Below are 136,766 nucleotides of genomic sequence, written 5' to 3'. Positions count from 1 at the left end.
GTGTCAGGGCCAGAGGAAACTCGGGCTAGGTTTTATAAGGCATCTCCAATTTTCCCAGTTTTTTTAACTGTTTGTTTGTGTGTTTTTTGCTGGGTTTATCACCCCGTGAATAGCCATATGCAGGGTCTCCTTGTAGAAATGTATAATACCTAGCTCCCTTAACAATTATGGGATGTCCGTCGCAAAACAGCCACAACAGTACAGAGTGGCTTGGTACAATTACCATGAAACTGTTGAAGTTGTGTTTTGCATGCCCGATATAGACTTATACACACTAAAACATGATATCAATTTTGTAAAAATCTTAAATTATTTCTGCACCAAAACAAGAATTTAAAACTAATCGTCATTCTACTGAATATAATTAAAGGCGAAACTATAGAATGCCTTGTCATATTGAAAACCTGAAAATACACGTGCATCCATGTATGTAGATCTATATGTAGTAGTACATATGTTGAAACTTTTGTCAGGTCAGAATACTGTAATAAAATTATACATCTATCTTGAAATATATTTTGTAGAGTGTATGCAAAACTTACTAATTTGATACAAGTACAAGGTGTTTGTTAACTTAATGTTTAACATGACGACTGCAATTTGTATATGGCCAATGGGTCTAGTAACGAGGTAATGTAAACTACTTACATAGTATATTCACGAATGGTTAAAGTAAACTGCTTAATGTTTCATATATATTCAATGCTGGATTTACGCATGGTCACGAACCACTATTTAGGGAAAGCGCAGAGCTCCACAATTCATTACATGGCTTTCCCCTTTACTACTGTACGTTTCCCAACTGTCTCAGTATGATCTATATACCTATTGTCTCAGTATGATCTATATACCTATTGTCTCAATATGATCTATGTACCTATTGTCTCAATATATTCTATATATCTATTGTCTCAATATAATCTATGTACCTATTGTCTCAATATGATCTATATACCTATTGTCTCAATATGATCTATATATCTATTGTCTCAATATAATCTATGTACCTATTGTCTCAATATAATCTATGTACCTATTGTCTCAATATGATCTATATACCTATTGTCTCAATATGATCTATATACCTATTGTCTCAATATAATCTATGTACCTATTGTCTCAATATAATCTATATATCTATTGTCTCAATATAATCTACATTGTATATACCTATTGTCTCAATATGATCTATATACCTATTGTCTCAATATGATCTATATATCTATTGTCTCAATATGATCTATATATCTATTGTCTCAATATAATCTATGTACCTATTGTCTCAATATGATCTATATACCTATTGTCTCAATATAATCTATATACCTATTGTCTCAATATGATCTATATATCTATTGTCTCAATATGATCTATATATCTATTGTCTGAATATGATGTATATATCTATTGTCACAATATGATCTATATATCTATTGTCACAATATGATCTACATGTATATACCTGTTGCGCAAACATGATTCTGTTTAGATCTGCCACGATTTCCATCAATCTGATTGATATATAGATCATCATTATATACTACTTCATAACGTTCTACAGAGTGATAATCTGTATTTTTGATCAGATCTCGTGATCTCTCATGATCACCACGACTTACTACCAAGTTCGGTGACATTCTGATTCGATCTCTTACATTCGTGAATGTCATTTAAGCTACAAGTATCCTACGATTTATGGTCACGGTATGAGCAAGACCGCCACTAGTTATCCTCTTATTCGGTCCAGATATGTATGAATTGTAAGTAAAATCGCTGTTCTCTTATTAAAAAAGTTTACAGTATATTGTCATGAAAATTTAAACAAATGTAGCGGGCATTACATTTACACAAGTCTTGCGAGTTAGCTCTGCACACTTGAGACATTTTGTACACTGTTTATTACACCCCAATTATCCTCATTTTATAAAATTATGTTTTATAGAAAGAAACTAATATTTGTTCTGTCAGGTTTATTGCCGTTGTCCGTTGATATTTTTCAGATATTTATACTTTCTGTGTACCTTGGAGGAATCGTCACGAAACATGAGGAAACCGTGTTTGCAGGGATGCATCCTCCCTCGTTTATACTGGAATCATAAACTTCACTAGAATCTCTAATTAATATTTTACTACGAGAATTTGTCAAACTTTTCATTTCGTTCTTAATACAGTCGTATTGTGATTTGGAATGACTCCAAAAGAGCTTTTGATTAATCTTGAACATCATTTCCTTAAACACATCCCTTCAATCAAAACCTTTGATTTTGTCAGTATTCGAGTTTCCAACTAGGGGCAGATAATCTAGTATTTGAATTTAGCTTGGAAATTCTTAACACAACAACTTAGGGTCTGGTGGCCAGTCTACAGAACAGGTATCGGAAATATTCCTAAATATTTCACTTTTACCTAAAGATATGCCGTTCTTTTTAAATTATATATATATATATAGATACATTGGCCATGTCGATCGTATATACCCTTTATGGTATTGAAATCAACTCTCCAATACCTGCCGCTTATCCCTCGATTTTTATTTACAACACAACCAGCATGCGGGGGCAGCTTATAGCTAAGCTGTATGGTAAAGGTGGTGACGTCAATTATCAAATGTTTGATTCCATTTATAGATAGTGACATCCCTGCTTCCCCTACCTAAGGTGTTTTCATGCCCTAGTTGATTCAACATTAAATGGCTTGTTCCAATTATCGCAATTTCGATGACATATGGCGATATTTTTGCCAGTGAAAATTTTGTCACGATCCTTACTATGATCATGATTCCATCAAGTTTCCTCACGGTGACTACGATTCGATCCCACGACCACCTACGTTCATCACGCTTCGTTCAAATCGTGGAGATCGCAGAAATCTTTGCCGCGTGCATACGTTCGAGATATTCATGTATAATGAAATATCAATATGGATGTTTAAGGAAAGTACATGCATCTCTTTTACATGCAACCGACTAACTTTGTTTGCTTTAGGGGTGTAACGTCGTCGTAACAATCGAGGTTATATTATGCGGAGGGTGTCATCTTTAGTTTGATTTGATGTGTTTAACATCCCATAAATATGGTCATTTATATAAATTAAGGACAGCTTCCCCTGTGCGCAAGATAAAAGCACAGAAAGACAGCAAAGAGTAAAAGAAAGGGGAAAAAAACTAAATAAAATAATCCCACGTGTTGTAATTGACCAGAAGATCTATTCGGTCTTTTCAACGGTCACTAAATCGAAGACACAGAAGAAAATTCCCGATTAAGAAAAAAAACAACTTTTAGCCGCCTACGATCAACAAGCGAACCATATTTTTGGACTCTCCGGTGTCTCCTGGAGAGAAGACAGAAACCAGTCCGACCCTACAGGGGCGGCAATTAATCGCTTCATAGGACATTCAGTGGGAAATAACGAAGTGAAACCATTCTTGACCCTGCAGAGGACCCACCCTTGACCATGCAGGAGACCCATCCTTGACCCTGCAGGGGGCCCATCCTTGACCCTGCAGGAGAACTGCAGGAGACACATCCTTGACCATGCAGGAGACCCATCCTTGACCATGCAGGAGACCCACCCTTGACCATGCAGGAGAACTGCAGGAGATCCATCCTTGACCCTGCAGGAGAACTGCAGGAGACCCATCCTTGACCATGCAGGAGACCCATCCTTGACCATGCAGGGGACCCATCCTTGACCATGCAGGAGACCCACCCTTGACCATGCAGGAGACCCACCCTTGACCATGCAGGAGACCCATCCTTGACCCTGCAGGGGGCCCATCCTTGACCCTGTAGGGGGCCCATCCTTGACCCTGCAGGGGGCCATCCTTGACCCTGCAGGAGACCCATCCTTGATCCTGCAGGAGACCCATCCTTGACCCTGCAGGAGAACTGCAGGGGTCCCATCCTTGACCCTGCAGGAGAACCATCCTTGATCCTGCAGGAGACCCATCCTTGACCCTGCAGGAGAACCATCTTTGACCCTGCAGGAGACCTAGTGGGCGTTATTTTGGACTCTCCAGTGTCACCTGAAGAGAAGGCGGCAAGTGAAACCATCCTCAACCTGCAAGGGACTCACAATCGGTCGCTTCTTCTGAGATGCAGAAATCTACGGCAGACATATCTTTCCCTACAAAGTTTCCTTGATTCAGTTATTGGCGCTGGTTAAAAAGCTTGCTGCTCGTCAACTTTTTTCGTCGATCTAGTTGCCTTTTTAATGAAGCTAATTCTCCACACCTATACTTTCTTTTGAAATATCTTGGATGCGAACAAACAGTTAGATTGTTCAGAGTTCAACTTAGCACTGTTATAAAATATGTATCATAGTTTGATGAAACTACAGCGGTGTTTACTTTTCACATACATATCTATGCAAAAATATCATTTTATAATCACATCGATGTACGATAAACATATACTCTCACATGGTAAGCATGACGCACTGGAGGAACTTGTAGACGACAATGATTCTAAATCAAATATAATTTGACAAAAAAATCATTAACACAATATGTATACATATTATAAATATATATATCTACAATGACGTGGATATCAAATCCTGTCCTTAAGTCTCGGTACTTTACTTAGAGGCTTTGTTTTGTGTAAATTTATATGATATTTTAAGGAGTTACCTCTATATGTTGCGCACTGTCAATGGCGGAGACGTCACGTTTTTCGCGCCACTTTCGGATTTTTTTCATAGAAGTATGAAAAAAAAATCTCAATCAATCAGAAAGACGCATTCTGCGTACAGACAATAGAAAATTAATTATAAGAGGGCAAACAAGGTAAGAGAAAAGTAATGGTGAATATCAACCATCGGGGTAAGATAATTAAACTGTCAAACACTCAGCAAGCCACGTGTTTGGCAACTTAAGAATCTTCCCCTCGGGTTGAGATTCCCCTTTGCCATCCCCAAGGGAGTAAAAAATTGTATTAACACATATTCGATCTTGATAATTCCCTTCATTGCAAGGCATCAAATAGAAATGAAAAACACGATATATACACAACTTTCTTTTTTGCACTTAACCTGGCAATCAATTGACCCATAGGGAATTTAAGTAGTTCACCTTGTCGTCTGTGAGTTTTCTTGAGGTACACTATATACATGAGACTTAGCATAAATCCCAATCCAACTGTCCTTGTACAAGTTGCTTTTGAGGCCAGGGAGCGATTGATTTCGATTATATGATTTCTTAGCTATTAGTCACTGTTGGATTATTTTTATTCCGCTTCAAACAATAGCAGTTCAATACGGAGGTAATGTAAACGAGGTAACGAAAGTGACGGGGTGTTTGCAGCCGATATGTTAATAGTTATTCTACCATGTTTGCTATGCAACGCCAGTTTTGATTGGTTTAAAACCATGTATTATTTTCCAATAATACACGCTCGTGCCAATAATACACTCTCGTGAGTCACGGCTGTTACAATTTTATATATCTAAAATTCACCCGTTTCATAAAAGGTTACTATAGCCGAGTGGGCTAATGGGTTAGTATTTCAATACATTTTTATCACGACGCGAGTTCGAATCCTACGGAGGCCCCCCTCTTTTTTTCTTTTTCTTTTTAATTCTTTTTTTTTAATTTTCAAAATCAATGCCATATGATAGATGCTTTTGATCGTAGTACTGTATTGCCTGTATATTTCATCAACAAATAATGCAATACTCAAGAAATAAATTACAAGGTTTTCTCGGGGTTTCTTTGCTGTTTTTCTATTAGAAAGAGGTCGATCTCAGAACTAAACAGTACATGGTAGAACAGAAATAATCAACTTTGACTCGTGTATTGTTGCAGGATATACAACTCGGACTCGGATATTTTGCAATTTTAATTAATAAATCAGGCCTGCGGCCTTCGTTATTAATTTAATTGCAAAATATCCTCGTCCTCGTTGTATATCCTGCAACAATACACAAATCATCGTTAATTATTTCTTAAATAATTGGTGTAGTTGTATTCAGTTTTCGTTATGCATTTGCTGATCAAATGATATTTTTCAAAATACTTGCAAAATACACATCCCAATCTAAAACTGGGATTATTTTAAATAAAATATTTGATCATCCGGTACTAATTTCTCTGAAGAGAGTCGTATCAGTCAAATTTTTTTCAAAACGAACTTGATCCAATCTAAAATCTAGATCCTTACTATCACTCTTTCATGTAACAGAGTGAGAATGAGGAGCAGATTTCAATTAGATTGCACAGGTACCTGTGGTCATGATTATGATGTTTTCAATTAAAATGTTGCATTACAGACAATTAAATTATTGTATAACCTTCGCATGTTTAATTTTTAAAAAATCATACCTTGGCCATATTAAATTGATAAGGCCACATAACGTAACATTTTAATTAAAAACATCATAATCATGTCCAAAAGTACCTGTGTTAGATTGAACTTGATCAGAAGTGATATAATCAAAATGGCAAAGTTCCACGAAAAAGCAGTCCTCGGCCACTAGGGAGGAAAATCGCAAAAAAATAAATAAAATAAAAAATAAAATAGTTAGGTGTGCGATTTTACCTACTGTGCAAAATTTCGTACCCTAGCCCGAGTTTCCTCTGGCCCTGAAACCATGTCTGGTGTAGGGGTCCCACACCAGACATATATATAAACATATATATATACCTTTTCATAAAGAATCCTTCATGTATTCTCGGAAATTGTTGAAAATTTTAGGGTACAGAGCTAGAGGGACTAACAAATTGACCCACTTCCTGGACTTTTATAGCTATCTGGCTTCACATACAAACTCAGCCATGGTAAGTAACAGACAGATATCCTACTTCGGACAGCTGAACTAAAAATTAACATCCATCTATACACTAGAAATGTTTTTATTACTTATCTATTCACACAAGTAAAACGAATATCAAATAGAGTGTCCATCTGCTAATATTTAACCATGTCTTCTGTGATGGTCTTGAAGGCTAGAAATAGAAACAAGTAAAGACATATATATTCCTTAATGACTATAGTACATCATTTCATTAAGAAATCAATGTGTGGAATTTGAATTCGATGGACTCCAGGAGTGCTAATGCAATTAACTACTGAACTTATTTTCTAATTATGTCCAGTGACTTTTACATATAAATAAATTCTAACTGAAATGATTGATTTTAACTATTTAAACAAAAAAAAACGAAAAACTTTTGATTTAGCATATAAATGATGTTTTCCTAGTTTTCCAACAGCATTTTGGCCCTCAAAAATTAGAACTGTAGAATTTACTTTAATGAAAATTGGAAAGGCATTCCTTTTTTTCCTTTCAATTTAGAAAAATAAAAAACATAAAATCCTGGCACATTTATAAGGGGAGACAACTTGTTTTCAGATGTTAACTAACACTTATTACTTGCTTTATATGTATGACACTTACGTTTGCGTTTTGCAAAAATACCATGTCTCTTCTTTTGCATAGCCTTTGGTCCTGGTCCGTCAACTGAAAAACAAAGAACCCCGTAATCAGTACCTGCAGTCCATATCATCATGATACTTATAAAAATCATTTAATCAATTCACAGGATTGAGAGTCTGTGTGAGGTAAAAATGAAACAGCACATATAAAAGTAAATCCAATAGCAGAAGCATTGTGGAGAAAAAATTTCTTTATCAAACAAGAGGTCAACATGGCCTGTATTAACTGCGTCACCTTCACCCAAGGTTGCTGGAGATCACATTTGATTACAAGCTAATTGCCCTATAAATTACATTTTCATTTGTAACATTTAATATTTGTCAGGTTTTGTTACTTTCTATTTGCAGATATTTTGTCAAGTTTATATTAAAAGCTCAAACCTTAGCCTAACATGATTTTCTAATTGCCTTTCACCCACGGTTTCATTATAAACCCTCAAAAGACAAGGTAATTTAAACTCATCAAGATATCCCAGACAGATCTTGCAATCCCTGTATTGAATAATCTTTAAAGGTAGGTCTTTGTAAGACAAAGTCAAACCTTCTCTCTAGATCTACTTGTCTTATCTTTATTTTACTCTTCTTCTCTTAATCATTTAATTTAAACACAAGGGTAATTTAACCTATATATGAAATCTGAGAAAGATGTATCAAGATCTTTCCAAGTGATATGTATAAACTGCAACTGTCAAAATCTAAGATGGCCACACCTGTCGACCTAGATGTTGTTTCATGATCAATACTCAAAATAGGCAGAGCTACCTAGGTGTCGAGGGGGGATTTAGTAACATCAAGTTTGAAAATTATCTTTCTAGTATTTACTATCTACTAGTATTTAGTACACTATATATAATCTTTGTGATGACAAATTAAAGATGGATCGACCATAGAGGCATGAAGGACTACAGGCAAAGGGTCATTTTACAGTCGATTATCTGAAGAAGGTGGACTTAAAAAGATTAACAGACTTGGACTTGGACAAGACATATATACGTAAATCGTAATTATTTATACTGTTTACAGACATGTACAGGGCATCCAGTTGACCCTTGACTTTTAGCAATTTCAGAAGTCAAATAACTATTTCTGAGAAATCTGAAGGGTCAAAATATATGTCCAATAGACAAATCCCTTCGAACCTAAGAGTCAGATCTCAATTTGGGGAGTCAAAAAGACAAAAAACATATCAAGGGTCTACTGGATGCCCTGTACATATATAAAGTGTGTAGTGTATAAACATCAGAAGCTTGTATACTTACGAACTTTCTGTATTTTATAGCACGTATAAAACATTGTAGGTAGGCTGACCAGCGTTAGGACACGTGTTAACATACTAGTGTTGAAGTAGTGAACAAAAGGAAACAGCCGCATTTTCCCGGTCACACTGTAAGGATACTCCATCCTCAGCTTTCTGTAAAAGTCAAGTAATCCATAATGAAATAGCCACCAATTAAAAAAACAGATATTTCTAATATTGTGTAATAGTTATGTGTCCTTTTTATTAAAATATATTGATTAAAATTAAAAAATGTATATGAATGAAAATAAGTGTTATAATAATTGATTTAAACTTATGTGATTGGATGCTAGCTGACATCCGTGTAAGTCAGTATACAGGCTTTCACCTTTTTATCCATAAATTATAATAATCTATAATACTGTAAAAGTAACTGCTGCTTAATATGTACTATTAATGAAAATTTGTAATAAACGTTGCTAGCTATATATATTTAAACATCTAAATTATTATAAATTAATCATTAATCATTTTAAAGATAAAAAGTTTGCTTTTACTAATTACCCAACTGAACCTTAAAAATCTTGCCCGTTTTACCACCATTTTCTATAATTCAGACCCCCCTTATTCCCCTATTCAAGATATTGTTACCATTGTGTAGTCCGTTTCTGTATAAAGGTATAATGATAGTTGGTGAAATGTCCATAGCAACTATGTAAACATTTATATCCAGGCTTTCCATCAATTGGTTGTGTTGTTGAAAAGTTTCAATAAAAAACTTATATGTACTTTTTAACTGATCCACAGATTATCATAGCTTTGTGTGTTCCTATCGTTTTTTTTTCTTTTTTTGTCGGATTGCCATTGCCCCGAGAAAGCATGAACCTGGCATTGCTTGCTGAGCTCTGGCACGAACACATTCAAGTGATGCATGGTTGATGGTACCAGGACACACACAGCGGTTAAGTATTTCAAGTGATGATTCACTTTGTCCTTGGTAGGAAAAAGCATTTGTATGCATGATTATGACTTTCTGTCTGAAGTTGTTAGCCTCAGGTTCTGCTGTCAATATTGTAAACCAAATGGTTTGACGAGTCAGTAAACTTTTTTACTCGGACCGAAGCTTGTCTGGTCTCCAGCAACTCCTATTCAAAGCTTAAGTCTTAGCATTTTTCATGATGCTGCCTCCTTCCCTACTGTGATGGTTGCTGTGGACAAATATATTGCAGCCACTAATGTACCATTTCCAGCTGATAGGTTCTGAGTGCTCAGATGCTACATGTTTAAAACCAATAACTACCGACAAAATTAAAGACCATTCTGGTCCAGTTTCAGGACCTTTCAGGTCCATTCTTGTCTTTAGGAGGACCCGTCCATTTCTATCTTTCTAACGTCTCCTTGCTAAGCTTAAGTCTAATTAAAGGATTTAGTACCAGATATCAAATTGGGATTACAAAGATGATCCTTGCGACCATGCTTTATATATTCCTTCTATTTTGGTCATATAATAACTAATACAATATAAAATGTACTATTCCTGCACAGTACCGTACCCAGAACCGGTCAGAGCAGCAGAAGAGCTATATGGAGTTGTGTGTAGAGTAGCTAGTATGTCTGTATTTTACGTTATTGATGGAAGATTTGCTATCCATGTTATGACTACTTGAATATAAACCATTGTTCGTAGATATATATCGCTGGTTCAATGAAAGAAAAACATGCGAAACACACTTACGGGTTAACTTTGTCCATGGTTGCGGCCTTTTCCAATGTGACCTTCTAACTCGAAGAGACGTTTGAGTTTGTTCGATTAGGAACATATACAACAGTGCTTTTTTTTACGCTTTTAATATTTCTGGCCTAAAATTTATTTTATCATTCACTTCATCAATTGTACCGCTTTTATTCTTAAGAGAATAATATGAAATGATTTGAATTAAAATGCAGTGGAGTGAAGAAGGCAAATTGATCGAATTTTCACATAAATATATATGTATAACCTAATCGAACGCACCATTATTGTTGATTACAATTTACGGAATTTCATTTTATAAAAGCGGCACGCGAAACTACATATATGAGTTAAAAACAATTGTGAACGAACGGTTTGTAATAATTTATACTTATATAAGGTCATCAGAGACCATTTCGATGTTTATGATATTTTTTAAAAAAGGAAATCATTTTATTTATCAAAATCCATCCACACTTTTAGTAAGATATTTTGAGGGATTTGTCTCCCTTAGACCTGATTGGACAATGATAACTAGCTCATACGAGATATTTTATTTTGATTCTGTTTAAAAAAAAGTATAAACATTCTCATCTCATCTAAATAAAACAGCTTAATTTCTTTTTTAAAAGCATCCTTTTGATTTCTTAAAACTTTTCTGTTTTTAGCATTAGAACGAGTTTGCTAATGAAGTTCCAAGATAAATAAAATACAAAGAGCTCTTCGATGTTTTTATCTATTGAGTTACCTGGTGTACCTCTGAATGCTACTATATCGAATTTTTGTTTCTACGTGTACATATGCACTTAGTTTCCCGCAAAATTCCATGTATCTGTACTATTATACATCACATTTCAAACACTATTCATACGCCCTTCACGGGTAGAAAGATCATGTTCTTGAATACCAACATTGTGAATTCTATGACACCAGGGTTTCACATTTCCCTCTCCTCTGGGGAGGAGATACAGTTTTACAGGTGATACAGTTTTTTCAGACAATCTATATTTTTGAGCATATTTTTTTTTGGAAAAAAAAAACAGAAAATAGGCCAGCTTTTGTCAAAAATGAGGTCGAATTTGATAGGAGTTAAAATATTCCTTCACGACTCCGTCTTTGTAAATTTTGTTATAGATTCAAATGGAAAATTAAATTTATTAAAATATAAAATAAATTCTAGAATAAGGACAGTTTTTCTAGCAAAATAGGCCAAGCAACGATCGAATGACTTCGATACTAAGTAATCTATAATACTTATGTTGTCTTTCAATGGTCCCAACTTTTGCTTTACATGGACTGTATATATAAAATGCTATTTATTTTTTGTTCAAATTGTTTGTTCACGTTAAGATATGTTTTGTTATCATTTTTCCAATCGATCCTATTTTTTTTGGATGAGACAATGTAACAAAGTTGACTGATTATAATTTTTTTATAGATCACAAGTTGATCCGATTATTTTTTTTCAAATAAGAAAAAGAGAAAAAAAACATGCAAAACATGTCTCGAATAAGCGATATTTGTTCATTTAAGCTTTAGTTCTAAAAAATACGTTTTGTCTGAATTCAGATAATTTACTGGTCTCACTTTTCAACACGGACTGGATATACAGTACGGGGATTTAACACAAATGCCCAACCCACTGTATAATACATACTTGTATATTAGAATGTCTCCCTGTATCTAAAATATTAAAGTTTTAAATAAAATTGAGTTTGGTCTCTATAGCGTATGTCTGATTTTAGAGACACCAATTTCCTAACTAGGAGGAGATAATCTAGTATTGTAGTTGAGCAGAGCAATTCTAAACAGAAAACTCAGGGTTGGTGGCCAGTCTAACATGTAGCTACGGTCCGTGGGTTGGAAATTCGTGCCAAGTTTGTCCCTGTGTGAATATCAATATATTGTAATGAACACAGATTTTCGTTGAAATCAAAAGTCGTCTATATCGGTTGATTGAGATTAATTATCCCACCGCTGCCACCAATGTAACGAAATCCGTTACACTATCTGATCTGCTTTAATCAAAATCCTTCTATGATGTCACCTTACATTGTATATTGACTTATGTGACCCTTTGATAAAGAATAAATCCTGAACTTGCTCTTCAAAACCATTGAATCAGATAAGTACAGACAACGGTTTGTAACAACAACGTGTCTACGTCTGCTATCCGCCAATCGTACCTTTCCGCCTCATCTCACTTCAATAAAACAAAATAGCCTGAGTGAGAGATAATCTGTCGTGTCCTTTCGTTCAACAAGCAGATTTGATCTAGCGTTGGCGAGTACACCCCTAACATGAGTATTTCGTCAAAGGACGAATCATTAGAAATTATTTGCATTAAATGTTCTGATTAAAAATGGTAGGGAAGTTTGTTTTTAGTTACAGATAAAATGCCACAAACACATATCGATAAAACATTGACCTTGAAATGCATTCTGCTCGCCTGACCATATCGCCATCAATATACAATGTACATTGTAAATTTCTACCGATCGTCATTTGTAAATATTTTTGACGATTTTTACGATTTCCCCTGGTCAGTTGAAGTTTTAATTAAAATTATAGCTCAATAAACAATCGATATGAAATTGTGTATTTCACGAAGTTGAAGTTGTAAGTCCAAATATCGCCTTCTGACATATATTGACTATGATGACGTAATGTGCGGAAACGGCTCCTGTTCTTCGCGTGTGTGTTTTGGTTGCCAATCGCATCTCATGCGTTAATCCAGAGCAGGATCTCAATGTACTTGATGTCCTAAAACATAACATTATAATTTACCTGGACCTTTAATTCTTATTTTTCCTAATAAAATTCTGATTTCTTTGTTGATTGGAGAGACAATTTTGATAACAAACCGTCATGAATGTTTACCTTACATCAGTAAGACAATTAAGTGATGACGTCACCACACAACGTCTCCCAGTCATTAAATATATATGTGGGCAGTTTGCGTCCTGGTCTCTTATCAATCCGGATTGACCACATCGTTACAGATTGTTCACAATGTTCCGTGATGAAGAGACATTCTAGTCACATAAAAATATAATCTCAATTCAACGCCGTGTTCATATACGTTACGTCACTACTTTGTAGGTCGTCATAGATAACAGTGTTCATGTGTTATAGCTTTGTACGTCGCCACAGATAACAGTGTTCATGTGTTATAGCTTTGTACGTCGCCACAGATAACAGTGTTCGTGTGTTATAGCTTTGTACGTCGCCACCGATAACAGTGTTCATGTGTTATAGCTTTGTACGTCGCCACCGATAACAGTGTTCATGTGTTATAGCTTTGTACGTCGTCTCAGATAACAGTGTTCATGTGTTACAGCTTTGTACGTCGTCTCAGATAACAGTGTTCATGTGTTACAGCTTTGTACGTCGTCTCAGATAACAGTGTTCATGTGTTACAGCTTTGTACGTCGTCTCAGATAACAGTGTTCATGTGTTATAGCTTTGTACGTCGTCTCAGATAACAGTGTTCATGTGTTATAGCTTTGTACGTCGCCACCGATAACAGTGTTCATGTGTTATAGCTTTGTACGTCGCCACCGATAACAGTGTTCATGTGTTATAGCTTTGTACGTCGTCTCAGATAACAGTGTTCAAGTTTGTAACTTTGTACGTCGTCATAGATAACAGTGTTCATGTGTAATCGCCTTGTGCGTATATCATTTCTGTTTTTACAAACATCAACCGAAGTATGTGTTTATTTACTTTCTTTGTTTATTGCCCGTAAACAACCAATGTCAATTTGAGGCGGGGTCTAAGACATTGACATCACAGTTGTGTTGTAAACAGATATATACAGGCCTAGAGCAATATATGTTCTATATTTAACTGTTGACGTAGTTTTTCGTACGCTGTATATGACATATTAGTGGAAACAAATTACAACGCGTATTGGTCTAAATTTGGATATATCAACAAAGCCTCTGGTCACAGAGACTTATTTACCAAACAATGTTAAATACTTCGAACCCTCTGAGTTACATAATCTAACAATGACCCTTTAAGGCGGTCAACCATATTCGGCTTGACCACACATTGACATCTCGGTAATATGCCTTGTTTACCTATAAACGATCTGATATATGATTAGCATGCGTACGTACGTATGAGCGTATGATACGAGGCTATTGAATCGGTGTTTACGGATTAAGTATTGTACATAATGTGTAGTGTTCAATATATGAAGAGCGAGAAAGCGTACTCTCTCCCCCCCCCCCCCCCCCCCCCCCCCCCTTTAGAAATCAACATCCTACAGTTTAGATACCTTAGTGAATTCTATGTTTCTCTATAAATCTGAAGTGAGGTTACGAAAACATGAACATCGTTGAACTTTTATTTCTTTGAAATTTTGTAAGCGAACTTTATGATTACGGCATTCCACCACAAATTGTATAGTTTGCGGAAAACTACGCCGATATTCTTAAGATATAGCTGTAAGGATTAGGACGTTATTTTTTACATCTCATTTCTATTTAATAAATCGGAATGTAGTTATCATAAATGCAGATTTATGTTCTAGTTTTATCTTAAAAATGTGTTATTTCAAAAAGATTGAATTTCTATAAAAAGAATAAATAAATGAATAAACTAAAGAAAATAATTAAATGGAATTGCACCAATATTTTACTCCTTTTCCGCAAAAATAGTCCAAAATGAAATTTCGTATTTACTACATTGGAGATGGAAAATGCACTTTTTGTCACAACTCAGTAAGTGACGAATTTTATTATTCAAATACGCAAATGTGAGAATGCTAGATATTATTATTTATTTTATTTTTTTCAATACTATAATATTTAATTTGAGTGTCACGCATCATATTACAAATGTACAATGAGGGTAACGACAAAAGCTTGTTAAAAATGTACATGATGTCCAGCCGTATCCGGCTTATGAGTCTCTTTAAAAAATATGTATGCTCTTCGAATATCAAATGTCAGACCTTTATCTTTATACAGGTAGTATAGCCTATGTCGACGTTTAAATATTCATAAGTTTTGTTCTAAGTTATGTTTCATCATAAAATATATAGATTTCGATAAAAGATATTGAAGATAATTATTTTGGTACCTATAATATGAAATAAAATATAAAGATAATAGGAATAATCATCAATGTTACATGGGATTTCGAAGGTATTTCGTCACCGGTTACCTGGAGTTTAAGAGTGTCCGGCGGCTATAATGGTTGGAGGGATTAGTACATAGCTGGCTCGGGGAGGGATTAGTGGCCGTACTGGTTATATCTTTCATTGTTATAAATTTCACACTTTATCATAATTATTATGTTTTATAAATAAAACAGAAAATACATTTGTTCAATTTTAACCTTTACATTGAAAGGGCACATTATCAATAAGTTTAAGTCAACGTTACATGTTTCATTGTGATATATAACAGGTATATATAATCAGAGACTTATATACATGTATCTGATATACAAGTGTCTGATATTATTCACGTAATAAATAGTTCAATCTTATTATTACAAAGAAACTCTAGTCTATATAATTGTCACTTCCTTTAACACGAGTATATGGTAATCATAACTCTTGCAAATTCAAGTTATTTTATGAAATTTAATGTTAAATTATACTTGTATATAATGTTTAGAATACAAAAGTTCAATTTCTCAAAGTATATCATAATCACTTAGGTCCCTTTATGAAATTTAATGTTAATGTTCAGGAAACACTAGTATATGATACACGGGTATATAATTGTCATTATCCTGGATTTTTTTTACTCCAAGTGGATAACATGTGAAGCTTCATCAGCATATGCAGTCACATCCATCGTGTTGTTTCGTAGTCTCATCTTGATAGTCTGGAGTCTCCATTCCAGTTGGCGATAATTCCTCTTTACACATGGTTTACCTCCAGCTTGATACTCTAACATTCTCCAAGAAATCAACCCTAATCTGGGCATTTGCAAAATAACTAATGGAATTGGTAAATAGTTTGGAACCAGGGGGGGGGGGGGGGGGACAAGAAAAAATATTGAAAGTACACTGTATATCATTGTTACCTGTACATGGTGCATTTTTAATTATGAAAGATTTTTCCATTATTTCATTTTTAAAGTGTTGTGTAATATCATTATTAATATAAGTAATAAATTATCACTATATGTATTCTGTTATTAATACGTACATATGAATGTATATTTTTAAAGGTATTATTTTTTTCACTTTTATTGTTAGTCACATTTGAGTCCCATGTATACGTATACTGAAACAGACTATACCTACATTTTCCACAGGTAAACTCAGGTAATGTTTATATAGCAAAAACAACATGTTGGCTGAGTGGGAATGAACCGGGTGAACTGTACTTAGTCTACTTGACAAATCAAGAGTTATCTCCTTTATATCAACATGTGAATCAATAAAAATATAATTTATTTAGGAATATACTTTAAACATTTGACACATAATTAATATGTAAATGTTCAGAATGCACTCAAACATGAAACAGATGTAGTGATATACAAATCTGTGTTGAAAATTTGTACATATGGTGAAATCGATTTTATTTGTATATAAAGTCACATGCAGTATACTGATAGTAGGTCTTTAAATATAAGAATGTGTTATTGCTCAAACACAGGTACGAATGTACCACCGTGTAAGCAAAGAATGCTAGATATGAGAATGGTAAAAATGAGAATTGTAAAGATGAGAAAAAAATACATACAACTTTGATATAACAGGGGAAATCTCGAGCTAAAATGAGTGAACTCCTATAAAAATTGAATTAAGCGAACCATTAACATTACAAGTATGTATTGAATACTTTCCGGCCATTTTGTCATTCAACTGTACAGTTGTAAAACGATATCTCATGTTAATCATTTCAATACATTCAAGGAAGTCAAAAATTCTTGCCAACTAGAGGAGTCACGGCCCTCCAATCAGAGTTACAATTGTACCTACGTCACAACCGAAAATGCTGTCACACCGAGACAATAGCTTTAAATTTCGGTATCGCTTCGTAACACGTTACGCCTGATTTGACAAACAGGTCGCGGCCTTGTTATAAACGTCATATGTGAGTTATGTAATATTCCTGTGACGTTTAGTTTTGAATAATCGCAGTGGTTCTCGGATTTCGGCATCTCTATATAAACCTCCTTGTAGAGTGGGTTCCCCAGTCTGTTCTGAACCTGGTAGCGGTAACAACAAACACAGTTGATGATGTTGCCACTTCGTATACCTGCTGTGCTGTACCTTTTGGTGACCGTATACCTCGCGATCGACCCCGTGCACGGACATGGATACCTTAAGAAGCCTCCTAGCAGAAGCACCATGTGGAGGTTTGGGTTCAACACACCAAAAAATTACGATGACAATCAGCTCTTCTGTGGTGGGTTAGGGGTAAGCAACGATTTTTTCTCTTGTTATTTTTTCATGACTTGTTAATTATCATTCTTTTATCTGTTAATTGGTAAACTTAATTAAATGGCGCTAAATACTACGGAAATGATATGATTCCATTTCAGCGACAAAAATGGCTTACTTGAAGTTATGGGAATCTCCCTTTTTGAAAGAATACACTCCATTCTAATGTTTAAAAGGCTTATAGTATTTGCCCATTTTGGCACAAGAAGCTATTTAATTTTCCGGGACAAAATAATACAAATACTTTTTTGTTAGATTTGATTATACATTTTGTATCCAAATCCGAAGAGGAAATGGAATGCCGTAATCAATATATTTATATACATTTGAGTAAATCATGTGGTAGTTTTATGAAGGTGAATTTCAATATTATGTAGACTATTAGTTATATAGTAATATATAATGTACGCATGTTTGTATTTACATGTAGGTTTTAAGGGTTTTTTTCGGGTTTCTATTCATTTTTATTGAATGTTAAAATAAAATGTTGAGGATTTCTAAGACACCGTACTCGAAATAACTTAACTCAACTTGCAAATCTAGCTTTTCAATATAATTGAAATGTTAATTTTTTGAGGTTTAAGAGTTTATATATCTTCACTCTTTCAGAAACAAAAAAGTCTGGGCGGGAAATGTGGTTTGTGCGGGGATGCGTACGACCAGCCAGCGCCGAGGGACAACGAGGCTGGCGGGAAATACGCCAAAGGGGTCATCTCGGAATACTATACCCAGGATTCCGTCATCGAGATCACCGCTAAAATAACAACCAATCATCTGGGCTATTTCGAATACCGCCTCTGTGAAAATAATGACATCACAAAAACGATTACGAGGGAATGTCTGAAACATTTGCTTGTAAACCCAGACACAGGAGAGACAAAGCACTACATTGGGAAAACCAAAGATGACATTGTCACCAGACTTCAACTTCCAAAGGGTGTCACATGTTCACAATGCATTGTGCAGTGGCGATATCACACAGGTATGTCTGAAAACATGCATGTTCATTTTCTGTCATTTGATCAAAGTTTTTCTCATGATAATGATTTAAAAATGCATACAGAAACTGTGTATGTTATGTAGTTGTTTCACAATGTCGAACATGTTGACAAACGACAGATCAAATATGGTGTGGATGTTAATTACCTGCATGTGGTCAGGGCGTAAAGTGACCCTAGCTCACGTGACACACATATATCGTCTCTGTCCATTGTCCATCTATTCAGGGCTCACAATTTAGTAGGAAAACTTGTTAGATAAGATCAACTTATTTAACAATGACTTATTGGCCCCCTACAAGTGTTGATGTACATAAATAGGACTTAGATATCGGTGCTATACATACATCTGTAAAGATGCCTGCGTTAATGAATATTGGAAATAGTTAAATATATCAAAACACTTTAATACAAAAACTGAGACTTATTCAACTTGCAATAATACAAAACTATACATTTGTGACAAGGTAAAGAAAACTTAAAAATAAAACGCTGATATTTTCAGGAAAAATTAGTGATTGATGCATTTTGTTTCTAAAATCTGGAATAACAAATGTATTTACGGATCTGGCAGATACCGATTAATCTGTGCTGTTTTCATAATGCAAGGTCATTACAGGGGTATTTTCATGTACAGTATTTACACCGTGTACCTTATCTTAGTAATAAAACAAAGATTTATTTATTTATTTACAGAAAACCGTTGGGGGAAAGATGAGATTACTGGTAAAGAATGTTTGGGATGTGGGCCACAGGAAGAGTTCTATGGTTGTGCAGACATAGCCATCACCAATGACGGGCCGGTAGCTACCACACAAGCGACGCAACCACCAGCTACCATGACGACCATTCTAAAATCATCACCAGCAGCAGCAACAACAACAGAATCAACCAAAACGACAGATAATAAACCACCACCAACAACACCGAGCTCCAAATTGTCCTGTGTGGCTATCGCCGCGCCGGCGGACGACAATTACTGCAATACTAACTGTAACCGGGCGCCGTATCACTGCCCTGCCGAATTTTGTTTATGCAATGGACCCGTGCCCACCGGCAAGGGACGCTTTATCAAACTGTTACTAACTGGTATCATTATGGATTAATTATAATTGATCATTGTTAACACGTGTTGTAAAGAGCAGATAACTCTTCCACCAGGAGGGGACAAAATCATGTCAATTATTCTAACGGTAAACATTTTTATTTGACCTCCTGTTTTTATTTATTCATAGTGAATATTGTAAAGTCGTTAGTATGTATTCCTGTTTGTGTACTGGTTATGTTAAATTGTAAATAAAATACTCTTTTGCTTATCCAAATGGGTATTTATGTTTTTATTACATGTACATTTTTTTTTTGGTTTCGATGGAAACTTTGTGCGAAAAGTTTAAAATAAATCTTTACATCAAACACAGCGTCCAATTTATTCTTGTGTGCGACACACGGTTCCTTAAATCACTCAGGTTGAAAAAATAATAATAATCGCAGATTAAAATAGTATGTTTTGTCTAGTCCATAGGCAGTGACCAGCTAAGTTGTTTTCTCATCAATATGAGTTGTGTTATCTTAACTTTCAGAATCAATTTGCGGAAATTTCAAAATCAGCAAATCACTTCGTTCAGTCTGTCAATCATGTCCAATGCACACTTTTGATTAGATCATCGATTTGTATTTAACACAGCGATATATTTTCTATTTTGGTTTATTACAAAACAACTGCATTTTATTACATTTTTACCAGTGAAATATCAAAAATTATTCATTCTATAAAAGTGATATTTTTCACTAGTGAAGAATATCATATTTTTCACTAGTGAAAAATATCACTTTTGCTGATTTGACCAATCAAATTAATGATTAGAAAATAGCAAAATAATTGACCAATCAGAAAGCCCGACATATACGTCAGCAGCTGGACAGGGGAAACTACTTTTTTTTGTTTACAAATTATCGCTGTAGTCCTAGTTAGCATACGGGATAGGGTTTTCGTTGATAAAAAATGTAATAAACAGAATATCTAACAGTGTCTTCAGTAAAACCAAATATATTTCACTCGTGTGGCTAATATTTTGATATTTTTCACTCGTGCTGCGCACTCGTGAAAAATATCAAAATATTAGCCCCACTCGTGAAATATATCTGGTATTACTGAAGACACTGTTAGATATCCTCTATATCTTTTATATGATTTTTAGTTATATGTAACAGTAATAACTCACAACTAACTATAAACATTTACGTATAGCAAGAAATGATAGCCTTGTCTGACACCCAATGGAAGTCTTAAATGTATGTCTCGAAGTCTGCGCCATGACGATGTCACTAGTCCCGGATTTTTAAACTTTTAACAGACAATCAGAAATACGTTCCCAGAACACAATTTCTAGTTTCCAAGTTCACCTACAGCAAGTTATACTAAAACAAACCACATTTGAGCTTTGGACCCTTGCGATAATTTTTACAATGCTGTCTTCGAACAATAACCCATGCATATATCTACTTATTAAGTATACTGATGACATGGTAGTTTTGACTGAGACTCCTGCGATGAGCTACAACAAATGTTATATTCATTATCACACTACATGTACACAAGTAAATGGGACCTTACTGTGAATATAAGCAAGACTAAAGTGGCTGCTTTTCGTAATGGTTGTATACTTAAAAATAATGAAGTTTGGTATTACAAAAGATGTAGATTAGAAAATGCTAATGAATTAATTACCTCTGTGTACTACTAAATTATAATGGCTCATTCAGGATCACACAGTAGAAAATATCAGAACAAGGTAGAAAAGTATAATTATCTAAATTAAATGTATGCCGAAAAATATTTCAATGTTGAAACACAACTGTCTGTATTAGCTATGGTTGCGACATATGGGGATTTCATTCAACCCCGGATGTAGAGAAAGTACATATTATTTTACTTATCATAAATACATGTAATTATGATGTAACGAATATATAAATGCACTCTCCAATCATTGTTGTGTATTAGCCGTTCCACGGCTGAACCTGTATATTTGTACATGTTTATGTTTTCTGTGAAATCTTCTCTATGTATAAGTCTGTACTCTAAACTGATGAGCTAATTAAAGAACGTGAACTTGAACTTGAACCATGTGTATTGAGGATGTTACCTTAAAGAGATATCAGTAGAAGAAGGTTAATTTATCAGAATATCTAACTTACATACTTTTTTTTTTTTTTTTTAGTATAAGCGAGATTTTTCAAAAAGGAACAGTCAAACCTGTATTAAGCGGCCACCAAAGGGACCGACAGATATTGGCTGCTTAAGACAGGTGGCTGCTTCAACCAGGTTGGCCAGAAACGGCCTGTTGCCCAATTTTTTTTTTCAACTGTTCATTGAATTTATCATATTATAATCCACTTATTGATATTGATAACAATATTCCATGTAGAGTGTATTTTGAAATTAAAACCAACAAAGATTAAAATTTTGATAAATTTGATAAATTTTGCATTCATGTATACTGTGACAGTGTATATTTTTTGCGCGTTGAAATTTTCGCTTAGTCAGCTTCCAAACTGTTCGCGGTGTGGATATTTTCGCGCTGTCAGTCAGGATGAAAATATATTTTTAAGCTGCAATGTCATTGGCCATGTACGTAAAGTAAGATTTTTTTTACTTCGGGAAACTCCATTGAAAGCTCGCTCCGATCGGCCCAGTAAGATTACACATACTTTGAACATGATAATTTGTTGGATGTGTGATCATTGCAATATGTCTGTAATACAAAAAGTATATGTCACATATTTTAGTAAAAACATTTTATTCCTGTTTACATAATATAAGTAACTTGTATTGTGTGGTAGAAAAGAGTTTCGTTTTTTTAATTGTTACTTAGAGATAAGGATACACAATTATGTAAAATCCCTCAGGTTTTGTTTGGTTAACGAGAAAAGATTATGATGACTAAGTTGGTTTGTTATATACATTTGTATACATATGTATTGTATACATTGCCATCTCCAGCTGAAGTAGTTCTTCAGAGGATAGATTACTCCTCAGAATGTATATACATGTATGTGAGTTATTACTGCCGCAAATAAAATAATTCATAATAAGATAATGCATTTGTTTTGTAAAAAATGTCAGTACAGTGTATTTAAAATAAAAATTAATTTTTTCTATAACTTATATTTTTATTCGGTTTTCAAAACAAAAAATAAATACACATGACACAATTTGACAATACATTCGTTCCTTTTACCTTCATCCATTTTTTCATATCACAAATTCAAACACTCTTGATATATATAAGCATCCATTGCATACTATTTCCTTTCATACTATTTCCTTTCATACTTATTCAAGTACTCATATCTGGATATTTGTATAGTATGGAAGTATATATATACACACATCATTATGACTGACATTTATATCACTGTTTGTATTTATTTATTTTCTTAGAGAAAGAAATATATTTTATATGTTTCTTTACAATCAAAACAAAAGATAGAAATGTGTATTTTTTTTTTATTAAAGGAGGGAGATGCATGATACAGACAAACACAAGACAGACAGATACCACAGACAGACAACTACAAGGACAGACAGATTGAAGAAAAAATAAAAAAAATACATATATATATATAAACACATATAAGACATCTATTAGGACAAACAGCTAGACAGACAGACACCCGACGGACAACTATAAAGACATCCAAACACGAACAGATAATTGGAAAGACAGACAGATTGACAAACAGACAAACACAAGACAGACACTTCAGACATACAAAAAGGCCTTCGGAAGAAAGAAAAAAATTGATAAGTGAATTGAAAACACTTTTAAGAAATACTTGCTGAAAATATATGATAGAATTTTATAAATGTCATTGGCTTTTTGCAAACAGTCAGAGTTTGAGAAGAAAAATATATTCAATATAATAAATACTTACAAAAGGAGAACCTTTTTCAATTTTTCCCAACCTTTGTTAAAACATTCAAGAGAAGCTTCACCCTTCCCAATTGCTGCATACTTTTTGACATTGTGGTTTTCTCTTATTGAATTGATAAGAGCATTTTTAGAGTAGTGTTCAGACATATGGTTTTATAGATGTAATGTTTAATGATGATGTTAATCTCATTATCAACTTTATTATACACATTTCTAACTGATGGGAGTCCAAATATAAAAGACTGTTTATTCATAGTAAAAGGAATTAAAAGTGCATCCAGAAGTATTTCTAGACTCTGCAATAAATCCTGTACTTTTTGACAATCCCAAAAAATATGTGTTATGGTTTCGGACTCTGAATTACAAAATGTGCAAAGAGGGTTTATAACAATATTTGCCTTGAAAAGCAAAGAATTTGTTGTCAAAATATTATGTAAAATTCTGTATTGGAACCACTGAAGTTTTGAATCATTGGTTATTTTGAAAGGAAGAGAGAATATATTTCCCCAGACAGAATCATCAAAATCATAATTATCAGCCCATTTTTTTTTCTACCAGTAGGAATTTCATCATTCTTAGACAAAATTTTATATAAATGTCTGGTTCCCTTTGTCCTGTTAATGAATGGTTCTATGTTAAAAGGAATGAAGGGGAGTATAAGTTTTGTATCTTGGATACTTTGTATATGAATATTTAGTTTAACTGTATTGACAATACCTTGAAACTGAAGAAAGTTGGTAACTACACCATATTTATGAATAAATTCATAATAGGAGTAGAAAGTAACTGGAGAAGTGTGTTTCAACATATCATTTATTATCTTAACAACCTTTCTATACCAATTATTATAAAAAACAGAATGTCCCCCAATATTCAAAAGTGGATTATACCACAGAGGTGCTTTTAAAATAGAGAGTTGTCTGCCCTTGAGTATATCTAAGTCAAGAAGTTTCCCCATGCCCTAAGAACATCACACCAAAATAAATTTTTACATCCTTCTTTCACATTTATGTAAGAAGTCTTTTCCACAGTTAGTAATATAATCAATGTTAGTAATATTCATGAAGATCACTTGCCAATCTTTAGTAGAAGTACTTTGAAAAAATCTTTTTAACCAGCTGAGCTTAAGTGCATCGATAAAGGCTTTTATATCAACCATTTTTAGTCCTCCTTCAAAATACATATGTATTCTTTGATTATTACCTTTCTTTTCACCTTGTCTATTTTACCATTCCATAGAAAATTGTATAAAATACTATTCAGCTTATTGATAAAGTTACTGCTTGGATTAGGAAGTGAAATAAACAAGTGATTAAATTGAGATATTAATAAAGATTTAATTACGTGTATTTTACCAATAGGAGTTAACTTTCTTCTGTTCCATGACTTAATTGACGACTTGAGTTTATTAAGTTTTTTGTCAAAGTTCAATTTAGGTATTTCATGTAAATTAACACTAAAATCTATCCCCAGCAGTGTGAATTTGTCCCTACCCCATTTTAAGCCTAAATCTGGTAAAAAGGTGTCATTACTGTACTTTTTACTCCCAATCCATATTACCTGGGTTTTATTTATATTGATTTTAAGACCGGAAATTTCAGCAAATAGTTTCAATTCCAGAATGGACTCTTGTAAAGATTTTTCTGATCCGTCAAGTATTAATGAAGTGTCATCTGCATACTGTGAAAGAAGAATAGGAAAGTCATCAATGTTTATACCTATTATATTGCTATTATTTCTTATCCTGGTTGCTAAGATTTCAGTGCACAATATAAAAATATAAGGTGCGACAGGGTCCCCTTGACGGCAACCACGCTTTACCTTAAAAACATTAGAAATATTCCCACCCTGATTTATGGCCGAATTAACATTATTATGAAGTGTTTTTATCCATTTTCTGATACTATCCCCAAAACCGAAGTATGGAATGAAGTGCAGTAAGGAGGCGATAACAGAGTTATCGTTCCTTACGGAACGGAATGTAGATACGGCTACTTCTGCATAATTTGCCGCGGATTACTGCACATTTGGGCGCAAAGAAAACGGCACGATAAAACTTGATACAACTTTCCACAGTTGTAAAACTCGATGGGCCCGAGAGCCTGACATATCCGGTATATCTGGAAAAAATCTAGTTATGGAGATATTTTGGGTCAAACACGCCAAAATCGACACTTTGAACGCTGGTTTCTGAATAACTCAACCTGGAGACTTTAATCTTAAATCTGAAGAACTGACTTTCCAAATATAGCAAGTAGAAGTAATTCCGAAGAAAATGGTATGTTTGGTTTTTCGATATCTGTCATAGAACGGCCACAATAGGGTTTTAAAAATGGGTAGTATTTTGGCGAAGTCTCATGGAATCCAGAGAAAGATTCCGGATGTTACGTCACGGGTAACGTCACAAGTATGTGTGGAATGTGGTGTATTGAGGGGCGGAACGTAATGTACATGCGGCTAGTTCAAACTACTTTGCCGGAACTTACTGAAAAACGGCTCATTACATTTTGATAAAATTTTCCACACTTGCAAAACTCGGTGTGATCTATGTCCTGGCATTCCCGCTATATCTGGGAAAGTTTTAGTTATGGAGATATTTTGGGTACAAACACGCCAAAATCGACACTTTGACTGCTGGTTTCTGCACAACTCGGTCTTGAGAATTAACGCATAATGCCAACATACTGAAACTTCACACATCACAAGTACATATAATTCCGAAGAAAATGGTATCATTAGTTTTTCTATAGCTATCACAGAACGGCCACAATAGGGTTTTGAACATGGGTACTATGTACCGCGACCTCACATCCCGGAGAGTCTATTACGGACGTACGTCAGGAGTGACGTTATCAAGTCTGTTCCGCTTGTCTGATTGAACTTGTAGCGCTCGGTGAGCTGCTTGTATTTTCACTGTCACTGCCAGTATTTCTTAAAATGTTGCAATATCAGAGAAAATACGAAAGACACATTTCTCCACAATTTTTTTTTAATTTTTTTTTTTTTTTTTACATATTTATCACAAACATCTCTATCCAAAAGACATAATTAATCGTGTTTCTACATATATGGTACATTAAGTTCTTTTTCCTGTCGTGTCCGTGATGCAACAGTTTCCGCTTAGGTCACACGGGTACGTATAATCGAAAGACAGTAAGCCAGACATTTTACACTGCACTGGGGAACCCCCGCCTGGGGGATTCCCGCCTTTTTACATCAGAATCCTACGTCATTCTATTTTCAGTAACAGTGTGTATTTGTGATCTTCTAAATCTCAACACACTACTCTTTATCCTCGTATCATATATAAAGTACCCGTTTCATGTGTTACATGTATTTACTCGGGAAAACAGATACAAACTAGAGAAACGCATTCTCCAAAGGGACTTGGATAGGGTGAAACACAAGCTGATTGGCCGGTCGTGTTGCGCAAGTTATAACACACTTTTGGGTGTAGATTTGACCTCTACCCCAGACCCGGATGTATATAATCGGTATTTGGTGACAGCTGTTGACAGATATCTCCTGATAATGTCCAACATGCTGTGTTGAAACTTTTATATTTTGTTTCTCAGATGTTGGTCTTGACCAGGTGAAATACACAATTGTAAATGCAATTTTGGGAATTTATTATGAATTTTAATATTACAATGTAACATATAGCGAAGTAATTGTGAACTCGGTCCCAATATATGATGTTATAACCAGAAGTGATGTTAAGGATTTTGTGTACACTTGTGGAATTTATTTTAAGTATTAATACTCAAGCGGTATTTTATACTAATGTCATGTATTTAGGGGCCAGTTAACTGTTTATTCTGTATATAATTTGTTATGCATTTTATTAGCCTTGGCTCGTGGACAGAGTTAAAGAGGTATTTGGGCAGCTAAGTAGCCATAGATAATTGTTGTGGTTCGGAAGCTGTAGATTAGAGTGACCGTGTGAAATCTTGTGTGGAGAAGTCTAGTCTGTGACATCACTTGTTAGGGAGGCCGAATGAGCTGACCTGTAGGTCAATCTAAAGTTATCCTTATCAGCAGCCTCGTTTTAGGTACCAGGATTCTGACAAAGGGGAGCACATTTAGACTAGGGATTTCGGAGAGAGCGGTCAGTTGTTAGTTAGTCAGTAGCCAGCGGTCAGTAGTGAGCAGTTCGTAGGACTAGTGAGTTGGAGATCAGACAGTAAAGAGGTCTGGAGGTTAGGGTTTTATAGTAGAGAATAGAAGTGAGCAGATTCGAGGAGATCTGAGAGTTGAGAATATATTCCAGAGATTGGATAGTTATAGTAGTCTTAAGAGTAGTTTGTGGTAGATAGTGTGAATAATAGTGTGTAGTTTTAGTAGTTGGAGTTAACAACTGAGTAGATGTACAGTTAGTAATAGAGAACGATTGGAGACTAGATCTAGTGTGGAGTGCCTTGATATTGATTGATGAATTTATTATATGATTTATGATGTAAATAAAGTGTAAATATAATCTTACATAACTTTTGTTCAATTAATTTTGAACTGGTGGCAGCGGTAAAGACAAACGGCGAGATACAGAAACGTAATACTGGTACCAGTGGAGGAATTGTTAGAGTTTACAAAACTTGTAACACTGGTGGCCGCGGTGGGATTTAGAGTTGGCAAAATTTGTAACACTGGTGGCCGCGGTGGAATTTAGAGTTGACAAAACTTGTAACACTAAGTAATAGAAATACTTTAATTAATTTAAATATTATAATGAATGGCAGTATTAGCAACGTGATTCGTTAATTATTTAATATTATCGTAGTAATGATATCTCAGGATTCTCAGGATTTAAGTTATTGTCCGATTGCAATGAAATTTAAATTTGGTATGTAGGTACATCATGGGACACTGGTTACTCTTGTAACCTCAATTTATTATTTTATTAACATTTTACCGAAAAGGTCGCCATTTCCTAGCCTCTGATTGGTTCGAATTTACATATTGTTTGATTTCAATGAAATATGTAAATAAAGTGTTTAACGTCATATAAAAAGGAAGGGTCATTTACATTCGGATCATCCTCGAGTTGGCTATACCTACCCTCGGACGCTAACGTTAGTAGTCCAGTAATCTACCCAGATCCTGGAGAAATGCGGTTTCGCGTAATAATGACGGAGCAAAATAACTGGCAATTGAGTTCGCGCATGATTTAGGTAAAACATTTCTTTTAATCATTTTAAATAAAGTTACTGGTTCTAAGGTTCAAATTGGACATTCCACATGTTTAAAATTTGTTTATTGAAATATCTTTCATTATTTTAAGTTGTTGTACTGAGTACATTATAAGCAAACATGGCAGCGCCCATAGACTTTTCAACGTGTGTTAACAACGCTTTATCTAAATTTGATAATGCAATTAGTTTAAAGACGAAACAAAAAAACTTCAACATGTATTTAATGGAATTAGTTTGATGGTGACAGCAAGAATTCAGCGTGTATTGCTGAAATACAGCCTTTTGTGGCGTGGCCGCCATTTTCATTACCAAATGATTTGTCACGTGACAAAACGTTTCTTCAAATAACCATTTTTGAAAAAAACATTTAAAAAAAAACATTTAAGGACGTGCCCGGATTTGTTGGTGGAGGAAAGCTGGAGTACCCAGAGAAAAATCACCGACCTACAGTCATAAATAGGCATCTGCCCTATATGTGTTTCGAACTCGCAACCCAGAGATGAAGGGCTAGTGATAAAGTGTTTGGGCACCTTAACCAATCTGTTACGGCGGCCCACAAAACTAGGTCTTCTTATTGTTCGAAATTTAGATAGTGAGCGATTTTGATGAAAACTGCTGGAACAGAGTTATCGCCCTTCACTGCACTTCATTCCATCTGTGACATCCTTCAGGTGTCACCCTCTAGTATAGAAGAGTTTTGTCTATAAATTTCCACGACACTGAATCAAAGGCCTTTTCAAAGTCAATCATGAGAAGCATTCCAGGTATATAATGATCTTCAGTGTAACTCATAATATCATAAATAAGCCTAGTATTTTCGCCTATGTAACGCCCTTCCAAAAACCCTGTCTGATCATTATGAATAAGCTTTCCTAAAATTGTTTTTAACCTACTCGCTATAACTCCAGATGCTATTTTATAGACAATATTTAAAAGTAATATTGGTCGCCAATTTTTAATGTAATGTCTTGGTTTGTCCCCTTTTGGAATACAAGTAATAATGCCTTGCTTTTGTGTAACAGAGAGTTCATTATTAAAATATCCATAATTTAAAGATCTTACAACAAATGTGCCTAATTGTTTCCAAAAACATTAAAAAAATTCTGCACTAAATCCATCTGAACCAGGACTTTTATTACTTTTCATTTTACTAAGAGTTTTCCCTGCTTCTTCAAGAGTAATAATACCTTCTAAATTCTCTGACTCAGTAACATTTAATTTTCGGACATTACAGTGAGACAAAAAATTTGTTAAATCAATATCTACTATGTCATCCGAATCATCATATAACTTTTCATAAAAATCTTTGACTTCATTCAAAATGTCCCCCTGGTCTGATATAACTTCATTGTTTTCTTTCTGCAACTTAGGAATGATTTTGGAAGTATAGTTTCTGTTTTCTAAACCAAAAAAATATTTTGTAGGTTTCTCTCCTTCTTCTATCCATTTGGCTCGCGATCTAACAATATTTCCCTTTGTTTTATGCAATCTAATTGATTCAAGTTCTTTTTTCTTATCTTCAAGGACAGTTAAATCAATATTATCCCTATCTTCTAATTCCTGTATGGTTTTTTTCAAACTATCCTCTCTGAGATTTTGTTGTTTTTTCATGTAACTCGAGTACGAGATTGTTTTTCCCCTTATTTCCATCAACATAACTTCTAAAAATAACTGGTCTGTAATGGTGAATTCTAAATCAGTATCTGTGATTGTAGAGATAGAGTTTAAATTATAAACTGGCAAACAATATTGAAGTTTTACTTCATTAATAAGATCTTTTATAATATTGAGATATTCCAAATCATGTAACAGAGAATTGTTAGTTTCCATAATCCCTTCCCTCTTTTAAAAATATTGAACTTTAACTGAATTTTAGGAAAGGAATGATCAGACCTATACCCAGGATCTATCGAAGAATTTTCAATATTAGACAGCATATTTTCTGAAATCAAGAAAAATTCTAGTCTGGCTTGTTTAATATGGTTGCTTTTTCTCCATGTATATCTTCTACTCTCTTCATGTTGTTCTCTGTATATATCAATAAGACTATAATTTTCAATAAGTTCACATACTTTGTCTCTTGCTTTAGGGTTATTTACATTTTTATAATTACTGTCATAATCAACCTCTGGATTCAATACTAAATTAAAGTCTCCACATATCACAACATAATTATTTTCAAAATCGTCAATAGTCTGAGTAATAATATCATAAAAATCAGGACTATCCTGATTCGGGCCATATACAGTTATAAGAGTCATTCGGGATCCTTCAATTACTATATCTAGCGCCAAAAAGTTACCAGTATTATCTTTCTTTTCCTTGTACACTTTAAATTCAAAATTATTATTAAAACATATTGCAACACCTCTTGAATTTGATTTATAGGAGCTAAAGAAGCATTCATATCCCCATTCACTTCTAATTACATTCTACTTATCTTGCGTAAAAATGTGTGTCCTGAAGACAGAAAATATTATAAGACTGATTCTTCAAATAAGAGGATATGTCTTTTCTTTTAATCCTATCCCCCAAACCCTGACAGTTTGCACTAAGAATCGTTACATTATCAGTAATCAATTACTAAATTACAGTCAAAACAGTATAACCAAATTGGATTGCTACCGGTGTTACAACATGAAGAAAGGGCCGCAGAAGTTCGACCAATTCCACATATCACATCACCAGCAACGAGCCACTGAGTAATAGTCGAGTTTCCGAGGCCTGTTAGGGAAAAGGGTACATCAAACACACAAACATAAAGACAAAACATAAAAAGATAGCCTATGAGATCTCAGACATAGACAACTGTTAAATAAAAATTAATGATAATCCAATGTTCATGATTATGGGAAATTGAGAATTTAACATGTATGGAGAACTTTTAAAGAAGTATGAAATGTAGACTGTGATTACAGCTACATTTTTGTACAATATACTTATTCAAGATGACAACTAAAATCTTGTGGCTATTTTGTAGTTTTTTTTTCTATTTAAATGTATCACTTCACTTACCTCATGTATATCAGTATGACCTATCTGGTATCAAAATAACACTGTAAACCGTTATAATTGATTTTCACAATTTTTAACAATTTTGTTATGTTACCCCTTCACTCAACTTGGTGGTATGAAAGGAGGTCCACTACGACTGTAACGGTTTAACCTCCTGCGTAGTTCACCGTTGTCCTACTCTCCAGGGTTCCTGCGTAAGATCGTCGTTGGTACTACTTTGCTGCTAGTGTATAAAACAACCAAACAACTACTGCGATTTGATGACATTTATTCTCAGACATTGGTTACACGAGACATTAACAGGGAGAAATGCGAGCATTATGTGGGCACCCGGTGATACATATTCCGCGCCGGCGTAACATGAAGTTGATATATGAAAGTTGGCACACTCGGTGGCGTGAGGATGTCCGACTGTTAGCCCGGCGTTCCCTGGCGCTCCCCGGCGTTCCCCGGCGTCAGTCCCTACGCCCGGCGTACCTGGCGACAACCCGTGCCCGCCTACCCTACGCCACAGCCAGCACCTCACCTGTCACAGTCCACCGGCCACCTCACCTCACCGAGTGCTATTTATAGATATCGTGTGCTCTCACCTGTTGTCCGGTCGTCGCAGCTACAGGTGTCTAAGAGACTCCCGACTACCGTGCACGGGTATATATAGCCCCGAGCCCACATAATACGTCGTAATCCTTTACATGTAACAACACAGATAGTACGCACTCAATACAAATACAGGTAAATATATACAATACACGTGCAACAAATACACGATCATTACACTACCCCCGCCTCAAAAGCGTTGGTCGTCCCGACCAATATAACAAAAATAATAGTTAACAAATTCCAAAAATGTTCATACAATTCAAGTACCTTTCTTACTAACTCTTTTCCGTACAGCATACAAACTTACAACACATACCTACTCACTCATAAGGCATAGTTAATAACTAATATAGATACGAAAAACATTTATACTTATATATACACAAATATAATTATACACAAAACTATACAAATTAACATGAATGCATAACGCTTAGATATACAAATCAACATGAATGCATAACGCTTAGATATACCCCTCTCCCTTAGCTCTCCCAAGCAGGAATGAAAACATGTCCATTAGAACTCCCGCGTCCCGCGATTGGCTCGTCCCGCGTGCTGGTACAGTACATCCCGCGATTTCACTTTGTATGTCCTGGCGTTACTCACACTCCTCCCACTCAATAATGTGGCACGACCGCGTTACCGTTGTTTCCCCATCTGGTCCAGTGGTTGTCCTTATCGTGCTTTCCTCCCGGCGATGCCGCTTGACTCTCATGATGTCACACTGAACAGACACATCGGTGGCATCAACGTGTCGCTCCTTTCCTCCGCTCTCCTCATCCTTTGCCTTCTCCACCACTTTCTGACGTTCCGCTGCCCGCGTAACTGGTGTGGAATGCCGCAAAGGTGATATGACACTGGCATTTACAATACACGCCCTCATGGATATGTCGGGATCTGCCCCGATGGACAGTTCCGCCGCTTCCTCAACATTCCCTGGCACGACAGAAACAGCAGCTGCATTGTTCGCCGTGACAGTGACTGTGGTAGCTGGCGTAGTCTTCGCTGCCTTCGCTGGTGTGACAGTCGTGGTTACACTTGTCACCGCCGACGTCGAAGAGGACGAGCGCCGTTTCTTAGGCGGGGTAAGGTCGAGGGCCTTGGACGGATGCTGCCGTTCAATATGGCGCCGCAAATCCCCTTTCCTGGACAGGGTCTGCTCACAATACTCACAGGAGACTCTTTTGCTGATGTCCCCTGTGTCTCCCCGGCTTCTGTCCTCCCTAACGGATGGTTCTACCCCGAGTCCTCTCTTGTTTACATTTACGATACCCTGGCTGTGTCTTTGGCCTTGCTCCACCATAAGGATCAAACTCCTTTGGTTGTTGACTCATAGGTGTCGGTTGTGCCGGAGACGCCCGATGCGCCGGCGATCCCTGCAATGATATAGACGCTTGGCGTGATGGACACGATAGTCGTGCCGGCGATAGTTGTACCGCCGGTGACGCCTCTTGCTTCCGCGCCGGATTGCTTCCGTCCGTCATATTCATATGGTCAATCTCCGCCTGCAGCTTTTCTATTGTTATATACAATTCTTCCAGTTTTGACGCCATATTTACGCAGTATACCGCTGCCACCAATTTTGTAACGGTTTAACCTCCTGCGTAGTTCACCGTTGTCCTACTCTCCAGGGTTCCTGCGTAAGATCGTCGTTGGTACTACTTTGCTGCTAGTGTATAAAACAACCAAACAACTACTGCGATTTGATGACATTTATTCTCAGACATTGGTTACACGAGACATTAACAGGGAGAAATGCGAGCATTATGTGGGCACCCGGTGATACATATTCCGCGCCGGCGTAACATGAAGTTGATATATGAAAGTTGGCACACTCGGTGGCGTGAGGATGTCCGACTGTTAGCCCGGCGTTCCCTGGCGCTCCCCGGCGTTCCCCGGCGTCAGTCCCTACGCCCGGCGTACCTGGCGACAACCCGTGCCCGCCTACCCTACGCCACAGCCAGCACCTCACCTGTCACAGTCCACCGGCCACCTCACCTCACCGAGTGCTATTTATAGATATTTATAGACCTGTTGTCCGGTCGTCGCAGCTACATGTGTCTAAGAGACTCCCGACTACCGTGCACGGGTATATATAGCCCCGAGCCCACATAATACGTCGTAATCCTTTACATGTAACAACACAGATAGTACGCACTCAATACAAATACAGGTAAATATATACAATACACGTGCAACAAATACACGATCATTACACGACTATTAGTAGTAATAACGACTTATCATTTTTGTGGTTATGGTTCAAAATACAGGAAATAGAAGTTAAAACTCTCTTCCAGAGGTGTTGGGACCAACCTGATGAGCTGTTTCCCGAGGCCACAATCTCAGTTTAAAATGGTTATTGTTTCATTGATGGTAAAAAGATAGTTGGTAAAGAGGGAAGAGAGATGGCAAAGAGATATTTGGTAAAGAGGGAAGAGAGATGGCAAAGAGATAGTTGGTAAAGAGGGAAGAGAGATGGCAAAGAGATAGTTGGTAAAGAGGGAAGAGAGATGACAAAGAGATAGTAGGTAAAGAGGGAAGAGAGATGACAAAGAGATAGTAGGTAAAGAGGGAAGAGAGATGACAAAGAGATAGTAGGTAAAGAGGGAAGAGAGATGACAAAGAGATAGTAGGTAAAGAGGGAAGAGAGATGGCAAAGAGATAGTTGGTAAAGAGGGAAGAGAGATGGCAAAGAGATATTTGGTAAAGAGGGAAGAGAGATGGCAAAGAGATAGTTGGTAAAGAGGGAAGAGAGATGGCAAAGAGATAGTTGGTAAAGAGGGAAGAGAGATGGCAAAGAGATAGTTGGTAAAGAGGGAAGAGAGATGGCAAAGAGATAGTTGGTAAAGAGGGAAGAGAGATGGCAAAGAGATATTTGGTAAAGAGGGAAGAGAGATGACAAAGAGATAGTAGGTAAAGAGGGAAGAGAGATGACAAAGAGATAGTAGGTAAAGAGGGAAGAGAGATGACAAAGAGATAGTAGGTAAAGAGGGAAGAGAGATGACAAAGAGATAGTTGGTAAAGAGGGAAGAGAGATGGCAAAGAGATAGTAGGTAAAGAGGGAAGAGAGATGGCAAAGAGATAGTTGGTAAAGAGGGAAGAGAGATGGCAAAGAGATAGTTGGTAAAGAGGGAAGAGAGATGACAAAGAGATAGTTGGTAAAGAGGGAAGAGAGATGACAAAGAGATAGTAGGTAAAGAGGGAAGAGAGATGACAAAGAGATAGTAGGTAAAGAGGGAAGAGAGATGGCAAAGAGATAGTTGGTAAAGAGGGAAGAGAGATGGCAAAGAGATAGTTGGTAAAGAGGGAAGAGAGATGGCAAAGAGATAGTTGGTAAAGAGGGAAGAGAGATGACAAAGAGATAGTAGGTAAAGAGGGAAGAGAGATGACAAAGAGATAGTAGGTAAAGAGGGAAGAGAGATGACAAAGAGATAGTAGGTAAAGAGGGAAGAGAGATGACAAAGAGATAGTAGGTAAAGAGGGAAGAGAGATGGCAAAGAGATAGTTGGTAAAGAGGGAAGAGAGATGGCAAAGAGATATTTGGTAAAGAGGGAAGAGAGATGGCAAAGAGATAGTTGGTAAAGAGGGAAGAGAGATGGCAAAGAGATAGTTGGTAAAGAGGGAAGAGAGATGACAAAGAGATAGTTAGTAAAGAGGGAAGAGAGATGGCAAAGAGATAGTTAGTAAAGAGGGAAGAGAGATGACAAAGAGATAGTTAGTAAAGAGGGAAGAGAGATGGCAAAGAGATAGTTAGTAAAGAGGGAAGAGAGATGGCAAAGAGATATTTGGTAAAGAGGGAAGAGAGATGACAAAGAGATAGTAGGTAAAGAGGGAAGAGAGATGGCAAAGAGATAGTTAGTAAAGAGGGAAGAGAGATGGCAAAGAGATAGTAGGTAAAGAGGGAAGAGAGATGGCAAAGAGATAGTTAGTAAAGAGGGAAGAGAGATGGCAAAGAGATATTTGGTAAAGAGGGAAGAGAGATGGCAAAGAGATAGTAGGTAAAGAGGGAAGAGAGATGGCAAAGAGATAGTAGGTAAAGAGGGAAGAGAGATGGCAAAGAGATATTTGGTAAAGAGGGAAGAGAGATGGCAAAGAGATAGTAGGTAAAGAGGGAAGAGAGATGACAAAGAGATAGTTGGTAAAGAGGGAAGAGAGATGGCAAAGAGATATTTAGGTAAAGAGGGAAGAGAGATGGCAAAGAGATAGTAGGTAAAGAGGGAAGAGAGATGACAAAGAGATAGTTGGTAAAGAGGGAAGAGAGATGACAAAGAGATAGTAGGTAAAGAGGGAAGAGAGATGACAAAGAGATAGTAGGTAAAGAGGGAAGAGAGATGACAAAGAGATAGTAGGTAAAGAGGGAAGAGAGATGGCAAAGAGATAGTAGGTAAAGAGGGAAGAGAGATGGCAAAGAGATATTTGGTAAAGAGGGAAGAGAGATGGCAAAGAGATAGTAGGTAAAGAGGGAAGAGAGATGGCAAAGAGATAGTAGGTAAAGAGGGAAGAGAGATGGCAAAGAGATATTTGGTAAAGAGGGAAGAGAGATGGCAAAGAGATAGTAGGTAAAGAGGGAAGAGAGATGACAAAGAGATAGTTGGTAAAGAGGGAAGAGAGATGACAAAGAGATAGTAGGTAAAGAGGGAAGAGAGATGACAAAGAGATAGTAGGTAAAGAGGGAAGAGAGATGGCAAAGAGATAGTAGGTAAAGAGGGAAGAGAGATGGCAAAGAGATAGTAGGTAAAGAGGGAAGAGAGATGGCAAAGAGATAGTTGGTAAAGGGAGATTGAGTAAAGGGAGAGTTGATGAAGAAAGAGAGAAAGCTGGTGAAGAGAGAGTCTAAATTGAGGAATTCTGTAATCATTATTGTTTTGCAAGGCATAAATGTTACTGACTATTGTCACCAATGCTCGTCAGCTGAAAGGCCGTAAGGCCGTAATAGCGGACGTAAAACCCATAAATAAATAAATAAAGTCACCAATAGAAGGCGGCAGTAGAAAGAAATCAGGAAGTTCTTTGTTATGACATTACATGTTTGAGACTGTACTGTAATTGTAAGTAGTTGATGATCAACTTGTTCTTTCTACGTGTCTAATGCGTCATTTTGACTGATCACATTATGTATTAAACTAGATATTTTATACTACATGTTTGTAGTAATATCATGACGTATTTGGCACGAAAATAAGATAATTGAACTTGAACTTGAACTCTGTAATTTTGTCGGATCAGATTTGTCAAGCATGACATGTCCTCAGGTGAAGATCGTTGGTACGATTGACTTCCAATGGTAGGATCACGTAAACCAATATGCGGTGTTCCAGCTTGATATAAATCTATTGATACACTACAGACTAATAGTCACGGAATATTGAACTGTGATGTCAGTGTTAAAAGTGGTTCCAGTCCATGAGCATATCATTACCTGACCTATGTAGGTTACATCCGGGGACGGTATGATGCATGGGTAATTGAGTAAATAGGGGAGGGCATTCGTATCTACTCCAGAGGTTAGGTTCATATTAGCTGTCTGCACCCCTGGAATACACCATGGCAAAACTGAAGGCACATTTTATTTTTTAAAGGTGAATAATAAGAGAGAATTAGGATACTGTTTAAAATATTTATTTAAACAAAAACAACTGTGTATACACCAATCTCCAACAGTTTTAGTGGGTTTTGTTTTCTTCTAAATAGCATATTTAATGCTATGACGATATAATGATACGTTATATATTCACGAAAATGTGAAAAGGGGTCGTACCGGTTATTACAATGTACAAAATTACATAAGAAGTTCTAATGGTTTAACTAACCATTTCTAGTAGTAGTACATTGGAGTATACACCCTGTTCCCACACAGATCATTACAACACTCTATATGTCATTATCACTCCAGCATTTGATGTGTAATAATTCACTCTCTCCCATTGGATTTGCTCCAGTTTCCCCTCATCCTGTAGTTGTTTAAGGACGACTTTACATTTGTTCCCGTAGCCAGCTTCGTTGAAGCTTCCTTTGCCTTCTGTTCTAGTTATTATGCAAATGATGCCACCTAAAACACAACAAGTACATCTTTAAGGAAAAGAATGGCTTCACGTAAAAAAAGATTCTTCCCTAGACGAACAATTCCCTAGAAGTTTGACCTCATATTTTACAAGGTATATCAACAAGGCGAAATGTCTTTTCCTGATTTCATTCCTTGTCGCTGGCATGCTGTATGCATCAGACATCCTGCGTCTATTTTGTAACGATCACTCACGTGATAAATGCGATGTATTAAAGCAGTTTAATTTTGCATTGGTCGGGGTTTTCAACCAATTTTGCTTGTACCACAAATATATTTTGATGCTGACTACTACAAAGAAACCAGAACTTGCCCAGATTACCCCTATGCTATATATTTGTATATATATAATTGATGAAGCATACCTTTCCGTACAAGTCGTATGGCTTCAATGAAACAATCAATCGGTAGGTGCCCTGCAATCAAGGAACCGGCAGAAATGACGACGTCATAACTGTCTGAAAATGCAAATATAATTGGACATTAGTGTGTAACCATTTGCATCAATATATCGACAATTATAGCGGCAATTTAATTCGTCAATTACAAAAATGTTTATATGATCAATATTGTGTAAAGGATTTCAGGCAAGCTAAATTTGATGAGTAAAATATATTGTGTAACACTTCGCTAAAATTACTGACAAATCCAACATGAATTTCATTTTCTATAAAGGCAATAGTGTATGATTTTATTGGTAAGAATTGAGTGAGGAAAATATCAATATTTGTTCATACCACATGTATTGAATAAGGAATAACATTAAACTTTTCTATTCTAAACAGTTGATATTTTTGACTTCTCAGAAGCCCATGAATCAATTTTTTTTTTTTGCAGACACCTGTCTTTTAGTCCAGATATGATACACTAGACTTTCTCTACCCCTGATGACAGCGTCTGTCACGCCCACGGGGGTTAAGACATTGGCTTAAACTCCATCAAGCTTCTTCAGACCCAGACATATATACGAAATCAAATACTTTCATTGTTGTAAGAGTTTTAGTTCCTGAATTAAGTTTGTCAATTTAATTTGGCTGCGGCTCTACGTTCAACGAACTGACAGGGCTCGGTCTTATTAAAATTCATTAACTTAACGGAACGCCTAAACTTAAAATCTAAGGAGAACTCTTAGCTAAAGAGCTTTCATTTAATTTCATTTAATGTTTTAATGCTTTGCCATGGTAAAGAGTTAAGGAATGATGTTTACCTTGGTCTAGACCTGGAGTCGGTTTAGATGTAAAGTATTCACAGTACAGATTATTGTATGTGTTAGTAGCACGTGCTTCCTTCAACATCAGCTCGGATGGATCCAGTCCGTCGACGTCACCAAATCCAAGCTTTTGTAACTGAAATGTTTGAATGCATATAGTGTACAAATAATGGGATATTCTCAAATGCATATATCCGCCTCTGGTCTACTGTCCTGTGTAAGGTAGAGACTTTCAGAATTTTCTCTACAATACATGCCTGTAGAATTATATTTGACTTGTTCCCAAAGACAAATCGAATATCTTCAACATCTCTCTGAAATTGTGCCTTTTGCTATTATATCATTTTTTTACAAAATGTTTAAGAATGCACTGAAATGACTTCAACATAAAAAGCGCACATTCTGTTGTGAGATTACTGTAAAAGTGGAAATGTTCGCGGCGTGGAAATTTTCGCTTATTTCGCGATTATTATAAATCTCCGCGAAAATATCCACACGCGAATATAATAACACGTGAAATATTGGCACGCGAATATTTCCACCAAATAAACTAAATACACTAATATCCAAGACGCGAGTTCCTGGTAGTAAACCATGTCGTCCGTGATGTGTAACGTTGTCATTGTCGGTCATTTGTCTGAGACATGGCTATACTAATTTGAGTAATCAATCGCAAAACTGGTCGGCCATTGTGTAGCTATAGGCCCCAAAACAGCACACGTTTTATTTGTGACAAACTTGCTTGTATTAGAAATGTTATGTTGAGTCTCCGCGTGGTTATAGGTGTTATTTGAATCAGAAACTATCGATAGTTTACTGTAATGAATGGTCCGTTTAATATATTTAAAACACGAAAGGGCTACTGTAGAAATAGGTCTAAATATGTTGGTAAAATTAGGTCAGACCATCAATATGTCTGCTTTTAAATAGCAAAGTCGTAATTAATTACCACCAAACTTATCTGATACCTGCAAAATCAACTATCGCTAATTGAGACACCTGTGATTGTTTAGACAAGACATGAATGCTTATCACGTCACTCGGCATGACCGGACGTCCGATCCTTTCAACTTGACCGCGAGTGACGCCTCGCATGGCCTGTTGACCTAGCTTTAGGTTTACAGGTAATAGTTTGAGTGGAAATAATCAAAAGGTGTTCAGTCGCAATTAGTACTGATAACGCATGTTATTTATACATTTTCGGGACCTAAAGCTGCAATTAGGTGTCTCGTACGTGGTGTATTTTCAATGTAAAAAACTAAATCAATGCTAAAAAATCTGATATATACCAATTTTTTTTTCTGTCACACAGGCGTAATGCAATGATCACACTTATAACCAATTAACCTAAACGTGTCTGTTGATCAATGTTTGGTATATTAACTGGACCGATCGTCGCGAGCTTTCAATGGAGTTTGCCGAAAATAATCTTACTTTATGTACATGGCCAATGACATCGCAGTGCGAAAATATATTTTCAACATGACTGACAACGCGAAAATATCCACACCGCGAACAGTTTGGAGGCTGACTAAGCGAACATTTCAACGCGCGAAAAATCCACTTTTACAGTACCTTGGGTATCAATTTATTAAAACCACTCGATCAAATGTGTAAGTACAGAAAACGTGTGTTTCTATTCGACATGCCTGTCAACTGCCATTTGTAAAGGAATATTTGAATTCATTATTTTAGACATGTGTTTAAAGTTATCGAAGAAATGAAAACCATTCTTGAATGTTATATATTTCCAAAGGTGCCGCTTATTTTGCAGCCATTGGTATGGAGTAATACAATGCCTGAATAAACTGACATGGCTAGATATTGGGTTCTCAAAAATAGGTAGTCTGTCCATTCTATATTGAGTATTCGCTTAAATAGAAATGTCATCTCACTATAATATAATATATTTGATCAAAGATGAATATAATTTCATGGTGAATAATATCTATCAACTTAAACTGACATCCAAACTGGAAAAAGGGAATTATGGCAGGAGCCTTTCATACCTTCCTTAGAGAGAAGAATAAGGTTGTGTTTGGTCGATCTATACGCAACATACATATTCTTCTATACAACAGACACATTTTCTTATGATAAAGCCGCGATAGAAGCATGAGGTAAAACCTTACAAAAAGCTGTGACGTATATACACTTCCATTGTCACCTTCCTATCCGTAAACAACCTTACACAAGCTCCTCTGCCTTCAGATTAGTCTTATTCTAAATGTATATACGCAAATATGAGTGTAAAGCCGACACCCACTAATCCACAAATAAAGTTGTTACAACTGATTGCCACTAAAGTCAATGAACCTATATGATAATGGGGTACCTTCACATCCACAAATCAACATACACATTTGTTACAAGTGACTGCCACTAAAGTTGGTATACATACCTCCACACCTACTAATCCAGTTCCAGCCCCTACGTCCAAAACCTTTAAACTCTGACGCTCCCGTGGGTATAATGCAGCCAAAGCATTAGATACCAGTAATGGCGCTTTGTAATTTATCCGGCTTACGTCCTATAACCGAGATGAAAAATGTGGCGTAAAAATGGAAACGTTTCGATTAGATGAAACAGGTACTTACACAATGAACACTTACAAATCTAGAAGCTGGATGAGATAAGATCTACGGATTTATGTGATACACAAATAAACAGTAAAAAGGTCATATTTAGTAGCAATTAATAATCCAGTGTACCTCTGAAAACAGGTAGGAAAGATGAAGAATTTTTTTATCGTAAGGCGAAAATTGATAGTTATTCTGCCATATACATAATTATTAAGCATGGATTATACATAGGGAAGTTATTTGTCATTTACATGTGTGTGTAACATTTCATAACTTGTGTATGGGTATACCGTATCATATGATGGGCCCCATTCTTCATATACTTCAGTAAGTTGGTCAGGCGTGTCCACACTCCACACCGCTGGAAACGGACAGTCCATGCCTGTAGATCCCATTGTTTATTCAAACTGAAAACAAACCACGTATTCCTTATATAAAAAGTATGGCATGCTAAACGTTGTATAAATAAAAAGATATATATTCAGTGTGTTTTATTTGTCAGTGGGGTGACACATAAAAGATTGTCACGGAAAGAATGAAGTTTAGTAAGGGGCGATAACTCTGCATGCGGCTGAAACAACTATTCAAAATGACGTTAGAGTGTCCGTCTAAGAGTTCAGAGGTTCCGTGCTTTAAGTCCTGGTCCGGTCATGGTATTGTTGCTCACCTATTACAATTTTCCCATTTTGCCTGACAAGGACCAATATTAACCACTTTATGACATTGTCACTATGGTAGATAGGGATTGATAGACGGAGATGTATAGTGTTGAGGCAGATATTTAAATAAGAATTTATTTGCATCAAGAATATATCTCTGACAGTACAAGCATAATCAGGTATCTTTGATACCATCTTTACTCTATGATATGCATACGTGTTACAATTGCAAGTAAAGTAAGCGTTTTCTATAGAATGTCCACATTGAGAAATCAAAAAGTATACATAAAATAATTATCAATTAGGGTACTTCTACATCTGAATCTGGCATGCAAAATGTATAGTTGTTCTGCCATCAATCCAATAATTAGTAGAACATTTAAGTCATTATGCTTACGAATAGTATCTTTAAATACTGAGACTGACATGCTCCGTCTTATGTTAGGTTCTAAATTGTTCCAAAGTCAAATAGTGGAGGGAGAAAAGAAGTGTTGGTAAGATGGAGTCTTAAAAGTAGGTAAACAGTTTTTGTTATCATTACGGGAAAAGTTGTAAGGTAGTTCGGCGTTTGATTAGCATGAATTTTGTAGAAAAGTTTCCCCTTTCCTTCTATTTGCTAGTGGTTCTAGTACACTCTAAGAATAAAATGATTTTTTACATGTATAAAAGGGTACTCCAGTAATTACACGAATAGACTCTAGCTGAAGTTTTTCTAAATTATCTGAATCACCGAGAGTACATCCGCCCCATACTTCACAGCAGTATTCTAATAAAGGAAGAATGTATGATCTGTACATTTTGTCTAATGTTCGTCTGTTTAACACATACTTCAGTTTTCTTAAAATACTCACCCGTTTTGACATATTTTTTACAAATATTTTCAATATGGCAACCCCATTTTCAATTTTCATTGAACATAACGTGCTGATAATCCTCTACAAAATCAACATTTACATTATTAAACTTTATTTGAATTACATAGTTAAGCTCAAAGTTGGAAACAAGTCATGCCACTGTCTTAACAGGATTAAAAGTTACTTGCCACGTATCTGCCCAGTGTTTAATTTTACCTAGATCGCTATTTTATCTTTGTTTCGGTGGTTTGAGGAGAGATATCTGATTACAGTAAGAAGGTATCGTCTGTAATTAATTTACATATACTTACCAGGTTATCAGCTATGCGATTTATGCATGAAGAATAAATAAAAGAGGGTCTAATACGATCTTTGAGGAACCCGGCATTTATAGATTTGCCTAAAGACAGTATATCACTAATATGATTTCCCAACCAAATGTAAAAATATCCCCCAAATACCATAACTTGCCATATTCAGTTTTGCAGCCCCTTTTGCCACAAAAGATCAAACGCTTTTGATATATCACAAAAATATAAATGTCGGACTTTTTCTCTCTGAATTTTCACATAAAGTGTGATATGATTCTATAACTTGTTGCACTGTTGAATGACCCGGCTGAATGAAAACTGATATTTATATACTAAGGAATGTTCCAGTAAATACCTATTTTATATGTCCTTTGTTAAATAGTTTAACATTACGGGCAAGGTATTAAAAGTGCACTTATATTAATTCATTGTTTTTATCTATAGGAAACAGTTTAAATTGATTAAATACTTAATTTATATCATTTTAGTTCAATAAACTTACCTTTAAATACTGACCGTAAAACACACAGGCTTACACAGGACGTGTATATCCGTGCAGGTTCTATAAGCGTGTGGGATGCATTTAAATTTATTCATTTATTTCAAGGGTTTTACGTCCGCTATTACGGCCTTGTGGCCCTTCAGCTGACCATTGCACTCACCTGGTCAGGGCACAGATAAAGCCATCCATGCGAGGTCAACGTGACAATGTCAAGTAGTCCGTGTGCTCACCTTTCATAACGTCACAAAATAACTATTTATATACACAGGTACAATGGGCATTATTTGACACAGGGACTTGTACACACATTACACGATACACACAGCAACTATCAACGCACATTCATATGTATTGGTCAGATTTTAACCACTGTGACATTCTCCCATGCAAAGGAAGATGACTCCTGGTACTTAAACAATTCTCGACTAGAGTGGTTAATCTACTGTCTATGTAAAAGAATGACAATTCCTACCTACAAGAAATAAAAGCAAAATGCTCATATAACAATATAGAAAAATTAAAAAAAATTACTATAATTTCTCCACTGCCATGTGGAACAAGAGTTTCGTGATGAGAATGCAAATCCTTTACTTTTATAATTGAATATCAATTACAATTATGCTACAGTTTCTACTTATGTAATGGTAAACCATATATAGTATTCCACACAAGTATAGCTGCAGCGATTAGATATTAACTTCACAATCCGAAGTAAACTTTTCTCACCACGACATTCTCTTACTGCACTGAGTATCTAGACGTAGACATCAGCTTCAGAATTGGACTGCACCCATGAGTCATTCTCCATACAAGTTAGGATATTTATAGGCTCGCCTGGGCTTTGCAACTGGTATTGAGTCTTGTGTCTGACAATTACTGCTCGCAATGTCAGAATTTCGACATGCGCCTTCTTACCCTGTTTCGGAAAAAAGGAGGAGGGTGATTAAAATTCACTGAAATATTTCAATTCTCATGTGAACGTGAAGGATCATGGGTCTCTTATTCTAAATTGTCCGAATCACCGAAATTACATCCGTCCCATACTTCAAAGCAATATTCTGATAATGGAAGAATGTATGATCTGCAAATTTTGTCTAATCTTGACCCTGGCTGTTAATAGGATGATAAACAAAAACAAGCGAACTAATCTTCGTCTGTTTAACACATACTTTAGTTTTCGTTATAAAAGTACTTGTTTTGACTCATTATTACAAACATTTTCAATATGGCAACTCGATAAATTTTCTTTTAATATTACGTGCTTATGATTCTCTACAAAGTCAACACTTCCAATATTAAACAATACTTCAACTAAATAGTCAATTTCAAAGTTTGAAACAAATAATGCCACTGTCTTAGAATGAATTAGAATGTACTAAGCATTTAAATGTCCAGTGTTTAATTTTACCAGGATCATTATTTTATCTTTGTTTCGATGGTTTGAAAAGAAGTATCTGAGAAACTCCGGCATTTGTACATTGATAATTCCCTTACCAACCTAACAATCCCCGATAAAAATTTGCCGTAATTTGCCAGTTTCACTTTCAGCCCCTTGTACTTTAAAGGTTATGAGCTATGTCATTTATAAAATAAAAGAGGGCCTAATTACAAGCCTTGATGAACTCCGGTTTTCGTAGATTGATAATTACCTAACCAACCTAACAATCCCCGATATACCGGAATTTGAAATTTTCATTTTCAGCCCCTTGTGCCACACACATTCCATCGCTTTTGATATATATCAAAATAAACTAAACATGTTCGACTTTTTTTATTCTAAATTTTCACATTAAGTGTGATATTATTCTATAATTGTTTCCCGTCTGGAAATCAGATTGATATTTATATATTAAGGAATGTTCCAATGAATAACTTTTTTTGTATGGCCTTTGTTAAATCGTTTGATATTATAGGCAAGGTATTTAAAATATAACTATATTATTTTAATGTATTTCATCTATACTAAATAATTTAAATACTGTAAATCACTTATATTTCGCGAGTACTTAATTTCGCGAACTCACCTAATTTGACTTATTCGCGAATACATAATTTCGCGAATTCTGATCTCATATAATGACTTTAAATTCGCGAATGACGTTACAGATCGGCGATTTTTCCATGTTGGTAGCCATTTTGTTTACGAGAGTCATGTGATTCGATCATGTGATATCGGTGTCTGGACATACTGAATTGTATTTACCGTACCTGTATACATGCTAAATGGCTTACAAAGGCGGTGTCAGACATTGAACAAAACCCACGGCTCATTAAGAATGCCTGGAAGATGACGGGACTACAATAGGTTGTGAGTTAACGTACATTGTAATTAACGTACGTGTGTATACAGTGATACCGATGAACAGTTCTCGGGACAGTCTATTGCGAATGATTTATACTCTAGGCGATTATTTGCTCTGAATGTTTGAATTAAATAAATAATTTGTTTGATTTCAACTTTGTTATGGTAAATATTGTTTCGAGAATCAAGCGATGTGAAGTGCTATATATACATGTAACCTTATATAACTTAATTACAACAGCGTTGGTAATAAAGTACGACGTATTCCGGGTGACCATCCGGAATCCTCGGGACCGTACCTATTGTACTTAAATTAACTACATGTAAAACGTCGTCTAGAAGTTAATTAAGTCCGAGTTCAACCACAATATCAGTGTTCAGTGGGTTTTTTTGTGTGTGAAATTTTGGTGTTTTGTGATATAAAAACACACTCTGATATAAGTATATAATCTATCACTCTATCATTACTTTAACGGCGATGTTTGCTCACCAACTAAAGATTACGGTAGATTCAAAATGGACGCCACTTAGTATTCCTGTCATTCTTATACAAATATTCGCGAGGGATTTGAATTCGCGTTTGACTCTCCTCGCGAATTAACGCGAAAATAAATCCCCCGCGAAATATAAGTGATTTACAGTAGATTAAATACTTTATTTATATCATTTTAGTTCAATAAACTTACCTTTAAGAACTGGCCGTAAAACATACAGGCTGATATCCTTGCAGGGTCTATAAGTGTGGGGGTTGCATTCACTTTTATTTATCTAGTTATTTTTTTAACGGATTTTACGACCGCTTTTACAGCCTTGCGGCCGTATCAGCTGACGATTGCACTCACAAGGCGGCCAGGGTCCAGATAAGGCTTTCCATGCCTGGTCAACGTGACACTCTCAACCAGTCCATGCGGTCAACTCTCATGCGTCACATTAACAACTATATACACAATATACACAGGTACAACAGATTTGATTTGACACATGGACTTATACGAAATTATTACAAACGATATACAGCGGAAGTATCGACACACATTACTATATATTGGGTATAATCTTAATGACAGCTCTAGCTGACTATTGCACAACACATTATTTAATTACTCGGCTAAACTATTTCTTAAAAATTGTACACTTGCATCACATTTTAAAGTGTCCCACTAGTGCTTGCACTTCTGTTGTACTGCGGTAAGCAATTATTGTTAGAATGCAACACAGCAGTATAAAGATATTTTATTTTAGTATGTTTGAATATTGACCAGATGATCCCGTAGGCAATATTTCAAAGATTGTTTTACTAAGGTTTGTCCTTTAACAATTGTCTTAAATGTTATATTGGGAAACTAAAGGCTTATATCACAGGAATTTGCAAGGACAATTTGTTCGTCACATATCATATACAATGTCATTTGTAACGAATATCTGTAATTGAGTTGAAATATTCTAAAGTTCAGAATAGACTCTTTCTGGAACAGATTGAATATATAATATACATAATACATCATGTCAGAGGTACATTGTATTTACTATAACCCCAACTGGTCATTGGCTATATAAAGATGCGTCGGATGATAATCTTGTGCAGAAATAGATATAAAAGGTTCCGTGCACTCTTACTTTTATTTATTTTTTACTTAACTGTTAGGTCCGGTATTACGGTCTTGCTGTCCTTCAGCTGAAGATTGCACTCATCTGGTCAGGGTCCAGATAACGCTGTTCATGCGTGGTCAACGTGACACTCTTTAACAGTCCATGCGCTCACCTCTGATACGTCACATTGGATGGACAATGGACATTATTTGACACAGGGACTTGTACAAAATTATTACACACGATACACAGCGCAAGTATCAACACACATTGATATGTATTGGTCAAACTTTAATAAGAGTTTGACCTCTACAATATTCGCTTTTGAAATTGTTAAAAAGTAAACATTCCTGGCACTGACAGTAAAATTAAACCTCACTCACAGCTAAAATTCGAACCAACAGCCGTCAAGCTGGCCCGTAATAACTCAAGTTCTAGTCAGGTCAATGTATTCGTCCTTCCTGTTCTCTTAAAGGATATTCTTGTCTAGTGTAACGTAACTAAAGGCAATTTTTAGATGAAATAGCAGTTACATTAATAGCTTGTTTAATGGGAATAAAACAATAAGCGATTTGATACCATAACAAGTAAGTTGAAATTGATTTATTTCATATTTCATATTTTCGAAATTGCATTATACAACTCGTACTGCATGGTCAACTATCGATAGACCAGATATATCTCTCTTTATAACTCCAGTACAGGCGACAATGTTTATGATTTAATATGTTTAAATATGCCTATTGGATGTAACATATATAATCAATTTATTTCGACTGATATAATCGAAATGAGAGCCCTAGCCGATTGTTGCGTAACCAATTATCTAATTATTATGCTAAACTATTTCTTAAAAATTATACACTTGCATCACATTTCAAGGTGTCCCACTAGTGCTTGTACTACTGTAGAACTGCAACAAGCAATTATTGTTAGCATGTAACACTCAAGTATAAAAGAATTTTCTGTTAGTAGGTTTGAATATTGACCAGGTAATCATTCAGGAAATATTTCAAGGATTTTTAACTCGGGTGTGTCCATTAACAATTTTTAAACTGTCATATTGGGAAAACTAAAGGCTTATATCACAGGGGTTTGTAAGGATATCATTATAGTATTGCGTCACATATTACATATGAAAAAAAAATGTAAAGATTGCGATTGAGTTGAGAATTTTTGCTAACCATAATTTAGAATCTAAATCTATTTAGAACAGTTTAACAAACTCTTGTAATAGTAATTACTATGACCTTAACTGGTTATTGACTACACAGATACATCGGATACTTATCTTATGCTGAAATGGATAAAAAAGTACATTTATAGAATTATATCATTTCTATCATGTTTGATAATTTTTTTAATTAACAATGTTTACGTCCGCTATTACGGCCTTGCTGTCCATCGGCTGACGATTGCACACACCAGCTGGTAAGAGCCCAGATAAGGCTAATCATGCATGTCCAGCGTGATACTCTCAACCAGTCCATGTCAGCGTGGTACTCCTAACCAGTCCATGCCCTCACCTCTCAACAACTATACACACAGGTAAAATTTCCATCATTTGACGCAGGGACTTCTACAATCATAACCCTCAATTCATAGTGCAAGCATCAACACACATTAATATGTATTGGTAAAACTTATGCGATAATTGTCTTTGATATTGTAAAATAGTTAACATTCCTGGCACTGACAGTGACATTCAATCCTGGTCATCGCCAGAAGTTGAACCAACTAGTGTCAAGCTGACCCGCAATACCTCAAGTTCTAGTCAGGTCAACTTTTTTGTACTTTATGATATTGTTGTCGAGAATGTACACAATACGTCATATCAGAGGAACATTGAGAGGTACAACATCACGACACAGTCATTTTCGTCAACTAGGTCTTACAAATTGTCGAGAACCTCATTACGACTCCGTCATGTCCACACATATTATCGAGAACCTCATTACGACTCCGTCATGTCCACACATATTGTCGAGAAGATCTTTACAACACAGTCATGTCCGCTAACTAGGTCCTGTCTATAACTGGTTATTGACTATATCAAGATAGATTAGATATTTACTTTTTGCTGAAATGGATCTAAAAGATTACTTTTGTTAAGAGAGCATTGATAGAATTATGGCATTCATATAATACATAATATAATATCATTCATATAATTAACGCTAATACCGGGTAGCAATTTTTTTGATGTTTTGGGGTTTCTGCTGTCATTTTCCAGGGTATGGTACAATGTATAATACATCATATATCAGCAGGTTGCGATCAATGACTCTCCATGCAGTATTTAAAAAAAGACATCATATTGCTTTTGGATTGACAATAATTAACAAACTATATATATCATTATGTGGTGTGATATTGTGCATTGATATTTACCTTAATAGCTAATGTAGATATTGATGGATTAATCAGTTTATACTACAAGCATATCTCATTAGCATGTTTTTAATCTATAAACTGATTTGAAAACAAGAGACCCAGAGGGCCTGTATTGCGCACCTGGATATTTCAGTAATCTTGGTTTCGGACTAAATTTTGTTAAGATCCATTCAGTACTTTTTGACAAGTAGCGATGACAAGAATTTACTTCAATTTTTCTTTTTTGGCCCCGCCCCTGTGGACCAAAGTGGTCAGAGTCACCATTTAAGAAAAATCTGTTCCCATTCCTCTAAGAATGTTTTTGACCCTATTTTGTTAAAATACATTCAGTACTTTGGGACAAGTGACTTACTCTTTTTCCTATATTGGATTCAGCTCTACGAACCCAGAGAGTCACAGCCACCATTTATGCATCATCTGTTCAAATCTATTTAGGATCTGAAGAAAATGTTGAAGGGTTGGCCAGGTGAGTTAAAATATCACTTGAAATACCAAGTTAAGTTATGTTAAAGATGTGTTTCAATGTTTTATTTGTAAAATAAACTGATCATGATTACTATAATATTTTGTAAGGTTTAACCTAACATGTTAGCAGTGAGTTACCATATCTACCCACAGACTGTATCGTGACGTTTTGATGGTTAGAGAAACATAGTGCTAGTATTAACAATGTTTGGTGAGTTGATTAGAAAGCACATCAGTATACACACATTTATCTAGTATACAGTGCGACACCTACGCAGTAAATAAGTCGGGAATCAAAATGTATTTGCCCAGTTCTTTGAAATATTTTTTTCCTATTAAAACAGAAATGCATCTTAATTGTTTTAGGGAAATCCTTTTCTCCCTCATAATAATTGAATAGTAACACAAAACATGCCTTAGATGCAATACTTTGAGATACAAATTTCAAAGACTTGGATCTCAAGCTTAGTATTGCCTTTGGGGTGAAATGCCAAAATAAAAAAGTACTTTTAGATAGCTACTATCATGAATCAAACCACGCGATGACAGTAACATACGATAAAATTCTGAAAGGCTATTCGATAACGTTATTGCGGGCTACTAACATGGGCCACCTTAATGTTACCCCAAACATGATGTCATGCACCTATGGAACATCATTGACTCTTCCTTAAGCAATTGCTCGTACTAGTTTAAAAAAGAAACTGAATAGTATAGAAAAATGTATTGTTCCCATGTTTCGCCCAATAGAAATGCTGAACATATTTTTCTCTTAAGGACCTTTTATATGGTTTTTTTTTAAATCTCGCTTCTTCTTTCTTTTGGAAAAGACAGCATTGTCATTGTGGTATGTGTAATAAAGGGCACGGTAAGATCGCAAAAATATCATGCATTTCTAAGCATAACAAAATAGTAATTGCAACCTTCAATGAATGAGTCTTTAAAAGAGATTTAGCTTTGATCTGCGTTATCATTACGATACAAATGAATTTCACTATCAATTATGACAAGCCTGGAATTATTCGATTTGAAAGAGAAACACCATAATGACGTATGACAGCAAGAAGATGAATGCTTTGGTTATTCTGTATGATGTTTTCACTTTAATGAAAAACACATTTTGGCAAAGGGATAGAGGACGATGAATTTTGTATGGGCTTTTCGATACATGTATCTGTGACATTGTGATGGTTTTATCATCGTCATTTACTATAGAGAGATAACAGCGGACAAATACTGATATCAGCTTTTATCGTTACGTATCTCCAGTTAGGTCCTTCCAAGACAAGTGGGTGTCAATGTTACGAAAAACATCATTTTCATGTTACCAATAGGTTATTTCAAAATGATAAAATTACATTCCTGTACTCGGGTATTAGATATTCTTTTCAACAGTTCAGTTAAAGACAAACGATGTCGAATATACAACAATGGTGTTTTATATAGAGGTCTTCTGCATTACATACATTGCCCTGTCCTTATAGTACATTAGGTTCCCACACAGATCATTACAACACTCTATATGTCATTATAACTCCAGCATTTGATGCGTAATAATTCACTTTCTCCCATTGGATTTCCTCCAGTTCCCCCTCATCCTGTAGTTGTTTAAGGACGACTTTACATTTGTCCCCGTAGCCAGCTTCGTTGAAGCTTCCTTTGCCTTCTGTTCGAGTTATTATGCAAATAATTCCACCTAAAACACAAAAATAATATCGTTAAGAGAAGGGTGGTTTCCTTAAAAAGGTTCTTCCCTAGATTAATTGTGATTCCAGTAATTAGCAATGATGTAAGATGTGTGAATCAGTGTTTCTTGTTAACTTTACAGTGTTGAATACAGTCTTTGTTACTCATTGTCGTTACCGACACCAGCTATACAAATGTAGGTTAAATACGTGTTAAGTCGCATTATAAAATGATAACTATGCTGGAGACAACGGAACCACAAGGCATATCAACAATTATCGAATACGTCATGGAAATGGAATATTGCGAAATGCTATCATGACATCGACTATAAAAGTTTCCCATGAGTTTCATAAACTTGTTTTTTTCCGAAACATTGTGTTGTTGGTTTTCTTACTCAAAATAAATAAAAACAGAGGGCAAAACATCAACAAAAATATACCATTGAAATGTACAAGGAGAATGTTCATTAAACCGTTCTCATGCTTTATTACACATTTCATGCTCAGATTCAAATACTTTTACTGATAAATCCGATATCTGGTTTTTTTTCAATGCCTGATTTCGGAAATATTTAATTAATATGTCATTTTCAATATTTAGTTTTTTAAACTGTTTGATGAGTTTTAAGAAAGTTGGTTTGAGCACCGATTTGGTTTCATGAATAAGGACACAAGTACTGGTGTTCCAAAACGACACCCGCCAAACTTATCTAGATAAAATCCAAGTTACGTTCTCAAAATGAGAACAAAGGTGATGACAACGGAACTACAAGATATATCAGCAACCCTTACTTCATATCGTACAAAGTACATCAACTAGGAGAAATATATTTTCCTGATTTCATTTCTTGTCTCTGGCCTGCTGATGGATAAGACAGCCTGCGTCTGTTATGGAACCATCATGTGATAAATGCGCTAAATTAAGGCGGTTTAATTTGACATTGGTCGGGTATTTTTACCAGTTTTGCTTGTTAAATATTTTGATGCCAACAACACTTTGAAAAGTCTAATAATAGCCTATCAAAATATACACACAAAAAAACGGATTATCCTTTGATATGTATAATTAGGGGAACATACCCTTCCTTACAAGTCTTACAGCTTCAATGAAACAATCAGTCGGTAGGTGTCCTGCAATTAACGAGCCGGCAGAAATGATGACGTCATAACTGTCTGTAAATACCCAAAAAAATATTTGGCCATTAGTATGTAAATATTTGTGAAGATAGGAGTTCAAAACAATGAAAAGTTTTTTCAGGCAAGCTAAATTCGATGAGCAGAATATATAGTGTTATTAGTAAGTAAATTTATATCACGGACGCACGTTATTTAGTGAGATCTATCAATTTATCTATTTAACATCACAGTTCGCTAAAAGTATTGACAAATCCTACATGAATGTTATTTTTTTCTTATGCAAGCTATTTTGTTGACACGAATTGAGTGCTTGGGTAAGAATGGGCTCAGTGTATTCTTTTCACTTTGTACAAGTAGATAATAAGTAAAGAAGATGTATACATGTACATTAAGATACATCAAAGAAAAGATCAATATTTCTTCATACCAAATGTACTGATTAAGGAATATGAATAAGCTTTTCTATTCTGAACAGTTGATACTTTTGACTTCTCAGAAACAACAGAATCAATTTCAAGAAATTGTTCAGGCACTTGCCGCTAGTCCAGTTATGATGCACTGCACTTTCAAATATATGGGCATCGACCCTATATCAGTCAAGAAAATTGGCTTAAATTTCAGCAAGCTTCTTTAGGCCCGGACATATATATGAAATCAAAATACTTACTTTGTTTCAAGAATTTTAGTTCCGGAATTAAGTTTGTCAATTTAATTTGGCCGTGGCTTTACGTTTGACGAACTGACCGGGCCCAGTTTTATTAACATTCATTAACTTAACGGAACTCTTAAACTTAAAATATATGGAAAATCTTAACCAAAGAGCTTTCATTTAAAACTTCAATGCTTTCTAGTGGAAATCAGTTAAGGAATGTTTACCTTGGTCTAGACCTGGAGTCGGTTTAGATGTGAAGTATTCACAGTACAGATTATTGTATGTGTTAGTAGCACGTGCTTCCTTCAACATCAGCTCGGATGGATCCAGTCCGTCGACGTCACCAAATCCAAGCTTTTGTAACTGAAATGTTTGAATGTATACAGTATACAAATAATGAACATTCTCAAATACATATATCGGCCTCTTGTCTTCAGAGTCTTCAAATAAAGTAGAGATACTTTCAGATTTTTTTGTTAATACTACATAATTATCTGTAGAATTATATTTGACTTGTTTCGAAAGTTAAAAAAATATTTTCATCGTTTCTCTGAAATTGTGCCTTGTGCTTAAAAATGAATTGAACTGACTACAATATAAAAAGTGCACCTTCTGTTTTGTGATGTCCTTGGAATCAATACATTAAAACTAGATTCAACAAACGTGCATATCATTCGGATATGCCTGTCAGCTGCCATTTGTGAATATTTTAATTCATTATTTTGAAAATGTGTATTTATAATAATCAAAGAATGAAGACCACTTTCGAGCATTATAATACATTCCAAAGGGAACCGCCGCTTATTTTGCAGCCATTGTTATTGAGTAATGCAATATCTGAGAAAACTGATATGGCTAGACGATAGGTTTGTCAAATAAAGGTAGTCCATTCGTTTTATATTGAGTATCCGCTTAAATAGAAATGACATCACTCGGTTATATAATATGTTTGATAAAAGATGGATATAAATTAATGGTGAATAAAAAACTATCAATTGAAACTGACATCCAAACAGGAAAGGGGAATTATGGCAGGAAACTTCCATTCGTTCCGTATATGGAAGAAGGAGGTTATATTTGATATATTTATAAGCACCATACATAATCTACTATACTACAGACATATTTTCCTATTATACGAAAGAAGCATAATTGCCTGTAGAGCCGGTGTACCTACTTCAACACAAACTAATTCACACTTAATCAGTTGTTATACACAATTACCTGAAGAGCCGGTGTACCTACCTCAACACCCTTTAATCCCCAATGATCAGTTGCTAATCCTGCTAATCCACGCACACAATTGTTACACGTTATTGTCCCTGAGGTCGATGTACCTACCTCAACACCCATTAATCCACCTACACATTTGTTATTGCCACTGAAGGTGGTATACATACCTCCACACCTACTAAACCAGTTCCAGCCCCTACGTCCAAAATCTTTAAACTCTGACGCTCTCGTGGGTATAATGCAGCCAAAGCATTAGATACCAGTAATGGCGCTTTGTAATTTATCCGGTTTACATCCTATAGACGAGATGGAAATTATGGTGTTAGGGTTGAGACGTTTTGATTGATAAGATGAAGCAGATACTTACACAACGAACACTTTCAAAACGAGCAGCTGGATGTGATAAGGTTTACGGATATGGAATACATATCTAGTAGTAATTGATAATCCAGTGTACCTCTGCGATCTGCCATCGAAAGGTGAATTGATGACTATTCCGTCATATACACGGAGGATACAAAGACAAAGTATTTTTCTTTAATGTGTAATACATCACAAAAAAATCCTCATTCGTACTTATCCTAGTGTATGGGTATACCGTATCATATGATGGACCCCATTCTTCATATAAGTCAGTAAGTTGGTCGGGCGTGTCCACACTCCACATCGCTGGAAACGGACATTCCATGCCTGTAGATTCCATTGTTTATACAAACTGAAAACGAACCACGTATTCCTAATATGCAATTATGGCATGTTAAACGTTGTAATATTCATTAATTTTATGTTTATATTCAGTGTGATTTAGTTATATAGTATATTTCCGATTAATACTCGATGGTTTTAATAAAGATTTTCCATTTTTAAATCATCTTAACTTGTGTTTATATTAAAGTGTTAGCTCATTTCCCGTTCAATGTCAAGAACATTAGTATAAAGTATACTCACATCACTTTCCTCAGAGATCCTCAAATGGAACAAGTTGATGATGTGACTTGCAATGCCAGGCATTTATACCTTAAGAGTTTGGTAACGGCTGTCGTGATAAAAGTTTATAGATATATTCATCAAAGCGGCATTGATAACAAAATTGTGAACAAGCGTCCTATTAAATGTTGCAAAATCAATTTACTTTTTTTTATCAGAGAGTTACATGATAAAGTATTGTGTCTGTATGCATCACAAAGTATAGCATCCTGGTGGACAGATGTGATCATGGGTGTCTTTGTAAAAGAGAAATTTAGAGACGATTACTTCAACTAATGTTATAATATTTACGGTGACCAAGGGAACGTTTAACATTTTGTTTTGAAATTTTATTGAAAATTATGTTTGAAGATAGAACACAATACCTTAATCCCCAGTTTTGGTGACATTATTGATTAATCTAATCTTTCCCTGCCTTGGGGTTGTGACAAAGAAATCTCAAGCCGAGGGGGGAATTCATGAATGTCCATCTCGAGGCTTGCCGGGGAAAGGAATCATTATTTTTCTCCTACCTCTTTAAATAATTGCATATCCCATCCGAGATCAATTCTGTTTGTAAACAAACGCACATGGTCTGCGCATGAAATTGAAGAAGTTACCATCACAACCCCCAAAAATTGCACACCAATAGCATTACACAAGAAAACAAAAGTCTAGCATTAATTTACAATATTTATTCAAACAGCCACTATAATAAGGTAGTGGCATATCTTGTCATTTCATAAAACTCTGTGTCTCTAACGCATATTTAACATTAAATAACAACACGGGAACTACAGTGACGTCACTCTTTCATCAATTGACAGGCCTAGTCTCACTCATTCATCGCTGTCAGAATATGACTAGATCATGCGCGGTCCCTTTGGAATTTGATTTGAAATGGGATTATGGACGTGTATAGTGATATTAAAAATTCGATCGCCTATCGACCCATAAAACACCGATTTTGTGAAATCGGTAGGAGTTGAGCACAAGGAAATGCTTGCGTGCGATTTCTGCACTTGTGATAGCTTCATGATGTCGTTATCACCATCATGGAAGGTAGGTGTACTGTTGACGATGTCAGATTAAGATGTTACCGTGTTAGAGAGAATTGCGGACATTTTTGTCTTTGAACATTATCAAGATGCCTGCAGTTGTTAAAAGATTGGGGATTTTTGTGTCCAGTTATGTGTGTTGTCTGAGTATCGGGCACGTTATTTTCTTTCAACTTTTGACACAAATGTTTTCTGACGATGGTGTTTGTCGGTCGACTGTTCCGGGAGCTCACACTTCTTGACCAAATTTTTCAACAGTTGTCAAAAGTTATGTCGGCCGACCTAGCTCTCTAGAGGCTCATAAGGATTATGGTTAGACACGTTTGTTACGGACGCAATATTATAACACTAGTGTGGTTGTCTTTTGTCACGAAACACTTGTAGGCTTCAACATGGCCCTCAGAACGAATATTCATGCCCTGCCTACCATGCTCACCGGCTGTCCTTCTAACGACGGCCATCTATCAGAATTTGTCCGTCCGTCGTCCAGAGCTATGTAGGTTATCGCAGCTACAGGGCACTTTTGATTTATCTTCCGATGTCTAGCATACATTCTAGGTTTGCTGTCACGTATGTTGTTTAGGTTGATCCCCGTCCATATTTTGGTCCGACGTTTATTGTACGTGAGATAATCCAAATGTGTTTCATTGTCGTACAGTAACATAGATATGCCTACTCTAGCCTAAGCCACCACGACCCATGTTCTTTCCAGTCTCTCAACAACTGCAGGCATTTAAACAATGTAACATCTTCAACCGTAGCCTACCTACCATATATTTATGTATTATAGGGACATAAGTAGTTTGTTTGTATATTTTCGCTTGTTTGACTATAAGCAGACGACGAATTGTAAACAAAAAGTAGTTCCGGAAATACTTCCGGTTTAGAAGGTTTGCGCGTGTAATCATATAGCGTGTAGTCATATCCTAGGGGTTGACAGAGAAATCTCACACGTCTAAAACTGGAGATAAATATGTGAATGGTTGGAGAAATTATTTTGACTTGTTCTAGTTATCACGAATTCCGTGACAGGTATCAACTACTGACGGAGATATTAACAACGCCAAGTTTCGAGAGATACATGTTTGCAAAAATCACGGGAACATTTTGAGGTCGACATATGTTCTCACATAGTTCATAGGGTTTTCACGCGGTTGCTAGGGAAAAGATCAATCGATCTCACACAGGTGATAAAGATAGCTGGCACGCGCTATAGGACGCTTCTCACAATGAAGCACCGTCATCATTTTACGTTGAATAACCATGTCGTAAATGATGTGGTCATCAATTGTGACGACACACATTCAAAAGAGCATTGTAGATGATGCGATGAAAAACTTTCATAAAAAAATTACATTTGCTTACAAGTATATGAGAAAAAATAATCAAACATGGCTCTGTTCCCCGAACAAGGCTACCTCAACACTTGTATAAGAGTTTGGCTGGCCAGTACTCGGCAAGCCTCGTGCCCGATGGCAAAACTCTTACACTCGGGTTGAGATACACCTGTCTACGGAACAGACAATTGTTAGATTATATTAATCTATTTTGGGAATATTGTGTTTCGTTATATTAAGTCAGATTGTTTTTATGTTTGTTGACATGCCTAGTGGTTCACGTATCACAATCTTATTCAAATTTTGAGAATGTAAACTACAAAGATTTGACCTAGACATGTATGACGGTTGTAGTCGATGAGGTAGAAGACGGTTACCCTAATGGAATGCCTGGTCTGATTTTCTCGTACAAGGATGTCCGTGTAAATCCATATTCATATTCAGACAGTTCGACAGACATGTTATTTTGTTCTTCAAAATAGAGACTGCATGTCTTACTTGCATGAAATGTTACAATTAATTAACTCATGAAATTATCATTCCAGTTTAGACTAGAAACTAGAAAATTTGTGTTGGTAGTTATATTATTTTGCGACATATTTTACAAACTTCAGTTTAGGATGTTTCAAGCTCAGTTCCGATAGAGATTATAGGCCATACATGATAATGATCACAAATATACCGTAAAAGTAGTTTACATTTATCAAGTAACAGAGCAGTTCACCACAGTCCTGGGTAAATGAACGCTGAAAGTTTACCATGTACTGTGCGCTTTTCGTTATCGGAGTTGTATAAACTCACTCATGTGAATAGAATGAATAGAAACTTTATTTGATTTTATTAGTAAAGAATAGTGATAAAACGGCAGTTCTGTTCCAGTTTGATGTGAAAAGTTGCCGATCAGGTGGATTTTCCTCGGGTACGCCACATGTTTTCTCCCAAAATAACAACCTTCGCGCGAATCTATCCGGGACACCAAGAGTGATTAATGTGAAATAACATGACATGTTTCTTACTTATAATATATAAACGTTTTATAATTAATCATATGGTAATCTTCAAAACCTTTCTGTGTACTGAATCGCCATTTCTATCTTTTATTATAATAAAGCGTCATCTCATTATTCTGTCCAATGACGATAATTGTAAAGTATATCCACATTAGCTGTATACCTCTCTCAACAGATCTTTTGTAATGGAATAAGGGTAGCATGTGCGATATAGAAATACAGGAATTTATATTTCAAGAGTTAGGTAACGGCTGTCATGATAAATATTTATATATACATTCATCAAAGCAGCATTGACAACAAAATGACATCAGAACGTAATGACTTTTTATGACACTATTGTTAATTGTAAATGTATTGTCCTCACCTGTGTTATCATGTCACCCCAATGTACACACATTCTATTAAATGTTGCAAATTTAATGGACTATTTCATTATAGAGTTATATTAGTAAACGTGAAGAAGCATGTATAATTTTGTAGCATCATGTCTATATGCATTTAAGATCATAATACCTGCATCCATAGACACAGATGTGATCATGGGTAAGTATGCAATAGAGCGATTAGAGACAGTGTCTTCGACCATTATATTGATATTTACGGTGACTTATTCATCGTTGGAAACATTTTATTTTTAGCTCGAATATGAATTTTGAAGAACATAGAGAAAGCAATATACCTTGACCATCAGAGAAATAAATAAAACAATGTTTCGAGAGATGCAGGTTAGAAATATTCTGGGTTCGATGTGAAGGCGTGTGCTATATTTATCTTGTTGTCTTGTGCTTTCGTTGTCATACCGTAGTTCTCATTTTGAGAATGAAACTTTAAACCGGACTTGACCTAGATTTAAATGGCACGTGTCGACAATAAAACAGAAGATGAATTGTCATTGTACTCTTTCAGGGACCTCCATTCAAATATATACTTGTATTTATATCATGTTTACTGTCGTTTTATCGATATTGAGATTTACGGTTTTGTAATTATTAAGCATTTTCTGTTGTTTTTGCTCTCGATTTATTGATTTGTTTATTTCGAATTTTGGTTTCGTAGTTATATCGATATTCTCTTTTGTTTTTATCTCAAAAATGGCAATTCAAACAGATGATATATATCTACGAAATAAATTCAACAAAACACTATAACATTACTTGTTTCTATGAAGACCTTTCTGACCAACATCGTCTGAACTCGTACAAGAGATTATGTTAACAAGGGATACATGCCCGAAGATAATAGGGTAATATAAAGGTACGACAGTTGATAGAAGGAATTACTTCAGTTTAGATTCCATATCATGAATTGTAGATCCGGCGGAAACAGCTATTAGGGCACCGTTTGCATGTAAGGAAAGTTCTTTATATACTCATGACATCATAGCGTGAGGGTAATATAACCTTTTAATGGGTATTTCAATCAGATATACGGGCAAATTCGTAGAAATGGTTATTGGGTCATTAGAACCCGTCTTTAACACACAGGGGCTGGTTTCACATGCTTCTTCTCCTGTAGATCCTTCAAAGTGAAAGCTCAACTGGAGTTCATATAACTACAATGTAACATAAGGTATTTTAAAAAGTTGACAATACAACAATGTGCTATCACATCTGTTGGTGATGAAGAAACATCAGCTATCGTTTAGTAAATCATCAAATATTAGTAGCTTATTTAGTCTGATCATTCAGAGATTGACACATCAGCTATCATTTAGTAAATCCTAAAAACTTAGTGGCGTATGTTGTGTGAGCCTTCAGTGATAGACACATCACCTATCATTTCGTAAATAAAGAAAATAATAGTAGCTTATGTATTGTGACCATGCAGTGAGGAATAACTCAGCTATAATTTAGTAAGACATAAAATATTAGTAGCTTAAATGTACTGACCTGTGGTATAGTATTGCCCTGATCATTAATTACCGAACATTAGTATAGAAATGGTCCAACCTTGAATTACTGCAAAAGGTATTGTTCCAGCTCATACTTACTAACCCAAGGTATGGTGATGGTCCAAGCCTTAATTACTTATCCAGGGTAGAGTAATAGTTCAACGGTTAATTACAGGCCCATGGTGAATTTACTGGTCGATGTAGTAAGTATTGTCTGACATTTAATTGGTCAATGTAGTAAGTGAAGTTTGACATTTTATTGGTTAATATAGTAAGTATTGTCTGACATTTCATTGGTTAATATAGTAAGTATTGTCTGACATTTCATTGGTCAATGTAGTAAGTATAGTCTGACATTTCATTGGTCTATATAGTAAGTATTGTCTGACATTTCATTGGTTAATATAGTTAGTATTGTCTGACATTTCATTGGTCAATGTAGTAAGTATAGTCTGACATTTCATTGGTCAATGTAGTAAGTATAGTCTGACATTTCATTGGTCAATGTAGTAAGTATAGTCTGATATTTCATTGGTCCATGTAGTAAGTATAGTCTGACATTTCATTGGTCTATGTAGTAAATATATTCTGACATCCTATTGGTCTATATAGTAAGTATAGTCTGACATTTCATTGGTCTATGTAGTAAGTATAGTCTGACATTTCATTGGTCAATGTAGTAAGTATAGTCTGACATTTTATTGGTCAATGTAGTAAGTATAGTCTGACATTTCATTGGTCTATATAGTAAGTATAGTCTGATATTTCATTGGTCCATGTAGTAAATATATTCTGACATCCTATTGGTCTATGTAGTAAGTATAGTCTGACATTTCATTGGTCAATATATTGAGTAAAGTCTGACATTTCATTGGTCTATGTAGTAAGCATTGTCTGATATTTTACTGGTCTATATATTAAATATATACTGACATTTTATTTGTCCGTATAGTATTAAGTATAGTCTCACAATTTACTGTCCATGAAATACGTGTATTTTTACATTTTACAGGTCCTTGTAATGTTTTTCTGGGTTATAAAAGATCAAGTCCAAGAAAAATGTAATAATTTATTGATAAATGTGTGAAACAAAACTTGCCCAATGAACTACCAATGAAATGCAACACATGTATTCATTCACATTGGTTGCGTAAAAAATTGCACAAACCTTAACATTTCAAAAACCTATTGACAAATACATTCATGAAATATCTATTTGCTGATTATCTTAAACAATAACGTAAATGCAGCACATCATAACATAAAATATTCGAAACGTCAACGAGGTCATCTTATTACGCCCTGCCTAAGATTTTACTCTACCGAAAACACATTACCTGTGCAGGTAAATATAGGACAACAATGAAATGTAAACCGTAAGATCTACATAATCATCATGATAAGCATTTTGTATAAAAAAAAAAAAAAAAAAATGCAATCAAGAGTTCTTGAATTGAGACGTTTTGACGACTAGTCATTGAAATTGTCCCTAGTGTTATGATGATGAATACGGTATACCCGAGTGTTAATGAAGGCGTATACAGTATATACAAATGTTTATCAGGATGCATACTGTATATAGGAGTGTTCCTTATAATGTATAATTGAACTTATCCATCGAATATGTCAAGACCACACACACATACACATAATGTTTTGTGTAGTATACATATTTGTTACTGTAAACACCTTTTCGGAAATAGCACCCTTAGAAATTCACATCAGTCGATATTTGTTTTGGAAATTTGATGAAATGGTAAAATGCATATTATGTCCATCTAATATGGATTGTTTTACATGTTAATGAATAATTTTAACATGTTTATTCAGTTATTTTATTTAACCAATTCTGATTGACCAGTTTGTGTCACATGAAGGTGCTATTTAGAGTATATCATGGATCGGTATGAATTACAATTTAAGGTCTTCTAACTTGTTAGTGGACCTAACGGTTTATGAAGCGAGTTGTGCCCGATGGGTGATTGATGGTTTGGAGGACTAACGAGCGAGCTGGCCGGTCTTGGTGGGGCATTCGGAGGAAGAGGCTGGTGTGTTAAAGGATTAGAGATCATTCCCTGTGGTTGTATTCCCAAAGGTCCGTGGTTCATCGGCGAACTATGTGGACGATGCTGGTTACCCGGATGTCCAGGCGGGTGAATCGGTCTTCCGGGGTTCCCACCATTAGGAATCAAAGGTGCGTCTCCCACAGGAACGCCGGCGGCCAGCTTTATGAGGTCAGAAGCTCTCTCTGCTATCATGATTACAGCTGCAGTTTGGTCCTCTGTAGGCTCAGGCATAACAGAAGAACCTACCACTCTCAGGCCATGAATTCCCTTTACTCTGTTTTAAAATGGATAAAAAATAACGTCATATTATTCATACCAAAATGCAAAATACCTCTGATGTATATGAAGTTTCTGCTCTTTTTGAGAAAAGTAATGGCCATATTGGAAGGGGAGGGGGGGGGGGGGGGGGGGGGGGGGGGGGGGGTGGGTAGTGGTGGTATTTGAATGCTTGACAGGCGTGTTTATCATGTTAAGGTTTGCTATTTTGAATTGATTCATATACTTGTGAAATAAGATATTGTGTGGAAAAATTGTTCTTTAAGAGACTGTTAATCGTATAGGTACACCAGTATGTGATGTGTTAACACAGACAAATGTCACGGTATAGTATCTTTATAATGTATTCAAAAAGGACGAATCAGATAAAATCAGTACCATTGTCAAGTGTGATGACACTAGGACGTCATGGATTGTTATGAAATATTTCCATGAATGTACAGGATAAAATGTCATTTAAGATATATTCTTACATGGATATATGAATTAGAGTGATATGAAACACTGTATTAACACAAATCTCTCAGAAGAAATGAATGTCTAAGACAATCTACATGTAATTAAAATCTAGACGGTCATTCTCACTACGTTACATGAACATGTAACGTAGTGAGAATGACCATCTTGATTTTAATTAGATTGTGTCTACGATAAAGTATTATAACACGCGTTAAAACATGGACGATATAATATTATTCTAAAATGTAATGAGATAAAGACATTTCAGTAATTACAAAGTAGAATGATCACCTAAGTTCTGGATCGAGAACAGCAGAGTTATCTTTGACGCCTCCCATTTTCACAGTTCCGGTTCCGTGAAAGTTAGCGATGGCAAAGTAGCGTATATAGCACTCCCAATAGTCAGTTGTGTTGTAGATGAATTGATTACATTCCTGGAAAGGTTGGTCCATTGATGCTCCTGCCCGTTTCAGGTATTTGGTGTTGACAAGTTCATTGATAAGTCGTACAGCTGAAATTCAGAGTATGTAAGTATTTATGGTAAATATAGCATTATCCTGTTACAAGTTAATTGTCATAGCAATCACCCAGCTGTATCGTGGCTTTTTTATAACAGTTATTCGGTATTATCTATATATGTACTTAACGTTCTTTTCAAATGCAGTATCAAATACGCTTAAATTCATTGAACCTGCAATTCTTTTGCACATTCCTATGTGACATTTCTTTAGATATGTTTCGAGTTAAGTTGCCTCCTATAAACAGCTTAAGCACTTGGCGTGGATAAGCACTTATCGTGGTGAGTCATAAAAGCAGAAAACAGCTTAATAACGCTGATTAATTCCTTTTGTCAAAAAGCATCAAATTATTTTAAATAATAATCGAAATATCGAAATGAGCTATCCTTGAGTGTTCCTTATGCACAGGTTTTTGATAATGTGATATTTGAAAAAATCAACGACGACAGCGTAAAATTATTGAGAAATGTTGTCAGACACTTGAATTTATTTAGGATTGATTGTCAATTTTGTTGCTTGCATGGACTGATGAAGGGAATTGAACCTCGTGCAAATGAAGTGAACTGCGAAGCAGTTCATGTACCATTTGCACGAGGTTCACTTCCCTTCATCAGTCCATGCAAGCAACAAAATTGACAATCAATCCTTATATTTACGTTAACCAAATTAAAAACTTCGCCACCAGATTGCAAAATTCGGTCGCAATAGTGTGACGTAAGTGTGTCACTTTGTAACATTGTTATACTTATCGTACATGTGTGCACAGTAGTGGAACAGCAGACAGTACAGCTATTCTCGTCGCCAAGGCAACACAAAATATAGTGCCATACACGTTTTTATTATTACGATGTTGATACACATAATTACGATATTTTCAAGGTAAAATATATTCATTTCTAACAAATATTTATGATATTGTATGATAAAAACTTAGCAATACCCATATCAATACGAATTTAAAGTGCAGTGTTGACAGTATAGTATGTGTGTGATTTGGTCACTCGAGACACAGGGCCTCGATTAAAAAATGAGCACAAGGTTAACGTGACGACAGTTCAGTGAAATATCACAACATTAAAAAACAGTGTTTATATACTCTCTAAAGCCTTGAAGAAAATAGATTTTGTAAGGTTTTATAATTTGAATGAATGTTGGATTTTTACTCTTTCGATTATTTAGAGATGTCATATGTTACTCAAAATTTAACGCCGAACCCCGGTGACCGTATGTGATGCAGTCTAATAGCCGGGATATTCAGAGCTCGAGAAAAAGTGTAACAATGTGGATTTTAGTCGCAGGTTAGCTGATGATGTACATGGTGTTCTTGAAATATTGGATTTCATTGTCACACTGGCGTTTTGGGATGTAAATTATGATAATAGTAAGTAAAGAAACATTGATTTGAAAATTGGCGGTATTCGACGGCCGGAAACTTGTGTCCTCCATATGCTTAGATTGAGTCAAATTACGACAATAATGTGTCCCTGTTCTCGATATAGCATACTTCTGCTACCAGTCTGTTTTGTGTTGTTAAATAGTGTTTAAATTGAGGTTTATTTTCTGTGACCACTGAAATGGTATCAAGTATGGCATTCGAGATACAGCTAACGTTAGACCTACCGGGCTACATAGGTCATGAGCTCGGTGCTATCGGGAGTGTCGGTGTTCTGTCAGATCCTGTTTTCTAAACTGTCTGCATTATAATGACATTTTTATTAGCACATAAAGCGGCTATTCCACTTGTGTTCATATACGTTTATAACAATGTTACACAATTCACAAAGTGAAAGTGCATTCAAGTCTGAGGCGGTACAGAACTCTATCGCCATTGTAAACTCAGTGAATGTATTCACACGCCGGCAAGAAAGTGATTCGTCTCTCAGAACAGAAGCACGCGACCCAAAATCTTCAACGGGAAATGAAGTGATCTGAGTTTACTATGTTCATTGAGGCGGAGTGAAGTGAAAATGTAACTGTATACCTTTTATCAATTCCCTGACGTCCCGAATATCGGTAAGAAACCCGGGGTCAATGAGGGGAGGGTCCATTGGATCATCGCTCCTCAACGCAACTCTACCCCGGCTATATGGATGTATCAGCTGAGCCATGATCTGTACACCTTCGTGTTGAAGACCGTCACGAAACCACGTCCTCATCAACTAAAATAATTATATACATTTGTTTCATGTTATACATTGGAAATTTAAGTTATAGTGTTAAAATTAACTTAATTCATTTCACCCTAATATACAATTGTGTAATTTACGATCCAAAAACGACATTATTTCACAGGGAACGAAAACGTGTCATTTCTACCCAAAAACATCGTCTATGTCATAGAGACAGTTATCTAAGTCTTGAATGTTACATCGATAATTTCTCATTAAATTAAAGGACTCTTGAGATAAATTCTTACAAACGAATTACACTGATAGATATATTAGACACAAAAAATCTTAGAGATTAATGGGGCGAAAAGGCAAACCTCTGGTTTAATGTTCCATCCACGCAGAACTTCCGGGAGACGATCAAACAAAGTGCTTATGAAGTACAAGTTGATGTCCGGCCAGTCCGGGGAATCCTGTGACGTCTTGGCGAAAAGCAGTCCCTCCATGGCGGACACTTCCGACAATAAACCTGCAACAAGTGTACAGAGGAGTAGTCATCGTTGTCCATCATGTTCATAAATTAAACAAAGGTATTACCCCCGTCAATACACAGAGACAGAGAAACACAATAACAAAGATAACGGGAACTTGTGAATTGTATAGCAGAAGGGAACAATACGAACACGATAGCATGACCACATGTTGTACACCACTTGGTATATCAATCTGATGTCTTCCTTTTCGGGTGGTTATCATAACTTGGAGGGTAAGTGGTTATAACCGGATGCAAACCATTCCGTACCTGTCCTGTTTGTTAGGTAGGCCAAAGTGTGTCTCGGCTCCACAAGCAATTCTGGTCTGAATGATGGAATGTCCATGTATATCCGTAATGGAACCACTGGAAGCTCTTTCAAATCTAATCCAACAGGAACATTGGACATCACTGGGATCTGTATGAAATAAATATTGGTGTTTGAAAACTTTTGGCGGACGCAGTGACAATGCGCACGAATTGAACCGCTAAGAACGTGGAATGGTCGTCATGGCTTTATCGGAATTTAATGGCGGCTTTAGGAGGTCACTAACCTGTAATTCTTTCAAGTGTTCCCGAGGACCAATGCCTGACAGCAACAGTAACTTGGGAGTATTGTAAACTCCAGCACTTAGTACTACTTCCTTCCGTGTAAACACACGCTTTGTCTTGCCTTCGTTGCTACGAACCTCCACTCCAACAGCCGTGCCCTGGTACAGTAGTATCTGGGGAAATATTTAAAAACCGCCTAGTTGTCTTTGATTGTATTTACATGGCATGAAAATCGTGAGTTGTAACGTTCGACTGAAATTAATAGAATAAGTCTTATTAATCATACCTTTACCACTGTGGAATCGGTGAGAACATCAAGATTTTTTCGCCCCATGACTGGAGCTAGGTAGGCCTTAGCTGTATTCCATCGCTCTCCGGACTTTGTATTAATTTGTAAGGCACAATAACCTATAAGTAGACCAAACATATTATTACGAGATTATATTCTAGTACTTTATCCCGTCAAAACAAAACCAACCTTTGTGTATAATTATCAATATTAGATAGTATTACTTTTATGTAGGTATCTCCTATAATAGATTATACTATGTGTTTTATTTTTGAACGATCGGCCTAAAATCTAATTGTGCTAATTAAAATAATAACAACAACAAAGCATCATACCGCAAATATGTAAATGATCTTAATTCATTAACGACTTATTCAGTCTGCTTACAGCAATGTTTTGATATACGTACTTAACAGTGAAAGAACGGATGGTCAAAGATGATATATATATATATATCCATTTTACACGTATTGGAATATTATGGTAACCCAAATTAGGCTCAATCCGTTAACTTTGTGCTTTTCGAAACAAAGGATGTGCTCTTTGTCTCTGAAAATGTCTCTAACTGAGAACGCATTATTCTCCATGAGTTCGTTAGCGTGGTATAGATCATACTTCTTTTTTTTGTAGCTGTATAAACCAAGATTACCACATACCTTCATCTACACCTTCATTACAGGACATCCGCCGGTATCCAAGCTCTAAGGATGCATTTCCAAACAGGTCTCGAAAAATTGATATTTTGTTCTGTGTCACTCTTACAGGACCACATTTCCCCCGTTTGCCTGAGACAATATACGTACATTGTGTGAGTTAATTCTCGATTTAATGAAATTAAATGCAAAGTGAAAATAATAGCTAGGACGTGCATTGCAAAAAAATATGGCTAATGGTTCCGTTGCCGTCACGATAGCAATTATTTTTAGATTTGTATGGCACTTGTCATCGATGAAGCAGAGGACGCTTTATATTCCGGAGCAACTTGCATACTGTTCTTTTTCAGGAATTTCAATATATATCTTTATATTTTGTCCTAGTTTAATTGATATTGAATTTGAACTATAGTTTCGTTAATATGTCGGTAATTTTTGTTGTTTTTGAAGAATCACTTATTCATTTTCCTCGTATACTATTTACTTAATTTACTATTAATTGGTGCCGTTGGGTTAGAGTTAGACTTGGGTTAACTCTAACCCTTAGAAACATTAATGGAATTTCACAGATTATAATGATTTGTCAACCTTTATTATGGGGTTCGTGCAGTCTGACATCTTCCATTCTCTCAAAATACTGCTCTACTTCATTGTAGCTCCAACCGCGGGCACCTTTTTCCGCCCATTGGTTAAATATCTCTGGACTGCCTCGCTGGTAGACCATAGAATTAATGGCCATAGTGCCACCTACCACCTTACCCCGGGGAAGACTCAGCCTCTGAAGCAAAAGTACTTATTTACATGCTAGGGTTACACTGTGCTTATAAAGAGACCACATCAAAAGCAAAATAGAAAAAGGTCATCGTAAATGTTAAAATATATTAACAGCTAAACTTTTTTTATAAATAAATCTTTATACGGGATAACACACTGTTATTGATATGTGCATACATTCGGTTTCTGAAATAATACAAATATTGTGTTATTAATCATAGGATCTATGATATCGTCGTGAAAAGTGCATGTTCAGTTTTCATAGAAAAGTTTAATAAGTTAATTCTAAAATACCTTACTTTTTTTTGGGGGGGGGGGGGGGGGGGGGGGGGGGGGGTTCTTCTTCTTGTTTTAATTTTCGTACCGATAATAATTTGTACCGGAAGTAATACCTACCCATTTTCAATAAACAAAAGCTGCATTTCTCATGCAAAGTAAGATAACGTTTGATACGTTTCTTCATTACATATTGTTTATCAATACCAAATTACAACATGCGTTGTTTTGGGGTAATAACATAAATCATTTCAATATGCTTGCAATAAAACCCCTAAATATGTGATGACACATAAAGTAGGTAGGGAAAGAATACAGACCAACACTTAAAGACATTATCAGGTAAATACTAACATTTTCGTTGAGGCCGAAACCAGCACTGGACTGTGGCTCACTCATGTACTGCCAGGAGGCACTGGAGTTCCACAAATCTGACACTAAGGCCGGAGTGTCTATCAGAGTGGTCTCCGGACGATCTCTGTCCGACCCTCCTGCTTCTATCAGGAGCACATTGTGGAATGGGTGTTCGGACAGACGATTAGCCAACACACATCCGGCAGTTCCAGCACCGACTGCAGAAGAAGACAATTTTCAACAAGTTAAGTATTTATCATGATTTAGTATGACTGTGATTTGAAACTAATTAACTACTACTACTTTGTGTAAACTAATTTCCTGGAGGGACCTGGGTGTTAGTGAATTGTCAAAATAAATGGAAAGTAAATTAAATTCCGAAAGCAATCCTTCAATTTATGACAGTCCTCGAGACCTAAGTACTAACATGTCTAAATGCCAGCTTCGTGGTATCACAGTCAATACGTTTTATGCATATCTAAAATAATCACAGAGATTGTGGCTCTTCAAATGCATTATTTTACTTGACATTGACATAATATATTGACATACATGAAGAATATTCGCAGTGAGATTAAACGTCCTATAGAATGTATCCGCTGACAAAATTTAATTTCAAAAGCATTAAACAGTAAATAAATGTCACGTGTCGCAAAACACAAATCCGGTATCCATGTTTTCCCCAAGTTTGACTATACTTAGAAATAAATGAAAGCAATCTATTTAAGAATCATACCTTCTTCTACTAGATTATTCCGAAATTATTGATAATAATTCAAATATAAGAATATAACCATTTAAAGATTAACTACATGTAATATGTACTTGAAAATAACTTTTGCTTTTAATCATTGACCTGCTTAACTTAATTATACACTCTTCTCTACAGTACCTGGTCCTATCTATGACGTAATCATACTGATTGTCTAGATTCGGTTTTCACGAGTACCTGGTCCTATCTACATAATGTATGACGTAATCATACTGATTGTCTAGTTTCGGTTTTCATGAGTGAGTGGTCCTACCTATAATGTAATCATACTGATTGTCTAGTTTCGGTTTTCATGAGTGAGTGGTCCTACCTATAATGTAATCATACTGATTGTCTAGATTCGGTTTTCATGAGTGTGTGGTCCTACCTATAATGTAATCATACTGATTGTCTTGATTCGGTTTTCATGAGTGAGTGGTCCTACCTATAATGTAATCATACTGATTGGCGAGTTTCGGTTTACATGAGTGAGTGGTCCTGCCTATAATGTAATCATACTGATTGGCGAGTTTCGGTTTACATGAGTGAGTGGTCCTACCTATAATGTAATCATACTGATTGGCGAGTTTCGGTTTACATGAGTGAGTGGTCCTACCTATAATGTAATCATACTGATTGGCAAGTTTTGGATTACATGTCCCATCTTCCTTAGGCGGATCTGCAGCTGCAAGGCTCAGTAACACTGCTAGAAGCCAAAACATTTCGGGTGTGGTGCCTGCTCCTGAAACCTATAACTGGAAAGTGTATAAAACAATTCATATTACACATTAAAGCAAGTGCATATCCTTCCAACTTCAAGGGATTCTTCAAAAGGCACACAAATTATATCGCCTTGCAATAGCAATTGATTGTTAGATACAGAAGAGGTTCATTCCTAACGCCGCAAGAGATTGTATAAAAAGCCTAAAATCCATTAACACCTTCAAACACTAATTGAATATTAGATGCTGTAGATGCGCAAGTGACTGCATAACGGAGACACAAGATATTATTACCTTTTAAAACAAATTGAGAGTTGGAGCCAAAATGAATTAAACAACAACATACAGCTCTTTCGTCTTTCTAGGACTCAATAGTGATGCTAAAGCGAGAATAGAAGGCGACTAAATTCGAAACAGATCAAGAAGAAATATTATAATCTGGACGGGGAGGAACAAAATATCTTTAATTAAAACATATAGATATGCAATTTTCAAAATTGAATTTCAAGCATTAAAATAAATACAATATACTTTGTATAACAAGAATTTCCGACGTTTGCTATTGTCCTACTCATTAACGATAAAGGTTTAAAAGTAACTGATATTATCATTGGTTAAATATTTAATCTACCTGAGTCATAAACTTTCGCATGACATTTAGTCCAACATACCACTGCACTGTATCTCACTAATTATTCGGTAATGATTAATTGGCTATCACAATCACAGCACAGTCGTCCATATGTCTGAGTATAATATACACCGAATCACTGCCCATTATATAACTTAATTACGTAAGAATTATACTAATAATATTAATAAATATATTATGACGCGGTTACCTGTAAAATAGAATTGATGGAATTCCCACTTATTAAGACAATCCGATATCCTTTATCAGAATTTCAATGTATTTAGGCCTATGTTGTAAAGACAACTTTAGATCCTATGTTAGAATTTTCATGTAAAAATATATTCATGTTCTAAAGACAAGTTTATATCGTGTGTCAAAATGTCAATGTATTTATGTTGAAAAGACAACCTTATGAACCATATATCACACTTTTCCCGCACTGCCGTTATAAAGACACTTCTAGATAAGAATAGCATTAATGCCTCTTTGCAAAAGTTTTTAAAATAGATCTTAATTGGTTATACACACTTAATGTCCTGTGCTTATGATATTTGTTTCGAGACAGTATTCTTACTGCACGAGTATTACTATTTGTTAACGGATAACTTTTGCACATGGTTGCAGTTTTGTGGTCCGAAAAGAAATAGATCAACATATTGTATATAGACGATACGTGTTTATAAGAACTGAAAAAACCGTGTGTCTTGAAAGAAAGAAAAAAGATAAAGCCTCAAACATATAAGTAATTACTGCACGAATAATCTTCCATATTAATGTTTTAGTATATTATCGTAGCTAATATATAGTATAAGTAATTTGGCGTTGGTTTGTTTGGTTATGTCATTGTCAATCTAGAAACAAAAGAAAAAAACAGGTTTTACGTTTATCAGAAATGATAAAAATAGAATGCATTAAATCATATAGCACTGTTTACAAATAAATGTATATACTTTAAATAGTTACAAATACTATTTTTCGGGATTAATGACGAAGTAGAAAACAGATATTATATTATCATATGTTACATTTCATTTAACATTGTAATACAAACAGGAAATATTCGTTCCTAAGCGTAACAGAATGTTTTGTTTTTGTTTTTTGTTTTTTTCTTATTCTATACAAACTCCGATGAATTTAAATTGAAAACGTTCTCATTGGAACGGAAAGATATTTTATTCGTTACACATTAATGAAAAAATATATAAATTCGGTTAATTATACACATGTTTATAATTTTGTAATACTGTTACTCATTATTGTTTATTTTGTATTAATAATGATATATTATCTAAACGCGTGTCATAAATATTTGAACATTCGATCAACAAGCATTGGAGAGACCATGACTTCCTGATTGTCCTTGATTCCTATTTCACTGATTTATTTCCAGTTGCATCAGTGTTTGTATTCTATACCGTACTGATATTAACATCATATAAGTTTGATCGTGCTGTGGTGGCATTTCTAAATGTACTTTTCATTTTTATATCAATGTCGTGTTAAGTTAATATATTCAAAACAGACAGTCATTACAAATCTGGCAATGAGAGAACAGCCACAGGTAAAATACCGCCAGGGGCAGAATGATGCGTAGATTGGTTTCCGCGTAAGGTAATTGATGCCAATAAATTAATAATAGCCCCCGTAAAATAATTATGAACTTGTCGAATGTGATAATTAATTGATATCCTTACTAAGTAGTAAGTAATTCTAACTACATGTACTTTAAGTAAAATCTGTAATTTTGTAGCAGTAGTTTTCCTGCATGGTTGCAGTTGTTTGATATACAAAACACATAACAAACATAAAAACGCAATGTATAGTATTTAATTAACTATTTATAGTTACAGTTGATCAATTGATAATTTTGTTTAAAATTTTCAAAAATAATATTCATCTCCCAGACTAATGAATCTTTATATAATTACTGTGTTCCTAACACCTTAACTAAAAAAAAGATTCTATTTCTTTGATCTGAAAAATCCCTATACCACATGTAATATCTTTTCTCTGCTTAAATCTTAGACATGCAGTTTGGTCGATAATGGGGAAGTTACAATTAATTTTTCATGTGTATAACCTACAAGATAACAGCCAACGAATGACCTTTTTTCTCTGGCAAGAACATTTGTTAAATAATAGCAACAAACCGTAATATACACATCAATCAAAATATATTAGATATTTTCACTCCCGTAGATAGAGAGGGAATTAACATCGGAGTGTTATACATCATAATATTTTGTTTAATGTATACTAGTAACCGTCTGATTCATCTGTCCTTCTTGAAATTATAGACTCGTCATATTTCTGATATTTCTAATATATACGCCTCAATAGCATATCGAAATATAACTGTTTAAGAAACTAATGTTCCAAAGCGGCGTGTTATCTTAACGTGGTATAACTTAATATGAGTTACATTGTAATTAGTAAAACAAAAATGGTTTCTCAAGAGAGGATTGCTAAATTTCATAATCTCTCTTTCCTGAAGATGTCCACATTCGATGAAATATTACTTAATACCAACGTTTTTTCTCGAATGAAAATAACGTTCATTATATACATGTATATTTAGAAATATTGAATGATTATCCGCATGTATGCATGTAAAAAAATCGGTAGACGAAAACATATGCGTATATCAAAATAACATAAGTTATGTAAAAATGAGATGTCTGATTTACAACACATTTTATTGTAGCATCAGTATTTGTGATAACGAAATTTCTAGTGGTGACCTACTGTTAATCAGTCGTTACATATGGCATAGACGTTACGCCCAATAAAAACGTGTATATATGTAAAAAAAAAAAAAATACGCCTACATGTATACGTAGCAATATCACAAACAGAGAACAATCTGACTACATGTATCACTTATTATAAAATTCGAAAGTAAAATGCGAAAAAAAGAAACAAACCTTTTCTGCCAGAGTGGTGTCGCAGTATGTAGGGACCAATAATTCTCCGTAAGGTCAGCTCTGATAATTAGTAGTCGTACGACACAAGTCAATCCCACATACAGGTTTTCGTTTCCTCTGATTGATTGACAATCACGTGATTTATGTTCGAGTAATGTCAAAAATCTTGTGACCACATTTGTTCCTTTGTAAAGTCGCTGAGATGATTTCCTTAATGTTTTGTACAAACGAAATGGAATGTTAGAACACAAAATGGATAACTTGCATGGTAGTACGTAGTCAAAGTTGTGGATTTATATGATTGAAATGACAAGACATCTAAGTAATAACTTCTTTTCGTCTGAAAAAATGTACTATGGTTATTTTTGACTATAGGTAAGTTGATTAAAATCAGAACTATTCGGCATGCCTTATGTTCCAAAGAAAAGAGATTTCCGTACAAAATGTTTGTCGGTCTCAACACATACAATATATACACTGTGCATTGACCACAAACACATCATTAATATGCATTATACAATTGGGGATTAGGAAACAAATTGCGTACATTCTATGGTAATATATGCAAATAATTCAGATAATGATGTAAACATCCAAACTGACCATACTTCTTGTAATAAGGATAGGATGTAGGCACGATTATCAACATATTTCCTGATATCAAACAGGAAATTATAATACCATAACTGTATACGGTCAAAGGTCACACAGTACACCATGTAAAACATTATTCGTGTTGACACTTATGCACATATAATAAAACATGTAGTCAAAACATAGGTTCACTAGTTTATATCGTAATATTGTGAAAATTACAGAAAAAAAGGTTTCCCCTCTATCATATAACATATCCAATCAATAGATGTGAAAAAGTAATTCATAATTTTAGTAATTTACTAGGTCAGTAAACGAAAAAAAAAATCCTGATTAATTACCTGTAACATATAATACATGGTTTACAAATCCATTACACCTGGGCGCAATTACAAGGGGAGGCAAAACTGAAATTGAATTCGAGTGACATTAGTGACACTCCATGGAAATATGTAATTAGGTTTTCGATGATTTTTTCAGAATTATCGATGATATTAAATAATGTGTATCTAAGATTTTTTAAGGAAAACTATCATATAATTCACAGTTTATATGATACATATATTTCCATAAGCCACGTTTACCCTATGACGCCGATTGTATTAAATAACATAATTACATTTTCCACATTTAAGGATATACTCTTCTGAGGTGTCAATCAAGTTCAAGTCTCGCTTTTTTGCCATATTTATTAAAGCATGGTAAATATTAATAACAAACACAAATCTGAAACGTCTTTTTTTGTAATTAATTACCAATTCTAAAAATAAAAGATTACTTGAATCATTTAAATCATCTCTGTGTTGCAATTTTAAGAAACTCATCCTCACTGAACAATTTTAGTATGCTCAATATTATGATTTTATTTGTGATGGGTTGTGTTTCTGAAGCACTTTTAATTTTTCACCTCAAATTGGTAGAAATAACATACAAAATAATGGGTTATGATGAAATAAAGGATAGGGGCAAATCAAATTACTTTTTGAGTTAAAAGAATATAAATTTTCCATTTCTATAATTTGAAAGAAAATGTCATTTTTGTCAATTCTACAAACATTCATAATATCTGATACCAGACTAGGAAGAGATTGTATGGATGTCCTGGAAATGGTCGAAACGGCACAAAACCGAGCACACTGGGGTATAATTGTTCTTGTTGTATTTCTAAAATGTATATCAGAAAAAAGGTTTGATACGTGATGTGTTTACTCCTCAGAGGTGTACATCCCAACGTAAAGATATAAACAGGATATGTATATCATTATTCTCTGTTACAAAATAGGCAGTTTTGGGGTTATCATTCTTTGTGTTGATATTGGACAGATATCTGGTGAGTATGTGCAGTCAACCGTGCAATACGATATAGGACAGTTGTGGCCTGTAGCATACTCTGCATGCTCTATCTGTACAAGTACATACGTAATCGGTGTTTTAAATATGCTGGAGTAGTTAATAATTCAATTAAATTCATTTTATTGACTTTAAGCTTTACAGCTCATCAGTACATATAACATATATACAATACAATAAATTGGTAGTGAATAATGTCGTCCCACAGTGGATGTGTGCATTTCCAACAGTCCACGTAGAGTCCATTTGGAGTACCATCATTCAGTACTGAAATGGATTAAATCTAATAATGTGATTGATTTATTGAAGAAAAGGATTACGGTATATATTTCTAGAAATACATCTCTAAGAGAATGGATTGGATAAAAACCACACTATTTAAGTGTAAAATAGCGAGATATCAAAACCATCTACAAAATGTTCTCATTAAAGATATACCACAGCTTTAATAATAGGATTGTACCTGGTTATCTAAGCTGATGGTACGAAAGAAATTTCTGTGTACATAAGTTGTGGGGATGATGTAAGATTTCAACAGTCCTTAACTCCTGAGTGTTATCGTCAAAACTACGAACTAAAATGACATAACAATTAATGCTTGAAATGTGTCTCTCTGTTAAGTGTTACTTATGCATGTATGTTTCTTGTCAAAAGAATGTTCCGTGATTCAAACCTTTAATTAAAGGGGAAATACATGGGAGATCTAACTATGGGATTATACATACTGAATATACTTTAAGAATGTTGATGTTTGAATTATGTATGACATTTAATAAATGTATATTTTCACAGTCATTCCAATTGCTATGTTTTCAATTGTATAGTATAATTATGTGCTAATTCAAAAACTTTATCAGTTCAGTAAGTTGTCCGTAGACGTCGCATAAGCACGGTATAAGTTACTTGTAGTAGTTCAATAAGTTACCCAACAAAGACATTTGTCTCAAGAAGTGATGCAAAATCTTGTCTGAGATAATAAAGAAGTTTTACCTTAATATGTACGAATACGTTTAAATCCAAGAATCCAGTTATTTCAATCTAATCAAAATCAAGATGGTCATTCTCACTACGTTACATGAACATCTAACAACATCCCATAAGGGGTCACGTCAGGATGACCGTTTAGATTAGCCAATCAAATGACTACTTCCAGAATCTTGGAAGTGAATTTCATATATCCGAATTAGCATGACTAGAGTGCATAGGTTGCATAATCTGTCAATTTGTTTCAAGTCATTTCGTCCTACATAGCCTATAGCTGTATACATGTTGTGCCGAAATGGTTTGCTTCAGATGCATGCTTTGACGAAATGGTTTGCTTCGATGACATCGACAAATTGACAATTCGCCCTGAAAGTGAAATACACATATCTCAAAGGTCATCAGAACGTGACCCCTTATGGGATGTTGTTAGATGTTCACGTAGTGAGAATGACCATCTAGATTTTAATTAGATTGCAGTTATTTCAGTAGTATGGGATGTATATCTTTGAGGCACTAATATGAAAGGCTTGTATAAAAGTGAGAAGAATTAAGTTACAGAAAAAGTACCTTATATAAAAAGAAAGAGAGCGAGTTAGAATTTCACGGATATAAGAGGATATCTAATTTTCGAGTAAACTGTTTAACGCGTGACTGTTCGTCAAAAATACTGTCACCATTGAAGAAACTTTCATCTGTTCGGGCTTTCTCTATCTTTTTTCAGTAGACATTTGTTCGGAATATTTTACAAGTTTGGTTCACCGATATTTAGACACAAGTTATGCTTAAACAGAAAAAGTATGAATAACTATGTTACTTTTGTTATACCATGTAACATACCATCCGTCATATGTCATATAATCTGTTCTAATCAATTATAATTATCGATATATAACCTTGGATGATTAGAAGTTGCCGAGTCGGCTAATAATGACAGTGCAACATGACGACAGTCTTAATCGCACATTCACATGTACCATGACTAATAATTTCACGGATAACAAGTTCACGACCACGATAGTGACCTCGAAATTATGAAAATATCATCGCCGCGAAAATAAAAAAAACACCGACATAAAATATTCTAAACTGAATGAAGTGACATTTAAGCAATTTAACGCATTATTTATAGCGCCATTTAATTATCATAATATTCGATGGAATTATAACTCAACGGACTTTTAAGTACCGATATTTTGTTTAAATGTGAGATTTTGTCTTGAGAAGGTTATTTTGAAACCATAGGAAGCCATATTTTGTTGTGACAATAATAGCAATGCGGTCCTGTGGCGTATTTTTTGTGCTTCTCATTTTGGCTTAATATGAAAACATTAAATCATAGTGGACACTACCATTGCTATTATTGGTCAATGTTTGCCATGTTATTCATGACATTTACCGGGTGCATTTCTTCTGTGTTGTTCTTGATATATCTGCAACGTTGCTATAAATTTTAGATTTTAAATACGACCAAAAAGCTAATTTGCATTTCTTTCACAGAGAATATCTGTCTTCATCTTCGCTAGCCAAGGCTTCTGATTACGTTACACTCCACGTGGAGTGTAAAGTAATCAGAAGCCTTGACTAGCGAAGATCATTCGTCTTATGTCCATTGAATGTGTGGAATTTTACGACAGTGGAATTATTTTTAAACACAGAAACACATTGTATACGTCTCCCACCAAACTGTCAATCAAATTAGATCATTTCTTTATCAGTTAATTAAGTCAACATTAATTGCCCTGGCGGAGAGCAGCCAGTAATAATAATTAGCACGTGTCACCTTTAACCTTACATGCTATTGTCTTATAAGAGACGTTAATCGGTAGTTTAGTATGTGTCGATAATGTTACCTTCTATACAAAGTGATGGAGGGATGGGTGTAATTTATGGTCCGGTAACGTCTCAGGGTCCGGAAACACTACATCAGGTCATAGTAATGCTTGCTATATATTAATATATATCATAAAATGAAGTAATGACAATGCACCTGGTCCCTGTGTTTGGGGGTGTATAATGCAAACAGTGACATTTATGTCTTACCACCAGACGCAAGCTGTGAGGTATATATATATATTACAATGTACTTACAATTATAATACATTTTAACTTCCTCGTCATGATTTCCTGATAAAGATTTGATATCATGTGTAGTGTTAGTTTTTATAAGGGGTTTAACGCCCTTGCAACGGCCATGGTCATTGAAGACGTATGTCAATTCAGAAGACAGAGTAATATAAACAAAGCACAGACAGGCATGACATTGAGATAAGAAAGGAAAGATTTTAGATCCTAATTGTTGTAATGGTGACAGAAGATTATTTCGACATCTTGGATTCTTCAGAGGGCAAATTTCAGTCGCCCTCTACAACCAACATGCAGGAAAATACTTCGGGCCTTATTCTTGGGCTATTCTCCAATGCCCCCTGATCAGAAGACGAAAGAGATGACCCTTCGGAGGTGGGGGCAAGATTTGACAATTAGTCGTCTCTAACGATATGCAGTATTATTGACTGATATAGTTTGAATACAATAACGTGTAAATATATGTAACAATAGAAAAAGAGCTATGCTGTTTTTTGTTTGTTTGTTTGTTTTTGTTTTTTAATTTCTAATGGTATCATTTAATTACTTGTTACTAAGATATTTACCCGTGTGTAATGCCTCAAATTATCCGAAGAACGCTTAATCTGTTTCTCCTTATGTTTGAAAGACGATCGCTTCAAAAGGCGAATACGTGGTCCTGCATACACTTCTTCCAAAAACAACAACAACATTCTCAAAAAGGGGAAATTAATATCATGCGGTATTGAATGATTAACATTTGATCTTGGTTTTCTTTTAATAATATATCATTTCAGCAACCCATGAACATTTTTCGACGATAAGTGCGAGTTTGTCTTGCTTTTGAAAAATGCTGATCCTGATTAGCAGAACAGCTTTGATAGGAATTTATTATTAGATTATTTCTACTATGTGTTTTTTTTTATAATTGATAATTTTTGGTAGGTCTGGCGTTGTCACTTTACATTTTATTCTAATTGTTATAAGTTTATATATAAGTAATATAAGAGACATGTTCTGAAGAGATACATCAGTTCTGGGTGGCAAGAAAATGACAGCAAAACACTGCTCAAGGTAATGACCTCAAATACACATGAACTTAACAGTTAACTTTGACCTCTATACATTACTCAACCACGAATTACATTATTAAAACGTACGTGTATTACTCGGGGTTCGGACAAAAGCCTACACCGATGTTAGCTCCACTCCTCCCCTTCCTGGACATTAGCCCCTAGGACAAAAGCCACTTCAAACTACTAATCAAAAAGTGGACAAAAGCCCCTTCAAAAATGATATTGTTATGTTTTCGTTTTTTATTTGTAGTTTGATTTCAATATGTTTCTAGCAATGGCTAAATTAAGCTAAATTAGGTGCATTTACTCAGATTTCACCACAATGTTATTATGTAAACAACCGGCTCAAACAACAACTGTTACATTAACAATCAGCTGTTAGACAGGTGTTTGGTAGGTTTTTGATTGACGTTGTAGTCTCCTGAAACGAAATCTATAATAAATGGCTCTGTGTGTATCGAAAGTGAATTTTGTTTTTATATTGTTTTTTCATTATCATCTTAATCATTCCTAAAATAAAGATAATTGCAACACAGACCAACATGTTTGGTTAGGCACTCATAGTATCATAATTTCAGACACTGAAAATGGGGATCAAATGTATATTGCTTTTGTAGGCATTTCTTTTATTTTTCTTTTATTTTTAGTATATAAAGAGGTCTGAAATTATGTGTAATTAGTAACAATTTGTTCATCATGGCGATAATACGTACTGCCAAAGGCGCAGTGAAACTATGTGTAGATAGTTATACGTTTACAAATAAGGTACAAACACCACATCTATGGAACTTCATTTTACACACAATTATTCTCCGAATTTCAGAGATTTATAACAATATATATATATACAGTTTCTGTTTTTCGAAAATACAGATTTATATAAAGTATATCAACTAAATCTATATAGAAGGGGATTTGACGGGGAGGGGTTAATGTCCGGCGGGGGTGGGGTGGGGAGGAGATTTCGTCCGGAGGGTTTTTTGTCCTATGGGCTAATGTCCGGTTGGGAGGGGAGGAGGGGGGGGGGGGGGGGGGGGGGTGCTAATGTCCGGGAGGTGGGGGTTTTTGTCATACGCTCGTATTAGTCTTATGCCCAGCGTGTAATGATACAGACATTGATATGGCAGTCTTTATTGTTAATGACGAGTGTTAATCTGTACATAACGTGTGTGATGGGCTCTAAAACAGGTGTATATATACTGTACATCATCATTCGCAGAGATAGTTAAAATTTGACACTTAAAATTCTATAAAGTTTGAAGGCTAGCTAGATTTTTTGAAGGGAAGGAAAGTTTACAATAGTGTACCTGTAACTGGAGAGGTCACGTTCACGGTTGTTCGTGGTGATGGTATTGTGTGAGAGTGTCCCTACACCAGATCCTGACAGGTGGTATTGTGTGAGAGTGTCTCTACACCAGATCCTGACAGGTGGTATTGTGTGAGAGTGTCTCTACACCAGATCCTGACAGGTGGTATTGTGTGAGAGTGTCTCTACACCAGATCCTGACAGGTGGTATTGTGTGAGAGTGTCTCTACACCAGATCCTGACAGGTGGTATTGTGTGAGAGTGTCCCTACACCAGATCCTGACAGGTGGTATTGTGTGAGAGTGTCTCTACACCAGATCCTGACAGGTGGTATTGTGTGAGAGTGTCTCTACACCAGATCCTGACCCTGTCACACAACAAATAGTTATATTGCGACAAACCAATACATTTGTGTAGACAATTAACCCAGTGAATAGCATATAACAAACACAATTGTTCTCTGTCAAGCACGAGAGCAGCTCGTGGCGTTCTGTATGATGCTTGATCAATCATATCAATCCATTTTCAATGACAACAATAATTTTCATGATTATTCCGCGATTGTACTGTAATCACCTGATGTAACCGTTGGTTTAAACATATTTTTCTTACCTTAAAATGACAAAAAAGATTAGGCACAAGTTCTTACAATTTAGTTAGCCTTCTCCCAACGTAAATATATTTTACATACATAATGACTGTCTTAACATGTACATTTAAATTTAAATTTGAATTAAATAGATTGAATTAACAAATTTGTTTTAATTTGTTGACAGTTGTTTCTCTGTACCCTAAACTACTCAAGAGTATTAACTAAGGTTTTCACACAAAAACATGAGGTTTTTTTTTTGTTTTTGTTTTTTTTTTGTTTTTTTTTAACAATCAAAACTACTAGAAACAGTTTGTGGCCTTTATGTATTATGTACTTACATACAAAGGTACTAAAGAAAGTTTTACAGTTTTGTTCAAATGTGAGATCTTGTAACCGTTATATAAGGTCAGAGGTCAAGCCAGATTGCATACGATATGACGTGTTTGAGAATTGCAAACAATGTGCAGTTTCCAAATTTTAAAACACGAATTTGTTTAACATATCGACTAAGACGGAATTACGAAGAACACCTGTATCAAGTACATGGCGCGGTAAACACTTAATTTGATGTACATTGTAAATATTGTCATTTTATCGTAATGTTATATTCGGTGGAAATCATAATACAATACATTCTATCACTTATTCGACTCCGCTATAATAGGGCAAAATGGTCTTACTCCCACACAAGCTGATAAGCCAGCTTTCCGACCAACTTCGCGATCGGCGTTACCCCTTTTTGGCCCCTCTAACCTAATTTGACATTTGTTGGTAGCTTATCTATTTTTAGCATCCTGCTGTCAGGATTATATCGGTGTCCAGACCCATCCTGCGTCCGCAGCATCAAGCAGGTTCCTGTTAAGGACCAGGCCCCAGAAAGTTGGAAACTACGTAGACTGGACTGGTATCCTGGTTCCTTTTTGGGGTCAGAGTTACAACAAGGAAGGCTGGAAGAGTATTTCTGGTGAAAGTTTGGAAGGATACCAGCATCGACCGCTTACCATCTAAACATCAGGTTTGTAACATGTGTGTAGTTGGTGCTGGATGGTTCGGTAATGGGATCTGAAGGTGTAAGTATGTGTGTACACATGTTTGGGATGATAAGACGATACAACTTGTTGTTCATTGTACAGACACGGCTGATATGCATCAGTGGTTACATGTAGTTGACTCGTCTTGCTGGTGTAGTGTTTGTACTGGGAGGGGCACTCATGGGTGACATTGAACACTCCCATCTTTAACCTTACATTAATTTGTGCAAGGGCACAGAGCCCCCGACACCACTAGTTCCATGTCCTTCAACGGCAAAGCGGTTTTTAGTGATGGAACATCGTAACACATGTAAACACGACCTCAAAATACCCGATGTTCCGGAAAAGAGAAATCTATTTACGAATTTTTCAGAAAATGTACACTAGTATTATGTAATATATGTCCAGAAATAGCGTTTAAGTGCAGGGACATATATTCTCGACAAATAGTGCGATTAATTCCTATCTCAAATAATACAAGCAGCCATCAGGTCCTTTATCTTATCTAACCATGTCGTAAAGCTCTCCAGGTTGGGTAGGTCACAACCTTTATAAGATATTATTATGTAATAAATATCATACATGATAATTATCATATGTTATATATAATACATATCATATACATAATAATTATCATACTTTCAATGGGAAAATACTAATAGAAGCTGTCATATACGCATGGATCCATGTCCATCCAGGGACCTAATTATATAAGGTATCTGATTTATTATATATAACACATGATAAGTATTATGTATGATCTTTTTCGGCATAGCCATATAATATTCCTTTTTTGTCCCGGATATGACGCGCAGGTGGCGTTACTGGTCAAGATGAAGCATGTGATTGGTCAATGTAGCGGTAAATGCAAAATGCAGAAATGCAGTTAAAAATGAAACAAAGTAAAGATTGAATGCAAGCTAAATAAGTGGATGTATCTTTTCAAATGACACATTGATAAAATTATATTCCTGATTCAAATGCAGTCTCATTATCACCAAAAACGCATTAGTTCGTTGATTTATTTTGCCAGCAGTTTTACATTATAACCACCAGCATTAAAACTATGCCGTTTATCCTTTTTAAAGATATTTCTTGTTTATATGTAATATGTGATAATTATTTTATATGATATTATACATGACATATGGTATAAAGGTTATGACCTACCGAACCAGGGGAGCTTTACGACAGGGTCAAATAATTGACCACATGGCTATATATACGTGGATATGAGATAGGGGACTGATAACACTATTGGACATATGACCACTGACCAGTGTCATTTATGTAAGTGACCGGAAGCTAACTCCTGTTATATTTATTTTATCAAATATTGACCTTTGGCGAGGTCAATGTAGCGTTATACCAACCTTATAGAATCAAATATAAACCGATGGCGGAGCCCTGTGTCAATATTTTTGATTCTAGATACCAGGGCCCAGTTGTTCAAAAGGTGATATTGCTGATCACAATTTTACAACTTAAAAATCCAATGATATAATTTTGGTTAATTTAACCTTTTTTAATACAAATGAATTTGACATTTCAATGAAATTATAGCACTAACCAGCCTCTTCTTATCTGCCTATTTGAAGGAATACTTACACAATGATTTTTGAAGTAAAAGGGGAAATGAAGTTTTCACAAATGAAGTGATTAAACTAATCGCCTTTTGACCAGCTGGGTCCAGGTTAGTATAACACCATATTGACCGAATAAAATGGGTTGTTTTTTTTAAATTTTATATTACACATGAAACTTGTTTGCAATATGGTGGGATTGCATTATCTTCATCTTGATAGCAGGAAATTTACACTGGGACATTGCAACGTCACAATGATTATGACGTCATTAACGCAATATTAACCTGATGTTCTAACAATAGAAACACAGGGTTAGCATATGAAAATATCAAAATTGGTCCGATTTTCATCAGTTCTAATTGGCTAAGATATGGTCACATGGAGGTTAATATTCCGTGATATGAACCTGATATTTCTATTTTATTGAAACACCGATTCAATATTGTATCTATGACGTCATACTTATTGCAATTCCACCCTTTTGCAAAAAAAAGTTTCATATGTTATATAAAAATATAAAAATAATACCTTTGATTCGGTTGATATGGATTTATACCGACCAAGTAGATTCTGAAAAAAGTTGACATCGGGCTTCGTCTATGGTTAATATTTGATTCTACCAGGTCGGTATAATACAATAGTGACATCACAAAAGGTTCATTATTGACAAGTATTGGCCTCAACGTGACCATGTTTTAGCCAGTGATATTTTTGGAAAATCGACTATATCATACCTGATATTTAACATATATAATCTGATATTTAGTTTTGATTTTTAGTGGAACATTTTAACCTCGAGTCGAGGTTCTACTACTGACAAAAATATCCCAAAATACCGTTAAATATAACGATATGAACATTCTAAGATTTATAGTATACAATTATGTAGTAAACATTGCCTAATCTTTTTCTTAATTGGGTTTTCAGGATGGCAGCCAACATGATGATGGCTAATACGACCTGGCGGCCACTATGGCAGATGGCTTTCGGAACATTTCCAGTGGAAGAGTTTTTCACACCAATGGGAGGATCACTACTATATCTAACCATTACGATCCTCTCGGGCTTTATCCTTAGAGCATTAAGTAAAGTAATTCTTCATCCTGTAATCAGTGAATACGTTTGTGACTTCCTCGCCACTATGGAAATGTGCGCGTACTTTTATGAAAATAATTTTATCTTCAGCCATTTCGGTCCAGTTTGGCTTTTCGTTGCGGTTGTTATTGAATGTATAATCGCCAACAGAACATATTTTGGTGCTTCTGAAAACCCAGTTAAATCGCTGTATTCATTGTGTATGAGAGAAATTGGTCCTATCAAGGCGGTTCTGAAGATAGCTGTCCAGACTTTGGCTGGCTTGGCGTCCTACAAGTTTGCCCGTCTGGTGTGGTCATTGGACATGGTCCCCGACCACAGGGAGAGGTACTTTGAGACCAGCTGTGTGACAGACCTCAATGTCACCCTACTGGCCGGTATGGGGATTGAATTGGCTGCCACCCTCATCGATACCTGGCTTGGAATGCAGATTGTGATGAGGAACTCGTTCATCGACGAACTGATCAAAGTTGGAAATGGCGCCTTGATGATCGTTGTCGGTAAGTTGGCCAACTTGTTGTAAATGTAATTGGAACATGAGAAAGCATTGAAATATTTTCCTGGTGAGAAGAAAATACCGTTATGTATATGTAAATCTACAAGCGTTTAATTTAAGGTGACAATCTCTGCTTGAATGTTTTTGTGAAGACCACATTTCCTACCCAAAGTTGTCGTCCCTTTTATTTTGAGTTAGTGAGTGGAAGGAACGACAACTCCGGGTGGCGCATGAGCATATTCGCCTATTCAGCATAATTAAAGCATTTCAGAATATGTTCTACTTGCCACAATACATATAACAATGTCCGAAAATGTGCTATACACACAAAGGAATGTCCAAATACATGTAGACCGTAACAAATTCTCAGGTTCGTGTGGAGGCGAGAGGTTCCGAGACGCAATTGATAATTTGTATATAACAATACAATTTGACACTCCGCATGAATCTGTTTTGTGTTATGAATGACACGAATTATGAAAAGGCTCTTCACCTCTGTCCCTCGTTCCATTCTAGGTATATCGACAACTGGTATGTACTTTAACCCCGCCATGGCTACTGGTCACCTCCTGGGCTGTAAGGGCGCGTCTAATCAGGATCATCTGATCGTGTACTGGGTCGGACCATTCATCGGATGCATCATCGCCCTTCTGTTTGACCGTGTCCTCCACATAGACGTAACGAAACCCAAGGCCGTCGCCACCGAAAAGAAGAAGCAGTGACGGAATTTCGATAAGTTTTTACAAGAAAGTTTAACCTACATTGTGTGCAGAAATTTCAGTCATAATGTTTTAAATTTCGTGGCAACTTATGTTACAAAAAATACCAAAATAAATGAACGAAAGGCAGTTAGCATGTTAATGAACCTGTTCATGTCACTGTGCATATTCTATTGCTGATTGGGTCTACAAGTTGTGTAGCTAATGGAATGATATAGTTCTGCCGACTCTATTACATTAGGGCAGATAGTCTAAAACGGTCTTAATATAGGAATAGTATGCACATGTAATATTACAAATGGCAATTAAAATATTACGCCAAAAATAGAAGAAAATTGCGATACTGTATTTTGTCAGAGATACGTTCATATGTTTTCGGTGATTTGTTTTTATATTTTGTCTTGTCCACGAAACACTTCTTGTATGTTAGAGTTTGCTCCCTTTAACATTCCATTGAGGGTGTTTTAATATGAATTACCTCCCTTTCTATTTATAACTTTCCATATTGGAGTAGTTCGATACTACTGACAAATTGATAAAAATTCTGTGTATTTCTCACACTAAGAATTAAATTACTGGTTATATTGTGTATAGATAGGAGTTAATGCCTGGTTGTGCTGAACATAACACTCTTAAAATCCTCCCATAGGTATGCTGTGATATTGGGTTTTTCCTATTATATTATTATGTGAAACACTGCTGATGGCATTTGGACTGTTATTTTTTACTTTTCCTATTAAAATTTAACAAAAATAGTTGTTTCTTTTATTTATTTAATTCTATATTGGTATCAGTTGCGGAGATCACCACAATGCAACATACATCTATGATTTATGATAAAACTAGTGAAAGTTATTCCGTTAAGTACAGACAGACGTGGACAATTAACATTGCCATCCTTCTTTAATTGGATACGTTGACAATACTATTACCTCTCTACTACATTACCGGATGTGACGTGTGCTACCATCACCTCCAGGAGATGAACTTTCGTCCCCATTACCATCAGGCGTATCCGTCTACGACAACATTTGTCGCTGGGTGGTGCTTTGTGGTCATTACAGTAAAACAAGTCGTACTGTTTAGTTTCCTGTTATTCTTTATAAGGACTCAATTATGTTACCACAGGCGACTGTTTCTGGCTAGTATTTATAGAAAAAAAAATCAGCTCCTCCTTTACTCCTATATCTTCGATTCACTTTGAATTTAAGTTAGATACGACAAAAATATTACATGCACACAAACTTTAATAACATAACTTGGTTTATAATTCTTAAATATCAATGCATATTTAAAGATTATTTTCTTGTCGTGTGACAATAACTTAATGATATGAGAATGAATCAAAAACAGTCGTTATATCCGATAATGCATCGACTTTGGAATGGAAGTAATCTATATATTTTAGAGTGGTAGCAAGGGACAATCTGTTTGGTCGACCGCTCTGTAAACAATACTAACTATAATTGCCGTTCTGGGGTCTTTGCGTATGATATACATGTATATCAACCAGGAACTTGAAATATTACCTAACCTGGCCTCTCTCAACACACATATTTGAAACCCTCCGAGTTATATATTATATGTTAATGTTGCAGTTATTTACAACAAGATGTTTGTATACTGTAGAGAGTATTGTGTTTTACAAGGTATATACATACATATATATATAAATGAATGGTTATCTGATATAACAAATCACGAGATAACAATCATACATATGTGTGTGATTTGGCTGGCGCAAGACTACTCATTCTGCAATTCACAAACTCTTTAATATAAACGATGTGTCTAACAAAGCAAGACTCGATAATTCCTCGATTCTTAATACATCTCCGGACGGGAAACAAAGTCTCCCCTTTTTTACTAGTCAAATATTTTATCCCGACCTGATAGCCCTATTTCCCATATTTCATAATTTCCTCTTTCCAAATGCAAGACGGCACATAGTATACATTTTACGATATTTGGTCTAATTTAACATCCACACGGCAGCTATCACGTGATCAGACGTGAAAATGGCGGCTATTGATATTCCTTCGAAGCTGTTGCTAGTGTGGTCTACGTCGCTAGGATACCGAGAAAACATTAATTGAAAGCAATTTGCCAAGAGACTTCATTATTGCTTTTTATCCGAGATTTTATTAAATCATTCTTTGCTTATTTAGAAAGAAACATCGGTATCGATCTCCGACAGATGTATATCACAACTTCAATGTTACTAAGAACCTAATCAATCTGTGGAATCAAAGCTTTCCTTATATCCAGTCTGATATAAAACATATATAAGTCTGGTATCAGTAAGAATAAAAATAGATCTGAGATATTTTATTTTACAATAAAATTACAATGCTTACGCATCTGTTGGTCGTAGTTGGACATGATAGGTATTCATTTCTTATGTTGAGACTGATTAATCTCCCGTGACAGAGACGACAATACATTAATTTAAGGTTATAAAAAGATTTACTGAAGTAGACCAAGAATCCTTCAACAAACATGGTGTTCTCATGACATTTGGAACAATTTTAGATCTAAACGGTCAACTAGAAAAGACCCCAATGGCCGGACAATTTATGATGTTTTAGCCCGTTAATATAAACTGACAGAGATTTTATTTTTAAACAAAATCCTTACTTGTAATATCGTCTGATTGTCTTATACAGCTTCCTATATGGTTTATGCAATTGATGTAGAGCTGTAAAACTGTTTGTGTTGAATAAAAATGAATACATTTGTAATATGTTAATGATATATAGTATAGTCAATATATAGAGGATGTCTAACAGTGTGCTCCGTCATGAAATATATTTGGTATCATTGAAGACACTGTTAGACATATTATGTTTATTACATTTTATAGCAAAATATACAGAGGCAGCTCAGTCTCTCCCAGAATTCATTGCGGTCCCCTGTCAACGGCTCGAAAGTGTACGCCAGATCGTGGCGTTATGTATTCTATCTTGCATTGTGACGTTTTATGACATAATGCGTTTGATTTCCCTTTACTATACACATAAGCTATATTTCGAACTACACGACTATTGCACGTTCACGTGAGAACTATTGAACACCTGTGACGTTTCGGAATTTAGTCCTACCCTTTCAAGTGTCTAAGTCACTCAGATGTCAACACTGCTTGATGACAGTCATGATCGATGACTTCTAGGTTTACAGGACAGTCGAGATTTCAGATATTCTAAGTATGCTTTAGTGATTATGTAATAAAACATTATATCATGGGTGTCTGTGCATAGTCCAGAATATTTGACTTTCGGTACTGGTAATCGACCGATGTTCTATTGCACTCGGCCGACACCCATGATATATTTGTAACATGGCGGAGAGTCGTGTTCAAATCTTAATTTTCCAATTGCCGTTTAGAAGCAGTGTTCTGATTATTCAAATCAGAAAGTGATATTTTTCACAAGATTAGAAAAAGTGAAAAAAATCAGTAGTGACAAATATCACTTTTATGGATGAATAATTTTCGATAATTCACTGCAAAAATGTAATAAAATATAATTCATTCCTCTTAGATTTTCAACTGTTTCAATGGAGATGGATAGATAATAACAGAAAAAAAATGCTACCTGTATTTTGATAGAATAATATAAAGGTAAAAATTGAATTATTAAAAAAAAAAAAGAGAGAAAGAAAGGAAGAAGAAGAAAAAATACGTGTGTCTGCACATAAGATTTTGGACCAAAGACCAGATTGGAGACATGCGTGATGTCTGATGTTAGAGTCTTATTTACAATCTCAAACCCGAATGTTTCCCAGAGACGTAAGCCTTTTGATTTTATTAATGTCGTAAAATTGTTCATAAAATTGTAGTTGTGTACTGCATGTCAACTATCAATGTTACTCTATTGACACCATTTTTGTTTATTGTTTTCCGTGAGTATTTTATTTAATTGTAATAGGGGATTAATTCACCGGGTGTAGGCGGTACCGCGAGGAATCGCTTGTCACTGGGAGGAATCGCAATAGAGAATTTTGGAAGATTGGTAAAAAAATTTTTCGAAGAATCGGGGTTCTCCGTGTATGTCCAGTACTGTGAGTGTTTTGATTTTGACGACTTCGCCGCGACGGTCCTGCGACATGGATTAACTACATGTACACGTATATTTATTTATACATGTACTTAATTTGTATAAACCGTTTTCAGTACAGTACGTAAATATGTATATAATTAATACATAGGTCAGTATGGAATATTGACGACTAGTCATGTGACGTCTGTAAATACCAGTTTCGTTTTTCAATTACTTATAGGTGATCTACGGTAAAATCGCACTCGAAGATTTGGGTTTAAAATTGTTACTTTTACGCTAATGAACGTGCATTATTCATTGAATTTGTCGTGACTAATACTTCATTGCTATCTCTCAATTCTGTGCCGTTCAATTCATATTGAAGCTGACAACTAAAAAAGGTTTAATGATCGGGAAAAAACACTTTTGCTGACCTAGTTACAGATAGTGCTGCATTTAACCTACTTTTGGTACAAGAAACACATCCTGACCTGGGAGAAGACATGTTGTTCCAATAAGAAGTAGTGGTGCGATGACGAAGTGGTTATCTCCATAGCCTAACGCAAATCACCACCAGAGGGCGTGATTTCCGTTTTTGCCAAGACCGGCTGTAGTGTTCCATAAAAAAGATCTGGATTAGTCAACGGGTAGGCGTCTTAATTCATCAATGTAAAATAATTGTACACCGCAGCTGACTTAAACTGATAGCATGCCTGTAGTTGACAGGGATAGGCCATACATATTCAAAGAAATATATTCTAATCAATGCCGGGAGGAAGTTAAATACAATGTATCCTAATCTGTCTAAACAAAACACCAGACACGGCTTGATTTGATTTGACCCTGTCAGCATATTAATAGAGCAATAAATATTCCTCTTTCGTGTCATTGATATTTGTACTTGTCAGGCTGTTGTGCTGTCATTGGGTCCTAATCTTCCAGTTTATTTAAAACTACAAGAAACAGAATAGGATTATCGCTCACATTCCTTGCTTTTTTATCTAATTCATTGCGCTTGAAATGTTTCGTGTGAAAGAGAGTATTAGTGGCTTTTACTGCTGACTGTGAAAAAAAAGAATGAAACTCATAAAAACAGATAGCAATATGATATGGTATGGTATGGTGTGGTGTGGTGTGGCGTGGCGTGGCGTGGCGTGGTGTGGTGTGGTGTGGTATGGCATGGCATGGCATGGTATGGTATGGTATGGTATGGTGTGGTATTGATTGGCATAGTTTGGTATGGTATGGTATAGTATGGTATGGATGGTATGGCATGGTATGGTATGGTATGGCATGGCATGGTATGGATGGTATGGTATGGTATGGTATGGATGGTATGGCATGGCATGGCATGGCATGGCATGGTATGGATGGTATGGCATGGCATGGCATGGCATGGCATGGCATGGCATGGCATGGTATGGCATGGTATGGCATGGCATGGCATGGCGTGGTGTGGTGTGGTGTGGTGTGGTGTGGCGTGGCGTGGCATGGCATGGTATGGATGGCGTGGCGTGGCGTGGCGTGGCGTGGCGTGGCGTGGCATGGTATGGATGGTATGGTATGGTATGGTATGGTATGGTATGGTATGGTATGGTATGGTATGGTATGGTATGACATGGTATGGTATGGTATGGTATGGTATGACATGGTATGGTATAGTATGGTATAGTATGGTATGGCATGGTATGGTATGGCATGGCATGGCATGGCATGGCATGGCATGGCATGGCATGGCATGGCATGGCATGGCATGGCATGGCATGGCATGGCATGGCATGGCATGGCATGGCATGGCATGGCATGGCATGCCATGCCATGCCATGCCATGCCATACCATACCATGCCATACCATGCCATACCATTATATACCATACTATACCATACCATACCATACCATGCCATACCATACCATACCATATGGACATTTCATGGCATGGCATGGCATGGCATGGCATGGCATGGCATGGCATGGCATGGCATGGCATGGCATGGCATGGCATGGCATGGCATGGCATGGCATGGCATGGCATGGCATGGCATGGCATGGCATGGCATGGCATGGCATGGCATGGCATGGCATGGTATGGTATGGTATGGTATGGTATGGTATGGTATGGTATGGTATGGTATGGTATGGTATGGTATGGTATGGTTCGGTTTGTTATGGTATGGTATGGTATGGTATGGTATGGTATGGTATGGTATGGTATGGTATGTTATGGTATGGTATGTTATGGTATGGTATAGTATGGTATGGTATGGTATGGTATGGTATGGTATGGTATGGTATGGTATGGTATGGTATGTTATGGTATGGTATAGTATGGTATGGTATAGTATGGTATGGTATAGTATGTTATGGTATGGTATTGTATGGTTGTGGTAGTTATTGTACGCAGGCAAAACATATGGCTTTATATCCATATCTAAATTAAGAGAATAAAGTTGATTATTACATTTGTTCGACATAGAAATAATTGTTTATAATATTCCACCAGGTTAAAATTGTCCACGCTGTGCTCATCACTCCACGAGACACTTTTCGGGAAATGTCGTTCGGTTTCTTGTTTGATTATTATATGTGCACATTTTGAAACGTAATAGGAACGAACTCTTCCGTAATACAAATATAATGATAGGATTAGGACATACGTTATAATAACTTATATATATCAAATAAATCTACATTAAGCAGATTAATTCCAACACGATCTAATTATTACGTTCCCGCAAATGGCATGAACTAATCCTCTCATTCGATTTGGAGAGACATTAATAATAGACCCGTCATAGTCCGCTAGGCCGAGACATCATTGTCCTCTTGGTAAACGTAATATGGTTATAAAATGTTTGCAAATAAGTGCGGTAGGCGCTTTAATTTAATTTCTTATTCTCATAAGAAAATGTCTTCACTGCCTATGGGCCTCTTGTGACACATCGGACTAGATGAACTTCACGTTCCCCAACCGACAATGTTCGATATCACTGTCGATAAACCAATGATCGGATTTCGCAATATCGTGGCCCTAACTGAAATTTTGTTGGGGGAATGGATGTCTTCTCGTCATTGGTGATATATGTTTGACAGACGAAAGATGTTAGCAAATATTTAGTTTGTGAAAATCAATCGAGACAAACGAATCAATCCGAAATACCGTCATGTTATTAAAAAGCCTTGTCTGGTTGGTTAGGGCATCTTCGACGTTAAAAGGTTGTTTGTCGGTCGGAGTTGTCGTGATATATATGCGTGTTAAACGGAGAGTTAATACAAAAAAAATAGACTACAATCTATTGGAATTGTCTCAAGCCCAGCCAGAATTACATGAATTCATTGATTTCTAAATCACATAGAGATCGGTTATTCAATTCCGTGTGAACATTGGAGTGCACGGGGGAAAGGCAGAAAGGAGTTGCTAGCCGAGGGGTGTTTAAGTGGAGTCTATCGTTGCCTACAGAACAGGAGTAGTAACTGTTATATACTGACAACATCATTATAAGCATATTAATGTATCGTTTGTCTTTTATACCACAATTTACAACAATTCCCTATCGACTCAGACAAAATGTAGTATCAATTATTACGACCGTTTATTTATTACAGACTGCCAGGGGATTGTTCAACACAATATTGTCTTACGCTGTTCCCACAGTATATATCTGTATATATATTTTTTTTATATGGGGCAAAGAAGTAATTCAAACAGTGTAAACAATAAGGTTTGTTAAATTTTCGAGGCAATCCGCCCCTTTATCAAAACACAAAAAATCACAAATACAATCACATAATATATATAAGAAGTACTGGAAATACAATAAAATACAATAAGAATAATGTTTTAGTAACTGGAGAAACCACAATGAACCCTATGCGACCAACGGCAGAGATATTTTGAATTCCCCCGCACGTGAAAGTATTCCGAAGAGTTCAAAGACGAATATATATATACATTTTTACCCATTACACAGTCTCAGAACCGTGTTATATAAAAGGGGTCGTTGATCTGGGCACGGTAACAATAACTAATTAATCATTCTGGTACTTTATTGTCATACACGACATATACTGCACCATTTTATTTCGTCTAGACAAAATCTAGAAATATAATGTATAATAAATGTTTTTTTCTGACTGATAATCATTTACCTACAGTATTTTTTTCATCTGTAACGTAATCTTGATTAACTAATCAATCAGTAATTGCTGACTTGGATGAAGATATTGCTGAATATCATGTGATTCCGATTGTGTGGATCACGTCAGTTGGAGTACAAATTACTCTGAAGGTCATAAGGTCATAGATCCGTACTTTGGTATATAGCAATATTAATTAACAAGTAACTCACAGAAGATCTCTGTTGTTCAAGGTGATTAGCTTAATTGGTGATAATCGCATTTCTCATTAACTTAAAAAGCATGTAGGAAGAGACTGACGAGTGATGTAGCTTTATAAAATTTACTTTTACCATCAATTATTTTATCAGGATATCAAAATTAATATTTAAAATGTGATTACACTAATCACGTCTTAAACAACAGGGCCCTGATTATTATCTTACATATACATCTTTTAATGCAACCAAGTCCTGTCAAAGAACTTTGCATAGACAACTGATAAACGTAGCGAAGTTAGCTTATGTTTCAGCAAAGATTCACTGTCATCAGTTTAACGTCCTATCAACAGCTATGTCATTTTAAGATGTCCTCCCCAGCGTGCGAAATGCAAGCGTGTTGTCTATATGTGTGGTTTGGGAGGCTGCAGAAGGTTTTGATTGATATTTTAATTAGGTTAATCGCATAACTAAGGCACAAGTATGACAAATGTTCTCTTAAAAATATACACTATCAACAAAAAACTAAAATACGTTTAATACTTTCCCGTTTTTGTCGGATCATATTCGCTGCATTTTGGGTCAACATAAAGATGGACCATTTTTAAGTATTGACTCATCAACGATATATTGATATATATTGATATAGCGATATAGATTTGCCAAGTAGGAAAGCAGTCGTTTTTTCTGCTAGTCGTCGAATGTGTTTTTCTGATGAGGTTATCCTTCCAACCGTCCTCTAACACTTCCCTGGCAGGGGTATCATCGTCACACACATCGTAGTCCTCATCAGTAATTTCACAAAAAGACGATAACGGGCTGCACGAATCATGTTTCTGAGATCACAAAGTGGAGTGTCATCGTCAGCATAAGCAACCTCCATAACACTCACGTTGATTTCTCCCTTCGTGAAACACCTGACAGCACTCTCTTTCTCCACCTCCCTGACAGCACTGCTAACAAAGCGTATAACATCCTAATCAGACACTCTCTTTGAGATCCCGCCTGATCATCAGCCTGAACTTGGCTCCCAACACCTAGGCGCGCGAGTTTAGCACAAACGGAAAACTATTTTCACCGCCTGAATAATACTCTAGTCTAGAGGTTGAAGGGCTGATGATGTGTTGACGGGGAAGAATGCATGCCAGCTCAACATTGGAAAGTTTCAAAGTAGGATTTCATGGAGCGTTGTTCAGGAAAAGGGTAATGCTACGTCGAGAATGTCACATCCGTCTGTTCAGATCGCTAACTAAATCGTTAAATAACCGTCTTGTCATCCAGGCCTTCTTGGTGGATCGCCATGTCACTGGAAGTTGATTAACTTGAATGTTCTTAAAACATCGCGGTGAGCTGATTTTCCAATCACATGCGGCTTCTTAAAATCTCTACATGTTTCAACAGAGCACGAGTGTTAGTCTGTCCTTGGATTTCTTTCCTCCCTTGCACTGCTCACCACTTGTCGGGCAAACTCCTAAAAACTGTCCATGCATGGTGTTAGATATCACGGGAATCGTAACCACACAGGATGTCAAGTATTTTCTCTCCATTCTGCTACAACGCCATCGGCGACGCTAACACTTTCTCCACAAACAGCAGCAAACATAAATGTATTTCTTTATTAAAACATAGCGGATGAGAGAGAACTTCATCCGGGACTGCCGGGTAGAGTTCGTAAATAGTTCCACAAAAAGATATAATGTCTTTCCAAAATTTCCCTGAATTATACATTTTATCCACTTCCTTGAGTCCATGTTTTGTTTTATTTCCTACAGCATGTCTTATCATAAACTATAAACTTTTTCTAATCTGCATGATCCCTTGTAACCAAATATTTCCTTTCCATATCACAATGTAGTTTCAATGATTACCATCAGAAAAAATATCCGGAACTTTCAAACCTCCATCTTTATAATCACTACTTAAAAGGTTCCTTTTCAGTTAATCAACTTAACCTTTCCATATTAATAATTTAAAAAAATAAGATCTTAACATGTGGATTAGGAATGACAGTTATTATTTGTACAATAAAAACTAATGTTTTAATAACGGTCCCTTTCCCAATGATAGAAAGATTCCTAAAAGAATTTGAGAGAAAGTAATACACTGATTGTATCTGTTCTACTAAATTATCTTCAAAATTATCCACCTTTAGATGAATCATATCTTACCCCTAACAGTTTGTTTCCTTGATGTTTTAGGCTACGTTGTGCTCCGTTTCAATATCTCTCAGCAGACCCAATTTACCTCAGTCCGTACAGCAGGTGACTTATCGTGTTTTCGACCACAGCATTCTTCATAGGTGTCGATCAAATATAAAGATTTTACTAAGGTCTTGGAGTTATCATTGAGCAATAACGTTGAGTCCTCTGCGTACTGGCTAATACGATATTCAGAATCATTCACAATTATGGCCTTGGAATAAGGATCATATTTTGTTGCTGTACTTATCAATTCAATACAAATAATAAATAAGTTATGTAAATAAAGGATCACCCTGTCGTACTCCGCGAATTACTTGGTAAAAAGTGGAGAAATGAACATTGTTTTCAATACTGGCTTATATATGAGAGTACAAAGTTTTAAAACAATTTACAGTGAAATCGTTAAAACATGTAATTGTTTTTTTCTATGAATGGCCACTCAAATGGTTTTTCAAAATCTAACATTAGCAAAATACCTTGATTGATTATTTTCTTCAGATATATTTTTAAATAATACCATTGAACAAACTGGTACATTCCCCTATGTAACAATCTTTGATAATCCCGCCTGACTCGGTCTTTGCTATCAACTAGAGTTTGCTTAATTTGAGAACACAAATCTTATGTCGACTTTATAGTGCTACCTCACTGAAACATACAACCGAGAAAACTCAGTTCAGTCCCAATCACATGATACTGATAACGCGTGAACCAGTCGCCCCACGCCACAAAATCTTAGCACTTTGCAGGAGTAGCAACTACTATTTTTAAAGACTCTCTCAAGGAAGAATAAAGTTAATTGAATTTAGTCGCTAAGCTGACAATCATGCAATGAGGACAGCAGGTACACATTTAACGCCCTACTTGCAGGGCGGCACACGGTCGCGAATGAACATAAATTACCATTAGTAACTCAATTATTAATTAACTCATGACATTCGTTCCGTTTAATAAATGCAGTTTGAATTTTCAATTCTAAATCAATTCAGTCATAATCCGGTTAATGCAAACAGTTCATAAGAATAGATGATGCCGACGCCGATAAAAACAAAGGGTGTCGACGCCGATAAGAACAAAGGGTGTCGACGCCGATAAGAACAGAGGAAGTCGACGCCGATAAAAACAAAGGATGTCGACGCCGATAAAAACAAAGGAAGTCGACGTCGATAAGAACAGAGGAAGTCGACGTCGATAAGAACAAAGGGTGTCGACGCCGATAAGAACAAAGGATGTCGACGTCGATAAGAACAGAGGATGTCGACGCCGATAAGAACAAATGGTGTCGACGTCGATAAGAACAAAGGATGTCGACGTCGATAAGAACAGAGGATGTCGACGCCGATAAGAACAAATGGTGTCGACGTCGATAAGAACAAAGGATGTCGACGCCGAAAAGAACAGAGAGTGTCGACGCCGATAAGAACAGAGGATGAAGACGCCGATAAGAACAGAGGATGAAGACGTTGATAAGAACAAAGGGTGTTGACGTAGATAAGAACAAAGGATGTCGACGTCGATAAGAACAAAGGGTGTCGACGTCGATAAGAACAGAGGATGTCGACGTCGATAAGAACAAAGGATGTCGACGCCGATCAGAACAGACGATGTTGACGTCGATAAGAACAAAGGATGTCGACGCCGATCAGAACAGACGATGTTGACGTCGATAAGAACAAAGGATGTCGACGCCGATAAGAACAGAGACTGGTTACTATGGAGACCTGATGATAATTATGAATCTAATAATGAAGTGTCAACAACTAATGAAATGTATCAACAAACAAACAAATAATCTATACAACGCAGAATCAATCGTTAAAGAGGATTTTTCATATCGTATTCATTAGATAGCATTAGTGTCTAAGAACTAATTTACATGTGTGTGTGTAATTGTCGTCAAATCGGGTTGTTTTCACATGATTAAGTCCCTAAAACCAAAGTAAGACAGGCATGCGATGTTACAAATTAAGTTTATCTTAATAAACAACCTGGCGAGTACAATACATACAACACGACCGTAGGGCATCGATTCAGTTGAACTGTTTTTCAACATTTGAATGTCCTCCGAATAATCGCTAGTCAGACATTGTCTTGACCACCTGGGTTCGGTCTGTTTCACACACGTATCCTTATACATAAGGTGTGACAATCACCAATAACGGAATTGGCGTGGTTTCGGGCGCGCGCACGCGCGTGTTCTTTTACAAATTCAGTCAGACAGACATACCATAAACTAGTTTTGCGTGACATCATAGCGTGCGCGCGTAAAGGTGGGTAATTACCGATCAGATTCATAAGACACTGATAATAAAATCGATACAGGACAGTCATATGACGACTGTGTCGGTACAGTTGTAATAAAGGAGAAGCCCAACATTTCCTGATGTATAGAACAATAGGAAGCACAATAAACTTCCTCTATCTGATTGTCTGTACGTTTTACTACCTCCACTGCCACAGAGTCACTTCATATTTTCCTTAGCTGTATGATTTTATCTCCATTTCTAATATGTTTCTACTACATCTTTTCTGCAATACTCAGCTGTTCGTAAACATAAATCCTTATTTCGACATTGTTGCCTTTATAATCTAAGATAAAGAAATTTTATTTATTGGAGGTTTTCGTGTACAAATCAATTATTCATTAGAAAGGAAAGTGACCACTGAGACAACCAATAAGCAATTCATTGCTCAAATTAATATAGGTTTCTGGCCATATTGATGTAACGTGACAATATTGCTTTAGAAATGGGTTTGATGTATATGAGTACTTAAAGAATATTTATATATATATATTCAGTAAACAGATACAGGACTATAATATAGGATATGACAGATAGATCCCAATGTCCATCTTCTGCCTGATATTGATCAGCAAAAACCGCAAAAGGACCCCTCTGTCCTCATTTTCATCGAATATCCGCCGATATCATGGGGATTGTTACAAGGATGACATATCAGTAGACCAACCAATGTCCAAATTCCGGGGAATCATTTTTGCTTGATGTCGAATCTTCTGCCAGAATGACAGATTTCTTCCTGTGGCTTAGTGTTGGATTTATATACAAGATAATAATCAGAAATATCTTAATGTTGCTCAGTCAGAAGTCACTTTAAGATGACCGTTGCATTGAAAAAGGAACGGAGTATCTTTCGACAAAGAAAAACATCTGCAACCAGAAATGTTTTCTGACAAAGAATATTGCCATCTTCAATACTCAATGGGAAAAAAATCTTATAGGAACGTGACAGAATTTATCCTGATAGTTTGTGATCATTATACTTAAAACTTAAGAAAATATTGAAATAAAAAAGTAAACCAGCAGGTTTTTGCAGCGGTTGTACATGTTTTGAAAGCGAAGCAGGTAATTCCTTTCGAAAAGTACATTTGTAGAACCCGTAAACACGTGCCATGTCTGCACACCAATCCTTCCTTTTGACGAATGAGCTTACGTACGCCGAACAGGACACGGATCTCGTGCTAGATATCGCCGGTCTCGAAAACGCCAAAACATTCTGTCAGAAGAGCTATGGGATTACAAATCAATTTACACCGCGGAATCATCTTGTTCTCAATACACCAATGGATGCCGGGTCATGATCCCATCATTATACTTACCGACAAAATGTTGAAGATTTTAGTCGGCGGCGTTGATCTGAATTGTCAGTAGCTACTCGTGTGTATATACAGTATTTAACACATACACAAGAAAATCAATGTAGATACACAGGAAACAGGCCATGTATACGATGTTAATGGCTTCCGCCTGTCAATGAAAGTCCAACGATGGTTTTATTCATGGAACATGGTGTGAGCGAAACCCAACCGAGTGCACAACGTTAGACTTATTTACCACGTAGTTTTTATTTTGCGAGATATCTGAGGCCAATACACCACCATTCAGCGCTAGATTTAGCAATGATATTTAACTACAGCCTGTGAGGTTTGATTTGATATTTGTACATACACGTTTGTACAGTTTGGTTTGTTTTGGTTTATTTTGTTTAACGTCCTATTAACATGTACAGAAGACACAATATGTATTAGCATCTTTCAATAAAAATTGTTAAAAATTGTTAAAAATAAAGTTAGAGTAGAGCCAAAACTTAATTAACTAACAGCTGTTTTGTTTTTCTATGTCTCGTCGGTAAATCTACGGGCCTAACGAGTTGATACCTAGCAGGCGATTGGGGTCCATATAATTCTACCAATTTCATATTATGCAATATTTAATTAAAAATAACCTAACGAGTGGATTATTTTTCTGGTTATGTTTCAATGTTACGGCTGTAAGAGTTCAGGCTTGAAATGTAAATAGCTACGTCTCATCAACAGGAACACACAGCTTGGTGCGACAACAATTACTGCGCAGATGTTATTGCCTATACAATAAAAATGATTCTGTCTATAAGCACCGACAAAGCGAAAGGCAACATGAACTGTTACTCTAGAGTTTTATGGTAGTTGCTACTCCTGCTTAGCGCTCAGCATATTAGAAGTTGGACGACTGGTTCGCCCGTTGTCAGTATAATGTGACCAGGTGGGGTTTCCTGCTGGGTGTCTTCGGCAGTATGCTTCAGTGAGGTAGCACTATAAATCGGAGACATAACACGAACATACCACAGCCTCCCAAAACACACATACGCACTCACCACACGCATGCATGTCGCACGCATGGGAGGCCGTCCTTAAATGACCTTAGCTGTTAATAGGACGTTAAACAAAATAAAACCAAACCAAACCAAACGATGTTTAAGATAAACTAATGAAGAAGTTCATGAGATTGATGTTTTACTCTTAAAAATTGTGTCTTTGCCGGTGGCTGATACATTATACACTCTAAATACATGTCAAATTATTCTAAAAGAGATTGACACGTGAACAGCACCTACCTATATGGTAAACTACAATCGTGCTCACACAGATGGCGCGTCGGTCTAGGGTTGTCATTAAAACAATGTAAACTCGGTCTATCGTACAACAATTGCGACACACGTTCCATCAACTCGCTTGTTGGCCTGGATGGAAGCGCGAGGTGGGAGTAAGGGGGGGGGGGGGGGGGGGGGGGGGGGGGTCACCGAGGTCGAGTTGATGACCCCATATCTTCTCACGTCCGATCGGGGAATCGAGCCCAAGCTACCTAGGTGAAAGTGTTACCACTTTCCCGCCCGACCACCAAGATTTGCAATAGGTTGGATTTGGAATCTCAGGACTGTATATATATAGGAGTTATACTAACTGCCAAATTCTGTGCCAGATGAATCATTTATCATGTTTCCGTGACATAATAAATGTCGATTGCTACTGGAAAAGAAACTGGCAAAACAAGTTTTTGCTAGATCAGGACACGGAAGACCTTGGATCCGTTTATGACCTTATTTGGAAATGTCGTGTCCTTAGACGATATAAAATGAGACGTGTTCGAGGCTTCTTGATCCACCTTGTGGTTCTGTTGACATAGCCCCTTTTCTCACTTTGAGTTTGTGACTAAATCAGGGTTTTAAACCAAATTTACATGGCGGATGTCTCTACCAGAACACCCGCTCATACTCTACTTGTACTTTGTTACAGAGGTCTCCATGTTATTGTTTGTATTTTTCTCTCGTTTTGCGATTTTGACCATCGGTCTCAAATGATTACACAAAATACTAAGTAGTAATATAGTTATTTTTGACAGCCGACTTATGAGTATACAGCTGTATACAGGACTTGTCAGTGATGCTAGGGACAGCATACGTCTATTTTGTCATTGTAGGACTCTTCAGTGAAGGTAGTGACAACTACAGCTTTTTCGTTAATTCTAGACTCTTCAGTGATGCTAGGGACAGCATATAGTTGTGAAGTCCTTCTAGGACTCCTCAGTGATGCTAGGGACACCAGCGGGCACCATACAGCTGTTAAGTCCATCTAGAACTCGTCAGTGATGTAAGGGGCACCATACAGCTGTTTCGCCAATTCGAGACCCGTCAGTGACACTAGAGCCATCATTCAGCTGCTTGATTTTTCTAGGACTCGTTAGCGTTGTTAGGGACGCCAGCATACAGCTGTTTGTTCCTTCTATGACTCTTCAGTGGTTCTAGAGACATCATACAGCTGTTCAGTCCTTCTTGGACTCTTCAGTGGTGCTAGGGACATCATATAGCTGTTCAGTCCTTCTAGGACTCGTCAGTGGTGCTAGGGACATCATACAGCTGTTTGGTCCTTCTAGGACTCGTCAGTGGTTCTAGGGACATCATACAGCTGTTCAGTCCTTCTAGGACTCGTCAGTGGTCCTAGGGACATCATACAGCTGTTTATTCCTTCTAGGACTCGTCAGTGGTGCTAGGGACATCATACAGCTGCTTTGTCCTTCTAGGACTTTTCAGTGGTGCTAGAGACATCATATAGCTGTTCAGTCCTTCTGGGACTCGTCAGTGGTTCTAGGGACATCATACAGTTGTTTGGTCCTTCTAAGACCCATCGGTGTTTGGTCCTTCTAGGACTCGTCGGTAGTGCTAAGGACAAGCAGTTTGGAAATACACCTGACCTTAGGTAAAGTGGATATGATTGCTATGATTCTCTTCGTTAATGCACGTAAAGTACACGTGGTTTAGAAAAGCTTAGAACTCATTCATACAGATATGTTTATTGCATAACAACTTACTTTGCACTAAAACTCTACATAAAGTTGATGACGAATATTACAGAACTACAATCATTGCCCTAGCATCACAGAAGTTTCGGCTATAAACATATTCATTAGTAGGAATCTTTGGAACACGAAATCATGTTTCCCTAACTATGAGCGTTACATTACGGACCAAAGTACATTGATACTTAGACGAGATTTTGTTTCAAAATTGAAAGGTTATGACGTCTGTATCGATTTGTTTAACATTCGTATGTCAGAAACTGCGAACATGTATGGCAACTCTCTAGGCACTGATAAACGAGATGAGCGATTCCTTTACAGATACTCTACCGCACAAGTGGCGGCAAACCTTTCTGGCGCGTCAGCAACACTAATTATAGATAGTTTAGAACTTCACGATTGTATAAAAGTTTTGAAATAACGGCTCAATAAATGTTACAAAAGATAGTGTTTATTATCAGTATAATGTTAATATGTATATTTATGAATCTTCGTCTGTATGATACATCGATCAACCATATATCTCCGTGGAATCCGCGCTCTAGTCTGTATGGTATTTTACATAATTAGAAAAGGTTATACGGTTAGTTAGAAGAATAGTAATGACATTAAATGATTTTATGGCAGAATGAACTGTGTCTTTCAGATAAACTTGATCACGTGTTATCCTAATAAAGGACATTATGTCTTCATGATAAAATAAGCCATGTGTCGTTCGGATAGAATGAGCCAGGTGTCTTCCGGATAAAACGAGCCATGTGTCTTAAAAATAAAACGAGCTGTGCATCTTCCTGATAAAATGGACCGTGCCTCTTCCTTATAAAAAAAGGTCGTACGTCTTACTGATGACAATGAGCCATGTGCCTTCCTGATAAAATGAGCCGTGCGTCTTCCAGACAAAAGAATGTCTTCCAAGTGAAATTGACACCACGCCTTCCTTACAAAATGGGCCATGTAACTTCTTGACAAATTGGAACAGGTACCTTTTTTTGGGAAACAGAGCCATCGTCTTTATGTGCTTTTTTTATATTTCTTATTTTCAATTTACTGGTTACGTTTCAGCAAAAATATCATTGAATATAGTCCATCATTATATTGGGTACAGAAAAAAACTTATGGGCAAGTAAACATACTCAGATGATGATGCTGTTCCAAGAATTGTCATCTTTACTTAACATTCATTTCCTGCCAATATTCCAATCACTCCCACCATTAAGCCTTGCATCTTAGACATACCAGTTTTTTTACATTAAAGTTTTAGGACGTTCAACTTATCTTTTGTTCTGAGATAGTTACGTAAATTGGCGATCGTGTGAATATGACGCCGTTCCCCCTTTATATACCACCAGAGATATCGGGTAAGGCTATTTGATTACATGAGGTTCTATTTATACTCCACCTCACAGCACTGAGTAATTAGCCGCCTAGATCATTAGAAGCAGTATCATGTGGCTCAATTCCACTCCCTGACAGTATCGTTACGGCTAATCACCAGCCAATGATGCACTAATGCATGTGTAGAACTTGAGAACGTTATATATTGTCGTCCTAACTACTAAGTATATACCGGAACTCATTATGATGAAAATAATGGAAGTGAAATTAAGTAAACAAGAAAGACTTTTTGGCTTGATATCCTGCTGATATTTGTCATTACCAGAATCATCTTTGCTTTAATGGACACTAACAATTAGATTTACCCTATACTTTGGACATGACTGGGTATGTAACTAGTTGGTTGTTTAACCGACCTATGAGACGTAACAATACGGGCATGTAACAACGTATATACAGTACACACGTGTCACTTAAACAGAGGAAATAGATGTTCGTATCAGGCCTTTTTGTCTTCTTTTTACTGTATATATACCGTCATATAAAAGAGAAAAAGAGCATTTTCGACAATTTTGTTTTTAATTAAATGCGATGTTTATACCAAATAAATCGGTTAACAAAAATCCCTGTCACATTGTTCATGAATTTAAAACCATATGTCTATAAAATATTTGCAAGATCATCAAAGCCACGTGTTAGACTTCTAAACTTCCTTGTAGACCATAAACATTCTTGTCCTAAAAGAAAAATATTTTCTGAATGTTTAAACACGTTAAACCTCTCCATTATCAAAGAAAAGACAGCTTCTGCATCAAATGGACAAAAAAACGACGATTAAATGAAAATTAAAACAAGATTTGATAAAGCCTGCCAGGATGAATATACGACTTTATGATTCTGTCCTTTCTACACTAAACTGTACCTATCACCCTTTTTGTTTTGCGGTGAAGTATTCATTATGAAATATCAACAATATTTCAAATATCTTAATTGTGTTGATTTGTGCGAGATATACCTTAAACCTTATCACACGGTAATCATACGTCCTGTGAATCTATGACGTTGAATAGAGGTACACATTTTAGTTTTCTATCTAAAATACCCGCGTGGAATTCGCGCCATGTAACCCTCTCAGCATCATCAGCTTGAGTTCTAGGCTGCTGCCGTACCTGGTGACCCGCAGTGTCTGGGAGATGTGATGTATACGTGTGTATCACCGTCATTCAGCAGGTATACATATATATACTCAATGAGATCGGCAGCATGCAAACTGATTGAACCTTTCAGCTCGATCTACCATCTTCTCTGCCAATCCAACCTCTGCTATTCTTTCTATTGATATCATCCGACTTTGACATGTTATCCAATTTTACAAATAGGGTATTAGGATGTAATTCATCTTTTATCCCACCGCTATATTCAAAATTCCCCAAAGTCAATACATCTACTGATGAATTTATTTCTGAAATTGAAAACCATGTATTTATTTTCTCCCTGGGCATTGCATGTATACAGCCGTGCACCTGTATATACAGAGGAGGAACCTGTGGTATACACAATGTACATAGTTTCCCACAAACTAAGAAATATATTTAGTAAGACCTTTCACCACACTGCGGCTTTGTTCAATGGTATTCATTTCATTTTATTCACCCCCTTCCTCTGATCTAAGGTCAGTTCTTGTTCTTCTGAATTAAAGTGTTATAGAGTGTGAGGTACGATTTAAGTGAGACAAGAACGTCGTTATGAAATAGAATACTGCCCTAGTATTCGTAACTCTCGTATTTGTTTATCATTGATTCGATTTCTTTTTTCTGTCTTTTTCTCTTAATGAATACATATTTTACCTTATGTTTTCTTTATCTTATTACTACAATGAGTAATTAATCTGTTGAAAAAAATCGGATTAATTATTACGTGGCTAGTATAACTGTACTTTCATTTGGGTGAGCTTATCGAATTATGCCTTTAAAAATGTGATTGGGACCAAGCAAGTTTAAAATATGTACATGTATCTCTAACACATGGTTAGGCGAGCTTTAATTGTGTGTTGCCTACAGCTAAGAAATTAAAATGTATCACTATGGTTATATACATTTGTACTATAAAAATATATAATTATGTGTTTATTTACGTACTGAATAAATTTGAATTAAACACACTTCTTCCTTTATAGAAATGATCATTAACGACGTATCACTAAAATTGTACAATAGGATATTTCGTGACGAATTGCTATTTATATCTAACATTTGACAACAGTTGTTTAGAATATAAAGCACATCACTGTTTAGTATAGTTAAGGGTAGTTTAAATAGCAAATCGAGTGATGCTTTGCAAGTCACTATGGTGCAATTCAACAGAAGTAACTTAATTAATTGTTAGTATGAATCATGGTTAACTATGAGCATTCCTGTTTACATGTTGACATGTGTCTATAGCAAGCGAAAGGGGAATTTTTGAAAGAATTCGACTTTTATATACTGACTTATAAATATATAAACACTGATATGAAAATGACGGTTGTATAGTATCACAAAAATACGACATAGAAGGAGGCATTTAATACTACAAAAGTATTAAAAACTCCGAAAATGGCAAGAAGACTGATTTTTTGGAAAAATTCAACCGATATTTGAATTTCAAAATCAAATTAGAATCAGTATTTATATGTATATAACGTCAAATCCGGTCAAACAAATGCCCGTACTGCATGTTATAGACACTTGTAGATATTTGTTCTTTTTTAAAACACAACATTATAGGTAAAAGGTTTACGTTTAACAAAAAGAAACTCCGACGTCAATTAATTGTGACATGCGACATCGAAACCACCATTGTTATTTCTTGTCCCGGGCCATACTGAACGTTATAAATCTCTCTCTGGGTGTTAACTCTATTATATCTGTGAAATTCCAGTTGTCTCAAATTCCAACTGCTAATCGGTACATGTACATGTAAATATGCACATGTTTCGCCAAAGTTTGAAGTAGTTAACCAGAGCTTATAATCAAAATATTATTCCTGCAGGCTGAGTTTTCTCTAGGGGTTTCGAGTAAATGATAATATATTTAAAGAAAAAAAAATCCCATTTTTGAGATATATTTAGCCAGACAGTAAGTACATTTGGGTGTAAATACGTACAGAATCCCGCCTTATGAACGTTGGGTGAAGCATCATCGATAGACTTAATGGGGAATCTGACGAACGACTAGGACTGCTTGTTTGGAAAAGACAGTCTGTCTTAAGCAGCTGGTGTGTCGATTCTCTGTCTGCTAACAAACCCAGTTCAGACAATGATTTCCTGGCCCAGCTGTATGGATACCTGTTGTGATGAAAGCTAAGATAAATATTTTTCAAAATCATCCTGACGCCACTAGTCCAGAAGTTCGGCCATTAGTCCTGTAATTAACCCAAACATTTTATTGTTTACTGTAGTGCTACCTTGGAATAGTGCATATGGTGGTCAGTATGACGCGGACACTGGCCAGTGTATAGGCACCACGGAAACAAATGATTTCCCATAGACGATAATGTTAACGTTTACCACTGTCCTGCTTAAATGGAGTTTTCAACACTGGTCCACTAGCTATAATTTTGAAGAATGTCATCTCGGAAACCTGTAAATAGAATGATTAAAAATTCTACCAATTTGAACTTTTTTTATATGGGGGCCACCATCTTGTATTGAATTCAGCACCATTTTTAACAAAATACACACTTAATTAACTCCCCCTGACAAAAACAGGCTAGGAAAAAAATAACTGTTTTCTATATATTTTACATCTACATGTATTGCCCAGCCCACACATAAAACTTTGGAAACTTCTCTCACCTAAATATCCAATCAGTAGGCCCCAATGCATTGGGGTGTTCTCTGAACGCCAACATTTTTTTTAACAATAGGTAGGTGTTGTTTCAGGAAACAATGGGAGGGTAAGTATATACTGCTTCATATAAGTTGTCTTATTTTTACCTGTACAGTCACCTGAGATTTACCTGTGTTTCACATAGCATACAGCAGAATTGTTGTTGGGTGTTTTTTTGTTTTTTTTTTTCTAGTACATACATGCATTCAGCAAAATGAGCAATATGGTAATACAGAATATATTTAAGAACATAATTAGCAACACATATGTTTCACTGCGTCACTTAAAAGTTTTTTTCTAGTACATACATGCATTTAACAAAATGTGTAATATAGTAATACAGAATATATTCAAAAAATAATTAGCAATAAATATATTTACTGTATCACTTAAAGTTCGATTACAGCATTAAATATTTTACTTAGTTTTTTTACAGCAATCTCAGCACTAACATATCTATATCAGTTGATTGATATTGTACACATTGACATCTTATTAGCACTAATCAGGCAAATACAGATAAGGCAATATCACATGTTCATATCGAAATGAAAATGATCAAATATCTGAAATAGAAACTTACACAGAGAAAGTTAAAATATCTGAAATAGATACTTACACAGAGAAAGTTAAAATATCTGAAATAGAAACTTACACGGAGAATTCAGTTCAAATATCAGAAATAAAGACAACTATAATGCTTTCCTCGTCCTCATACGGTTGTCTCATCCCAGGTGGAGAAGGTTGGAAGCAGCATCTGCAAAACCCATCAAATCCATGGCTCCAGTCTCCAGCCACTGCTTCAGAACAGCCAGTCGGGTGTCGATTCTTCTGTACTTCATAGAGCGAGGTCGTTGGCTTCCTCCGGCGCGCTTCTGTATTCTCGAAATCTCGTTGGATGCCTCAATTTCTTTGAACGTCTGAATGATGGTGTAGATATTAGGATGAGCATGCTGAACCTTCTTCTTCAGTTTGGCGTGCCATGACTCCAAGTGGTTGGTGGTGCGTGGTCCCTCTGTGGCATAGTGGTTCCACATGGTCTGGTCTCCCTCAATCCACTGGTTGATCACGTAGTCAGTGAATGGTGTGGTGTCGTTGGGCAGGTCAGCATCCTCAAGGTCATCCAGGGCATGAAACCAAACATCCTCATACTGTTCCTGGGGAATAAGGGGAAGGACGGCAGCTCGTCGGATGAACTTCCGGATGTCTTCATTCTCCCTGTAGGCTGTCTGGAGTCCGGTCAGCTGTGCCCTTGCGCCAGATGCATTGTGTATAGTGGAAGAAGCATCCTTTCATGACAACTCCTGGGAAATCATGGCGCATAGAGTTGTGGAGGGCGATCTCAAAATCTGCAAACACTGTAGTTGGAGACATCGGGAGGTTGCAGTCGTTCATGGCTGTCTTTAGGAGGCTGAGGAAACGGGTGTAGATGGCTTGACTCTTTCCGGGTAGTAAGGCGTATACCAAAGGGGTCATGGTTCCGTCAATATCTGCATGAATGGTGTAGATTTGCTGAAACAGGGAAGGGCAGGTATAGAATGTCCCGTCACAGTAAATCGTGTCGGCAGCAGCAAGGTCCGTCATATTCCCAGAAGTGGCGAAGGCTATGATTTGGTTCTGGGGTCCCTTTAAACAGAGAGTTTTCGGCTGACTGAATGCGCAAACTGGTATAATTACACCACCACGTTCAGTAAAACTGGTGGTAAAACCAGTTCAAGACGTAATGTTGATGTATTGAAACATCATAAAATGTATCTATTTAAATAAGGTAATAATTTTGATATATTATAAATATTTAGAAATGTAACAATGCTTACATGATTTCAACATCATTTCATTGTTCGTAATATCCCAAGTTCACGACTGGTTTGAATACTGACGGATTCTTTTATAGTGTTGGCCCATTGGAATGCCATGACAACCAATCCGACTTTATTATGTCTAAAACGGGCCTACCAGTCCTACTCGTACCACGCAGGATATTGAGGTATGAGTAATAAGAACTAATGTATAAGACTCCGTTTGCTACGGTCAGGAGACACTGCCCCATGCGTTCGAAATTAAGGACAAGAAATGAAATCCCTTACATTACAGGACATATTCCTATTAGTAGCCACTTAGGGAGATGCAACGGACAACCACAGGTGGTTTATTTTTATTTATTTATTTATCTATTTATTTATTTTTTACATGCATGGTAGTTATTACTAACGACAATCTACTAATAGTTAGCATGTTGAATAAAAGTCACTGTAAACTAAAAGAAATATTGGTTTTGTATTTTATTGTACCTGATCATGGTGACTGTTTACTTAGATTTGAACTAGACACCTACAGAAGAGGTCGGCATTCCATGCCCTCAAACACCTCGTCGTCTTGATTTCCTTATGATGCTAAAGGATCGCTGTGTATTCTTTGTTCTTATTTTCTTCGTTACGCCAATTCCGAGCTAGAATGTCCATCCGTCTATAATCAGTTGTAGTTTGTTTACTCTAGCTTCACGTGGTGATTAAGCTCTCTACGACAATGGGGATTCCAGGTCATGTACAATTGTTTTTGTTATTTTAGTTGATTAGTTGATACAAACTGTCGTTACATGTATGACCTTATTGCTGGACACCGATCGTCAATAACAATATGGTCGGATAGGTAACCGAACATAAAGTGATTGCAGTATGGTCTCACCGCACGCGCGTAAACAATGCATATAAGTATTGTACCTGATGACCCAAGAGTGCCATAGCTGTAGGATATACCAAGAGAGATTTCCCCGCCATTATACATTAATATTAAATCGCATGCTTCAGGTGGTCGGTTCTGGTACAACACTGTTCCTATGAGAATATAACATTCGCCAGAGAAAGCGTTCTGTACAAATATTGTTTGTAAGAAGCATATGTTCAATATATTACGGTTATATCATAGCAAATCATTATTGAAAAAAAGAACTTTCTCACTACCTTAAGAACTAAGTAATGTCGAATATAAGGTTCATTGTCATAATCAATTAAATCAAAACCTGCATAGTAACGGCTAACATTCAGTATTGATGTATTGATATATTGATTTGATGTATTGGTGTATTGGTGTATTGATGTATTGTTGTATTGATGTATTGTTGTATTGACCTGTATTGCCTGAAAGATATACGAACTTTTCATTTCATTTCCTTCATTTTTCCTGATATTCAAGGACGACGTTTTCCCATGATCACGATTTCCGTGTGAAATATTGACTGTTGACGCTAAAAAGCTAACAACATGTGGTTTCGGGAGATGCAAGTTGAGGAAATCAACATGTTAGTTTTATGTTCTATATCATGTTCTCCTTGGTAAAATCAAACGTATACGATGCCTGTTGGTTTGGTTTATATCACCCTAGTTTTCGCTTTATACTTAGCTTTGGATGACGGCTGTCGTCGATGAGGCAAATTACGCTTTCCCTTCCTGATCATCTGGGCCCAGTTGTTCAAAAGGTGATTCGGCGTATCGCAGCTTAACAACAATTTTAAACTCCTGATATAATAATTTCTGGTAAATCTACTCTGACAAAATTTAAGGAAACTATGGCATTCGTCAGTTTTTTCCTACCTGCCTATTTTAAGAAATACACGCAGTAAGATTTGAAGTATAGGAAAACAAAGATTTTCACTAATTAAGTGATTAAGTTTATCACTGTCTGAACAACTGGGCCCTAGTCTCACTGTCCCGGTGTTGTACTGTTCAAGGGTTCAAATTAGAGTCTGACTTTTTGTTCTCCTCCCGTTTTAACGATTTCGATTTAGAATTTCAGTGTCGTTGACACGGCGTTGTTAAGAGAACCATATATTGTACTGCTGTTTTTTCTGGACAGATATATTACGTTTTCATCGCTAAAGGCTAAATTGTATCTGTTTTATTTCGTAGATAGCTACCCACTCAAAACTGTCTTGGTTTGACGATAAAAATGTCGAAAGCAAAACATATGCGGTAGAGGGTTGGCACTTTACATTGACAATGAAATCACATCTCTCAAAGGAGCAACACGGACCGACATTGATACCTAAAATAGACTTTACTTCAACTGCGCCGGCGATCTGCCCCAAGGTGATGTTCATGAGAACGGATTTCCTATATAGGATTTTTCATTATCCGTGCCACACCAAATTTATACATTTATAAATCCAATTTATACAGAAAGGGAGAAATTAATGAATGAATATAGAATCGATTGGCCTCCGTTATAAAAATCGAAGCAATATTGTATCAAAGTGGTATTCAAATTAAAAATGTTATTGATACAATGCCCGGCCCCTCTTTGTGATCGGTGTCAGGTGTACGGCAGGACTATTGTGTTCAACGGATGTTATAAGTTTCTTAGTTGGCAAAAAAGTTTCATTGTTAAAGGGCGATAACCAGGATGCTATCCATCCCATAATATTTGCCCTCGTTATGGGCTTACTTGGTGGTAAGCTCTCGGAATGGATTTGCACGGTTGTAAGCCTTTATGATGAACTGGCTTTGTGGTAAGTCATTATGATGGACTTGCTTGGCGGTAAGCCCTCATGATCAACTAGACTTGCATATGTCATTTAAATTTACTACCATAACACGCAACTCATTTAAAATAGTTCACTCTATACTTTCAAACAAGCATGCAATTTGATTAATCTCCTACAAACCTGAATATACAATAAACATAAGTCCGTTCAATAGATAATGTAACGGGTACCGCAGAACGTAGAATATTCTTCACAAAGGTAGGAGTGGCAAAAACGAGAGTGGTTCTTTGGCACGATGTTTGGATGTAATTTGGACAGAATGTCATCACCTGTCGTTAAGATGTCAGGATCAGTCGTCACGTGACTTTCGGCGGGGTAATATTATAACAGGAGTATCTGTGTACGCATACCGACACACCCCAGAGTGTTGACGGTAGATTGACAGTTGTTCTTGATAACCACCAGTATTCGCCTCGGGAGGATATAGTATTTGTGTCCCATTTCTGTACTTCAATCATCAGTGACCTGTATGTGTCTACGTGATAAAGCATACCATTGGTTAGTGGAGGAATTCAGACGATATCACGTAACTTGTCCGAGGGATGAAATAAATAACTCGATTGGTTAGGGTAGGAGTAAAGACGAAATCACGTAACTTATACGACTATTAGAAATATTGACACACAGTTGGTTCGGGGAGAAGTTCAAAACTCGCGTAAATCATTCGATTGTTAGAATTAATGACACACAATTGTTTCGGGGAGGAGTTCGGACGATATCATGTGATTCATTCGACTGTTAAAATTAATGACACACAGTTGGATCGGGAAGAAATTCAAAGCTCAAGTAATTCTTTCGACTGTTTTAATAATACTGTAAAAGGAGAAATGTTCGCGGTGTGGAAATTTTCGCTTATTTCGCTACCATCAAATCTCCGCGAAAATATCCACACGCGAAAATAATAACACGTGAAAATATTGACACGCGAATATATTCACCAAATAAACTAACTGCAATAAAGTATACATGTCGGCATTCAAGCGTCATAAATCAGTGATGTGTAACGTTGTCATGGTCGGTCAAGAGACATGCATGGCTATACTAATTTGAGTAACGAGTAAAATAATAGCATTTGATCTAATTCAACGTTAATTTATCATTAAATTTTCTTCAATTCGTGATAATCATGATCGTTGCAACGGTACTGTACAGATTCATTTTGGAGCTGCTCCACCGTTTTAGTAACAGTTTGCCTTGTGTGTTTGCTACCATTGTAGGACTTGTGATATCATTATATTAATGGAAAGGATTATATACAGCGGTATATATCATCCTTGTGAGTAGCCAAGCCTAATCATACATAGACAATAAACAGATGTTTCTGCCTTCGAGGTGTAAGTTAATACTGCGAACTTATCGCGCTTCTGTAAATCAATCATATATCAAGGTTCATATTAAGTTCAAACTTGGTAAATGGGTGTCAGTTTATTTCTAGTGACACGGTTGATAAGGCTATATACATGTAGGACGCTGAATTCATACTGACTATTAACGTTAAAACGTCATCAAAAGAAATTAGTTTCAAAGAGAGAGAGGTAAAGAAAATGAAATGTCATGTTAATTGAGATATAAAGTATACCTATATTCCAATGATTTGATAAAGGATCTTATATGAGTGCTCGTTTCATATACGTTTTTATTATCGTGTCATAGAAGTTTTTATTTTTACGATTCCTGGGGAGCGAAAGATAAAAAATAAAAACTTCGAAACAAGTGAACCAGTGGGAAATGCTGCAGGGTATATACAAGAGACATACACACACACATATATATATATATATTACAAATGGCGAATTTACTGGTTAACACACCGATAAGATAAAACGTCATATGATCATAGGTCATTGGTTGTATAGGATTTACAGTGAACTGTGGTATTTAGGCGTATATGATAAAACGTAATATGACGTCGTCGTCTTTGTCTGTATAGTATCTAACGTCATATGATCTCGGATCATTTGTTGTATAGTATTTAGTCGTATAGAATATAACGTCATATGCCATAGGCGTCTTTGGCTGTATAAGATATAACGTCATATATTAGAGCGTCATTGACTGTCTACGGTATTTTTAAAACCTGCCGGAAACTGAAATAAAGTCCGTTGAAAAAAAAACTATCGTGAAAAGATTGTTGTTTTCATGAATCCGGTCAAATATGTTCATTGATTGTATTGTTCTTGTCTAAAATTGTAATAAAACCACGTTGGCTTTATTATAAATGGCACCGTAAAGTAAATATGACGCCATTTGTTGTATTGGCTTTGTGCTTTAGTTATGCCATTTTGGCTGTATAGGATATAACGTTACATATCGTGGAGTACTTGGCTGTATAGGATATAACGTTACATATCGTGGAGTACTTGGCTGTATAGGATATAACGCCATAAAACATGGAGTACTTGGCTGTATAGGATATAACGCTATATATCGTGTAATACTTGGCTGTATATGATATAACGTTACATATCGTGGAGTACTTGGCTGTATAGGATATAACGCCATATAGCGTGGAGTACTTGGCTGTATAGGATATAACGCCATATATCGCGGAGTCATTGTCTGTATAGGATATAACGCAATATATCGTAGAGTCATTGCCTGTATAGGATATAACGCTATGTATCATGGAGTACTTGGCTGTATAGGATATAACACCATATATCGTAGAGTCATTGTCTGTATAGGATATAACGCCATATATAGTAGAGTCATTGTCTGTATAGGATATAACGCTATGTTTCATGGAGTACTTGGTTGTATAGGATATAACGCCATATATCGTGGAGTACTTGGCTGTATAGGATATAACGCCATATAGCGTGGAGTACTTGGCTGTATAGGATATAACGCCATATATCGCGGAGTCATTGTCTGTATAGGATATAACGCAATATATCGTAGAGTCATTGTCTGTATAGGATATAACGCTATGTATCATGGAGTACTTGGCTGTATAGGATATAACACCATATATCGTAGAGTCATTGTCTGTATAGGATATAACGCCATATATAGTAGAGTCATTGTCTGTATAGGATATAACGCTATGTTTCATGGAGTACTTGGTTGTATAGGATATAACGCCATATATCGTGGAGTCATTGTCTGTATAGGATATAACGCCATATATCGTGGAGTCATTGTCTGTATAGGATATAACGCTATATATCGTGTAATACTTGGCTGTATAGGATATAACGCAATGTATCGTGGAGTCATTGTCTGTATAGGATATAACGCCATATATCGTGTAATACTTGGCTGTATAGGATATAACGCCATATATCGTAGTGTCATTGTTTGTATAGGATATAACGCCATATATCGTGTAATACTTGGCTGTATAGGATATAACGCCATATATCGCGGAGTCATTGTCTGTATAGGATATAACGCCATATATCATGGAGTACTTGGTTGTATAGGATATAACGCCATAAAACATGGAGTACTTGGCTGTATAGGATATAACGCTATATATCGTGTAATACTTGGCTGTATATGATATAACGTTACATATCGTGGAGTACTTGGCTGTATAGGATATAACGCCATATAGCGTGGAGTACTTGGCTGTATAGGATATAACGCCATATATCGTGGAGTCATTGTCTGTATAGGATATAACGCTATATATCGTAGAGTCATTGTCTGTATAGGATATAACGCTATGTATCATGGAGTACTTGGCTGTATAGGATATAACACCATATATCGTAGAGTCATTGTCTGTATAGGATATAACGCCATATATCGTGGAGTCATTGTCTGTATAGGATATAACGCTATGTATCATGGAGTACTTGGCTGTATAGGATATAACGCCATATATCGTGGAGTCATTGTCTGTATAGGATATAACGCCATATATCGTGGAGTCATTGTCTGTATAGGATATAACGCTATATATCGTGTAATACTTGGCTGTATAGGATATAACGCAATGTATCGTGGAGTCATTGTCTGTATAGGATATAACGCCATATATCGTGTAATACTTGGCTGTATAGGATATAACGCCATATATCGTAGTGTCATTGTTTGTATAGGATATAACGCCATATATCGTGTAATACTTGGCTGTATAGGATATAACGCCATATATCGCGGAGTCATTGTCTGTATAGGATATAACGCCATATATCATGGAGTACTTGGTTGTATAGGATATAACGCCATAAAACATGGAGTACTTGGCTGTATAGGATATAACGCTATATATCGTGTAATACTTGGCTGTATATGATATAACGTTACATATCGTGGAGTACTTGGCTGTATAGGATATAACGCCATATAGCGTGGAGTACTTGGCTGTATAGGATATAACGCTATATATCGTGTAATACTTGGCTGTATATGATATAACGTTACATATCGTGGAGTACTTGGCTGTATAGGATATAACGCCATATAGCGTGGAGTACTTGGCTGTATAGGATATAACGCCATATATCGCGGAGTCATTGTCTGTATAGGATATAACGCAATATATCGTAGAGTCATTGTCTGTATAGGATATAACGCTATGTATCATGGAGTACTTGGCTGTATAGGATATAACACCATATATCGTAGAGTCATTGTCTGTATAGGATATAACGCCATATATAGTAGAGTCATTGTCTGTATAGGATATAACGCTATGTTTCATGGAGTACTTGGTTGTATAGGATATAACGCCATATATCGTGGAGTCATTGTCTGTATAGGATATAACGCCATATATCGTGGAGTCATTGTCTGTATAGGATATAACGCTATATATCGTGTAATACTTGGCTGTATAGGATATAACGCAATGTATCGTGGAGTCATTGTCTGTATAGGATATAACGCCATATATCGTGGAGAACTTGGCTGTATAGGATATAACGCAATATATCGCGGAGTCATTGTCTGTATAGGATATAACGCCATATATCATGGAGTCATTGTCTGTATAGGATATAACGCCATATATCGTGTAATACTTGGCTGTATAGGATATAACGCCATATATCGTTGTGTCATTGTTTGTATAGGATAAAACGCGATATATCGTGTAATACTTGGCTGTATAGGATATAACGCCATATATCGCGGAGTCAGTGTCTGTATAGGATATAACGCCATATATCATGGAGTACTTGGTTGTATAGGATATAACGCCATATATCGTGGAGTACTTGGCTGTATAGGATATAACGCAATATATCGTGTAATACTTGGCTGTATAGGATATAACGCCATATATCGTGGAGTACTTGGCTGTATAGGATATAACGCCATATATCATGGAGTACTTGGTTGGATAGGATATAACGCCATATATCGTAGATTCATTGTCTGTATAGGATATAACGCCATATATCGTGGAGTACTTGGCTGTATAGGATATAACGCAATATATCGTGGAGTACTTGGCTGTATAGGATATAACGCTATATATCGTAGAATCATTGTCTGTATAGGATATAACGCTATATATCGTGGAGTACTTGGCTGTATAGCATATAACGCTATGTATCGTAGAATCATTGTCTGTATAGGATATAACGCCATATATCGTGGAGTACTTGGCTGTATAGGATATAACGCTATATATCGTAGAATCATTGTCTGTATAGGATATAACGCTATATATCGTGGAGTTATTGTCTGTATAGGATAGTCCTTAAATATACAATGGATAACGGCCATAAATCAGTACTTAAATGTGCAGGTTGAGATTTGACAGCGGGTTGCTCAATTATTCCTGAAACACTCCACTGAAAAGAAATCTTCGATGTGGAAGGCTGTTGCAAGATAATTTCATGAACGAAATTACATAACTCAGAATGCCTTTTTCAAATCCTAACTGCAGAATTATTCTTTTTAGGCACGATTCTTGCTTATCTCAGAGTAGTGTGAACAGTCAAATAGTTCGAGATACTGTCGACATAAGATTTCAAAACCCATCCCAGCACTGATTGCTGAGGAATACAAAATTTCAACAAAAAAATCGTTAGAATTTTTTTAGGATTCAGTATCCGATAAGCTTTAGATTATCTTTGTTATTTGGTGAAGTTAGAAAAAATCGATACGCGTAATGTAAAAACTCCAAAGAGGACCTTGTCAGCACCAATCTCTGAGGTGTGGCGTGTGGAGCATTTTAACAGGATGTATGATGCCACACAGTCTAGATTATTGTTAACTGTCTGAACAAAGACAGAAAAAGTTTTATCGACACAAAAAGAAATAATGTAGTAGTGTATCAACCGTCGTCATCAGTAGTAAATACGATTATGTCGTCATCAATAGTTAATTTGATTATGTCGTCATAAATAATTAATTCGATTATGTCGTCCTCAATAATAAATTCGATTATGTCGTCACCAGTAGTTAATTCGATTATGTCGTCATCAATAGTAAATTCGATTATTTCGTCACCAGTAGTTAATTCGATTATGTCATCATCAATAGTTAATTTGATTATGTCGTCATAAATAATTAATTCGATTATGTCGTCACCAGTAGTTAATTCGATTATGTCGTCATCAGTAGTAAATTCGATTATGTCGTCCTCAATAGTAAATTCGATTATGTCGTCACCAGTAGTTAATTCGATTATTCATCATTGCTTAAAATGAAGGAGATTATAGAACTCTGCGAATACTGACTCTAATAATTCACCTATCTACTGTAAATGTGATTATTTCCACGGGTGTTTAATTTTGCGATTTCGATAGGTAAACGCGTGGGGAAAATCGCGGCCGAATGGCCTTCACGTATTTCGCGTAAATTCTCTCTTCGCGAAACTCCCACTTTTTAAGTATCGCAAAATCCTGATACTGGAGAACAGTTCATGCTTGAATTAGTATCTGTAAAGTGTTACTAAGTAAGAAAATGGATTGATATTCAAGTCTGATATTTAAACTACAGTCTATGTACCGGTCTAAAAACGTTCGATAAGTTATCGACATGTATTGAAACAACACCACTTACTTATAAAAGAGAGAATCATCATTCATCATTTTGGTTAATTAGAAAATAATATTGGAAATTAAATCTTTCCATCAGTGTCATTATATGCATTTGCTATAAACACAATTGCTGCAGAAAATAGTATTTGATAAACAGGCAAATATCAGTAGCATTGTGATATACATGTATCAATCATCCACATATTGCATTTTCTCTCAGAAAATGAATAAACCAAAAAAATCCCAATCAAAAGATAGATAATCCAAGTGCATATCACTCATGCATGATCATTTATTTTTATCAGACGAAAGAACGTTCTGTTTATTGCTCATCAAGAATCTGGCAGACAGGAGGCCGTGTATGTTGGGCCCAATAACTGGTATATATAGTCCCGGATCTACAGAAAGTTGGGACACAAATTCCACAACGCAAAAGCAGTCGTAAAACGAATTAGTACCAAAATGAAGAACGAAGACGACTTGGCATTAACAGCGGTGAGTCTGTGTAACCATGACAAACAGAATGCATTCGTTGGCAGGGAAGAATACCTTGGTAGGATAAGATGTCATCACGTGATTGATATGGAATGTCATTAGTGTCAATCAACAGGTTAATACACGTTTTGTCGAGGCTGCGATCTCTATCAGATAGAAGTATAGCCTTATTTATCAGGATGTAACATTGAAACATTCATTATCTATGAACTCCGTTTTTATGTAAACTCCCGATTTGCGTGTTTCCAAAATTTCTTATGACGTCCGACATCACAATAAAGAAGTGATACCGGAATTAACCAGTTTAAGCGTTCGATATATCAAAATATATTTGTGAATTCTATCGGCAAATATTCTAGTTCGTGGAGTTGTTATTTAGATGTTGATAATTCTGCGTTTAAATTGTATAGGAATATTCGGGATTTATTTCAATTCGTAAATGCGTCCGATCGGAATTTCGGTAAAAATAATCAATAATCAGTTTAAAAATGGAATAAGTTTAAAGATTTTTGTTGTTGTTTGTTTGTTTGTTGTTTTTTTAGCGTGTGAGTATGTTCTTGGTATACTTGTGATGAGGTATATTCAGAGAAGGTTATTACTAATAAATTCTGAAAATAAATAAATAAATAAATAATAACTAAAAAAAAAATCTTTAAACAAGAAATATCTTAAAAAAAGATAAACGGCATAGTTTTAATGCTGGTGGTTATAATATAAAACTGCTGGTGAAATACATTAACGAACTAATGCGTTTCAGCACGAATAACAAAATTATATCGGTTTGAATCATTTTTGGTGGTAGTAAGACTGCATTTGAATCAGGAATATAATTTTATTAATGTGTCATTTGAAAAGATATCCACTTATTCAGCTTGCATTCTATCTTAACTTTGTTTCGGTTTTAACTGCATATCTGCATTTTGCATTGACCACTACATTGACCAATCACATACTTCATCTTGACCAGTAACGCCACCTGTTGCGTCATATCCGGGCCAAAAGAATATTATACGGCTATACCGAAAAAAATATCTGTAAAATAACTGAAGAGAAATGTCACTTGTAAGCATGTCGTCAATTCGATTTGGCCGGTGCTATCTTGTATGGGTGAGATATATTACGATTATTCTGGTTGAATATCAGACACAGGATAATTCCATTTAGGTGAATAGGGTGGTCGGGTTGCGTCTTGTGAAAATAAAAATATATTTTTAAGTTAAACAGAGACTTACTAAAAAAAATTTTTTTTTTTGACGCTAAAGTTTCGATTTTAATGTTGTTTCATGGGCACTTGATATCCATGTGTATCACGGTAAAAACGAGTTAGTTGATAAAGAATGCCAATTAAGCCAACGAGAATACAACAGCCGTGGGATATCGCCATTTTGAAGATATTAACTTCATCGTTATCTAGTTACAGCTTGAACTACTTGTAAACTGTCTTACCAGTTGATAATTGAAATTTGTTGTATCCCATGAATCCCATGAGCATGTGTGATTAGAAAGTGATATTGTACTCGAATGCCAAGATAGGATGCAATAACAATGTAATTAGAATCCGATAGGCATACATTTCCAGTGCTTTGCAGTGTTCCGGGGTTTCCTTGGTAATATTGTCGTGGGCTGCAAGCGTTTTGACAGATGAATTAAGTACCCTACAGATAACATTAGTCGAATTAAGTTATGACGTGTCCGAATACCGACTACTTTGTACTGTGGCAGTGCTAGGCTAATCCGCGTTCCCTGGACGTGATTGCGTCCTTGTGAGCCGGTAATAAGATGGAATGCAGAGTCGGTTAATCGTCCCAGTACAATCTCCTGACCAGACAGGAATGTCCAGAATCTACTGAAGTTTCCTGTTCCGAAATCTACAAAATGTCTTGGGCACCTGTTTTAGCAACACGATACGATTTTATAATACCACAACATCTTCAGAAATCAAGCAACTGGGTCTTTAAGTCGTTTACAAGTAGTTCCAACTTCCGGTGCTCTTTTCCTGAATAACCTCTTTGTTATCACACACAGAGACTGTCTTTGTCGAGTGAAGGGTGTGAATTTATATTTACCAAACAATCTGTATTTAGTCTATGTAACCCTGCTTACTCTGTCGTTAAAACAGAATGATTTAATGTTAGTTGTTTTCATTTGAGTTAAGTGCGTGAATCGCCCGGAGTATCTTCCCAGTGGGGAGTCCAAAAAATCCCCATACCGACTGTACTATGTACCAGCGTGAGTAATAAATAGTCCGAGTATATCACGGGTTTACGGGGAGGGAAACCTGTTCTTCATAAACTAGTTCTGATTGATCAGAGATATAACGCCAACAAGTGCCTGGCTCAGGTCTCTAAAACAACATAACTGTTTCGCCGGGGACGTTGATGTCGTGTATGAGGAGGTGTTTTATTGGGTTGTAACCTTATCTTAACCTCATTCTACATCCTCTTCAGTCCGCTCTACCACACACATCCATCTCAGCCCCTTCAGTCCTCCCTACCAAACGCATCTATCTCAGTCCCCTCAGACCTCCCTACCACACACATCCATCTCAGCCCCCTTCAGTCCTCCCTACCACACACATCCATCTCAGCCCCCTTCAGTACCCCCCTACCACACACATCCATCTCAGCCCCCTTCAGTACCCCCCTACCACACACATCCATCTCAGCCCCCTCAGTCCTCCCTACCACACACATCCATCTCAGCCCCCTTCAGTCCTCCCTACCACACACATCCATCTCAGCCCCCTTCAGTCCTCCCTACCACACACATCCATCTCAGCCCCCTCCACTCCTCCCTACCACACACATCCATCTCAGCCCCCTCCACTCCTCCCTACCACACACATCCATCTCAGCCCCCTTCAGTCCTCCCTACCACACACATCCATCTCAGCCCCCTTCAGTCCTCCCTACCACACACATCCATCTCAGCCCCCTTCAGTCCTCCCTACCACACACATCCATCTCAGCCCCCTCAGTCCTCCCTACCACACACATCCATCTCAGCCCCCTTCAGTCCTCCCTACCACACACATCCATCTCAGCCCCCTTCAGTCCTCCCTACCACACACATCCATCTCAGCCCCCTTCAGTCCTCCCTACCACACACATCCATCTCAGCCCCCCTCAGTACCCCCCCTACCACACACATCTATCTCAGCCCTCTTCAGTATCCCCCTACCACACACATCTATCTCAGCCCTCTTCAGTATCCCCCTACCACACACATCCATCTCAGCCCCCTCAGACCTCCCTACCACACACATCCATCTCAGCCCCCCTCAGACCTCCCTACCACACACATCTATCTCAGTCCTCCATACCACACACATCCATCTCAGCCCCCTTCAGTACCCCCCTACCACACACATCTATCTCAGCCCTCTTCAGTATCCCCCTACCACACACATCTATCTCAGTCCCCCTACCACACACATCCATCTCAGCCCACCCTACCACACACATCCATCTCGGTCCACCTCAGACCCTCCCTACCACACACATCTATCTCAGTCCACCCTAACACACACATCCATCTCAGCCCCCTTCAGTCCCCCCTACCACACACATCTATCTCAGCCCCCCTCAGTCCTCCCTACCACACACATCCATCTCAGCCCCCTTCAGTCCTCCCTACCACACACATCCATCTCAGCCCCCTTCAGTACCCCCCTACCACACACATCCATCTCAGCCCCCTCAGTCCTCCCTACCACACACATCTATCTCAGCCCCCTCAGACCTCCCTACCACACACATCTATCTCAGCCCCCTTCAGTCCTCCCTACCACACACATCCATCTCGGTCCACCCTACCACACACATCCATCTCAGCCCACCCTACCACACACATCCATCTCAGTCCTCCCTACCACACACATCCATCTCAGTCCCTTTCTGTCCTCCCTACCACACACATCCATCTCAGTCCCCTTCTGTCCTCCCTACCACACACATCCATCTCAGCCCCCTTCAGACCTCCCTACCACACACATCCATCTCAGTCCCCTTCAGACCTCCCTACCACACACATCCATCTCAGCCCCCTTCAGTACCCCCCTACCACACATCTATCTCAGTCCTCCCTACCACACACATCCATCTCAGTCCCCTTCAGACCTCCCTACCACACACATCCATCTCAGTCCCCTTCAGTCCTCCCTACCACACATCCATCTCAGCCCCCTTCAGTCCTCCCTACCACACACATCCATCTCAGTCCCCTTCAGTCCTGCCTACCACACACATCCATCTCAGCCCCCTTCAGTCCTCCCTACCACACACATCCATCTCAGTCCCCTTCAGTCCTCCCTACCACACACATCCATCCCAGCCCCCTTCAGTCCTCCCTACCACACACATCCATCTCGGCTCCCTTCAGTCCTCCCTACCACACACAACCATCCCAGCCCCCTTCAGTCCTCCCTACCACACACATCCATCCCAGCCCCCTTCAGTCCTCCCTACCACACACATCCATCTCAGTCCCCTTCAGTCCTCCCTACCACACACAACCATCCCAGCCCCCTTCAGTCCTCACTACCACACACATCCATCTCGGCTCCCTTCAGACCTCCCTACCACACACATCCATCTCGGCTCCCTTCAGACCTCCCTACCACACACAACCATCTCGGCTCCCTTAATACCTCCCTACCACACACATCCATCTCAGTCCCCTCCAGTCCTCCCTACCACACACATCCATCTCAGTCCCCTCCAGTACTCCCTACCACACACATCCATCTCAGTCCCCTCCAGTCCTCCCTACCACACACATCCATCTCGGCCCCCTTAATACCTCCCTACCACACACATCCATCTCAGTCCCCTCCAGTCCTCCCTACCACACACATCCATCTCAGCCCCCTTCAGTCCTCCCTACCACACACATCCATCTCGGCCCCCTTAATACCTCCCTACCACACACATCCATCTCAGTCCCCTTCAGTCCTCCCTACCACACACATCCATCTCAGTCCCCTCCAGTCCTCCCTACCACACACATCCATCTCAGCCCCCTTCAGTCCTCCCTACCACACACATCCATCTCAGCCCCCTTCAGTCCTCCCTACCACACACATCCATCCCAGCCCCCTTAAGTACCCCCCTACCACACACATCCATCTCAGCCCCCTCCAGTCCTCTCTACCACACACATCCATCTCAGCCCCCTCCAGTCCTCCCTACCACACACATCCATCTCTGTCCCCTTTAGTACTCCCTACCACACACCCATCTCGTCCCCCTTCAGTACTCCCTACCACACACATCCAACTCAGCCCCCTTCAGTCCTCCCTACCACACACATCCAACTCAGTCCCCTCCAGTCCTCCTTACCACACACATCCATCTCCGCCCCTTTAGTCCTCCCTACCACACACATCCATCTCCGCCCCTTTAGTCCTCCCTACCACACACATCCATCTCAGTCCCCTCCAGTACCCCCTACCACACACATCCATCTCGGCCCCCTTAATACCTCCCTACCACACACATCCATCTCGGCCCCCTTCAGTACTCCCTACAACACACATCCATCTCGGCCCCCTTAATACCTCCCTACCACACACATCCATCTCGGCCCCCTTCAGTACTCCCTACAACACACATCCATCTCAGTCCCCTTCAGTACCCCTACCACACACATCCATCTCGGCCCCCTTCAGTACCCCCTACCACACACATCCATCTCAGCCCCCTCCAGTCCTCTCTACCACACACATCCATCTCAGCCCCCTCCAGTCCTCCCTACCACACACATCCATCTCTGTCCCCTTTAGTACTCCCTACCACACACCCATCTCGTCCCCCTTCAGTACTCCCTACCACACACATCCAACTCAGCCCCCTTCAGTCCTCCCTACCACACACATCCAACTCAGTCCCCTCCAGTCCTCCTTACCACACACATCCATCTCCGCCCCTTTAGTCCTCCCTACCACACACATCCATCTCCGCCCCTTTAGTCCTCCCTACCACACACATCCATCTCCGCCCCTTCAGTCCTCCCTACAACACACATCCATCTCAGTCCCCTTCAGTCCTCCCTACCACACACATCCATCTCAGCCCCTTTAGTCCTCCCTACCACACACATCCATCTCGGCCCCCTTCAGTACTCCCTACCACACACATCCATCTCAGTCCCCTTCAGTACCCCTACCACACACATCCATCTCGGCCCCCTTCAGTACCCCCTACCACACACATCCATCTCAGCCCCCTTCAGTCCTCCCTACCACACACATCCATCTCAGCCCCCTTCAGTCCTCCCTACCACACACATCCATCTCAGCCCCCTCAGACCTCCCTACCACACACATCCATCCCAGCCCCCTCAGTCCTCCCTACCACACACATCCATCTCAGTCCCCTTCAGTACCCCTACCACACACATCCATCTCGGCCCCCTTCAGTCCTCCCTACCATACACATCTATCTCAGCCCCCTTCAGTACCCCTACCACACACATCCATCTCGGCCCCCTTCAGTCCTCCCTACCACACACATCCATCTCAGTCCCCTTCAGTACCCCTACCACACACATCCATCTCTGTCCCCTCCAGTCCTCCCTACCACACACATCCATCTCAGCCCCTTTAGTCCTCCCTACCACACACATCCATCTCAGTCCCCTCCAGTCCTCCCTACCACACACATCCATCTCTGTCCCCTTTAGTCCTCCCTACCACACACATCCATCTCAGCCCCTTTAGTCCTCCCTACCACACACATCCATCTCAGTCCCCTCCAGTCCTCCCTACCACACACATCAATCTCAGTCCCCTTTAGTACTCCCTACCACACACATCCATCTCCGCCCCTTTAGTCCTCCCTACCACACACATCCATCTCGTCCCCCTTCAGTCCTCCCTACCACACACATCCATCTCAGTCCCCTCCAGTCCTCCCTACCACACACATCCATCTCAGTCCCCTCCAGTCCTCCCTACCACACACATCTATCTCAGTCCCCTTTAGTACTCCCTACCACACACATCCATCTCGTCCCCCTTCAGTACTCCCTACCACACACATCCATCTCGGCCCCCCTTCAGTACTCCCTACCACACACATCCATCTCGGCCCCCTTCAGTACTCCCTACCACACACATCCATCTTAGCCCCCTTCTGTCCTCCCTACCACACACATCCATCTCAGTCCCCTCCAGTCCTCCCTACCACACACATCCATCTCAGTCCCCTCCAGTCCTCACTACCACACACATCTATCTCGGCCCCCTTCAGTCCTCCCTACCACACACAACCATCCCAGCCCCCTTCAGTCCTCACTACCACACACATCCATCTTAGTCCCCTCCAGTCCTCACTACCACACACATCCATCTCGGCCCCCTTCAGTACTCCCTACCACACACATCCATCTCAGCCCCCTTCAGTACTCCCTACCACACACATCCATCTCGGCCCCCTTAGTCCACCCTACCACACACATCCATCCCAGCCCCCTTCAGTCCTCCCTACCACACACATCCATCTCGGTCCCCTCCAGTCCTCCCTACCACACACATCCATCTCAGTCCCCTCCAGTCCTCCCTACCACACACATCCATCTCAGTCCCCTCCAGTCCTCACTACCACACACATCCATCTCGGCCCCCTTCAGTCCTCCCTACCACACACATCCATCTCAGTCCCCTCCAGTCCTCCCTACCACACACATCCATCTCTGTCCCCTCCAGTCCTCCCTACCACACACATCCATCTCAGTCCCCTCCAGTCCTCCCTACCACACACATCCATCTCAGTCCCCTCCAGTCCTCCCTACCACACACATCCATCTCAGTCCCCTCCAGTCCTCCCTTCTACACACATCCATCTCAGCCCCCTTAGTCCTCCCTACCACACACATCCGTCTCAGTCCCCTTAGTCCTCCCTACCACACACATCCATCTCTGTCCCCTCCAGTCCTCCCTACCACACACATCCATCTCAGCCCCCTTAGTCCTCCCTACCACACACATCCGTCTCAGTCCCCTTAGTCCTCCCTACCACACACATCCATCTCAGCCCCCTTCAGTCCTCCCTACCACACACATCCATCTCAGTCCCCTCCAGTCCTCCCTACCACACACATCCATCTCAGTCCCCTCCAGTCCTCCCTACCACACACATCCATCTCTGTCCCCTCCAGTCCTCCCTACCACACACATCCATCTCAGTCCCCTCCAGTCCTCCCTACCACACACATCCATCTCAGTCCCCTCCAGTCCTCCCTACCACACACATCCATCTCAGTCCCCTCCAGTCCTCCCTTCTACACACATCCATCTCAGCCCCCTTAGTCCTCCCTACCACACACATCCGTCTCAGTCCCCTTAGTCCTCCCTACCACACACATCCATCTCAGTCCCCTCCAGTCCTCCCTACTACACACTTCCATCTCAGCCCCCTTAGTCCTCCCTACCACACACATCCATATCAGTCCCCTCCAGTCCTCCCTACCACACACATCCATCTCAGTCCCCTCCAGTCCTCCCTACTACACACTTCCATCTCAGCCCCCTTCAGTACCCCCCTACCACACTTCCATCTCAGCCCCCTTAGTCCTCCCTACCACACACATCCATCCAAGCCCCCTTAAGTACCCCCCTAACACACACATCTAACTCAGCCCCCCTCAGTCCTCCCTACCACACACATCCATCTCAGCCCCCTTCAAAAAGTATCGTCGCATGTTGTAGTACGAAAAGTCTAGAGGATAAAAACCCGGACAGGTAGGTTCAGACATATATATCGCGTAATGTTGATAACACTTATCGTTTTGATTGCTAATTTTCCCCTTTCTTTAGTACATGTAGATTAGACAATACTTGGACTGGGTAAACAGATGTTTACGATTGAGGGATTTTTTTTTTTTCTTTTTTTTTTTTAATTTTCCTCGTATTAATTGGCTATTAACATATTAGAGTATGTCAGGTTGATAAGAAAAAAACTTCTATATCACCCAAAATATAGAAATTATAATAAAATGCAAGTAATTGTTGCTGATAATACTCGCACAACTATATGTACTATCAAAAGTTTATGTAATCAAATACTAAACACATAAATAAGTCCTTATACATAAATGATATACAATTACTATATAACTTATAATACAAACACAGTTATTACATTTGTATAACTTTGGGGCCGCTGTGGCCGAATGGTTAAGGTGTCCCGATACTTTATCACTAGCCCCACACTTCTGGGTTGCTAATTCGAAATCCACGTTGGACAGTTGCCTGAAATACGTACTGACCGTAGGCGGGGTGATTGTACTCTGACATTCCTCCACCTCCAAATCCTGGAACGTCCTTAATGACCTTGGCTGTCAATAGGACGTTAACAAAACAAACTTAACCAAACTATATAGCCTATAATACAATGATAATTTATACGTACCTTATATTTCATAAAAGTTTTCTGAGCCGAGGTTAATATAGTTATACTTCGCGTTAATAAAATAATTCTGTCCTTGGATTCTTTATTTTGAAAGTGATCAAGTGCGACACTCTAACTTTTTATTTTTACCGGTGACACCCAAAAATGCATTCATGTACAATTCCAAGCTGTGATGTTATGGTATGAATCGGAAATAAATCTGTCCATGGGTTCAAACAATTATTGTACACAAGCTTTTATATTTTAGAAGTGGTCACGTGTGACTTTTTGACCTTTAACCTTGAGCAATGACCACCAAAATCTAACCTGGTGTATAGCTTCATGGTGTTATGTTTTGGTGTGAATATATTATAAATCTATCCAGGGGTTCATAAGCTAATTTGAACGGAAAATTATCACGCCCACACAAAGTGATTACAATATTTATTTATTTATTTATTTTATTTATTTATTTATTTATTATAACTATAAATACATAAACAAATACTCTATTACGTATTATGTATAATAAATTACCATACCGTAGACCTTTCTTCATTTCGAAAGGTTAATCATGGCCTCTCGGTTTAGAATAAAAAAAAGTCATAATATCAAGAAAGACATGTTTAGATGTTAAAGTAATCAACAAGACTATACTGTGTACATTTTTTCTAATCATGTCTGCGGAGGACAATAAACCCACCAGGATCATGCATACTCCCTACCTGGATATGAATTAGACTTTGATAGTAAATGGCTCGGCAAGAGTGCCTTACTAATTAATAAACATCAAAATGTACATGTAACGCTTAAAATATTTGCTTAAATTGTACAGAAAGAAGCACCAAAGTACCAGTTCGAGGATTTCGCTAATCTTACTCAGTCTCGGATTACATGATATATAATCCGGATTTTATTAGAGCCTGCCAGTAAGTGTATTCTAAAACGAAAATGTCATCTTCGAACGCGGTAATCATCATGCACAACTCGGTAAATATTTTGAAAATCTCTTTCATTAGCTAGTGCATTTATATTATATATGATTGATGTGGAGATATTCTTGTTGTAAGTGGAGTCTGTACAGCAATAATCACAGGTCAAAGAGAAGACTTCTGCAGTTCATTAATATATCATAAGGGTAGGAAGAAAGGTAAAAAGGACCTAATGGCTACTTGATATATAACACTACACGCTACGTTCTCATTATTAATGTATTGTGAAACATAGACTAAACAATAAATTATTTATGGATAGAAGATTTTACTTACCTTTCATGTAAGGTTATAACAAAGACTTAAAACAATGAGATGTGTCTATTGATTCAGAGGTTTCAGGGGTTGGGCCTATTCTAACCCGTCTATGTTCAATATCACCCAGAGAGCGTGGTATATATAGCTGCCAGCGCTTCCTAATGCCACTATGGTACAGTGGCTGGCTGGGATAACGACGTGGATTCTGTGCACGCTGTTCTACAATGATACCAAACATGTTTCAGGACAATCTAACAAAGTGTATTTAACATGGAATCTGCGAAGTGTAGGATTATATTGTATGTGAATTGTCTATATTTTATATGAGGTTATAGCGAGGGAAAATGCCTGGCCGTTTATCTATGGAATTGGCCTGTGATAGACAGTGGATGTGTAGTCTTATCGAAAATTCAGGATATTCCGAAGGGATTCCCACACAGAAAGGATGTTTATGTAGGTTTATCAAAATCACGAGAACTATTTCACAAATGTCGGGAAAATGTTTACAGAAACAATCTTCAACTGAAAATTACCGAAGATATTTCGCCTCAATATAGCTTCATGTTATGATGGCGCAGTGATCGCTCTAAGCACCATCAGTTTGAAGCATTTTGAACAACTAAACATCTCTTTCTAACGGATGAAAAAAACAACATCGAGTGTGTATGGTGATGCCGCGATAGTTGAAAGGTTCCTGAAAGCAATATAAATTTTGATCTACTGAGAATGGTCATGCTTTGTCTACCGTACAACTTTACGAGAATATGTTTCTGTGTTAAAAGCTATATTTCACGGGAGAGAGAACACACCGTCAATCTGTAACACATTGAAACAGTGGAGACAAAAGTCATGACTGTTAACAAAGCTACAAGCTCGTAAGTTCGCACGTCAGATCAAAGTAATGGATACAACTCTCTTCTCCAAAAGTGTTTTACTCGGTGATTTCGTGTTCGGAGGTACAGTGTGAAAGTGTTAAGATCATGTGTTGGATCCCCTTCGACTGTCTGGAAACACTTAACACTTTTAAGAATCGTTTACAACAGGAGAGGCTTAAATTGTTCATCACTGACAAAGTGTGAGTTTTGTTTCATTCCATTTGTTAACACTGTTTTATTTTTTTTATAAACTAAAATATTTCATGACTCTCAATCAACGCAAACAACACGTATATGACGAAAGCAATACAGATTTTAGTTCTATATATCACCAGCACGCGTTAGAATTAGTAGATGTTGTCACATCTCGATGACACTATGGACCTTCCTGGAACATCGGTGATCCAAGGGAAGAGTCGGTTATCCAGCATGGAAACAAACGTAAGCATTGGAACAGTACAAGATCGGTTGTATGAGTGGAATTCCAGTATTTCATTATCCTTAATTCCTAACGATATCATTCTGGGATTATATCTCACTATCGGTGTACTCGGAAACCTCATCGTCCTGTACGTCTATATTTTCAAAATGGAGAATAAAAAAGATGTCCGTTATTTCATTCCCGTTCTGGCAGTGACAGACGCCGTAGCCAGCCTGGCCGGATGTGGTGTAAGTTTGTTGACCAATGTATATCCGGTTATGTTTCCGGTTGCAGGTTTATGTGAATGTTTGTGGTTTTTCGCGATAGTTGTATTGATATGGTCAGGTTTGCTAAATCTGGTGATAGCGTATCAACGGTACATGAAAATATGCCGCCTTGGCAAAAATATGACCTTAGCATTTCGCCGGAAGACGCTTTTCATCACCGGAACTGTGGCCACAATACTGTCGCTACCCTCTTGGGCTTTCTTCGCAAGAGTACCTGTGTATAATTACCGGACAAACGTGACCGGAAATCGATGCGGAAGTCGATACGAAACTGACCATACCTTTAAAGCATTGATTTACATATACCAAGGAATTAATGGAATGTTAAGTCTGGTGATAGTTATTGGAATAATAGTATTTTATAGCTCTGTGGGAACAACACTTTACCGACAGGAAAACCGTTTAAAACGGCACGTGAGTTCGAAGGTTCCCTCAAGTCCGAGCCGGAAGTCTGCTGACGTTGCACCATGGAGAGAATCCTTGGATGTTACTAGCAATGGAGAGTCCAAAGGTATGACGAAAAATGACTTAATCAGCATAGGAGGTTCAACAGTGGATGTACCGAGAACAGAAACTTGTAGGCTCACTGACCAAATAGCTAAACATGACAGTTTGTCCTCTAATTTAGAACGTGAACCTTCTTCGAAGAGTCAGGCAGCACGTTATAGAGTAACGTATATGTTCATGACTTTAGCTCTCGCCTATATCCTGTGTCTCGTACCAACTTTTGCCGTAAATCTTTCCAAAAACATAGAGTCTAATGATTTCTGGGTCAATTTCAACAACGATGAAGCGTATTCCTTATCAATTATGTTCTGTCTAAGACTACACTTGATAAACAATGTCATGAATCCGTTTATATATTTTACCTTTGATAAACATTTTAGGAGGGAAGTCATCAAATTATCTT

The 136,766-nt window shown here is 36.9% G+C and overlaps 6 protein-coding genes across 8 annotated transcripts in view; 3 read left to right on the top strand and 3 right to left on the bottom strand.

Annotated features, from left to right (window-relative positions):
• The first annotated feature begins 17,566 nt into the window (after nucleotides 1-17,566).
• On the top strand, nucleotides 17,567-20,141 carry LOC117343245. Its single transcript, XM_033905586.1, has 3 exons — nucleotides 17,567-17,797; nucleotides 18,431-18,803; nucleotides 19,516-20,141. The coding sequence occupies exons 1-3, from the start codon at nucleotides 17,615-17,617 to the stop codon at nucleotides 19,923-19,925; spliced, it is 966 nt and encodes a 321-aa protein (XP_033761477.1). The 5' UTR covers nucleotides 17,567-17,614; the 3' UTR covers nucleotides 19,926-20,141.
• Nucleotides 20,142-38,171: 18,030 nt separating this feature from the next.
• On the bottom strand, nucleotides 38,172-47,752 carry LOC117343246 (methyltransferase-like protein 27). 3 transcript variants are annotated; one of them, XM_033905589.1, is made up of 6 exons: nucleotides 47,734-47,752; nucleotides 42,710-42,826; nucleotides 42,239-42,367; nucleotides 39,835-39,973; nucleotides 38,993-39,085; nucleotides 38,172-38,615 (listed from the first exon to the last, which is right to left on the bottom strand). In XM_033905589.1, exons 2-6 carry the CDS (start codon nucleotides 42,812-42,814, stop codon nucleotides 38,428-38,430), a joined length of 654 nt encoding a protein of 217 aa, XP_033761480.1. In that variant the 5' UTR covers nucleotides 42,815-42,826; nucleotides 47,734-47,752; the 3' UTR covers nucleotides 38,172-38,427. The 3 variants fall into 3 exon arrangements, with proteins under 3 accessions (XP_033761480.1, XP_033761479.1, XP_033761478.1); XM_033905588.1 differs by lacking the exon at nucleotides 47,734-47,752 and adding an exon at nucleotides 45,472-45,640; XM_033905587.1 differs by lacking the exon at nucleotides 47,734-47,752 and adding an exon at nucleotides 44,746-44,878.
• A 3,910-nt stretch (nucleotides 47,753-51,662) lies between these two features.
• On the bottom strand, nucleotides 51,663-56,915 carry LOC117343247 (methyltransferase-like protein 27). The gene is made up of 5 exons (XM_033905591.1): nucleotides 56,805-56,915; nucleotides 56,374-56,502; nucleotides 55,198-55,336; nucleotides 54,265-54,357; nucleotides 51,663-53,192 (listed from the first exon to the last, which is right to left on the bottom strand). Exons 1-5 carry the CDS (start codon nucleotides 56,907-56,909, stop codon nucleotides 53,005-53,007), a joined length of 654 nt encoding a protein of 217 aa, XP_033761482.1. The 5' UTR covers nucleotides 56,910-56,915; the 3' UTR covers nucleotides 51,663-53,004.
• Nucleotides 56,916-63,568: 6,653 nt separating this feature from the next.
• LOC117343258 (uncharacterized GMC-type oxidoreductase Mb1310-like) lies at nucleotides 63,569-72,801 on the bottom strand. Its single transcript, XM_033905603.1, has 12 exons — nucleotides 72,639-72,801; nucleotides 71,329-71,546; nucleotides 70,876-70,884; nucleotides 70,513-70,702; nucleotides 69,928-70,056; nucleotides 69,269-69,390; nucleotides 68,985-69,155; nucleotides 68,701-68,848; nucleotides 68,276-68,427; nucleotides 67,772-67,949; nucleotides 65,564-65,783; nucleotides 63,569-64,811 (listed from the first exon to the last, which is right to left on the bottom strand). The coding sequence occupies exons 1-12, from the start codon at nucleotides 72,799-72,801 to the stop codon at nucleotides 64,400-64,402; spliced, it is 2,112 nt and encodes a 703-aa protein (XP_033761494.1). The 3' UTR covers nucleotides 63,569-64,399.
• Nucleotides 72,802-85,103: 12,302 nt separating this feature from the next.
• On the top strand, nucleotides 85,104-90,004 carry LOC117343243 (aquaporin-11-like). Its single transcript, XM_033905585.1, has 3 exons — nucleotides 85,104-85,337; nucleotides 87,867-88,534; nucleotides 89,047-90,004. The coding sequence occupies exons 2-3, from the start codon at nucleotides 87,868-87,870 to the stop codon at nucleotides 89,250-89,252; spliced, it is 873 nt and encodes a 290-aa protein (XP_033761476.1). The 5' UTR covers nucleotides 85,104-85,337; nucleotide 87,867; the 3' UTR covers nucleotides 89,253-90,004.
• A 44,452-nt stretch (nucleotides 90,005-134,456) lies between these two features.
• Nucleotides 134,457-136,766, top strand: part of LOC117344251 — a 2,438-nt gene continuing 128 nt past the window's right edge. Inside the window, exon 1 of the mRNA XM_033906935.1 lies at nucleotides 134,457-136,766. This exon is cut by the window's right edge and continues 128 nt beyond it. Within this exon, the coding sequence (XP_033762826.1) occupies nucleotides 135,503-136,766 (1,264 nt within the window). The 5' untranslated portion in view covers nucleotides 134,457-135,502.

The sequence above is a fragment of the Pecten maximus genome, chromosome 15 (assembly GCF_902652985.1).
Source record: "Pecten maximus chromosome 15, xPecMax1.1, whole genome shotgun sequence".
In the NCBI taxonomy this organism is placed as follows: domain Eukaryota; kingdom Metazoa; phylum Mollusca; class Bivalvia; order Pectinida; family Pectinidae; genus Pecten; species Pecten maximus.
This window is presented reverse-complemented; position numbering and strand designations above follow the sequence as displayed.

What these genes read in the sequence shown, in the direction of transcription:
- LOC117343245 (XM_033905586.1), top strand. Translation starts at nt 17,615, where the DNA reads ATGATGTTGCCACTTCGTATACCTGCTGTGCTGTACCTTTTGGTGACC. An exon ending in TCTTCTGTGGTGGGTTAGGG is followed by an intron (nt 17,798 to 18,430) that starts GTAAGCAACGAT and finishes TCACTCTTTCAG; the next exon opens with AAACAAAAAAGTCTGGGCGG. An exon ending in GCAGTGGCGATATCACACAG is followed by an intron (nt 18,804 to 19,515) that starts GTATGTCTGAAA and finishes ATTTATTTACAG; the next exon opens with AAAACCGTTGGGGGAAAGAT.
- LOC117343246 (XM_033905589.1), bottom strand. Translation starts at nt 42,814, where the DNA reads ATGGGATCTACAGGCATGGACTGTCCGTTTCCAGCGGTGTGGAGTGTG. An exon ending in GGGGCCCATCATATGATACG is followed by an intron (nt 42,368 to 42,709) that starts GTATACCCATAC and finishes TCTCGGTTATAG; the next exon opens with GACGTAAGCCGGATAAATTA. An exon ending in CATACGACTTGTACGGAAAG is followed by an intron (nt 38,616 to 38,992) that starts GTATGCTTCATC and finishes GTTGTGTTTTAG; the next exon opens with GTGGCATCATTTGCATAATA.
- LOC117343247 (XM_033905591.1), bottom strand. Translation starts at nt 56,909, where the DNA reads ATGGAATCTACAGGCATGGAATGTCCGTTTCCAGCGATGTGGAGTGTG. An exon ending in CTGGTTTAGTAGGTGTGGAG is followed by an intron (nt 55,337 to 56,373) that starts GTATGTATACCA and finishes CAAACATTTCAG; the next exon opens with TTACAAAAGCTTGGATTTGG. An exon ending in TGTAAGACTTGTAAGGAAGG is followed by an intron (nt 53,193 to 54,264) that starts GTATGTTCCCCT and finishes TTTGTGTTTTAG; the next exon opens with GTGGAATTATTTGCATAATA.
- LOC117343258 (XM_033905603.1), bottom strand. Translation starts at nt 72,801, where the DNA reads ATGTTTTGGCTTCTAGCAGTGTTACTGAGCCTTGCAGCTGCAGATCCG. An exon ending in GATGGAACATTAAACCAGAG is followed by an intron (nt 67,950 to 68,275) that starts GTTTGCCTTTTC and finishes TAATTATTTTAG; the next exon opens with TTGATGAGGACGTGGTTTCG. An exon ending in GTTCTCGATCCAGAACTTAG is followed by an intron (nt 64,812 to 65,563) that starts GTGATCATTCTA and finishes ATTTTAAAACAG; the next exon opens with AGTAAAGGGAATTCATGGCC.
- LOC117343243 (XM_033905585.1), top strand. Translation starts at nt 87,868, where the DNA reads ATGGCAGCCAACATGATGATGGCTAATACGACCTGGCGGCCACTATGG. An exon ending in CGCCTTGATGATCGTTGTCG is followed by an intron (nt 88,535 to 89,046) that starts GTAAGTTGGCCA and finishes GTTCCATTCTAG; the next exon opens with GTATATCGACAACTGGTATG.